A 143,296-nucleotide genomic window follows, 5' to 3' on the forward strand; every position below is an offset into this window, starting at 1 on the left:
TGTTGTTGTTTTTTGTTTTTTTTTTTAAGAACATTGGTATTTTATGACATCTTGAGAATCACTTGCCTAGAAAGAACAATACATAAGCAACAGATTTGTCTTGGAGCAAAGCATTTGCTAAGAACAGTGAGGAAGTTCTCTGTTTCTCCTGGGCAGAAGAGGTAAAAGAATGAAATGTTCTAGGACCTTCACTTTTGTTTTCTTCAACACATATCCACTAAGTACTTACCGTGTGCGTGGTGCGCCATTGTAGAGGTTGGAAGACAATAGATTGTGGTTCTTACGACGCACGCCCACCCGATGATAGGGACAAGCGCAGCGCCGCCGGGAACGTGCAGATGGGGAGGTCCACACCAGGTGCCACTAGAATGTGGATGAGGCCGTGGCCAGATCTGCACAGCTGGGAAGGAAGGGGGTCCCAGAGGATTCTGAAGAGGAGGCAGCTGAAGTGGGACTTGATGAAATAGAAGTGGTTAGTCAGATGAAGAAGCAGGGGCAAGAAGCAGCCCCTACCTGTGGAAAAGCCTGAGGAGTGGCGATGGCTGCCGACTTCTAAAAGCAGGGACCAGCTTGGTGTGCCGAGTGTGGAGAGTGTGTGGACATACGTCTGTGTGCATTCGGGGAGGGCAGTGGAGATGATGTGAGGGTTCGTCTAGGAAGGGCCTAGGCAGATATGTTCAGAAGTTTGGTCTGCATCTGTGTTGTTTTCTGTGTACTTCAAAATACTTTAGAAATTTCGTATGCGTGATACGATACATTCAAGTCACCCGAAGAGGGAAGGGAGGCCTCTCCCCTAGAATCCATGGCCCAACTAACACCTTGATTTTGGACTTCTAGTCTCCAGAGCTGTGAAAGAATAAATATTTGAGCCATCCAGTTTGTGGGAATTCGTGATGGCAGCTCTACAAAACTAATAAAACGGGGAAGATCCTGGCTAGCGGACAGGATTGAGGGCAAACTGGAGAAGCAGGTCTTGAGACGCACAGGGACAGCCCCAGAGCGTGTGGACCTGCTCTCCACAGCCGGGCCCTCCAGGCAGTCTGTTCCGGCGGCCTTTTACCCTCCTGGACCTTACTCCAGAGTCTCACTCTCAGGAGAGACTCGGACCCAGTTTCTCCTGTGCTGCTCCAAGCAGTGCTCCTGGAACACATGGAGCGGAAGACGGGGAACTCCCCAAAGGAAAACCCCCCGAGCGGATGGAAACAATGGGTGATTCCCACACAGACTGCAGCACAGTCCTTTTGGGAAGCGGAAACTGTCCTGTTGAATGCTACTCCTTTACCCAGTGAATGTAGGTGGTTACAGATGTTGGGAAAGATTCTCTGGGCAGCTCTGCGCAGAATAGTTTGGAACAAGACCAGTTAGACAGCTGGTGACATCATCCTAATACGAAGTAAAGGGAGTGTGGGATGTCTGTCCTGCTCTGGTGGCTGTGCCAAGGAAAGAACATTCTTGTTTTGTGCTCCGTGATATCTTCGTATCAACTCATTCGAGGTTGTGTAAGGAGACTGAGGAAATGCCTTTATTTTCTGTCTCCAACTAATTCTGCCTAATTTTTAAACTTCTGCCTCTTATGAATCAGAAGTCGTATCTTTTTGCTATTTGTCTACCCAGGTATGTGAAACAGATCAAATGTTAAATTTCACTATTCGAGGGGCGGAGCTGGGCGCAGGCTGCTTTTGCTTTCACGAGACGACACCCACTCCGAGAGCCCGGGGTTCAGAAGGCAAGAGGACAAATGCCTTCTGTGTGCCCCAGCCCCGTAGGGAAAACTGGAGTCTCCTCAGAGCCATGGCAAGCGTGAAGGGTTGTATTCCTCACTGGAACAAGCACCGGATGTGCTGCTGACATGGGGAAGGGGATAGAATGGTCTAGACGGAGAGGGCGGACCAGCACCTCGTTCAGTGGGCCCAGCAGGTGTAACAGGAGCAGGAACCAGCTGCTCGTCCCGAGACCTCAGACTTCCCCTACCATCCCGACGTTTGGTCACCGTGTCCCATCCGTGTGTGGGACCAGCTCAGAGTAACTGTAATCTTGACCAGAGTGGCTGGGCCTTCTGGGACCAACTATTCCTGAAGGGGGGAGAAAGCAGCAGCTAGTGAAAATGGCTGGGCGCTTGGGTGGTTCAGTTGGTTAAGCGTCCAACTCTCGATTTCGGCCCAGGTCGCTATCTCAGGGTCGTGGGATGGAGCCCCACACCTGTAGGGCTCTGCACTCAGTAAGGGGCATGCCTGGGATTCTCTCTCACTCTCTTTCAAATAAATAAATAAATCGTTTGTCTAAGAAAGTGGTTATATTTCTTGCTTGTGTGAGAATTGGCTGGATGGGGATGGTCTGAGAGTAAGTCCCTGCACTATATGCCTTTTTCTATTTTTGAACTGTGTGAATGTATTATTAATTCAAAGAATCTAGTAACTATCCTTTAACGATAATTATTAGATCCCAAACAACTGGTTGCAAGTATGTGGTTTCAAATGAGCCTTTTTGAAAAAGTATTTGATTGATATCCATGCCATTCAGATTGTGTATCAACTCGCACAAATGATTTTCATACAGACCCTTCTATTTTTGCTCCTTTAGAGTTCTCAACTGTGACAAATAGAAAATAAATGCCTAGTAACTAACCATCCTTAGCCCTAACAGACCAAATTTTTTACAAAATATGAGTAACACTTACCACTGTTTAAAATGATACAGATGATAAAAATTTTTTTTAAATATTTTATTTATTATTTAACAGAGAGAGAGGGAGAGCGCGAGCATGCAAGCACAAGTGGGGGCGGGGCAAAGGGAGAGAGAGAAGCAGGCTCCCCGCTGAGCAGGAGCCACACGCAGGGCTTGATCCCTGGACCCCAGGATCATGACTTGAGCCAAAGGCAGACAGTTAACCGACTGAGCCACCCAGGTGCCCCAAAATAAATTTCTTGTATTCACATTAGATTACAGAGTTAAGCGTTCTATTTTTCAGAGTCAAAACTTTTTTTTGTTACTTTCAACTGATTTTGCCCTGGCTACTCCCACTAAGTTCCCAAGCTCTTCTGCTTATGTGTGCAAGAATCTTGCGTAATTTTTTGTCCTGCCCGTGACCCTTCTGTTGTAGTCTCCTTTCTCTTTGGGCTCCAGTCCCCACTTCTTCCCTTAGACCCCTGCCGCCTAGTGAAGCCTCCAAAGTCCGCGGACAGGCCTGCACACAGCCGGATCCCAGTCGCTTCAACCAGGTGTGCTCACGGCCTCCAAGGACCTACAGGCTCCCTGCAGGGCAAGCCCGATTTTCTCTTTCCCACCCTTTACCCAGTGCTCTCAGCTCAGCCCCGCCTCCCTCATTCACATCCTGAGTCACTGAGACAGTTGGCTCCGTGACCTTATCATGCAAATTTCTGCCTGACAGAATGTCAGTTTACCTCCTGACTTCCTGGTCAAAAAAAGGCCTACTTCTTCTTCTGGTTTCTCCTCCTCTGATGACCACTAAAAATCAGATTAAGGGAACTGGGTGCATCCCTGATGTTTTAAACTACAACGTACAATTTAGAACTCTTTTGCTCTGTGTTAGTTCCCTCCAATATATGGGAAACGGAGCAGTGAAGTATTTCTGAAACTGATATTAGATCAGGTGTTTTTTATAGACAAAAGAAAGGGTTTTATGATAATATATTGAAAACATTTTTACATTGCCTTTTCTCTCCAAATTCCAAAAGAGTGTTAACCGGTTGAATAGCTGACGTACATGACTAAAATACCACTCTTTTGCTGTCAAATGTACATGCACAGACCCACAGCTAATCCACAGCAGGAACAAAACCAAACCTTGCAGAACTCTTGCGGTCTTCCTATCTGTGGCCACTGAATCGAACATATCCCTGGGAAAAGTAATCATGTATTTATTTACCAAGAAGCCTCTTTCATTCTAGGTCTGTAACTTGCATTACTAGTCCTGTCAGACTGGATGGACACAGAAAGAAACAATTTGCTTTTAGAGCAATATTTACATGACATTCTCAGAAACAAATCAAACTTAAACTTGGCTACTGTGGCTATTGCAGAGTTGGACTGGTGGCCTCTAGCCTAGAAAGTCTAAGTAAATAATTTATAAATAATGATTAATCAGACTTGAATAATGTTTCTAAAATTTGTGTCTTTTTTCCACAACAGTATAAGAATATCAGTTGGGATTAACAAACCACCTTTTCACTTGTGAAGATTGAAACACCTGGAAAAAAAAAGAGAATAATTATAAAAGAGTGCAAATCCCCCAACTTTTGCTTATAAGGAAAACAATGAATAGTTGTAAAATTGGATGGGTGGAGCTTTATGGATACGAATAAGTACATTTAGGTCATTCTGATTCTTCCTTGGCTCCCATGTCTTCATTTGTAAAACAAATGAGAAGCTGGAGGAGCTCAGAGATTTTCACACATTTTCAGCAGAGGTTTAAAATGTTATCAGAACACGCGCACACACACACAATTTTAGTGTGGTATAAATTTAAGAAGGTCAATATTTTAACATTTGCTTATAAAGCAGATATGTGAGAACAATGATGCTACTTTGAAGAAAGCAAAAATCTGAACATGCAGGTAAAGGATGACAGTTAAAGACTCAGAATGTGATTTATATCTCCATCTTTATTTTAATTGCACAGCATGGGGATCATTCGGACACAACAAAAAGCAGCAAAAGAGATTTTGGGGACTTGGTTTTGAGTTTTGTTTTTTTAAGTTTCTCTTGCGATCTGAGGATGGCCTTTATGTTGAAGTTTGTACAAAAACTTGACAACCCAGTTCATTCACTGGTTGGCTCCAATTTGTTAAAGTTTGGCACTTAGCATATCTGATTGTGTGTGTGTGTGTGTGTGTATAGCTTTTCTTGATTGAATACTAGTGTCAGGCACAATGCGGTGCCCTTTACAAACCTTGTTTTATACAGAGTGAATTTGCCATTGTATCCAGATTTAGTACTTGGAACAACAGAGGTAGGGAGAGAGAGAATAATTAAAGGGCTAGGAGCTAGGTATTCTGCCCTCTATACGAGGGTGCATGTTATTTAATTATTATTTTATAATGATTTAAGATATAATTTTAAATGTTGACTATTCTGATTTTTGCTATTATTATGAAAAGAGAAACAAAAGTCTCACCAATTGTTTGGTCTGATTTAGCAAAACTATTAATGCAAGTTCTTATGTGACAAAGCAAAATGGAATTAAACATATCTGTTAATACGCATAGGTTGTTTTAGACATTTAATTGGAAAATTAGAATTCAATGAAAAAAATTTTTTCTCTGAATTTATGATGCAGTTCTCTATTCTGCTTTCATATTCGGCATTAGAAAATGTTGCCCAGTAAGTGTGTAGAAAAACGGTTTACTTTTCCAACAATAAAAGTATCTTTCTTTTTGTCAGCCTATATATCCCAGACTGTTTTGGTGGCCGTGCTCCAAAGCCTTCAGTGGTCTGGGTTTTGTGTTAAGCTGCACTACAAAATCGTAGCAGTTGAGATCAACGAATACAACTAGATACCTCTTTTAAATAGCACTAATTAATTATAAATGTGGGAAGCAATCGATTTTAATTTGATGTTTTGCACTCAAGATATAAGTAATTCTCAAAAGAATCAGGGAATAGGATTTTGAAAGTATCTTAATCCACAGCTTTCTCATTTTATATTTTATTTTAAGATGAGAAGAAAAACTGGGACAGCTGGCTGGTTTAGTCCATGGAACATGTGACTCTTGTCACAACATGAGTTGTGAGTTCAAGCCCCATGCTGGGTGTAGAGATTACCTAAAAATAAACATCTTTTAAAAAGAGAAGAAAATGAAAAGAGAAATTGCTGTTTTTTTTTTTGTGTAAGATACCCTGACTTTCCTTATCAGCATCCAGAGCCATGCATGTTTAGTGTTAAAATGTTGGTTAAGATTTAAAAATGAAACTAGAGGGACTCTTGGGTGGCTCAGTGAGTTAAAAGTCTGCCTTGGGCTCAGGTCATGATTCTGGGGTTCTGGGTGGCAAGGGGCCCTGCTCATCAGGGAGCCTGCCTCTCCCTCTTCCTCTGCCCCTCCCCTTGCTCCTTCTCTCTCTCTCTCAAATGAATAAAGAATCTTAAAAAAAAAAAAAGAAATTCGATTTATACATCTGTGCAATCCTAAATTTCCTTAGAATACCGTTTGAAAGCTAATCAACCGGCTGATGTTTTTTCTTTCTGAGTAATTTATCTTTCAGCTTAATATTCTTACCTTTTAAGAAATGACAGCAGTGTTATGCTATAGGGATGGACCAAGGTTTAAATGTCTTCGGGTCATCTCTTGGGATCTAAGAAAGAAAGTAAATCAAATACTTAATGTCATAATGCCATTGCAATAGCTTATCAGAAAAAAACTATCTTGAATCTGTAGGTTTTGAAAAAAAACTTTTAAAAAATATTTTATTTATTTATTCTATAGAGCGGCAGGCAGAGAGAGAGAGAGAGGGGGAAGCAGGCTCCTTGCTGAGCATGGAGCCCAATGTGGGACTTGATCCCAGGACCCCGAGATTATGACCTGAGCTGAAGGCAGATGCTTAACAACTGAACCACCCAGGCCCCTGAGAATGATAGATCTTAGGAAATGTTTGGGGGAGGCTTGTGGGAAGGGGAGAGTGGTTAGGTGAGAGTTGTTTGCATGGGAGCCTACACACTTGGTCTCTTCTGCAGTGATCTGAGAACAGCCTTGTCTACACCTTTAGCACAGGTATGATCTGTGTGGATCAGCGCCTTTGCTAATTAACCCCCGGGCTCATTTATTATCCTGGGCTACAAGCCCCAAGAATTTAACTTGTTTATCCTTCTTCCTTGGGCTCCTTAATTCCTGAGTCCTCTGCTGGGAATTCCCCCTCTTAGGTCTGGCAAAGAGTCATCCAAACCCTCAACCCCCGCACCCCCCCCCCCCCCCCGTTTTGTTTAGAGAGTTGGCTTTTAGTTACAAAAGTGCTCAAAACAAAACAAAAACAAACTTCCCACAAGTAATGGAAAGTTATGAAGATTCCAAAAAGCTTTTCTCCTGATATTTCTTGCACAGAAATACAAAAAGACAAAGAAGCAAAACACAACTTTTAACTTCTTATCTTTACAAATTCTGCTCTGTTTGCTTTTAGTCTGTACTGAAGTGTAAATGGAGGCTAGGTGTGCCTTTCTCAGAGCGCCTTCCCGCATTCTCCACCTCACCCCGCTGGGGAGTTGCTGGGGAGTTGCTTGGCCATCTCGTCTACAATCAGCCTGGTGCACCCGGGCTGGGCAAGACCGGGACAAAGCTCCTCAGTGTAGTCTGAGGTGGATTCAGGTCAGCTCCTCTGCTAAAGGGAATGGAATTTTTACTCTTTTCCAAAACCTGCTTCCAATTCTTTTCACCAGACCTAGGCCCCCCGGGTGCCCCTCAGCTTTGGAACACAGTCATTCCTGGCCTTCTTGGGTCTCACCACTCCCTAGCTCTTGGAGCGAGGACCTCACTTCTTTGGGAGAGGGGGTCTCCGAGGCCCCACCTCTGTGACTTAAGCTGCTCTCCGCTGGCTTTGGGAGAGCTTCCCTTTATCTTCTGTCCCTGCTGCCATCATCTTCTTCTTAACGAAGGCAATATTCACCATGACTGTCAAGATCAATTCTGCTTTTCATGAACTCTCGGCTTCTGAGCTACATCTGGCCCAATCTCGTTGGTCTCAAGGTCTAGTGGCAATGGGAGCTGCCATCAACGCAGGACTCTCTACCATCATCATCGTGCAGTAAAGCATGAAGTCAGCAGGCTGGCTTGTCCCAAACTGGCACACTTCAAAAAAAGCTTTAGCCCCAGACCAGCTCCCGGGAGGTAACACCGAAGGCCTTAAAATGCCACCTGGTAAGATGTCTTTGTTTGCCTCAGCCCTTGAGCCATGTGGTATCATTTGACCTCTGGAGGGTCTGGACACTGAGTAACTAAGGTCAGATGCAGACAGCTGGTGTGTACTTGACCGATCTCTAATAAAAGCTCTGGATACAAAGGCTCAGGTAAGCTTCTCTGGTTAGCAATGCCTTGTACACCTTCTCACCCATCACTGCTGGGAGATTTAGGTGTTGTCTGTGTGACTGCCCTGGGAGAGGACAACTGGAAGTGGGTACTTGTCTGTCCTGGACCCTGCCCTATGTTCCCTTTTCCTTTGCTGATGTCCGCCTGTAGCTTTTCACTGCAATAAACCACAACCGTGAGTATACCAGCTTTTCTATGTTCTGTGAGTCTGTCTCACATTAAATCTGAAGGTGGTCATGGGTACTTCTGACTCAGTCATCTTCGTTATCATCACCATCACCGTCCTCGTGGTCAGTGTGCCTTGACCAATATGTGTGACAACTGTGACGTGTTTTTCATGCGTTATCTTAATCACTCTTGACTACAACATTGTCAAGTAATTAGAGTTATTTGCTCTGCATACCTCTCTCCTCCTTTCATAGATAAGGAAACAGGATGATGGGAGAAATCATGTAAATCACTAAAGGCAGAGCTAGGGCTCCCGGGCACAGCCTCCTGACTCCAGGGCCTGTGTCTGAGCCACAGAGCGCACGGCAGCTCCTGGCCACTAGTTCAGCCGCTGCCTCTTGCCTGTTTCACGCTGTTCACTGCTTGCTTCCCTCTCTGCATCCAGCCTCGCCCTGTTCCCTTTCAGGTCTGCGCCTGCCTCTCTTCTTCCTCTGCTTCTCGCAGCTGGAGGAGGTAACTTCCTGACACCAGGTCGGAGAGCTTTTAGCTTCAAAAATGCACATTCGGTCACAGAGAGGCAGGGAGGAGGAGAATGAGATGAAGAACACGAGGGCACATGCCTGTCTGAGCGTGTGGGCACGTGAGTACGCGTGTGTGTGTGTGCACCTCACGGGAACAGAACGGCAGACAGTGCTCTGAGCAAGGCCCCCGGGAGCCTCCACCACCAGCCGCCCCTGAGCCTGCGTCGGTGTCTGTGCTCCAGCTCCCGGGGCCCACGGGCCGAGGTGTGTCTGGGCTGCTTTGAAGGCCTTGCCAAGTGTGTGTGGCGGAGCTTTCAGCAGAACAGGATGCGGAAGGCGTGTTTCTACATGTGATGGGGGAGGTTCCAACACCACAAAGGAGCAGAACGCAATCTTGTGGGACGGGCAGGACCTCTCCCTCTGCTCAGAGAAATGTAAGGCAGAGCACAGGGTATGCGGTTGAGGACTAGTGAGTGGGGACAAACCAGCCGAGGGCAGTGCGGGAAACCCGGCCGCTGACCGCGCGGAAAATGCGCACGTGTCTCTCCTTCGTCTGGCCGGAGGGGCTCCCTTTGCTGGACTAAGCAGGTGGCGCGTTTAGTGCTGCCAGCTCTCGCTCAGTCGGGGCATCTTGGGATGCAAAAGAAGCAGGAAGGGGAGAAGCAGCTCGGGGCGGAGGTGCCAGTGCCTCGGAGGGAAGGGAGCGGGTGGAAGGAGGCGGGACTGGGTTTGCAGAGGAGACGGTGAAGGCCTGCGGGAGCACACACCCGCCCGCGCACAGAGAAGGCAGGCCCGGCCCCCGGCGCTGGGTACCGGTCTACAGTGAAAGGACGGGTGCCCGTGAACTTGCTCTACAGCCCGGCCTCAGCCGAACATACGCCACAGCCACCTGTTGTGGTTGCAAGCCTTCCTTAGGAGTCAGCACGATAAAGCTGCCCCTTCAGAATGTGGGGGGGACTGAAACCCGTCTAGATACTTGCTTGTCAGCCGAGTGTCGGGCTGCAGCTTCCAGGAGACAGACACTGAATCTGTTCCTTGGCTCTACATGGCTTCCCACGGCGGCAGCCCCCACACGCCCGCTGTGTTGTGGCTGCTTTAATAAATACTTCTTGCTGCTAGTGATAACAAGGTTTTTGTATTCATCCTCCTGCCAAATTCTTCAAGGCAGGGTTTTTCTAATTGTTAAAGCTGTGGAGCTCTTCATGTCTCTGAATCCCAAAGTTTTATTTTATTTTGGGTTTTTTGGATGAAATCACTGTTTCTAAGGAAAAGTTCTAACTTGAAAGTATTAATTAGGTATTTTCTGTATATCTTTAAGAGAAATGTCCTTTTTTTCCCCCTTGTGGAATTTTAAATGACTCTACAAAACACATTTTCCAAGAAATACATTTTTCTTTCTCCTGTCTCCAAAAAGGGAATATATGGGATGGTGTTTCTGGCTATATGGGAGGCTGCTCTGCTGGGCTCAGCGATGCACTCTGAGCAGCCGCTGAGCACCGAGGAACAGGCCGCAGATAAAAACAACAATCAACAACTCTGATCAAGATAAGCAAAGCCACAGATGTAAACAATCTTTGATATAGTAAATGATTGTTCAAATTGAAGATTTTTTTTTTTGGGGCCTGCTTTTCGTTGAAACTTAAAACTACTTATCTATGAAAATGAGGCTGCTAGTGTTAAGGGTAGATTTTTTTGATTTACCAGGTCAACTTAATTTAATGTGGAAACTCTTCTCAAGCCCTTTGGGAGGGGCATATTTTGAAGAAATTCATGAATAGTTATGGGTGTTTGGTGGAAACTTCACCTAATATTTACAGAGTGACTTATATTTACGCAATATTTTTACTTGTGTTATTTTATTTAATTCCAAAGGAAAAGTACTGAGGGTTTGGCCATCATTTTTGTTTAAGACATAGATATAGCCCAGCTGTTATTTACCTTATGGTTATAAGGAGGTTATTAAAAGAGGCTATTTTAGACTTTCCTGTGTTCATGCTCTGGTACACAGAACTTCTGAAACTCTTGACTTCTTATATGTCGGAACAAATTGTGTTTTGACAACAGAATTCAAAGGCCAATATACTAGGAGTGTTAATATCTGTTTCTTAAAAAAAGCTTGTTTTTGTTTTTTTGCCTAGTACAGTGTTATATGCCGGGGTGAATCATTATATACAGTCGACCCTTGAACAACGTGGGGGCTGGGGTGCTGACACCCTGTGAAGGTGAAAATCCACTTATAATTTTGATTCCCCCGAAACTTAAGTACTAATAGCCTACTGTTGACTGAAATGAACGATGTTACTGATAACTGAGCTGATTAACACATGCGTATTCTATACTGTATTCTTATTAAGTAAGAGATGAGAAGAAGTTATAAAGAAACTCTGAAGGAAGAGAAATACATTTACAGGCTGTACTGTAATAAATCTGGGTATAAGTGGACCTGCACAGTTCAAACCCGTGTTGTTCAAGAGTTGACTGTATTTCTATTAAAATATCATGTTGTATGGGGCACCTGGGTGGCTCAGTGGGTTAAAGCCTCTGCCTTCGGCTCAGGTCATGATCTCAGGGTCCTGGGATCGGGCTCTCTGCTCAGCAGGGAGCCTGCTTCCTCCTCTCTGCCTGCCTCTCTGCCTACTTGTGATCTCTGTCTGTCAAATAAATAATTAAAATCTTAAAAAAAAATACCATGTTATAGTTTGATTATATGTAAATCTGTTAGAGAGGCTCAGATTTGTTCTAAGATGCTTTAAAGAGACGGGTCTGTGTGAGGAGCCAGGCTATGAGAACTTTAGGAGGCCTACTGTGTGAACAAATTGTAATTTCTAAAGAACCGAAGATTTAGCCCCGGGTTGTGAAGAGGCTGATGGCGAGGGAAGCCGGAATAAGGGTTATTCAGGTTTTACCCTCCTGATGTGAAGATAAGTAAGCCATAAATTTTAGTTTTTACTAATTAATTAATTAATTATTTTAGAGAGAGAGAGGGAGAGGGAGAATCTTAAACAGGCTCCACACTCAGCACAGAGCCTGATGCAGGGCTTGAACACACCACCCTGAAATTGTGAGCTGAGCTGAAATCAAGAGTTGGATGCTTAACTGGCTGAGCCACCCAGGCCCCCCACACGTTTTTATTTCTCCTACCTTTATGCCGGGAAGAACAACAACTGCAGCCTCTTAGTCACAAGCTTTTTTCTACCAATATCAGAGACGTACAAGGTAAGGCCGTTTTTGAGGGCTACTTGGTCCTGTGCTACTTGGAATCCAATGAAACTGCCACAGGGCCTTTGTATGAACTGTTCTCTATCCATACCATTATGAGCTTCATGCTTGTTCCCTCACTTCATTTCAGCCTCAGCTCAAATGGCAATGCCCTAGAGAAAATTTCTCTAATAAACCATCAAAAATAATAAAAAATAATCTCTCCATCCCATTCGAGCCCCCGATTTTCCTATTTTGCATCACAGTATTTATCACTACTTGAGATTATGTTGTGAGTCTGTTGTTTCCTGTCTGGTATCCCCAGTAGTGTGCTAGCCCCATGGGGGCAGGGGTTGGCTGGCTCACTGTTTCTCTTATTCCCCAGCAGTGTCCAGTGCACGGAAAAATGAATGAATTTTGCATGAATGACCAAAGCTGGGGCTTTGACTCTAAGGAAAGGTTAAGGCAAAGTTAGAAAAGTTTTGTTCTATTGATGTACAGGCATAACCCACAGTCAGCTTAGCACCTATAATTCATGATAATTATTTGTCTTTCTCCCCTGCTACACTGTAAACAACTCGAGAGCAAGTATCTGTGAGCCTGGTTCACCAGTATACTCCCAGTACCTCAAAATATGCAAAAAGTATTAAATTGATTTCTTGACTTTGATTAAAAATATGAAAGGTGAGTAGGGATTAGCCAAGCCAAAGTCAGAGCTTGGTGGAGGCCCCTGTCCTTGACAGGAGGAACAGACAGAAGGCAGCAGGCGTGAGGAGGGAAGGCGGGGGAGGGAACCACGCAGAGCTGGAGAAGAGGGTGAGGCTGGCCATGCTGGATGCTGCAGGTTTACAGATTTGGCAGGGCAAGTTGAAAAGTTCTATCTTTATCTGAGGATCAACGGGAACATTTCACCTTGTATACGTGCTAGAGTGACATGGTCATATTTGTCACACCATGACTTTCTGGCTGCACTAGGAATGGGAAGGCCAGCAAAGAGGCTGCTTCCACCCAGACTAGAGAGATGGAAGGTACTTATGGCCCCCAGAAAGGACGCACCACAAAGGGAGAGCCTGCTCTCTGTTTCATTCACTTCGGAATTCCCAGCACCCTGAACAAGGTCTGCCACCTGCTTTGTGGTACAATACGGATGGAGGAGCATTGCCCTGGCCGGTGACAGGAAGTAACAGAATCTGTATTTTGTGTGTTTCTTGTTCTCTTTGTTAAAACCAAGAGTCAGGACTTCCTCCTCTCTGCTTCCCTTGGGAGGCCCCACTCAAGGCTGGCCCCACTTAAGACTTGGCTTCTGGTTCTCCCTTCGCTGTTAAGTGTTTGGAGGTCAGAACAGAGAAACTCTTGAATCCCTGAAGTGTTGTCAAGAATTTGAAGAAGCTTTGCTCTTATCATGAAGTCACTCGCAATTATACTGTCCAGATGTTTTTAACCATTTATGGCAGGGGTATCTCAATTTTGGAAAATGAGTACTAAATAAGGTAAATGTTACATATAAATAATTATGACTTAAAAGATGATTACAAGTGTATATGAATATATATATATATATATATATATATATATACCAATTTTTAAAAAAGGTTATATTTGTTTATTTGTCAGAGAGAGAGCGAGCGAGCGAGTGAGAGCATAAGCAGGGGGAATGGCAGGCAGAGGCAGGGGAGAAGCAGTCTCCCAGCTGAGCAGAGAGCCCAATGTGGGGCTCAGGACCTGAGCAGAAGGCAGATGCTTAACCAACTGAGCCACCCAGGTGTCCCTGAATACCAAAATTTTTATGATTATTTCCCATTAGTGGGATTGAGGCTGATTTTAATTTTCATCTTATTCTTTGTGACATATTTCTTACTTTTCCATAATGGATGTATGTTACTTTTATGAAAATAAAAAATAATACATGTAACTAAAATGAGGTTTATAATATCAAATCCAGATTATAACATGAGGTGCTATTTAGATGTGTTTTAGAAAATGTGAAGGCTGGGTGGCTCAGTCGGTTAGGTGTCTGCCTCCAGCTCAGGTCATGATCCCAGCGTCCCGGGATCGAGCCCCGCATCAGGCTCCTTGCTCAGTGGGGAGTCTGCTTCTCCCCCTCCTTCTGCCCCAGCCCTTGGCTTATGGTCTTTTGCTTGTGCTTTCTCGAGAGTTGCTTCCACTCCCTTGCTCCCAAATAAATAAAATCTTTAAAGAATAATTGGTGTACATAATTAGTGGATGGGTATACCAATTATTAGGTGAGTTATATCCACAAAGATATATTAAATTCGACTTATCAAAAAAACAACAGACTTGGGAGAAAATGGGCAATTGGAATCCAAGTGATCCACTTTTTACCATTGCGTGTGACAGACTGACTTTGCCAGATAACCCAACTATTAAAAATGGCCCCAAAGCCTGGAAACGAAGGAATTCGTTTTCTGGGAGCGGGGCCGTTTCAAGACTGACGAAGTTAAACGTGGGCAAGAAAGGGAGATTAGAACCTGATGCTGTGTGTTTTTCGTTTTGTTATTCTGCCCCATTTGGGGAAGGGATATTTATTACTGCAAAAGCTGACTGAGAGGGACGCCTGGGTGGCTCAGTTGGTTAAGCAGCTGCCTTCGGCTCAGGTCATGATCCCAGGGTCCTGGGATCGAGTCCCACATCTGGCTCCTTGCTCTGCGGGGAGCCTGCTTCTCCCTCTGACTCTGCCTTCCACTCTGTCTGCCTGTGCTCGCTCTCGCTCGCTCTCTCTCTCTGACAAATAAATAAATAAAATCTTTAAAAAAAAAAAAAAAGCTGACTGAGAACATTTTTTGAAAGGTCAGGAGTGCTCACGCTTTGGGGTAGAAATCAAGTGATTCCGCAGTTACCGTGTGACCACCGCTGTTGGGAGGGGCGGACCGGGCCCTCGAGGCTCGGGTCAGCCCAGGGAAGGGCTCCCTGCCATGGGGGGAGGCTGGTTCCGACTGTGGCCAGTTGAGCAGGACTGAGCGGAGGCAGGTGGTAGTAACCCTCTGGGGCAGTCAGGTGAGGGGCCGCCTCGGGGGCACGGCTGTTGCCGGGACACTTGGTGGAAAGATGGGCCGCTGGGTATGACGGGAGCGCAAGAAATGTGGAGTCAGATTTGGAGATGGGAAGAGGACAGGATCGTGTCAGGGAAGGAAATGTGTCGTGATGACACACTTCCTTTTAAGCAGCATTCCCAAATCCTGGGTCACATTACTCTTCTGCTCTACGGCTGGATGCTTTGAAGAGGTTAGTTAAGTATTGAGGCTTTTTTCACTATAGATCTGAACACACAAATTTCTTTTAAGAGGTACAGAATCAATTCTTTTCTCTCTAAGAGGCAACGTACTATACTGGAGCTAGATGGTCTGGGTTAGAATCTTGACTTTGGACAAAGTTTCCTCAATAGTAAAATGAAGAAAATAATACGTTACCTGATAGAGTTAGCGAAATGACTGATGAGATAGATAATCTGTGTAAAATACTTAGGGCAGTGCTCAATCAGTGTAACTAGTGTTATTAGTTACATTAGGATCTACGAGGAAATGGGCACAGGTGGGCTCAACGACCTCGCCGAGGGGACGTGTTTGCACCAGTCGGGGGTTGGGATGGCTGCGTGCGGGCGCATGCCGCTGGTGACGGCCCCGTCCTCCCTCTCCTGGGCCGGCAGGCATGGTCGTGCCGTGCACAAGCAGCAGCTCGTAAAAAGATCCTGTCCTTTCTCTAGGAAAGGTGTCCTCTATGTTTGTAAAGGACACACGGACAATACATTATCAGATGTAGCCACGCGAGACATGGGTAGTTTCTGTGTTTGCTTTTCTTGAAGAGTAGGATAGATCAGGCAGGACGGAGGAGGAAATATTTACAACTGCTCCGTGACATTATCCAGTTGCTTCCTATTCAGCTACTAGTTTTTGAAGCATGATAAATCATCCCGCCTCAGTGCTGCCGAGACAACCAAACACATACCAGATGTGGAAATGCTTTTAAAAAATTTAAAATTGCTACACCTAAAAAAGGTATTGTGTGATTTATTTTTATCCTCTTGTACTCTGATTAGCTTTTATTTTATAATTTGAGCTTGTAATTTGATCAGATTGGGTTATGAATTTACCTTAGAGGCCTAAGAAATAAGAGACAGAAAAGTCACCTTTTAGGAAAACAATCAATAATTCCATACCATCTCTGTGAACCGATCCGCACAGGCCATTCGAACCCATTCTGGTGTCGCTGGGCTCCTCACTGTGAAGTCCTCGGCTATGCCCCTTTCCCTGTGGGCTGCAGCCACCGCATCAGTGATGGCGAAGAACACAGATGAGCCCAGGAACATTCCGGACTCCCCCAAGCCCTGCAAGAGAGCACGTTTGTTGTAGAATCTTCTAGACTAGATTACAAGCTACTATATTTCAGGACCCAGGTCTTTTTCCATCATTGTATCCCTAATGTCTAGCACAATGTCTTGTTCACAGTAATTCTCAATAATTTGTTCACTGACATATTGACTGAATGAAGCTTGAGTACTCACAAAAATCCCAGTATGCCCTGAACTTCCTAGATCTGTAATGTTGTCTTTAAATCTTTGTCTATAGGAAAGGTAGGTGCGTGCATGTGTGTGTGTGGGGGGGGTATCCTATTGTTTATTTATTTATTTATTTTTAAAGATTTTATCTATTTACTCATTAGAGAGAGAGAGTGGGGGGGGGGCAGAGAGAGGGGCAGGCTCCCTGAAGAGCAGAGAGCCCGATGCGGAACTCCATCCCAGGACCCTGGATCATGACCTGAGCCGAAGGCAGATGCTTGACTGACTGAGCCTCTCGGGTGCCCTGTGTGGTATCCTGTTTAGAGAAGCACATTCAATGGCCAACTTCATGAATGAGAGAAAAATGCCTCGTTAGGACTGCAGCACCGGGGAGGTAGGATACTCTAGAAGAAGAGTACAGACTTGGGCACCAGATGATGGCGTGCGGACCTATCACATGCAGGGAACCGTCAGGTAATATACATGAGTGATGTGGGCAGTTGAGGGACAGCAAGGAAAAGTGGTAATTATGGGGAATAGAGATATCGCCATGTCCTGTCTAAAGGGACCCCTGTTCTTCAGTTCTAGCAATTGATGTCTTCTAAGAATATAACCAAAATTACCAGATCATCCAATTTTTCAAGAGAATTTAGATAATCTTATTTTAATGTACAGTTCTCTGATTTTTAAGACTTATTTATTTGAGAGAGCGAGGAGAGGGAGAGAGAATCTCGAACAGACTTGCTGTTGAACACAGAGCCCAGTGTGGGGCTTGATCCCAGGGCCCTGAGATCATGACCCGAGCTGAAATCAAGAGTTGGCCACTTAACCAACTGAGCCATCCGGGTGCCCCTACAACTCCCTGATTTAAAAAAAAACACTGTGTGGGTCACAGAAAACACATCTGAAGCCTACATTCAGCCAGTGGGCCCCCAATTTGCAACCCTGAGCTGGAGACATGAAGTGCGCATCCTGGCTCTTACTTCCTCTATTTCTCTGGGTGGGATTATCTCTCAGAGCCTCTGTCCCTCTATCGGTGAAATTCGGGCAATGATATTTGCGTCACAGGGTGTTGTGAAGTTCAGGAAGTGCAAAAGCACCTAGCATAGTGCCTGGTACTCGGTAGGTCCCTGTTATTATTACATAGTACACTCCATGGGGCACCTGTAAACCCATGATTTTCCTCAGGCTCTGCCTATGAGTGGCTGGCCACAGCCACAGGACTCACGGGTTCCCCGTCCTACTGTTCTTGGTGGCCTGAAAGCTGCTCTTTGAGTGATTTCCAGCCTCATGAGAATCCAAAGGGGATGCTGATTTTCCTTCCTTTCAAATTTGCAACCCCCGCCCCCTCCCACCTCTCCACTTCCCCCCACCACCGCACGCCCAGAGAAAGTTCCTGGGCTGACAGTGGGCTCCAGTTTGGAAAGGAGAACATTCCAGCAGATATAGGTGAACTCATTTTCTCATACATCAGTTCATCACCCCTAGTAAGAAGCCACCTGAAAGTCTTGAAAGGAAGTTTTAGCAATACATCTCAAGCCTAAAGGAAGTTTCTACCGAGAGTGACTTTCTCATAATCTCCACGCAGCAGTGCCAGTAAACGCTGACCTTTCTTTTTGTTCGCAATTCCACTACGCTAGCAATTACTAACGGTTTGTGTCTTTGCTTCCTGACACCACCGACATTCTGGGCCAGAGAAGCCTTTGCTGGGGGCTTTCTTGTGCACTGAAGGCTCTTTATTTAGCAGCATCCCTGGCCTCTCTACCCAGAGTAGGCGCATCTCCTCGCTCCACAACCCCAGTGTGACAACCACGTATATCCCCAGACACTGCCAAATGTCCCCTGTGGCCCAGTGGAGAACCAGTGTTCTGGATCCATTTCTGGGGATGGACGAGAACCCTGAGCCCCCAAGAGGTGAGCGTTTCATCTGCGATCACAGGGAGCTGGCGAGGTGAGGGTAGGAACCCAGGTCCACTGAGGCCTTGGTCCAGGATGCTTCCCATGCTGCCGCAGCTTCCCAGGATTTCGGGAGTGTGACGCCTTCAATCTCATTTACTATTTCAGCCGTAAGGCTCTTAAGTGAAACTATTATTCTGTCAGATCAGAACTTTTCACTGAATTTTAGCATTTCCAGTGAAAGAGGATACTAACACATAAAGGATGGCCATTGGGCAGAGATCGCTTATCCCTGGGTGACTCTTCTCCAAATTCCAATAGTCTCTTGTCATTTGCTCCTGATACAGGTTGGCATGATTATGACCATGATTATGATTATTTTTGTCCACCTGCTTTCATTTACATGCTGCTCGATGATCACACCGCACAGCAGCAAGTGTTTGGGTGCTTACCTTGGAGGAATAGATGGTTGGCGGGCTTTGTGATGATGGCAACAGGGAGACATTGAACTCCTCTGGGACGTCAGCAATGGCTGGAATTTTGTACTCATCTGGGCCTCGAGAGTACAGAACACCTTCTGGGGAATATTTTAGTTCTTCAGTGGTATAAAGGCCCATTCCCTGAATAAAGGAACCCTCAACCTGAAAGGAGAAAACGTCGAGCTCCGTGATGCTGTATGCCTTTTAGAAGTACTTGGCTACCCCAGAATGACTTTCAGGAAGTGTCCATCCTCGTGGGCCGGCACCTACCTGCCCAATGTCAATGGCAGGGTTTAGGCTGCAACACACATCCATGACGATGTCCGCTCGGATTTTCTGCCAAAAATGATAATGATCTCACCGTTAAAAACTTAAATTAAAAAGATTATCTTAAGGTTTATTTAAAGGTCTCCACTTACTCCAGAACTCCTGCTGGCTAATCACCCCTCCCTGAACCTCCTCAGTTTTAGAGGGGGGAAGAAATCTGCCAAGCCCTTCCACGTTAGTGCTGGGACCAGCCATGACCCCAGAAGATCTTACGTAATCCTGGTTCTGACTTCTTTTAAGTGATTCCAAAGTCCATGGTATCTGAGTGCCTTTGAGTGTCGCTTACTGAATAACTGATCCTGGTTGCTCACCTGATTCTAAACCTGGATTTGTTGTTCTGCTGCATTTCACGAGCTCCCGGAGAACTCGCGATGATTTGTTGGAGGCGCTATTATTGCCGTTTTGCAGAGGAAACCGTGTAGCCATACTGGCATGTATGAAATTGGAGTTATGAAAGATCTTGGAACACAGGAGGGGAATGTTGAGACTGCCTTTGACTATGTTAATCTCCTTCCTTCCCTGAGAAACATCACACTAACTTGGCCCTTATACGTTGGCACAGGGCTCGGGCAGATTGGTTGTTAAGGAGAAACAGGAAGCCCTGATGTGCCAGTGGTCTACCTCGGGGTATCGCTGGGCTTTCCTTCCGCCCCCATGTCCTGGGCTTGTTCTGACAGTACCAGCATCCTCTGTTTGGGCTTACCAGCTGGGCTCCTCCCTTCTATCAAGCCCTTTGGGTCGGCAGTTCTGTTTTGACTCAAAAGTTGACCTTTCAGACAATCTTCCATGGACATTGGGACCATCCTTCATTTATTCTCAACAGATAGGGCAGGAGGTTAGACACATCTCAGAGTGGGCCTTGAGTTCACTTCCATCTTGAAAACATATTTTGCCTTAAGGGTGTTGGGCAGGGGGAAGAGATGACTGTGCACTAACGGGACGGGCGCACATTCCGGCTCAGCCAGCAGGAGCAGGCCTGCCTTTCAGTTTCTCTGATCTCCCTTTAGTTAAAAGAAGTTTGCCTCTTCAAGGAATAAACTCTTTCACAGACTTATGTGATACCACAATGGCTGAACCTTAACCAGTAATAAGGAAGCCACAGGGACAGCCAGATTTTAACTTTACTGGTACCATAAATTCTGGAAGATCCCCATGGGATTGGTTTCTTCAGGGATTTATACCAAAGCCTTCAGCTAGACTTGTCAGATACAATATGTGTGTCCCCAGTGCTGCAGCGACATATTTATACTGGAAATTTATTTGCTGCTTCTCTGAAATTCAAATTAACCAGCCATCCTGTATTTTTATTTGCTAGTACTAAATCTCACACCACCACCCATGGGGTGGATAACCAGAAAATTAGTTGATTCCTAAAAACACTTTCCAGGGGCGCCTGGCTGGCTCAGTCGGGTAAGTGTCTGCCTTCGGCTCAGGCATGTCTCAGGGTCCTCGGACAGAGCCGCCTGTCAGGCTCCCTGCTCCGTGGGGAGTCTGCTTCTCCCTCCCCTTCTGCCCCTTCTCCTGCTCATGCTCTCTCTCTCCCTGTCAGATAAAAAAAATCTTAACAAAAAAAAGCACACCTTGGGGCACCTGGGTGGCTCAGTGGGTTAAGCCTCTGCCTTCGGCTCAGGTCATGATCCCAGGGTCCTGGGATCGAGCCTCGCATCTGGCTCTCTGCTCAGCAGGATGCTTGCTTCCCCCTCTCTCTGCCTGCCTCTCTGCCTACTTGTGATCTCTCTCTGTCAAATAAATAAATAAAAATCTTAAAAAAACCAGAAACACCTTTAAAAACAGCTTTCCACTGAGTGTGGAGCCCTGGCTGGGTTACAGGTGTGTCAGGACACTGGCGCTTGGATTTCTGCGAGTCTGGGACAGCAGGATCCTCAGGCTGGTCACCTGCAAACATGAGTTCCTTGCTTGAAAAATCGTGCTGTGCCAATATTATCATTATCTATGTGTGCCATGATGTGAAAAACATTAGGAAACACAGTTTTAAAATAATCATATGAATAATCTGTGATCCTAATTTCATGAGTTTACTTCTTCACAATGATCTAGAGTGAAAATGGAGAGATAATGTAGCCTAAGGGTGAACTCAAGTAGAATGGAGGGCAACTGCTCTCCAGACATCCCTTCATTTACTGTATTTTCTATCTTATTTATATAAAATTTAAGTGATGGACAGATTTACTAAGAATGGGACAATGGAAGTCATTTTGGTAAGAATTTCCAGTTAGTATTTGCAATTTCCTTCCTATTTTACATAAATTGACCGTTTCCTTTTTTTTTTTTTAAGATTTTATTTATTTATTTGTGAGAGAGAGAGAGAGAAAGAACAAGCAGGCAGAAGCAGAGAGAGAAGCAGGCTCCCCACCAAGCAAGGAACCCGATGTGGGGCTCAATCCCAGGACCCTGGGATCATGATCCAGCTGAAAGCAGATGCTTAACTGACTGAGCCACCCAGGTGCCCCAAATTGACCATTTCTAATTTCAGCTAAGAATGGTTCAAGATGATGCTGGAATAATCTGTATATGGAATTTAAATGTGTCATCGGTCCATTCTGTAAGTTTCCTAACAATTACTATACTTTGGTTATCCTATATTCTTTTTTTTTTTTTTTAAAGATTTTATTTTTTTATTTGACAGAGATCACAAGTAGGCAGAGGCAAGCAGAGGGGTGGGGGGAAGCAGGGTCCCCGCTGAGCAGAGAGCCCAATGCGGAGCTCGATCCCAGGACCCTGAGATCATGACCTGAGACGAAGGCAGAGGCTTTTAACCCACTGAGCCACCCAGGCGACCCTATATATATTCTTTTTTTTTTTTAAATAACTTATTTTATTTAAATTCAATTAGTTAACATATAGTGTACTGTTAGTTTCAGATGTAGAGTTCAATAATTCATCAGTGGCATTTAACACTCAGGGCTCATTACATCAAGTGCTCTCCTTAAGGTCTATCACCAGTCACCCCATTCCCCCCCTCCCCTCCAGCAACCCTCAATTTGTTTCCTATGGTTAAGAGTCTCTTACTGGGGACACTATATTATATTTAAGTTTTCTGTAGTCTCTCTATTCCAAGAACGATACCCGAGGTATATTCATGGTTTACCTTTTATGGTGGAAGTCAGCATGTTTTGGGGGGAAGTTGTTAGCTTTTGATTAAATATGACTTTGCCTCCAGCAGGATGCTTGATTAAGTAGTAAACATAAAAATTATATTTTCACCCCTGCCCCATCTGTTTTGTTAGGGACAGTAATATCCTTGGGATAACTGACTTCGGAGAAACATCACATTGCTATGTGTTCTCAAATGTTTACTCAAGACAGTTTACTCAATGACCTATTCCTTTAGGATTAGATAACTTGACCTTACTTTAGGAACAGATTTTTTTTTTTTTGGCAAAAACTTTGGAAAGCAATTTTGTTGCCTGAAATGGAATAAAAAACAATGCATTTTAGGCTATCATGAGCAATTCTTTTTTGACTACATCTTTAAAAATTTTTTTAAATTAACTCAAATTAATTTTTTTGTTGAGGTATAATGACATATGACTTTATATTAGTTTCAGGTGTACAGCATAGCAATTTGATATTTGTGTGTATTACGAAATGACTATCACAGGAGTCTAGTTAACATAGTTACCATTACCACACATGGTTAAACATTCTTTTTTCATGTGATGAGGAGTTTTAAGATCTACTCCCTTAACGACTTTCAAATATGCAATACAGTATTATTAACTGTGGTCTTCACATTGCACCTTACATCTACGTGACTTAATTCTTTTATAACTGGAAGCTTGTAGCTTTTGACCTCCCTCTACTCCTTTCAACTACGCCCCTACCCCCTACGTCTGGCGACCCCCAACCACTGGGAAGAGCAATTCCTTCCTTTTTAAGTGGAAAATCAGCGTGAGGCTGGATCTCTAGACCTTCCCAAGGAACTGGAAAAAAAAAATCCTGTTCTTGTTGTACAAGTATTACAAAATTTACTGTTCAATTACAAGTATTTATCGTATAGCACAATTTTGTGGTTGTTGTTTTAACTTGCCAAGACAAAAGGTATCTTTGGCTGACCTTGTGAGCTCCGGTCAGGCAGTCAATTTCAACCTCGGAACAGGCTGCTCCATAGACATAGTATGGAAAAGGGTCTCCTTCTCCCTTCTCCCAGTCCATGAAGGCCTTGTAGCCCCTGATGGAAGAAAGAAAGCCCATCAGCTTGTGGTGGTGGTGGTGGGGTTCCAAACAATGTTGACTCATTTTAAAAGCCATGATAGTATTTTATTGTATTGATACTTATTTCAACTGCTTTTTAAGCTCATTTAAACTGCCATCTGCATTTCTAACCCAGCTAATTACAGCAGCACTCTCATGTGCCTCCACTTAAAGAAGATACTCTTCGTGCTACAGTTAGGATGCCAAAAAGAGAGAGACTCCCACAGACTGTTTTGGTCTGGACCCCCCAGTGTGTCTGTATCCATGGTGTAGGGTTTGAGCTTTAGTCCTGTGGATTGAGGACCTCAGCTGATTCTATCAACATTCCCAAAGGGACCCCCTAGGCTGTGCTAACTGCGGAATCGGTGATGATTCAGGGATGGTTAAAAAAGGGCGTGGAACTCAGTGCCTTAATGTACAATGGAACACGTGCCAGGCTAAAGGGCTGATTTGCTCTCTTCTTGGTAACTGAACTCAGAGATTTCGAGCTCGTCAAGTACAGGGCACTGGGCTGGGCTGTCACCTTCTTCTTTACTTCTTTCTTCATGAAAAAGCTGCTTTACTATTTTCTTTCTCTCTCTCTCTGTGCATGTGTGTGTTTAGTTCGCTGATTTGTTTCACTAGGTTATAAAACTCATGTCATACACTTCCTGAACGTGACAGCCGGCTCTCTTTGTGCTTCATTCAATAAGCATGAATTGACGGAGGGCCTCCCGCAGACAGAAACGGAGCAAATGATGACTGGGGACCATCCTATGAGTCTCTTCCTGCCCAGAGAGGAGCCTCACAACAGAGAGGTTTTATGATAGAGGGAGGGAGATTTGTAAAACCGAGTTGGAAGTTGTTTCTAGTGACGGTATTTTCTACTACTCAAAATGAATAGTAAATGATGATCGGATGTTCTAAGTTATATTAAATTTTTTTTTTTACGCAATAAGGGTATTTTTATTATTTAACATTTCTTTGGACATAGTTCAAAGGCTTACATAAAATCATATAATCTTAGGCTTAGAAGGGACCTCACTGACCACATAATAAAAATTTGTTTTACAAATAAGGGAGCTAAGCCCCAGAGCAATTGGGTCACCTTATATTTTATCAGCTCCGTTCAGATATTATTGTAATTTTTACCTGAAGTATCCAGTGGCCGAAAGACTGATTCTTTGTTCAAAAGCAGCTTCTATCTGCAGAACGGGCATATTTAGTCAGAACAAAATAGTTACATCATCTGAGAGGTGAAAATGAAAATATTCCCTATATCAAAATTGACATCTGGTCATTGTTGCTGGTGCTTTGTTGCCGGTGATAGAACTCACTGTAACGTTTCTTCCCTCAGCTGGTACACTAAGAGCTTCCTTCTGGTTGGGCTGAGCTGTCCGAACTAAACAAGTACAATAGGTTCCTGCTGCACATCCATGACGGAGGGGCTGAGCTCGCAAGGTGTTGGGGGGCTTCGTTTCTAAATGTTAGGACCCTCGATGAGAGTTTGAGTGTGAGATAACTGTTCTAATGAGATAAGAAAGGATGTTGTAAAGTTGGATTAGATGAGTCATTTCCTTTGAGACATGTTTAATAACAATAAGGCCTTTTGGTTTTCCTCCTCCCCATTTAAAACAACTGTGTGTGTGGGGGGGTGCTTAGGAAGGCTAAGTCGTTTCCTCTTCTTATTGAAGCAGAGTGGTAAGGCTTTCTGGGTGTTCTTCATATGCTTCCGTTCCTCCTCTCAGTGATGCTGCTCCCTATGTGCTTTCTTACACGTACCTGGTACACAGCATGGAGTAGCCGTGTCAGGCTTTCATGATCCTGCCCTTACGCAGAAGTCCCTCCCAGAAAAACTGTGTGTTTTCCTCTCGGCCCTGCTTGGGACTGTTTTCTCATGTGTCGTCACGAACAGAGTGGAACACTTACCCAGTCTTCCCATGTACCTTCTGGATTTTTCTTAATGATGGGCTCAAGGCGTTTCAGAAGGATCTGACAAGCATCCTTGAGAGGGTAAAGAAGGGAAGCCTCATTAGAGCAGGACCCGGTGGTTGGGATTTGTGTGGAAGAACAGTGATTGATAACTGATCAGGTTGATCAATGTTTACAAAGTGCTTGATATGGATACACTGGGAACACAGAGACAGTGAAGACACAGTCCCTGACCTTGAGGAGAGTATCAGTTACTGCATGATTGGTTTTTTTTAAAACCTCCCTGGTTCACTTCCTACAAAAATACAGGCTCAGCTGAATTTCTACTTTCAGTTCCCCTTTCTAGTTGTGCTCTTAATTCCTTCTGTTTTTCTACATTTTTGCCTTATACTCTCTTTTGTATTTTCCAGACATTAAAATCAAAGGAACAAAAGATCTTTTCTTTAAGCTATAGTATTTTTATTTAATTCACTTTTTAAAAGGTTTTATTTATTCATTTGTTAGAGAGAGAGGGAGAGAACACAGCAGAGGGAGTGGCAAGCAGGGGGAGAAGCAGACTCCCCGCTGAGCAAGGAGCCCAATGCGTACTCCATCCCAGGACTCTGGGATCATGACCCAAGCCAAAGGCTGATACTTAACTGACTGGGCCACCCAAGTGTCCCCAAACATCTTATTTCCATTCTAATTTGTGCTTTCCGGTCTGCAACAATAACATAGCAACATCCCTGTGGGTCTGAGATATTACTCCGCTCTCTGTCCATTCTTCCATCTGTTTATCCATCCACCCCCAGACCACTGTAAGGAAGGTCTTCGTTTTGGATGTGAAGTGAGAAGATAACTAAATTTGTCTTTATAATAGTCTAGATCTGCAAAGTTTCTGATCCTTAACACAGAAACATAAAACTCCAGAAGATGGGTTAATGCTTAGTTTGCGTTGACGGCCCCCATACACACTGAGCTATTCCTATCTTGTGCTTGATCCTACCCAAAACTGGGTCTCAAGAAGTTTCCTCCACGTTTGTTCTGAGTGAAAGAACCTCTGGATTTTAGCCCCTAACAAGTGTGTCTGTGGAGGTCAGATGGATTTGAAAATGGTCCCTTTTGGTAGCCTAAGTGCAAGGTTCGGAGAATATGCTCCCCACAATTTCCCAATGGAAAAGGTTTATAACAGAAACATGACATGACTTGCCATCGGGTCTCTGAATTAAGGAATACTGGAATAGTCTATTCTGAAAAAGTGAAAATTTAGCAGAAGAAATAACAGTTAGAAAATAAGTACAAAGGATTAGCACGAGTGCTGTGGTAGGACGGCACTGATGTAGACACTTGAACGGAACCACACTTAAGGGGCCGGGGTTCTGCCTGCTGGTCCTTGCTTGTGTCAGAGGAAACCTGCCCAGCTCGGCAATACTCGGCGCCCAGATTTCTTCTCCCTGTGTGTCCCAGGGACAGAGACTGCTTATTCACCAAGCAGCATTCTCCCCCTGCTCCACAGCAGCTGGGCCTATGGCGCACCCCTCCTCCCCTGCACTTGGACACGGCCGAGACTTGTGCCGCCCGGCGATGACTAGTGGAAGTGATTTGCATCTCTTCCTGGTCTGCCCTCTGTCCTTTCTCCCTGCTGATGACGCTCAGGGCAGCGTTGAGAGCCACACGCTGAAGGCGGAGGACCTGCCATTAGTCTCAGGTACTCTAATGCCTGAGCGCTCCCTCTGGACCGCTCTGTGCGCAAGGCAGGAGCTTTTGCTGTGTTTGAGCCGCTGACACTACGTGTCTACGTGTCCCCTCAGTGTCCCCTCCTCAAATGAGCACGCTCTCCTGACAGTCTGGTTATCCTGAGACTGTGTTTAATGCCACAGATGACTTCTCGGAAGCCAACTGCTTGTGTCTGCATCGAGCTTGGAGAGCCCGAGATAGGGACACGGTGCGGAAGGGAGAGACAGGCTGGGGAGGGCACCTGCACGGCTCTGCCGTTCACGTCCGAGCCGATGGAAGCTGCTGTAGCGATGGTGTTGGGTACCATGGCCGTGCTTGTTTCACAGATGTGCACCGAGGACATGGGGATTTTCAGTTCACGGCTGGCCACCTGGGAGAAAAACAAATATTTTCGAGTCTGGTCAAGTCTTCTAGGAAGATGTGAGTCATTTTTTTAGTTAAAAAATCCTACTGTTTATATTACATCCATGTTATCCTTGAAAGCCTAAATTAATGTGTCTTAAAAAAATTAAAACCACTTTTTTAGTAGAGCCCTGCTGATTTTTAAAGCCTTTTCTTGGTAATATTCCATAGTGGTTCTTCCTTTCAAAGTTAGTGTGTTTAGCATGTGAAGGGTTTACTTTTTTTCCTGAGTTTTATTTGGTGACAGTGGCAGGGAGAGAGATGGGACCGACTGGTTCAGAGGTTGGTCTTAAATCTGTTGGTATGAACATCCGACGAATTTCAAATGACCTCGAGGGCCCGTCTTCTCTCATGTCCTCCTCCCAGCCTTATCCTTCGATTCTCCCTCTTTTGTCTTCTATTTCCCCTCCTGTTTATGCTCCTCTAGTCTTTGCTGTCCGCTTTCTTCTTTCCTGTTCTTTTTCTTCCAGGTTCTCTAGCAGACACATGTGGAAAGAAAGATATTTAATCACAAAGAAAGAAAATGAGAGTAAGAAAGGGAGGGAGGGAAGAAGGAAGGAAGGAAGGAAAAAGCACGATTTTGGTTTCTGTTGTCTTTTAGTTTTGGCAAAAACACTTTTCTCCCGACGTCTGTAGTTACGGACTTGTTCCCAAGTGCCAATCTACAGACTAACGCTGTTGTAAGATTAAGTTTCCCCAGAAAGAGGCAAAATGGGAAAAGAAAAAAAAAGGGGGGGCAATTTTATTGGTGTTTGGTGATGAAGAGCCCAAGAGATGTATTGGGTCCCCTTGCTGGGAAGGACGGGGGGAGGCTGTGTCACACACATCTGCACCGAAGTCTTTCTGCTCTCTTCAGGGTCCTCTCGCTGCCTCGCTGCCTCTCACATTCATTTTTCTTCCTACGATGGCTGTTATTTCCAAGAATAGGCATGTTTCCTCGATGGTGCAGGAGAAGGGCCTCTGACAACGCCTGGCTTACAGCACAGGAGCTCAGCAACCGTAAGGCGATGCTAGTCCTTTTCGGCCAGCATCGGCACACCGGTGCAGGAAAGGATCTTGGTCCCACGCTTCTCCCCTGGGCCCATCCCTGCAGCCGGTGGGTTCAGGAGCTGTGACCAGCCAGACCTGGCGCCTGTGCCTCTGTCTGTGGCTGGAGTTGGGGAAGGGAGGGAGAGGGGCTACAAGGTACGAAAATTGCGGAGTCCTGTAGGACGCTGTGGAATGTAGGGGGCATAGTCCAGAGGAGCTAAGGGGCTGGAGGGTCAAACTGAGCTAGGTACTATAGTAATCTAATAAATTGGTCATGGTTAAATGTATTCAATTTAAAGGATTATTCTCTTTTCTCTCTTGAGATCCTATCTTCCTACTTTGTGCATATGTGTGTGCGTGTGTTAAAATATACTTTAGAAATTATAACATGGTGACAGTGGATGACATACTTGTCCTTACTTGTCCAAATTGTGTATTAGCAACCTAATGTCCAAACTTTAAAAATCATGCATACTGGTCGAAATAGAAAAGCTGGGAAACTCTTGCTGGAGGTAAAGCCTGCACGGGGCACCTGCCACAGTTCTCCAGGGCTCATTGGTGGTGGTGTCACTAACCACAGCCTCCACCCAAAAGCCTGGCCACGTTCTGGGACTATTCATACGTACATGGGATTTCTGCTATCTCAGACATTCCATTTGCTATGGAAGAAGATTTTTAACCAAATCGTCAAATCCTTAGGGTTTGATCATCTCCCCTGTAATTAGTGCCAACTGCCAGTCACGTCAACAATGTACAGAGAGATAAATGACTTAATTGTAGGTAGCTTACCTGCAGCATTTTGGTGTGAATACCTTGTCCCAGTTCGTTGCCTCCGTGGGTGACCAACACAGAGCCATCCGTGTAGATATGAACGAGGGCAGCTGCCTGATAAAACAACCCGGAAGGCACAGCTCAGTGCAAGGTTAGTGAGGTTCGATGTCAACCAATGAGGGAGTGACACCCCAGTCTCACTGAATGAGGAGGGTTGGAGAGGCAAGCTTTCCTGCTGGGATTCTGAAGCTTAGTTCTGTTCTAGGCAAAAGTCACCTGTAAAGAACATTCCTATTTAGGAACCTGGTTTTATTTATTTATTTATTTTTATTTTTTATTTACAATTTTTTGGAAAAGATGTAATTTTTTTATTTGAGAGAGAACACGATAGAGAGAGCGTGAGTAAGGATGAGTGGGGGAGCAGGAGGGTGATGGAAGGAGAGAGAATCTCAAGCAGACGCCACACGGAGCATGGATCCTGACATGGGGATCGATCTCCTGACACTGAGATCAGGACCTGAGCTGAAACCAAGAGTTGGATGCGTAACTGACTGAGCCCCCCAGGTGTCCCAGGAACCTGGCTTAATAGGAGCCCCTCTGGATACTCAGGAGTTATGACTATTGGTTCCAACTCTTTGCAAGTCACTCCCCTGCTTAAAGTCTCTGGATGACCATTGAGCTACCTAATTAAACATTTATTACGTACTTGACGCATGTTCTGTGCCAACCTGTGCTCAGCTCTGGATATACACAGATGAACAAGATGTGGATCTTCCTCAACAATGTAGTAGCTCCCACTGGGATGGGGGACAGGTTGGAAAGCAGGTCATAAGGCAGAATGATTTGTGAGACAGTGGGCAGGGTATAAGGGCCCTCGGGACCTGGGAGGGCAGATCCAACTACTTTTGAGAAGCCTGGGGAAGGGCGCCCTAAGGACACAATTGCATGGAATCATGTAAGGGAAGACGGGTTTACCGCTGGGCAAGGTGGGCCCAGATTCCCCACTGTTTGTATGGCAAAGCCTAGCTTCTTATTACAACATGAGGTCTTTGAGGATTCGGTCTAGTGTACTTTTCCCGTCCCATCGCTATCTTTTCCTGCTTTGCCTTACTGCTGCTCCTTCCTGACCTGTGCTCATGCTAAAGCTGTTCTCACTTCCTGGCCTCCCAGGCCGTCAGACCCATACCTCTGGTCTCTGTTCGCTTAGAGCTTCCGCAAACACTTCTCATTCCCGTCTGGGAAGGATCAGTCACCTGCTTCTCTGCACTTCCTCTTACGGGGGCGAACTGGGGTGACTAGTGTCCCCTGCAAATTCCTGCCCACCTGGAACCTTCCAGATATAATTAGTTAAGAATCATAGTGGATTAGGATGGGCTCTAAATTCAATGACTGATGTTCTTCTATGAGGCTGTGTGAAGACACACAGCAAAGAAGGCCACGTGAAGATGGAGGCCGGGACTGGAGGGACGTGGCCACAAGCCAAGGGACACGGGGAGAACCAGAAGCTGGAAGAGGCAAGGGAACTTCTGAGGAGCCTTGCCCTGCAGACACCCTGATTTTGAACTTCAAGCCTCAGGAACCAGGAGAATATACATTTGTTGTTGGAAGCCACCCAGTCGGTGGTACTTCCTTATGACAGCTGCAGGCAGTGAATAAAGGGGGTGACCCGCCCTTCTCGGAGCATCTCATGGAAGGAGAGCACTTGGTCTCATTTGGTTTCGTGTCCTGTAGAGAACTAAGAGAAGGCTGAGTCACAGAGACACTAAATAAATGTTTGTTGAATTGGACCAATGGAAATGTGGTATTTTTCATTCCAGGAGGAGGAGGAAGAGAAGGGGGAAGAATTAGGACCTCATTGTATTCTGTCTCAATGGCTTGGAGGAGCTTTGGGGCACCCAGGCTTATAGATGCTAATAATAGTATTTATCACTGTGGGCCTTCTGACTCCCTCTGACGGTGCTCCCCATGCCTAGTTTGGAGAGTAGGTGTTCCAGCTTTGTGAGTCATCAGCTGCCCTGAAATAACACGTTTCAACTCTGAGCCTGGTGATTCCTGGACACATCAGTTTGGATCTCTGTGAAGAAACTGGAGGCCTTTCAAATAGAGCTTTAAAGTCATTCCTTGATATAAGGCTGTGTTTGTGTGTGTTGAGGTGAGAAGTTGGCTCCCTTGGATGATGGCAGAGTAGACTGTGGTTTAGGTGAAGGGCAGCCATACAGGTGAGGGGACGTATCATATAATAAAAAATAAATATATGGTCTTTGTCCCTGATTTTTGGCACAGAGGTCCAAAAACTCTGGGAATTTACTGTCTTTTGTCTGCTGTTCAGATGATTCTTGGGAGAATCCTAGACAGTTTGTAGTGGGTAGGAACTGTTGCCAGAAAAACCGACCACGTGGTTAGAGGGTTGCAGCTTTTAGCCTCACCCTCTGACTTTCAGGAAGAGGAGAGGAACCAGAGATTGAGTTTGATCACCACTGGCCAATAATTTCATCAGCTGTGCCTGTGTAATGAACCCTTCATAAACTCACAAACGACGGGGTTTGGGGAGCTTCTGGGTGGGTGGCCACAGCCACCAGCTGGAGGGGAAGGGCGTGGAAGCCCCATTCCCCTCTCACATATTTTGCCTTGTGTGTTCTTCCTCGGTGCTGTCCTCTGTAACAAACTGGTCATGATAGTAAGCAGAGTGCTCTCCACAGTTCTGTGAGTTGCTCTAGCAAATCACCAAACCTAAGGGAGGTGGGCAGTGGAAACCCCTGAATTTGTAGCTGCCCGGGCAGAGTGTGAATAGCTTGGGCACCTCACTTTTGCTGGTGATGGAAATGGAGGCAGACTCGTGGGGCTTAGCCCTTGATCGGTAGGGCCTGTGCTAGATCTGGGTAGTTAGTGTCAGAATTGGATTCCCGCTCAGTTGTTGGAGGATTGGTGTGGAAAAGAACACAGCATTTGGTGTCGGAGGAAAAAAAGAAAACCACACAGGCAGATATCTAGACTCACTCCTCCAGCTGCTGGATCAGTCCAGGCCCATAGTGGTGACGGTTAACCTTGTGCACCGCCCTGTTGACAGGCTGCTGGCCTTGACTCAGGAGACCAGGAGTCTCCTCCTACTCACTGGGGGAGCCGCGGCCCTGAGAGGTGCATCTGAGGTCTCCTGGGGGAGGGGAGTGTGCAGCCTTGGACAGCTCCGCAGAGCTCCAGGAACCCTGCCAAGTGCTTTGCTTTTATTAGCTTGTTGAGTCCTCATCAATCCTGAGAGAAAGGATTATTATTCTCATTTTATAATCGAGGAAGCTGAGACTCAGAGAGGTTAAGTAACTTGCTTAATATCACACAGCTAGTAAGCGGCAGGGCCAAGCATTGCTCGGGTCCACCCGACTCCAGTTGCTTGGAGTCTGGGGGCAAGTGCTTTATGCCATGAGAAGGGTTTCCTGGGGCAGGGCAGCTTTTGATGTGTGTGCATGCATGGGTGTCTATTGGCTACTGGTAGTTGGGTGTTAAGTGGGAAAATGCTTTCACTGGTACATGCACAGGGAGATCTAATGCATTTTTATATTTAGATTTAGATCTAATGTGTATAAGCTTTTACCAGTTGCAGAGTTTCTGCTTCTGGTGGACAATAATGGGGAGGCGATAACATTTCCTGATTTTCTAAACAGCTTCCCCATAGGGTACCCATTGGGATTGCTGGGGACACTCGTCTATACCAGTCCTGTGTTATTTAATGGACTCATCTATTTGCCACCTTTTTTCCTGCCTTCTGGATGGGGCCCCTGAGTGTCTCTCCCAGAGGATGATTGCCTCTTCCTTTTGCAATCTCCCTGGAAGGACTTTAGGACCATGCACCCGTTTCCCCACTAGAATTGACATAGATTCCTGGGAGAGGTGACTGGAAATAGCCAGCTTGTCAGGGCAACATGCAGTGACCTCTCTGCCTAGACTTTGGGGCACGGAGGAGAGCTGAGGGCCTGGGACACAGACCGGGAGAAGCTCACTTCCTGCCCAAGCTGTAAGCCCTGGGCTCAGAGAGCTCAGCACCCCAGGCCTTGTGCGCTCTCATTCCCTTTGGCATAGGGATGATTCGGGGTGGGGTGGGGTAGTGATCGTGGTCACTGCTGAGACCCGGCAGCTGTGCTGCTAGCAGGCTTCCTGATGCCCTTTCCTGCCACAGAGCCATGTTTCCTGCGGGACCGCGTTGCACGAGCTTGCGGATGGGGCAGCTGCTCCGAGCTTTCTTACATTTCTCTGGGGGGGGGGGCTGGGGGAGGGAGGGGCTCGGTGCCTGGGGAATGTGACCTTCTCCCAAAGTCAGGGTGAGAAGTGCATCCCTTCTGAGGGCTATTTATCATGTAGAAAAGCCTTACCTGATGATAGCTTGTGGCAGCAAAGCCGACTGAAAACTTCATGGGGACGATTGCCATGCCTTTCTTCTTCCAGTAATTCTTCTTGTTAAACTCTTCCACTTGCATTCTTCTGCTGTGAAAGGAAGACTTGTCCAGACACTCATTCCAACATCTTATCAGGGTCTCAGGGCTGAATGCTTGTTTGTAGATGGTTTTATCAACTGTTCTGTACATGTTTTTCTCCCTAATCTGAAATGGTGAGAAGTCAAGTTGATAGCTATGGTAAGACAGAAACTGACTGCAAAAGAGAGACTTGAAAAACTTCCAAATTAAAACACAAACTTTGATGGGGAGAAGACAAGGTGCTGCTTCTTTCTTTGAACAGCATGTGATTTTGCAAAAATAATGGGAGTTAGGGGCACCTGGGTGGATCAGTCAGTTGGGCGTCTGCCTTTGGTTAGGTCATGATCCCAGGGTCCTGGGTTTGAGCCCCACAGTGGGCTCCCTGCTCAGCAGGCAGCTTGCTCTCCCTCTCCCTCTGCTCTTCCTCTCCCCTCCTTGCCCCTCCCCTCGCCACTGAAAGCGGAGGGTAGTGGTAGTAACTGGTCCCTGGAGGGCAGCAGGATGGAGGGGCTGAGGGAAGCAGATACTCCTATTTTCCTACAAGGTTCAGGGGATGAGGAAGAGTTGGTAGCTTGTATAACAAAGCAAGGATGTATTGTCACAACTCAAGATTTGTTCTGCTACAGAGGAACTGCACTGCCGCTGGTGACAAACAGCAGATCGACTCTAAGCTTTCCCATCGCCTCTGGAATGTGTGGTCAAATGTTTTTATAAATGTATTTGAATATGGGGTGTTGTAGGTCCTGAAAGTCTGCAAGATTTGATAAAGGAGAGCCTACTGAGATATGCTCCGGAAGTCTTCATTCTCCCCCTGTCCCTCTAAGTAACACTGAATAATTGCCATTATCAGCAGTGACACTGGAATACTACTATCCAGTTTGTGAGAACACATGTTTTAACAAGTGCTAACTCATTTGATTCCGGCAGGAACTCTGTGTGGTGAGTCATATCATCAGTGTTTCGTAGATAAGGAGACTGAATCACAAAGAGGTTTCCTCTCCTTGCTGGAGCTGCTCAATTGGCCTGCATCACCTTTCCATGATCTCTGCCTATTATTCTTCAAGGCCTATCTTAAGGGTCATCTTCTCCAGAAAGGTCTTGCTGACTCTCCTTCCCTCCAGCCAAAGCGATGTCTTTCTCCTTTGTACTCACAGAACACTCTATGTGACTTCTCTTAGGATATCTGTGGTCTTCCTTGAGTAACATGTAGGTGTTCTCCTGTGTGTAGGAAGTACCCTGACGGTCACAAACCTGGTGGTCCTCTCTGTTGAACTTTGGGGCCAAGGGGTTCAAAGGGCAATATTTAAGTGTGGCTTCTGGAGCAGAGGGGACCATATTGGGGAAACAGGGAAAAGAAGTGTAAAAAGTAGGCTAGGGTCTAATTGAAATGTCTGAGAGCTAGAAAGGTGTTATTGGTAATTATCTCAACTGACAGTGGCTGTCTCTCTCTCGCCTAGCAACCTGTCTATACTGTGCACCCTCTAGGATACTATAAAATAATATTTTGGGAGGCATCTTTTGGTAGTAGATCTCTCAAAAATTTTCAAGTGTACTGGCAATTCCACTTCTATAAATTTATCCTACACATATATAATATAGGGCAAAAGTACATCTACATTTTGGTGTATCTGTACCAAGATGTTTCTTGCAACATCATTTTGATAGCCAAAACCGGGTAACAACATACATGTGTATCATAGTGGAGTGGCTAAATAAATTCCACCAAGTCCCTATTACTTAATACTGTTATGAAAAAGCATGAAATGGATCATTCTAATGAAAGAGGAAGATAGCCATGGCTTACTGTCAAGTAGAAAAAGTATGATTTGTTTATCATGGTCCCATTTTGGTAAATATTCTCTATGTTCATATGTGTGTGTGCGTATGAGTGTGCACGTGCACGTGTGTTATGTCCGTGTTGACCTGTGTGTGTATGAATGTAGAGGGCTGGAACACAGAACTATGAGTAGTGGTTACTCTTGGCCAGTAAGGATGGATGGCATGAAAAGGCGGATGATCACTTTTTAATTCCCTCAGTGTGGTTAGAATTTTAAAAAGAGTAATTATTTTTGTACCAATTAGAAAAAAGAAAGAAACAGAAAGTTGTTTCCATAAGGAGGTAGGAAGATAGTGGAAAGTCATTTCTTCCAAGTAGCTCTGAATTTATCTCGAATTCTGGGTCAAGGCTAAGTTGAGCGGTTCTCCTTGGGTCTTTCCTTGGGTAGCCAGTTCCCCAGCTCAGATGAGCCTTCACTAACCTTGGTTACAGCCTTGGTTACAACCTTACCTTTTCTGGCGGAAGGCCACATTTGGATGCCACAGCGGTGATGCAAGATTCTGTTATCAGGGTTCCTTGTGGGAAGCCGAATCCCCGAAAGGCGGTATTAGACGGTAGATGTGTCATGCAGGCCCGGCCACAGAACCTGAGGTTGCGGATTTTATATGCATTTTCCAGCTTTAATATAAGAAATTCTGTTACCTAAAGTGAAGGGAGATATTAATATATATTGGCCAATACTTCTTTTTTCCTGTAAAAGTCAAGTAAGAGTCTAACTGCTTGTGAAACTTGGGCAAGGACTTGAAGAAACGTGCTCCGTAAAGATTCATCTGGAAATTCTGCCCTGGGGTTAGGATCCAGAATGACGCCGTTTTCTGAAGCACGTACCAGCTCGGAGTCGTCCAGCATGCATCCTCCGTTAAGGAAGCACTCAATGTCCAGAGCTTTGATTCTCCCATTGTTCATGAACCCCACCTGTCACCGAATGAAGGACATTTTATGATCCGTTTAAAATTTACAAGCCAAGTTTAAGTCACAGCCCAGCTCTTGGGCAGGATTGCAAGGCACACAATGCTTTCCTTTGCTCCGAGTGTGCCACACCTGACCATCCCCTCTTTTTCAGTGCTTACCTGACAAAGACCTCCTCAGATCTGACTTTGGAGGAGCTCTTCCTTTCCAGGAGTCCTTTCCTGGCTTCCCAGTCAGTTATGGAATTGCACAGCCCTTGCTTGCCCGCTGGTGGAGAACTGCTACCCTCTCCTTCCTTGTTTCTGGAAGAGTCTCCTTCACTTTTTTTTTTTTTTTTAAGGTTTTCTTTATTTATTTGAGAGAGAGAGAGAGCACGTTTATGAATGGGGGAAGGGCAGAGGGAGAGGGAGAAGCAGATTCCCTGCTGAGCCAGGAGCCCCATGGAGGGCTTTTCCCGTGGGCTCATTCCCACGACCCTCAGATCATGACCTGAGCTTAACTGATGCTTAACTGACTGAGCCACTCAGGCGCCCCAAGTCTCCTTCACTTTTTACTACTTTTCCTTCTAATTTAGTCTGTAGTTTCTCTCCCTTGTGGAAAAGTCTCTGGAATTCCAGAGTGCGTGGGAATGAATCACAGAGCATCTCGTTGTGGGAAAGCCTTGGAAGCTGAGGCCTGGGGCATGGACATGAGAAGGGCTGCTCTCACCGTAGGGAGCTGCCAAGTGCTTTGTGAACAAGGATGCACAGATGTGGGCTAGTGCTGCCGTTCTTACTGGGACTCAGAGAAGAACCTTGCGTGTTTCTGAAGTTGCCGCTCCCTCCTACCCACTTAGGCCTGACTGAAAAGCTCCTGCTTCCTGTTGTAGTTGTACCAGAAAAGGATTGGCCCTGGTCCCTTTGCCTTTTTGGAAACGGGCACAACCATATGGCTATTATCATCTATGGAGATGTTAGATAACAAAGCAGAGCACTTAGCACATGTAGAAAAAGCCACAAATTCAGAATTTATGGTAATTTTGACAAATGCTAGGTTGAAGTTTATCTGTGACTTCATGAAGAAAGGACTGCTAAGCAAAACAAAGTAATAAATAAGGTAGTAGAGAAAATTCTTAAATTGTTTATAAAATTTTCAAGAATTTCAGAACCTCTTTCACATAAACATTTTTATGCTAATTTACAAATAGCTCTGATGAACAGAGCAAAACGTTGTTAGCTAGTTTTGAATGTGGATCTCCCTCTCTATACATACGCACACACACACACCTCTCTCACACTAACATCTTACTATATTGGAAGTAAGATTGTATTTCTTTAAAAATAAAATAAAATTTACGGGGTGCCTGGATGACTTAGTGGGTTAAGTGCCTGCCTTTGGCTCAGGTCATGATCCCAGGGTCCTGGGATTGAGCCCTGCATCTGTCTCCCTGCTCAGCCAGGAGCCTGCTTCTCTCTCTCCTTCTGCCTGCTGCTCCTCTACTTGTGCTATCTCTCTCTTATCTAATAAATAAATAAATAAAATCTTTAGAAAATAAAAAATTAAATAAACTTTGGATTTTCCAAAGTCTATTTCCCTCATTTTAATTATATTTTATGTTACTATAATTACCAAAATATTTATAGTCTAGAATCTTCTTAATAAGTACTAGTACTAAAATAGCCGCATAAATGCAATATAAATAAAGCCTAATTTATAACTCAGGCCAAAACCAAAGAACTCAACAGCCACCATAACAAAACACATAACCATAATCCTAGACTGTGCCTCTACGTTGTTCTTGGTGCTAGAAGATAATAATAGTTGTATTGATTTCTGTGCATTTGAAGGCAAATGAAAAATTTAATGGCCAGCTGTGGTCTTTCCCTCCCTAATTACAAAAATCATTAATGCCGAGGGAAGAAAATAAATGGTGCTGTGGTATGGCTTTAGTAATCCAGGAAATATATTATAGTAATCTAAATCATTAGACATGACATCAGGTAGACTATCTAAGCAATTCCCAGATAAAACATCTTTGATATAGAAACATTACATTAGAACCATTCTAAAAACTCAGTCACAAATTTGAAAAGTACTATTGTTGTCAACTAGATGTTAAAAGTATTTTTAATGCTGTTTATGCCATAGTTGTATAAAACGTGATGAGCATGGTTTGAAACAATTTAAAATGATTTCATTAGTTAGTGGGGTTTTTTTTCCTATTTGCAAAGAACTTTTGTGACACTTTCATAACAATTTGGCAGAAACACTTGTAAAAATGATTTTGTAGTTAAAATGGTAAAATTGCTTCCAAACATTTCAACTGCAAAATATTTTCTTCTTTTTTAAAAAAAATATTTTATTTATTTGAGAGAGAAAGTGAGCGGGGGTAGGGCCAGGGGGCACAGGGAGAGGGAGAGGGAGGAGGAGAGGGAGAAGCAGGCTCCCCTCTGAGCAGGGAGCCTGATACAGGGCTTGATCCCAGGACTCCAGGATCGTGACCTGAGCCGAGGGCAGATGTTTAACTGACTGAGCCACCCAGGAGTCCCTACTACAAAATATTTTTATAATCAGGAAGTTTTGGTATAACAAGTGCTTGTAGCTTCCTTCATTTTTTTGTCTCTGAGGAACCACTAATGAAAGTCTTATTCCTTCAGTAATTTTTTTATCAATTGAAATTGTGTTTTTATCATTCAATTTCTTCACAATCTATACTAGATTTACTAAAAGTTCCTTATAAACTTTATGAGTATTCAAATACACAGCATTTTCATTGAATATTTTAGGTGAGATGATTGTTTTTAGAATTTAGCAAAATCAAAATGATAAAACCACTCAGATAAAACGAGGTATTTTAATAATTTCATCTTTAATACTCACCTTATATTTTCCAAATAATGGGTGCCTTCCCCCAGTTATTAACATATCGTCTTCGCGATCAAGAACAAGCCGGACCGGACGACCAGTTCTAAAGAAAACAAATCTTGGTTGTATTCCCCCCCCATTCCCCTGTTCCTCCATTTCCCCGTCCAGCTTCCGCCCACCCATTTCTTCATTCCCTCATCTAATGGTCTACGCCCTCCCATCGCCGGCCTTTCTACCCGGCCATCCTCATCCCTTGTCCCACCCATTTGTCCACTCATTTCACCGTCCAGCCGTCCCCTGTGTATTCCCTGAGTGCCCGCAGTGAGCGGGGCGCCGATCTGAATTGACATGTGGCCAAACTACACTGTCTCTGCAGCCTTTACTCAATGGCTGGAGATGTAGCTAAAGCGACATTGATGTCGCACGCCAGTTAACGTGTTTTTTTTTCTTTTTTAAAGATTTTATTTACGTATTTGTTAGAGAGAAAGGAGGGAGAGAGCACGAGCAGCGGGAGCAGCAGGCAGAGGGGAAGCAGGCTCCCCGCGGAGCAGGGAGCCCGATGCGGGGCTTCCTCCCAGAACCCTGGGATCATGACCTGAGCTGAAGACAGATGTTTAACCAACTGAGCCCCCCAGGCACCCCTAACGTGTGTTCTTATGGCTTCAGATTTGATGCTTGACCAGATCTAGCCATTTTGCATATCCCCACCACCAGCTACAAAAGAATAGGAGTGCGAATAGATAAATGCAAACTTAGCAACACAACTGCAAAACCAAGGCCAAGCCCTTAGCCAGCTGGGTTAGCATCTTCATCTCTGCCTATGAATGCTACTCTGTTGGCCAAGCTGGGCCCTTGGGTACTCAGAGCTTTAGCCTTGCTGTATCTCTAGGGTAGCGGTTCCTGGACTCTGCGGAGTACAAAAGAATCATCTGGTGTGCTGGTGAAATGCAGATTCCTGAGTCTTAGCACTAGGACTGTCATTCAATATGTTAGGGAGGGGCCTAGAATTGGCATTTTTCTCAGTGATTCTTTTTTTTAAAGATTTTGTTTATTTATTTGACAGAGATCACAAGTAGGCAGAGAGGCAGGCAGAGACAGAGAGAGGGGGAAGCAGGCTCCCTGCTGAGCAGACAGCCTGATGTGGGGCTCAATCCCATGATCCCTGGGATCATGACCTGAGCCGAATGCAGAGGCTTTAACCAGGGAGTCACCCATGTGCCCTTCTCAGTGATTGTTCTGCAGCTATTTTCAGGTACATGTTGAAAGCTACAATTCTGGCACAAAGTTTCCTGTTCTTTTTTTCTTGTATGTGTGTGGGTGTGGTTTTTTGTTGTTGTTGTTGTTGTTGTTGTTTTTTAATGGTGAAGTCTGCTTGGAGCATCAGTTAAGTGGAAAGCTTCTGGGACTACCCCTTGGTGATTCTGATTTGGTGGGTCTGGGATTTCTAGGAGCCTGGGCGAGTCTTATCAACGGTTCGGGAACTCTACTCTGGGAACTACTAACTGTATGCCAGACGTGTGCGAAGGTAGGGCTGTAGCTTACGACACTGGTTCCTACACTTAACTGCACAGTGGCACCCCTGGGATAATTTTAAATATGGTGATGCCTGGATCTTCATGGGGCAGCCTAGGCATTGGGATTTAAGTGCTCCCTGGATGATTCTGATGTGCAGTAATGCTCGGAGGTCTTAAGGGCACAAAGCCTGGTAGGAGTATGATGAGCTGATTATCCCTTGCTGGGTACTTGGTGGGTGCAAATAGAGAGGTTCATTATGGAGAGAACTGGACATGGGATTCAGATCTTGTGATCTTCCACCGCTCACTGCAGAATGAGACACGCGGCTGAATGCTTTGGAGCTAGCTCTGAACTACACAGAATGTGTCAAAGGAAGCAGGACCTTTGGACTTTGTGGGCTGACTGGGCTCTGACAGTACTTTGTTACTACTAAGAAACAGCCACAGAGAATGAATGAGGAACAGAAAAGCCAGCAGCTTGAACAGCGTGGACAGCAAAGGAGCAAGCGTTGTGGTTGAGGTTAACCCGGGAACTTTCTTTGAGGATGTCATCCGTGGTTCAGCAAACACTGACTAGCCGGCCCTTCCCAGGTGCAGAGAGGCAGGGTGGGAAGCTTTCTTGCCTCACTCCACCCTGTCTGCAGCTAGAGAGGAAGGAAAAGTGGGGGAGGACCCACACCCATGGTGTCCCACTCGCACGGGACACTTGTCCCACCCCTAAATGGGTCACTTTCCCTGAAGCTCAAGGACAGGGCAGCCGCAGCCTTGGAGCTATTTAACTAATAATACCACTTTACCTTTCTATAGCAAGTTAGCCTCTTTCCAGTCCTATGTACATTCGACTTTTCCGATAACACTAGGAGGGTGAGTATTGTATCTCTAGTTATAAAGAAAAAGAGACAGGAGCCTGAATTGCCCAAGGACACTCAGGTGGTTATGGCAGCAGCGGCGCTCATTCACTGATTCACCCTTAGTTGGCACATTTTACACCCTCCTGTCTCCCCAAGCGCACTTACTTGAGAGCGCCCACAGCTGCAAGAGCGCCGAACACAGCTGGTCTTCCCACCTTCCCGCCGAACCCTCCGCCCACCCGCTTGACGTGACAGGTGATCCTGTTGATGGGGATGTTTAAAGTAGAGGACACTGTTTTCTGTAAAAGTGAGGTGAGTGGAAAAGTTTTTACAAGAAATGGCAAAGAAGCCTTTTGTTTTCTGAAACATTATAGCGATATTCAACCACACCTACTGTCAGAAAAAGCAACAACCACAAAAAACTAAGATAGTCTAAATCTGTCCTGCAGAGCTCTATTGAGTTTGTAAACATCGTTAATCTTACAGAATAGCCTTTCCAGCTGAAAAATGGTATTTTCCAGAAGGGAAACTGCCTGAGTTTCCTGTCAGAAGCTGGAATCATGGCCAAATGCCTAGACCTGAAGTCCCAACAAGGTGAAAATCAGCAAACGCAGGACAACTTGCTAACGAAGATGTTTGCAGCTAAGACCTAGGGCACTTTGTTACTGGGAGATGAAAATGTGCTATAAAGTGATATGTTCACTCCAAAGATTATCCATAGTGATTATTTAGAGAAAAGTCATGTACAGATACAATTTAGTGTTGTTATCTAGGGCTAGAGCTCATGCAAGCATGCTGCAAGTGAATGCAATCTTCAATCTGAAGTGACTGTGGCTGTTTTTTTTTTTTTAATTTATTTTATTTAGTTTTAATTCCAGTATAGTTAACATACTGTGTTATGTTAGTTTCAGGGGTGAAATATGGTAAGTCGACAATTCTGTACATTACTCAGTGTTCATCATGGTAAGTATACTCTTAATCCCCGTCACCTTGCTCGACTTGTTTTATTTACCTGTCACGACCAGAAACAACAAAAGGGTTCTGGTATCTTAGCTGCTCCACTGGTGTCCAGTACCTGGACATCAAGTTCCTGCAGGTAAAATGGCTGCCATCTGTGAAGCTGTGGGGATTGAAGGCCGTGATGGAATTAGGAGGCTGGGAAGGTAAAGGCGATCCTGGACCTCACCTGCACGTGGGCTGGATCCTGTGCTGACACATAAATGTCCAGTTCTTTGTCCTCGGCCTTCGGAATGACAAGCACTCTCTGTGTTTCCATATAAAAATGTTCCTGTCCTCCAACATGGACCTCTCCTGTTAAGTGCAAGGTAGGGAGATTCTTGAAAGTGTGTGCTAGTTGGAAACTACCATGTGGAGGAATTCAAAAGCAGGTAAGGTGTGGACTGACCAGAATGGGTTTGTTCGGAATACAGAGCTGATGGGTCAGGCATTTGTCCTGTGGCAGCTGAGGGCAATCTGTTTCCAAGACTATAGTTTTGGACAACAAGTTCAGATTATATGGTTCTATTCCTCTGTTCTTGACTAATCAAAATGCTAGGGATTTTTCTTCTATATATTCTGTTGCTCCCCACCCTCCAACCTCTAAAGGCAACACACGTGCACGCACGTGCCTGCGCACACACACACACACAATCTGAGAGGAAGAGAGAGAAATGAAATTTGGCAAAGTGCTGAGTCTTTAGAGGATGCCCTTTCTGAGAGGAAATCACATTCTCTCTATGTCTACTTTGGAAGAAAATTGTGCAAAGATTCTGTTAAACATCCTGAGCTACAGAGGTGGGAAAGCATGTTCTTGCTTGGGATACGTCTTGAAGGAGAAGCCTATAAAACTTGAAGATGAATTGAATGTAAAGTTAAAGAAAGAGAGAAATCAAATATGACTTCTTAGATTTTGGGCCAAACTGGGCGAATGTTGTTCATCTTAACAAAATGGAGAAGAAAAACTATCTTTGTTATTACCAATGTTGTGGTTGTTAGTTTTGTTGTTGCTTGTTTGCTTTAGTTTGATTCTCTTGTTTTGGAATGCATGGAGGAAGAAAATAAAAAAGGTCTCATTTGGGGATAAATAAATAAATAAATATCCTGAGCGGCTTACCTTCAACAATTTGATCCACTTTTTCAAATGCCTCCTCAACATTTCCTTGTTCAAGCTTTTTTTCAGGGCATAGGAATGAGTTGTGCTTTATGGCATCCTAAATGATAGGCAAAAAACACAAGCCAATTAAAACAACTTTTTTTCTTCCAATGGCAAAATTTTTTTTTTCTTAATCAAAGGCCAGTAAACTCCCCCAAAATGGCCACGAAGGGTCATCAACAAAGGAAGTACTAGAGTCGTGAGCTCGTGGCAGAGACGAGATGGTTGTGAGAAGGTTGTCTTCAGACTGCAGGGAAGACTGATAAGAAGGATTAGGGAAACATCAAGAAATGAGATCTGGGGGTGCAGTGATGGCCCAGGACGATAATTACTCATTTCTCCTCTTCAGGGTGGGTGTCCAGGGAACAGTGATGGGTCTAACTGCAGGAGGGTGAGGTTCTAGGCCCTCCCTCTGTATGCTCTCCCTGAAGAAAAACACTTGTGCCAGACTTAGTAGCTCATGTACAAGAACCTCCAACTCAGGGATCTAAATTGCTGAGGCCAAGTGGAGGGAGAAGACTCAAATCCTGACACATCTCTGGGGAAGAAGGCCCAGAAGACATGGTAGGAAGTATGCTCATGTTTTTGGGCTCATTTCTTGGCAAATCTCATAAGGGCCTTTCTAGCCCTTTCTTCTGTCTTTTCTTTCTGACGATAGCGTGAACTGATTACACGTGAAGACTGAAGCTGTCCCACTCCAAGTCCCTGTGGATTCACCTACTGACAGCCCCTCTCCACTGAGCCTTTAGGCCCGGCCTGATTTTCCGTACTTCCGAATGGCTCCTGTCTCCCGCATTCTGACTCTCCAATAGCCTTCCTGTTCGCCGTCTATCTTGCTCTTTGTGATGATAATGAGAACAGCCAATATTTGTTGACTGCTTGCCTTGTGTCAAGCACTGCACAACACACAGCGCACGTGCGCACATCCTCACGTTAGTTCCAGATGCAGAGACTGGGCCTTGAGAGCTTAAATACCTCTCTTAAAGTCATGCTGCAAATAAGAGACAGAAGCAGTGTTCAAGCCCCAGCTCAGCTTTCAGAAGCCTCTCGCCTGGTGAGGAATACTTGATTTCTCCAAGCAGCAGAAAGTGTGTACCAGATAGTGGACTTTCTCACTTTCTGCTACACCAAGATGTCAATGAATCACTGAGTTCATGGGGAAGCACGTTTATAGCTATACTGGAAATACGTCATGAGATCATGGAATCTTTAATATGTGCTTTACTTAGTGAGGTTTGAGTGTGTGCTAGGCAGGGTGCTAAGTGCTTTCCATGTATTATCTCATTTGGTCTTGTAACTACTGGATGAAGTGGCTATTATTATTACCTCCATTTTACAGGTGAAGAAACTGTGGCACCTTAACTAATGAAGGTGACATGGTTATCAGGTGTGCAGCCAGGGTTCAGATCTAGTGGTTTGGTTCTAGAACCTGTGCTTTTAGCCACTACCTCCACTGTCTCTCATATATACAGTCATTGAAATGAACAGATGGATGGATGAGTTAGTAAATATTGGTATATACGATTATTTTGTTATCTACTGTTGTTCACAAAAGAAATTTTTAGCTGACTCTGTTCAGTCCCATACTGAGAGAACACTAGATCTCTAACCATTCTGAGTCCCAGGATATTTCATGGTTTTTCTTCTGGGTGTCATTTCCTCTTGAGGAAATGAGATTAGAATTGAGATTTCAAAAACTGATATTAGAATCTGAGTACAACCCAGGGACAGAGAGTGAGTCAAGAAAAAGGTGTGAACTTCTTGTAAACTTGGCGAAATGGGAATTTGGAACAGAATTCATTTGGTTTAGAAAGATCAAGAAATATGAGCTTTTTAACACTTTGAATATTGAGCAAGTTGTACCTTTTAGGCACATTTTTAAAATGTCAAGTAATTCACTGGGCCTTTGAAAAAATTCTATTTTCTGTCATAAGTGCACAAATAAGAAAGCTTTTCTCAACTCAATTACTCTGAACTTGCCCTTTATTGAGTTAGAACCTACTAATCCCAGTCTATATCTGAATTTCCTATTCTAACTTCATTCTTTCTGCTTTGGAAATAGCATTCGCATTCCATCAGTTAGACCCAAAAATAAAGAGTGGAAATTTCTGTGGAATTCCATCGTGAAAGTCATTCTGTTTTTGGGCCCCACCTTGAATACATGATCGTTCTCAATATCCATTCTTCTCACCTTCCCCAATTTTTGGTGGTTATATAGTCAACCTGGCATAAAACCTACATTTCCCAGCTCCCCTTGCAGGTAGGCGTGGCATCTGGCTAGGTGTTAACCAATGAGATATGGGAAGTGTCTTTACAGGGAGGGGATATGCCTTTCTTCATCCTCTCACTCTCTCTGCTCTCTGGAACGTGGACTTAATGGCCAAAGCTTCTGCAGCTATTGTGGACCAAAGTGTGACCTGGAGTATAGAAACCAGGCAGCAACTAGATAGAAGAAGCCCAGATACCTCACATATAGAACCCCACATAAGCCCTGGACGGACCACTTCTAGATTTTCTGAATGTGAAAGAGAAAGAAACTTCAATTCTTGGTGTGTCTTTGTCCCCTCATTTCTTACAGCCAATGCTAATTTCAACTCATATGAGTAATACCTTCCAGAGAAAGCTGATTTTTCCAGAGCAAGTCAGTGGCAAGACAAAGTTAGAATTAGTCTTGCATTCAGAAATTTACCAAGGTGGGCACCTGGGTGGCTCAGTCAGTTAAGCATTTGCCTTCAGCTCAGGTCCTGATCTCAAGGAACAGGGATCCAGACCCTGCTCAGTGAGGAGTCTGCTTCTCCCTCTGCCCCTCCCCATGCAGGTGCTCTCACTCTCTCTCTCAAATGAATAAATAAAGCATTTAAAAAAATATAAAAAAGAAATTTACAAAGGTGCTTTTGATTCTACACCCTTACAGGAAGAAGCCAGCCAGCCCTGCTTACGCTGATGGTGAAGATCACAGGCTCCAGATCTTCATAGGTGATCTTTATCTTTTCAGCTGCGCTCTTTGCCTGTACATCGGTCTCTGCAACCACAGCACAGACGATGTGGCCCACGCAGAGCACCTGTGGAAGGTACGGGCACGAAGCAGGTAGAAGAATATCTGTAGGAACTGTCTTACTCACCCGTGGCTGGTGTCTTCATTCTCATTGTTTAGCAATAATAACCATACTGGAGGTCACATTCAGCCACATGTGCTTGGCTAACAAACATTTCAATTGAAAAATGAATTTAAATATTACAGATGATTCCACTGGCCATTTTACTCAATAAATGTCAGCCCCCGAGGGGGTGTGAGATTGGCTGTGACCTGAATCTGCTATGTCCTCTGTCAAGCTTGGTTCTCACGTGTCATCTTCATGATATCATTTATCATTTTAGAGTTTAAAGATAAGGAAAGTGTTTTTTGTGCAAAGTGATTCCTGTTAGGAGCTATACTGTGTCCCCTTCTTCTTCCCAAACTTGTATGTTGAAGCCCTGAATCTCCAATGTGGTGGTATTTGGAGACGGGGCCGCTAGAGGGGTAATTAAATGTAAGTGAGGTCGTCAGGGTGGCGCTCCAGTCCAATATGACGGATGTTCTTACAAGAAGAGAAAGGACACCAGGGAGGCTCACCCACAGACGAGGTCGTGTGGGGACACAGTGGGATGATGGCCGCCCACAAAGCAAGAAGAGAGGCCTCCCGAGGAACCAAACCTGCCAGTGCCTTGATCTCGAGGGATCAGCCACCAGAACTGTGAGAAAATAAATTTCTGTTTTTTTCCAAGTGACCCAGTCTCTGGTATTTTGTAATGGCCTCCCGAGCAGATAATACAGCTCTTAAGCAACACCTGACCTCTTGGTCTGGAGTGCAATCAAGAGAACAGTGATTCGTTTCATGGGTGAGGGAGAAACAGTCTGTGTGACTCACGGAGATGTGACGATACTAGCTAACCCTTACGGAGAGCCTTCAGGTGCCAAGCACTGTGGTAAGCTTTTCACATGCATTAACTCATTTAAATCTCACAACGACACCATGGGGTTGGTGCTATGATGAGTCCCATTTTACAGATAATGATACCCAAAGGCACACAGGTAGTGAAGGTAGAACAGCAACCAAGGTAGCCTGGTTCCAAAAGCAGGTATTCAGTGAAAGATTGTAGAATTGAATTAAAAGGTCAAGGAGAGCAAGAGCACTGTTATCAAAAATGGCGGGTGTAAGAGTCTGTGGGGGTGGGGTGTGTATGTGGGGTTGGTCCAGGAAGAGAGGAAGTCAGTATAAATAACGGAGTAGCTGTATTTCTTGTATTCTCCTTTCTAGTTCTTTCTAGGGTATTCTTTCCGGATACAGCCAGGTCCTACATTTATTCTTCAGACCAGGGTCAACTGAGCACACAGTGGGAAGGCTAGGACTCGCTTCTCTGCAATAAATGTCATTTTTACGATGTAATTGCTAAGCCTGCCTGAATAAAAATGTGAGGTGTAGAGAGGAGGTGTAAAAATTGGCACTTCTATCCCCCAATGGGTGGGGGTGGGGGGTGGCTGAAAACCAGCTGAGGGGGCACCTTGGTGGTTGTCTGCACAAAGTCGCCTGAAAAGGCACGTTCTCTACCTCATCTGCAGCCATCAGCTTGTCCTCCTCAGTCCCGTTGGTGCCTGGAATGTCCTCAGCTGTTACCACATCAACCACCCCCGGTAGTTCAAGGGCCTCAGATGAATCAATTGATCTGAAAAAAGATAAATATTTAAGAAATAGAAGTCAGCAAACTCTGAAGGCCCCAGACCTAAGGGAGGGATAGAATATTGTTGAAAATCAAAATATATAACCACTGGTCCAGCTTAGGTCCTGACCAATAACAGCTGACCTGCTTCAGGATCCAGGAGGCTCCCTGCTGGGTCAGGGTAACCCTTCAGCTGCTGGAGGGGAGCTGGAGTTGGGGCCCGTGTGGCTGTGGCAAGGGACCTTCTTCGGAAGTTTAGGACAGTGGGCATTTACCATTCAGAAATGCAGTATTTCGGGGTTTTATCACCAGCTGGGCATCGCACTATTCAGAGTTACTCCTGGGAGCCGTGCCTGGGGCTCCAGCAGAGAGCTGAAGAGTTGTGAGGTTAGAACAGAAGCAAGGAGCTCACAACCACTGTTTTTGTTCTCTCTTTTTAATGGTCATTTCCAGATCCCCGCCGCTCCTCCTCCTGGGGATGGTGACCTTTTCTTTATTCTTTCAATTTTAGGATCTCTGGGTTCAGGACACTGCGGAACAGGCATATTCTTCCGTGGGAAACTGCAGGTGTGCTTTAAAAAGTTTTTTGAAAGCTTCCCATTTACTTACATGATTTTTGCATGCGCTCTGGTGCTGGTCACCAAAACCATGAAAAGCTCTCTATCCACCATCGGAATGTCGTCACAAAATATGGCTTCACCTGTCGCATGTTTAAGACCTGAGAGGTGCATGACGGGGCGTCCCACTGGGTCTTGGAGGGCCTGGCGAGAATCCACACTCTGCAGACGGAGATGAGAGTTGCCCTGGGAAACTTGAATCTCCAGGAGTGTTCCGGCCAATTACCCAATTACCGACACTCCTGATTCAGGATTAAGAAATCAGTCACCCTCAGGCAAAAAGCCCTGGAGTGGGTCAGATGATAAATGTGACAATTTGATGATGTAACTAGACTGGGGAATTGTCCTGTCGGTTATGTCGGTTATGTCGCAATGCCGACCTTTTCGCAGCGTTGTGAAATAGGTGAAAGGGCGCCCTAGCTTTTCCTTCTGGCACCTTCTTTTTCCGAGTCCTTCCCCTGGACTTTTTCTGGAATGTGGAGGGTCTCCCTGTCTGCTTTCTTACCTTTCTCATGACCAAACTGTTCACAGCTGAAGTGATCATGATAATAAAGCCTAAAGTGATATAAATCCTGATGGTGAGGGACCAAAATCAAAGCCAAAAGCTTAAGGGCCAACTTGAATGGGGTCTGGGGTAGGGGAGAGGGGAGGAGAGCCAATGGCAGTAGAGTCCCCCTGGATCTACTTGCGGGCTGTCCCTGCAAGTGGCCCCAAAACATCACTGGGAGGATAAGGGAGATGGAGAAAGGGTTTGCTCTGGAACTCTTCTCAGGGACAATCTGTGTGTAGATGGGGTGGGGGGAGGGGCTGGGTGCTAACAGAGAATAATAGATACTTTCTAAATTGTCCTTCAAGGAGGGGGCGCGGTTCACGTACAGGCAGGGCTCTTGTTGCGCGGGCTGGAGATCAGACCTTGGCAATCAGGGCCGGAGGCTGACCCTTGCTACTGTCCTACTCCATCCTCCCCCCACACTTGGCTTGCGTGCTCTTCAAACAAATGCCCAAGGAACATCGGTCGGAGGAGATTATTGGTTATTAGTCAGGTGGTCAAACCATTCCAGGCTGGTTCAGCCTCAAGCATGTACAGTGGTAGCTCAGGCCTGATCCTAGATTCAGTGTCTCCCTGACTCGGCTCAAACAAAGGGCAACATACCAGCAAAAACAAGAAGGTCAGAATTAGAAATCCCAACTCTGACGTGCTTGCTTGGTTCACAGAGCTATAGCTTTTCTCTCAGTTTCTAGCTTTCTATTAAATTATACTCACTGACCTGGTACCTCTGCACTCCCTGCGGTCCTGTGATGGGGAAATCTTCTAGAGCACTTAGGAACTGGTCTGAAATTTCGGGATAATGATGACCGTCCTGAGAGACAATTCAAAACAATAAAGACGAACTGATTAGTCTGTGATTAAACTGGGCTTTGATGTGTGTGGAAATGACTCAGCTAAAGCATCTGAGAAATTACAAGGCCAGAGCAGCCCGGAGGACCGCCGGCCACAGCACCTCCCAGGATCTCCCTTTGTAGGAAGGCATCTTGCTCTCTTTCCCTTTCCACATAAGGAGGAACTGGACTGATCTCAGTCTGGTGCTCAAGTCACCCCGAGGCTGCAAAGGCCTGTCAGAGAGCTGAGTAAAAGCAGGAGAAGCAAGCAACTCGGGGTCTGGGCCAGCCAGCCCAGAATGAGCTGGAGTTCACCGTACACAAAAGAGCCTACTCCTGCTGGCTTTTCTCAGCAACGCGGCAGTGAAACTGGGAAGGCGCTCGGGTTTCTGAAACATACCAAGTGTCTTGACTCGGAAATGAATGGCAGCGATGATTGCCCTGGTGAATGTGGCTGGTGGGGGTCTACCTCTGAGTACACGGAAATGGAACACTGTGGGCGATGTGAGGAGCGTCGGGTGGGGTGTGGTTGGAAACGGGGGTACAGCATAGGGTGAGAGTTATATTCAGAGGGAAGGAAAGAGAGAGTGCTTAACTTACTCCAGAAGCTTCCAATCAGAAATTCTAGAAAGCAGCCACTTAAATAGTTGCATACAAATAAATTTTCATATTTTTTTGAAAAATAACATTTTATCTGACATTTTATATTGAATATAAACCTTCAGAAGAGACAAACCTAATCTCTAATGCCATGAAGCAGATCGGAGGTTGCCTGGGGACAGGACTGGAAGGATTGACTACCAAGGAGGCAAAAGGTAGTTTTGGGGGTGATGAAAATGCTCTATACCCTGTTTGAGAAGGCTATGTGGGTTTGCACATTTGTTAAAACTCACTGAGTTTAAATAGGTGCATTGTATTATATGTTATTATACTTCAGTAAAGCTGAGTTGAAAAGAAAAAGCAATTGTCCACTCTAGGCAGGGTGCCGTGATGCTGTGTTGCTCAGGGCATGCAGCGAATGTCTGTGAAATGCAGACGGCCTGGTGTGCTGGCCCTTAGATAGTCGCCCTCCAGGGCTGAATGCCCGAAGGAGGGATGGCTGGGAACGGACAAGGCCTGACTCAGAGCAGGTGACGGGTAGTGGCCCGGGCTGCCCACAAGACAGGTTGCAAAAAGAGCGGAAAAGCTGAGGCTTTTGGCTCCAAGGAGGACAAGAACGCCAGAGCACTTACAGCCATGAACTTCGCCAGCTTCTTCAGTGCCTGCAGAACTTCCAGGTAGAATTTGAAGAAGAAACTGACCACCAGCGACCTCTTGAATTCCACTTTCCCCCCTGGAGCCCAGCCTGGGAGGGAGACTTCTTCCAGAAGCAGCCGGCAGGCTTCCTCCAGCATCAGCTCATTCCAGGGCCTGGGGGGGTTGGAGGCAGGTTTCAGTTGCACAGCATGCACTAGATATGGGACAGCGACAATTTAGAGAACCCCAGGTCTTCTTTTGTGAGTCGGAAGGGAACTTAGAAATCACCTAACCAAGTCCTTCAAGAAAATGCATCACTGAGGGACCGGAGAGTCATGGCAGAGTGAGGATAGGACCGTTTCACTGCGACATGAACCAAGCACGTCTGAGGGCCAGACCATGCTGGGACCAGGCATTACACAAACAGCCCATTGGGGACAATTCCATTAGGAACTGGACAAGCCTTTATTGAGGAAGAAATTGCGTGGACCCAAGCGGCAGCCATCAGTGCCCTTGGACACCGGCTGGTGTGGGTTTGCTGGATGCTGGTGTGTGTGTGAGGGCTGCCGCTGAATGTGGTCCCAGGCCAGTTTTGTTATATCCCTCACCCAAGGAGTGGTCCCTCGCTATTCAAAGTCAAGTGAGGTTTGATTTATTAGCAAAATTACCAAGAGAACAGGCAGTGGCTCTACAGATAGGAGTTTGCATCTTCCCAGGGCTGTTAACAACATCGACCAGAACCAGGTTTCCGCCTTTTTTTAAAAAATTAAGTTTCACCTTTGGGGTACAGAGTTTGCTGCTTACCTCCCCACGAGCTGCTGGCAGGATTTCTGTGCGCTGATTGTCGTGGCCCCAACCCCTCCATAGGAGATGCTCAGGTCCTCAATGGTGTCTGTGCCTTCCCTGAGGAGGACTCGCATGCCAGCATTCACATCGGCTAAGGCATTTTGCTGGCACTGAGCCTGTCGGAAGGCTGACACAAATTCCCACTGCCGAGACAAGAACCATTTGGGGTCATTTGACATGTCAAAACTAAGAGCATGGTTTCTGCTTTTTGGTGCCACTAGTTCATCGCTTAGACTCAACCCAAGGGAACACTAAAGTCATTTGGCACAATCAGAGGACAAGTTGGGAACCACCAAAGGCTCAGCCCCAGTGCCTGATACCCCTGAGGAACGGGGATCACTGTACACTTTTCCTGAGGCCAAGATGCCGGGATCATGTCCGTGTGCTCTGTTTCCAGGGGTTCTTCCCTCTAGTCTCCAGATGCTTCTGTATTCCTGAGGATGGAGGTGCCTCCCAGCACAGGCTCTTTCAAATGCAATTTGCTTACAGTGTGAAAGAGACCCACCACGGCTCTCCGTTTGTAGAAATGACTATGTTTCCACTTTGCAAAATTCACAAAGGAGTCAACTAGAACTTTCTAACAGTGGACTAGGGAATCTTGTATCAGGAACAAGAGTCAGGAGGGTGACGTCTGCCCCACTGGGCTCTTTGGGACGGTGACTGTGTGTGTTGTGACGCAGAGTTAGTGGCGATGACCTGTGTCTCAAGTGTGTTTCCATCTGGGGGGCCGCGGAGGGCGCTGTGTTAGAGTCAGCCTGGTTTTCTGTCTGGGGACTTTACTCAGATGCCCATTTGACTAGAACACGTCTCAAAGTTTCCACTGCCAAGGAAAAATAAATGAAGGTGACACATTGGCTGAAAACATGACTTAATATAAGACTTCCTGTGTAGCCAAGCTAACGCCTGGCTTTTGATCAGTGTGTGTGTGTGTGTGTGTGTGTGTGTGTGTGTGTGTGTTGAATTGCCTCTCTCTGGGAAGACTGTCCTCTTGGAGTCAGGTACAGTTTTGGGGAGAGACACAGAACATGGAGTGAGGACAGAGGACCCATGCCACAGCCAGCTGGGTGGTCACGTCAACCCCAGACAGCCTGTGTTAGCAAACATCTGGAGGCCCTTCTGTTCCTAGGAGCTGTTGGACTTAGTTGGAGGGGGAGTTGGGGAGGCCCAGCCCCGGCGTCCGCCTCTTTGTGGGTCAGGCAGAGAGGCTCATTCCATAGCCGGGAAGCTTTAATTTCCGCCTCCCAGAGTCGATCTGTAGACACAAAGGGGTGTGGAAGCACCAGTGCCTGCCCTCACGGGCCCCACCCCACAGCTGAAACAACAGCCCCAAACCCACAGCCCAGAGCTGCTTGCCCAAGGGTGTCTGAGGGCTTTGGCGCTGGGCCAAAGTGAACAGGAAACAGGTTTTTGGGGCTGAGTTATTTTCCTTCCATCTGTTTGCAGATTTCTAACGATGACTGCATTCAGTTATGAAAAGGGAAAAAACAACTCTCAAACGCCACCAGCAGAATTCTTACCTTTTGAGAGTGAGGGATGTACACAGATTCCAAAATTTCCTCCGGCTTAAGGTCTGCACTTGCCAACCCGGCAAGAAAATGTTCATTTAGAGGAATCTGCCGTGTACCTTCTGTTGAAGAAAATGATACTTCTTTTCAGCTGCAACAAGGAATGCCTGAGTATTCTGTACTCTGATAAGTCAGTGGCAAAGCAGAGAAGGTCACCTTCCTCTGCCCCAAGTGAGGCAGCAGTCCGTGTGCACGACAGTCCGGGGCTCCCTCATTCCCCTGCCCAGGGAGGGAGGCAGTGGCTGCTCTGCACTCGTGTGTCCTGTGAGCTGGGGCTCCGGCCCCCTCCCAGGCCAGTCAGGCAGAGGCTGGTTGACTAACTGAACTGGTTCAGCGCCGTGACCAAGGGAAGGCCTTAGCTTCCGCAGAAACAGGGTCATCTCCACTACTGGCAGAGCTCAAATCTTTGCATTTGCTTTTTGTTCTTGCTGCTGCTGCTGCTGGATACCTACACTCTTAAAATTAATTCACAAAACCCCCTTTCTGCCCAACTGTTACAATGTGGCAGTCAGAGCCATACCCCCTGTTATAAAAGTGGTTTGTGGCTCCACAGCGGTGGGCACAGCGGTGGGTTCTGTCCCTGACAAAAGCAGTGAGATGTTGCTTGGAATGTAGGGTGGTCCCGAAGGAGGCAGGGGTGCCCAAAGGAGCCCCTGCTGACCCTTCCTGGCCTGTCCTGCTGCTGGGTCGGATAGCTCATCCACCAGACTTGCCAGAGCTGGGCTGCGTTCAGGGTGGACGTGGCTTGGGCAAATCTGGAAAATGGAGACCTTAAGCCAAAGGCAATGACCAGCCCCCCAGTAGAAGAACGCTGCCAGTACGAGTACTACGCGTACTACTACCTCCTACGAGTCCTACGACTACTAATGCACAGAGGGCTCTGCATGGAGCCCTGTTGTCTTTGCTCTCCTGATGCTCCAGAGTCTTCGCTTCGTCTTTCCTAGTCTTTGGGGGTCAGGCTGGGTTTGTCTTGGGCACAGGCGGGGAGGACTCAGGAGAATGGCTGACAGGGCAGGGCCAGGGGCAGGCCTCTTGGGTCCTCCCTCCTGGGCGGGCCCCATGCCAAGCTGAATAGGGGCACGAGAGCTTTTCCTCTACCTCCCCCCACTTAGGGATGGGCTCATATTATGGCCAACAAACCCCTTTGGGAGGGTTACAGTCGCCTGTGATATAATCCCGGGTCAGACACACCCCCAAAGTTCATGTGGGGAGCCGACTGATAGCTTCCCTGCACGCCGTCGCCAAAAGACTGGCAGGCCGAGTGGGTGGGCAGAAGGAGAGGGCGTCTGATGGGTTGTCGGGGAGGGGCGGGGCGGAGTGACCACAGGGAGAAGCAGAGGCCTCCGGGAGGCAGCCTGTTGCAGACAGTGGTCCCCACTCCGTGTCTGTCTCTGCAGGTGACCTCAGCTGGGCAGCTGGATGGACGAGCCAGGCTGTGCCCAAGCTGAGGCACAGCCGGGTGCACAGCGCCCAGTGAAGGGGCATGTGGCCATCCCTGGAGAAGCGGCAGCACAGAGGGAGAGGAACGTTTCCAGGAGACCGGGGTAGTTTTGCATGTAACGGTCCCACGGGAATGGTGCTTCCCGCCAGCATGCAAACTTAGTCACTCCCTTCCTCCTGTCCCCAGAGGGCCTGTGGTGTGGGCAGTGTGTCCTCCCTGGACTCTGGCTTCACACCCAGCACCTGAGCCGGGTGCGCATGAAGAGGAGGAGGGAGTAGTCCTCAGGCAGCAGACAGCCTTCCGCTCGGTTGTCACACGCCACCACGGCTGTCACAGGCTGGGTTGTCACAGGCTGTGGTGGGGCGGGTGTGGCGTGGGTGTGCGTGTGGAGCCAGCAGGAGGCACCAGCCGCTCCCTAGCCTCCGTGTGCTTTCTTCCAGAGCCCGAGTTCCCCGCGCTGGATCAAGAGCCAGAAACCAGGGCTTTCACTTATAGCCGTTCCCTAAAAAGACAGAAAGTCCTAGGCCCAGTTCAGAAAGTTCTGGGCTAGCTTACCTTCTGATATCACATTGAGGGTAGCATTGCCTACAGCCAAAACTGGATTCAGATCCGAATAGCAGTGCCGACTTATAATGTGTCCCCCTAAGGACTAAGAAGAGATAGTTAGAGCCTTGGTCATTCTATCCCTCAGATCCTATGCCCCACAAGCACCTGCTTAAGTTCCTCTCGCAGTGAAAGTGTCCCAAGGAGTCTTGGTCTTGTTTGCAGAGGGGCTCCTTTCCGACCATCTGGGGGGCCACTCCCACCCACTTTTTTGGATGGGGAAAGGAGCGGGCGGTAACTATCACCCACACAGCATTCCGTCCGTTCTACCCCTTCACACACACTCACTCACTTCTCTCAACAGCCCAGTGCAACTGATGCCATTATCCCACTTTTCAGATGAAGACGCTGGGCACAGAGGAGTTATGAAAGTTGAGCCCCGTCTCCCAGCGAGGAAGGGGCAGGACTGAGATTCAAAGCCAAGTGGCCCATTGGGAACCACCCCCTGTTCAGCCTTGGCTGCAGCACAGGTGGCTGGGATACTGGCTACAGAGCTGCTGTCCCGCGTCTAACACTGCCTCCGTCAAGGCCAGACCTCCCGTGGCTGTGCTGGGGCCCTGGGCTCCCACACCAATGAGGGAGAGTGGCCCTTTTCCTCTTCTGGGATCTGGCTGAGTCTACAGCCTCTCAGAACTTGGGAGAGAAATGACTGGCCATTCAACTTAATACTCTCCTCCCCACACAGTGATGGTGCTTCCTGTGACCACCTTGGGTGGCTGCAGTCTGTGCAGGACCATCAGGTGAGGATAGGGAACCCCACTCCTCTAGGAACAGCTTGAAGTTCAAGTATCTTGTTTCCATGGAGCTGAATTTACCTCCCTGGGTTTTCCCTATCAGGCATACTTCTACCCTCTGTGGCTATACGAAGTGAATCACATCTATCCTCGTGAGTCGGTACGTATTTGAAGGCAGCGCTCGCCATCCCTCTGGCTGTCCCAGTCCCCACCATTCCTCTTTCTGATGTGGTTTGCAGCCCTGCACTCTCCTGCCATCATCTCCTCACCAGGCTGCAAGGTGTTACTCCGAGTTCTTGGCAGGAGGAATCCCTGGAAGAGCTTTTTCAAAGGAAAAAGCTTCCTTGGTACCCCATATCCCAAGGATTTCTCACCTACCATTTGGAGGTATGGAGCAGAGGGAACACGCCTATTTTGAAAACCCATGTCTCTTCTGTTTCTTCTGAGGTCAGAAACAGCCAGACTTCAAAGTGTGACTCTCAGATCTGAGCATTATTCTCCAGCTATGGTCTGAACAGTATGGAGTAGAGAAGGCTACCCTCCTTATTTTAGGTATAATACTTCTGTTAATGCAGCCTTAAACTAAATTAGGTTCTTTGACAGTCTTATGAAATTAGCAAAATTATGACTTCCTTTCCCTACTTGCATTGTTATTTGGCTATTATAGTGAATTTGACTTAGAATCCTCTTTTAAATATATTTTTAAATGTTTGTTAAATTTTAAGTGTTTGTTTATTGTGCCTGTTGCTTCAGTCTGCTAGACCTTTTTGCATACTGATTTTGCCAGTGCTTATTTCAAAACTGCAGCTGAGATTAAGAAATAGGTGCAGGTGCACCTGGGTGGCTCAATGGGTTAAAGCCTCTGCCTTTGGCTCAGGTCCTGATCCCAGGGTCCTGGGATAGAGCCCCACATCGGGCTCTCTGCTCAGCAGGGAACCTGCTTCCTCCTCTCTCTCTCTGCCTGCCTCTCTGCCTACTTGTGATTGTCTGTTGAGTAAATAAATAAAATCTTAAAAAAAAAAAAAGAAAGAAAGAGGTGCAGTGTGTGTGACGAGTGGCCCCCAGAACATACTGCCATATTCCGGATCTGCTGGCCCGCCAGAGTCTTCAGCTGCTTCAGGAGGGCTCGGTATGTCTGAGTTTTCTCCTCTGGAAGCTCGGAAACTCGCTCAGCCAAGATGTCTTTCACTTGGGCCAGACTGCAGCCAGCACCTATCGTCAGTCCTAGGAAGCAGGTTGTTTTTACAGGTGACGTGGGAGGAGCCATCGTGGCGCCAGTGCTCTCGTGTGCAGCCGGCACGCTGGCTCTCTTCACCGGCTGCACAGAGCATCACTGGGAACCTACAATAGCCCAGATACCCTCACTCCCAGATCAATTCAGTCAGAATTTCTGGACACAGGGCTTTTTCGAAAGCTCCCCAGGTAGTGCTGTGCAGCTAGGAGGAACCCCTGGGCTGGTCTGTACTCTTCTTTAGACAAATATAAGGAAACAGGCGAGAAAGAAGGAATGACAGCAACAACTAGCAGGGGGCAGACCCTACCAGGACTTTCCCCATCCTGAGCACAGTGAAACAATGCAAAGCTGTTTGTGACTAAGGGGAAGAAATCTGATGGCATTAAAGTAATGACAAGGGACTTTCAGTCACCTAGATCACTCTATATAACTGATAATGCTTTGCCGCGGATTTGCACCCCTGCGGGCAGTGCTGCTGCTCAACAACCCTGACCAGCAGTTCCACGAGGGCATGGCCAATCCAAATGAACGCAGCTCCCGGAGGGGCGTCCCCAGATATTGTGTTGGGTGTTGTTGGGAGTCCCCAGGGAGTGGCCGGGAAGTGGGAGCAATGGGAGAGCAACCAAGAAGACTGCTTGTTCGTATCGGCAGGCCACTATACCAGCTCTGGGTTTTCCCTACAACAGGGAAGACACAGGTTCAGATCAGTCTTTGAAAGTGAAGAAGTCACCCAAACCATCAGGAGATCACTTCTCTGGCCTTTTAAAACGACTCCTTGACTTCCCCGGGTTTGTGGGAGGAACGGCTTTTGCACATACAGTCTGATTTGACATCACTTCCAGGGCTGGGTTCTAACTTTAGTTAGTCTGTTTTCAGCAGGTCGCAGGCTAGGCTTTGATTTTTCTCTTGTGGATTAACCTTTGAAGAGACGGTTTTACTCTCCCACATAGCTTTATCTTTTATCAATATTAAAAATGTAGTTGGCACAATACCTCTTCCACCCCTGCCAGCGCACCCACCTAACACATTACACACCTGCAGTTTCAGTCATCATAGCTAACCTCAGTGATCAGGGAAACCACTATCTGTTCCTTATTATCCTTATAGGAAGCAGATCTTGCCTAAAGAACTCAACTTCTCCCTCCCCCTGGAATGTCTCAGCCTAGAGCCCGCACCCTGTTGCTGCTCAGTGTTTGATGAAAGGCGCTCCGGAACGTGGGAACCCATCCCAGACCTCTCAGCGACGGCTCTTCGCTTTCTATCACCACAGGGTCCATTGGAGCTTGGTCTTTAATTCTGCAAAAATCCATACTTTTCTCTCCCGAGCAGTGGGAAGTCCAAACTTGTTTCCTGCCATGCATTCCCTCCTACCCCATAGACCCAGAGCCTTATTAGTAGGGAAGAAGTCAGAAATAAAAAGATGCTTTTGTTGTTGTTATTGGTGGCATTATTATTATTTTAAGGTCAGAAGCATTGTTCAGACCAGCATGACCATCTCGTATTTGACACAGGTAAGACAGGGCAGTGCAGCCCCGGGAGGGAGTGAAAGGCTGGCTATCTACTCTGCTCTATTTCGGTTACTTCGTGCTAGGCTTGACATGACTGTACTGAGAAAACTCTGTTTACTGTATTTCTATTCATGTTTTATTCCATCTTTGGTCAAAAAAGCTAGCCTGTATTTCAATAGAATTGGAAAGAGCTCCAACTTTGTTTATTCTCAGAATGTGGGTTTTGTTATAACTTCATGTTTTTCGGAGTGCAGGGGTCTATGGGATGAAGAGGTACGGACTTTCTGGAGCACTTATTGTATTAAAGATTTTGAGAGGAAAACCTGTATACCGAATCAGACATGTATGTGGTTTGGATCAGCATGCACAATTTACACAAACATAAGCCTTCACAGAAATTTATTTCCCATGGGGGTGTGTCCTGGGAGGGGGAAACACACAATTTGGCTCCAATGTGCCTCTCCCCCACCAATGTTGGCATTCTTCTGGGCCTTAGGAAATATTGGGGAATCTTGGGAAAAGTTCTTGGAGGAACATTCTGCCACTAGAGGGTGCTCACACTTTAATTTTAAGAGGGCCTGAGGAAGGCATATTGGCTTCCTCAGAGGTCAGAATCTGGCTCTACTTTGTTTGTAGATCCAAACTGAGCAGTCCATTCCAACAACAAACTGGGCAGGCCACAGAGTGGGCCTGGGAGATGGGGAAAAGCTCATCAAGTGAGGAAAAGAGTTCTCAACTGGAAATGGGAGATGTGTGGCTTGGTGTCCTGGCCACCGGCCGATTTGGGGGAACTTAGGCAAGCCTACTCTCCTTTTGCAACTTGGCTCCCTCATGAAGAATTCCTAAGAATGAGGGATTTGGGTAACTCCGAGGAATCTGAATCGTGTTCTGAAGGTCCTCTCAGGCACAGACATAAGGGGGCTCAGTGACAGGGGGATGGTGAAGAGTCTCCCCTTTCCTCTGAACAGAGCAGCTTATTTTCATTTATTTATTCTGTTTAAGATTTTTTTTTGAGGACAGGGTTGGGGAGCTAGAGAAGTCCGAGAACTGGGCTAAATGATAGCCAGGGTGAAGATAAAGGAAGAGTTCTCCTGCCTTAACTTCCTCCCTATTCTGGTTACCTCCGCTGCCCATCCACTCCCCATCCACCCGTCCTGTCCCCGCCTCTTCTCCTCCTCCTGCTCTCACCAAGATTGCCCCCCAAGTTGAAGCACATTCCTTTCATTTTCCCAGGGACATGCGGATGTGCTATGGGAGTCGTCCGGAGGCCGGACCTGTAAAGCTGCAGTGCGGGGCGGGATGAGGACGGGTCCCTTCCCTTGCAAATGGGTGGGAGATGCCCGGAGAGGCACGCTTGCTGGTCTGCTGGGCGGCCTGAGTTTGGCTGATGACAGTCAGGAGCCAGGAGGGTAGGACCCCTGGATGGCAACGATACAGCAAGGGGGGGTCCCCTCCCCTTCCTCCTACGGACTCCCACAAGTACACAATGGCCTACAAGTCAGACTTAGCTTTCTGTTCAGTCTGCCTCCTTGCTGCCTAAGTTAATAAAGTCATCAATACCACTGCATCCCAAATTCAGGTTCCTGACCCACTCATTCATTTATTTTTTTCCCAATAATTCATTCGTCAGTCATTGAAACGAGCGCTTATATGCATGTATCGTACTATATGCATGAGGTCACATGCTAGGAGCTCCGGGGGGTGAGGAAAGGAGTAAAATAAGGTTCCTTTTGTCAAAGGGTTTGCCGTGCAAAGTCTTGCAGGTTTTCTGTCTACTTTGTGAGTACCCGCCTTGCCTGATGTAGTAGCATTTGCATGGAGCGGGCCCTTAAGAATGTTGTAAGTGACTGGGGTGTTTGCCTGGGCAGGTCTTTGTCTCATTTTACCTCTCGCTGTTGTCCGCATGAAATAAGTAGCATTCGAGGGCCAGACAATATTTCTTCTACTTTCTCCTTGCAAACATCCTCCCTCCTAGAAACTATCAACCGATGGATAGCACTAGTCCCTTGCTGTCTTCCCATCAAAATTGCACTGCAAATTTATTGTCTTTAGGTCACCATGGCATTTTATAGGCAAGAATCCTGCAGGTGACTATAAGGTCTTGAATGATATCATCTGAATACTTCATATTCTGGGCAAAGCTTTTGATAGTAAGGTTTTATGGCGGGGATGTTATATCACATCAGAGAAATGATGAAGAGTTGGAAATAGGTCAGACAAGACTAATGTGTAAGTAGGTTCCAAGCTCCTTGGCAAGTGTAAGCTTTGGGCAGGCAATGGTTCACCAGGGTTCTCCTAAGAGCACCAGGAACTCACCATCGCTTGTTTCGGATACCACACTGAGCTCAGGAATCCTAGCAGGAGAGAGGAGAACTGGCTGAAAATGTCCTTGAGATTTCATTGCAGGTCCTGAAAAGTAAATATATGTATTTTAGAGAGATTTAGGAAACAGAAAATGCCCTTTTTTGGGGGCATTGAAAGTTTCTCATAAAAATATTCAGGTACTAATTTTTTAAAAATTGAGAATAAATGTGTACAGATATAAAAGCAGTGGCTATATACCCTGCAAAGTAAACTTAAAAGGATGCTCTTCCAGTAAAAGTATTTGCTTATTTTTTATATAGATAAAATAATGGATGGGAGGTTCTTAGAAAGCTCTTACATATTGGAACCAGGAGACATATATAAGAATATTCATAATAAGAAACATACAACCTACCGAAACTGAAGCAGGAAGAAATAGAAAATTTGAACTGACCAGTTACTAGCAATTTGAAGCAGTAATCAAAAAATTTCTAAGAAACAAAAGTCCAGGACCAGAGAGTTTCACAGGTGAATTCCACCAAACATTTACTTTTTTTTTTTTTGAAGAGTTTATTTATTTATTTGGCAGAGAAAGAGAGCAGGAGAGCACAAACAGGGGAAGCAGCAGAGAGAGAAGGAGAAGCAGGCCCCTGGCTGAGCAGGGAGCCCGAAGCAGAGCTCAATCCCAGCACTCTGGGATCATGACCTGAGCCAAGGGCAAACGTTTAACAGACTGATCCACCCAGGCAAACATTTAAAGAAGAGATAATACTTATTCTTCTCAAACTATTCCAAAAATAGAAAAGAAAACTTCCAAATTCATTCTGTGAGGCCAGTATCACTCTGCTACCAAAACCAGAGAAAGATATGACTAAAAACGAGAACTACAGGCCAATATCTCTGATGAACAGGAATGCAAAAATCCTCAACAAAATTCTAGCAAACTGAATTTAACACTACATTAAAAAAATCATTCACCACCATCAAGCAGGACTTATTCCTGGGACGCAAGAGTGCCTCAATATCCACAAATCAATCAGCTCGATGGGTCACATCAGGAAGAGAAAGGATAAAAACCATATGTTCATTTCAGTAGATGCAGAAAAGACATTTACAAGGTACAACATCCATTCATAATAAAAAACCTCGACAAAGTAGGCTTAAAAGGAATATACCTCAATAAAATAAAACCACATGGCTAACAACATACTGAATGGGGAAAAACAAAAAGCTTTTTCCCTAACGTCAGGAATAAGACAAAAGATGTCTAAGGACTAGTACTTAAACATAGTACTATAAGTCCTAGACACAACAATTAGACAACAAATAGAGAAAAGAACCACCCAAATTGGTAAAGAAGTAAAACTTTCACTGTTTGCAGATGTCATGATACTATATATAGAAAATACTAAGGACTCCATCAAAAATGACAGCAACAATGTAGAACTGATAAATGAATTCAGTAAAATTGCAGGATACAAAATCAATGTATAGAAATCCATTGCATTCCTATACACTGCTAATGAAGCAGCAGAAAGTGAAATTAAAAAAACAATCCCATTTACCATTGTACCAAAAATCAGAAAATATTTAGGAATATACTTAACCAAAGAGATGAAAGCCTGTATTCTGAAAAACTTCAAAATACTGTTGAAAGAAATTCGAAATGACACAAAGAAATGGAAAGACATTCCATGCTCATGAGTTGGAAGAACAATATTGTTAAAATGTCTATACAACCCAAAGCAATCTATAGATTTAATGCAATCCTTATCAAAATACCAACAGCATTTTTGTTTTGAAGATTTTATTTATTTATTTATTTGACAGGCAGAGATCACAAGTAGGCAGAGGAGCAGGCAGAGAGAGAGGAGGAAGCAGGCTACCTGCTGAGCAGAGAGCCCAATGTGGGGCTCGATCCCAGGACCCTGAGACCATGACCTGAGCCGAAGGCAGCGGCTTAACCCACTGAGCCACCCAGGCTCTCCACCAACAGCATTTTTTAGAGAACTAGAACAAACCTACAGTTGGTATGGAACCACGAGAGACACCTCCCAAAGCAATCTTGAACAAAGGAAAAAACCACAGGTATCACAATTCTAGACTTTAAATTATATTACAAATCTGTAGTAATCAAAACAGGATGGCATTGGCATAAAAATAGACACATAGATCAATGGAACAGAATGGAAAACCCAGAAATAAACCCACAGTTATTTGGCCAATTAACCTTTGATAAAGCAGGTAAAAATATACAATGGGATAAAGATGGTTTCTTCAACAAATGGCATTGGGAAAACTAGAGAGCAATATACAAAAGGATGAAACTGGACCACTTTCTTACACCTTACAAAGAAATGAACTAAAAATGGATTAAAAACCTAATCCAGGGGCGCCTGGGTGGCTTAGTGGGTTAAGCCGCTGCCTTCGGCTCAGGTCATGATCTCAGGGTCCTGGGATCGAGTCCCGCATCAGGTTCTCTGCTCAGCGGAGAGCCTGCTTCCCTTCCTCTCTCTCTGCCTGCCTCTCTGCCTACTTGTGATCTCTCTCTGTCAAATAAATAAATAAAATATTAAAAAAAAAAAACCTAATCTGAAGGTCTGAAACCATACAAATCCTAGTAGAGAACACAGGCAGTGATTTCTCTGACAGCATCCATAGTAACATTTTCCAAAGGCAAGGGAAATAAAAGCAAAAATAAACTATTGGGACTATATCAAAATAAAAATTTCTGCACAACAAAGGAAACAAGTAACAAAACTAAAAAGGCAACCTACTGAATGGGAGAAGGTATTTCTAAATGACATATCAAATAAGGCATTAGTTTTCAAAATGTTTAAAGAACTTACACAACTCAACAACCAAGAACCAAATAATCCAATTAAAAATGGGCAGGAGATTTGAACAGACATTTCTCCAAAGAAGACATACAGATGGCCAATAGACACATGAAAAGATGCTGAACATCACTCATCATCAGGGAAATGCAAATTAAAACTAGAGGGAGATACCACCTTATATCCTTCAGAATGGCTAACATAAAAACCACAAGAAACAACAGGTATTGGTGAGGAGGTGGAGAAAAAGGAACTTTTGTGCACCGTTGGTGGGAATGCAAACTGGCACAGCCACTGTGGAAAACAGAATGGAGGTTCTTCAGAAAGTCAAATATTGGACTGCCCTACAATCTGGTAATTGAACTACTGGGTATTTACCCTCCAAATACAAAAATACGAATTCAAAGGGAAGTTTTTAAGTTATTGCAGCATTATCTACAATAGCCAGATTATGGAAACAGCCCGGGTGTCCATCAGTAAATGATTGGATAAAGAAGATGTGATGTATACATGCAATGGAATATTACTCAGCCATAAAAAAGAGTGAGATTTTGCCATTTGCAATGACACGGATAGAGCTAGAGGGTATAATGTTAAGTGAAATAAGTCAGTCAGAGAAAGATGTACACTATATAATTTTACTCATATGAGGAATTTAAGAAACAAAATAAATGAGCAAAGTCCAAAAAAAAAAAAAAAAAAAGGAGAGAGACAACCTAAGAAACAGATTTTTGACTATAGAGAGCAAACTGATGGTTTCCAGAGGGGACGTGGGTGGGCAATGGATAAACTATGTGGTGGGGATTGAAGACCGCAGGCACCACGGTGAGCACTGAGTGACATACAGAACTGCTGGATCGCTACATCGTATCACCTGGAGCTCATATGACACTGCATGTTGACTAGACTGGCATTAAAATTAAAAATAATAAAAAAGGAATATTTGTAATAGCCAAAACTTGGAAAGCACTCCATGTCCTTCAACAGTAGAACAGATGAGCAGACTGTACGCGGTCATACAACGGGACCCAGTAGTTACCTGCACCACTGGGAGTGTGTTTCAGGTCAAGGATGTTGAACAAATAAAGCAAACCGAAGAAGAGTAGTACTGTGTCAGTCTATTTCTGTGAAGTTCAAAAACACGCTAGAGTAAATGACACGTGACTTAAAGACTCAAATATATGTGGTAAAATTGTAAAAACAAGAAAGTGACTGACCATCGCCACATTCGGACTGATGACTGCTCTGAGCGGAAGGAAGGGAAGGGGGTGTGGTTTCGGAGGGCTCAGGGAGCTTTCCAAGTTCTCAGTAAAGTTCTCATTCTTAAACTGGGTGTAGGTGATAACTGTGCGTGCACCGTTAACATACATATTTTATAAATTTTTATTATATCTACTCATTATTTAACAAAAACAAAATAAAAAAGATAAGATAAATGAAATGATTTTAAAAAAACCCTCTAATATTTTTTTCTCCACACCTCAGGGGTGTCCATGATGTATACTCTCAAGGTATAGGTACATCCAACTTTGGAGACCATTTTATTATATTATAATATGATTTTTGTATTGTGATTTTATATTATTAGAATATATACAATTTATATGTTATTTATATCTAAAATTATAGAAATAATTAGATCATTATATCATATATATATCACATATATTCATGACCTAAAATAGCATATTGTGTACTTCTATATTACATATTATATGATATAATGATCTAATTATTTCTATAAAAATTTTTATAATACACAATTATGTTATATTCTTTTTATTATAAAGGATGAAGTTTTATCCTTGAAATGTAGAGCTTGTAGACTGAGAGTGAAGTAGGGGACAGGAGGTTGGGCGTGGCTCTAACGGTGGCACAGGAAACGCTGTAATCACTCACCCAGGGAGGTGTTGCCTGAGATGAGAGGGGCTTCAGGATGTTTGGCTTTCAGCTCCAGGAGATCCTTGAGGGTGCCAGGGGAGATCCAGGTAACCCTCTCTCCACAAAAGGTCAGAGTTTGTTTTTCTGGCTTCTCTGCCATTCTCTAAGTACAAAGGACAAGTGTGTATGCACATGGGCACACCTGCCTTTCAGAATCCCAGAGGGAGGAACATTCCTCTAGAGATAATGTGGGAGTCCCGGGGTCTACTTGACCAAAAAGATACTCATTACACTACACCCCTTGAACAATGCCTGTATTTCCACAATTAGATATTCACTTCTTTAACTTAAGACTTGTTAAAATATGTAGCTCTTGGCTGGCCAATGATGATATAGGCTGGCCTCTGTCAATGACACTTCAATATGCAGTAGTTGAACACAATTCAGTATCATGGCCTTAAAAATCATAATCACACTAATACTCCTAAATTAGCATTGTCAGCCTAGAGTTTTCCTCTGAAATCCAAACTCATAGATCTGAATGAGAACTTGGGAGTCTCCTCTGAGATGTCTAATATGCATCTCAGATTTAACATACCCCAAACTGTGCTCCTCACATCCCATCCTTTCCAAAACCCCCAAAAAGGATCCCCCAAAGACCAAAAGGTCTTCCCCTTCTTTGTCAGTGGCCATTGTCCTTTCCAGCTGCCCAAAGTCCCAGAGTCAGCCTCAATCTCTCTCTCTCTCATACTCCACATCACATCCGGCAGCAAATCTTGTTGGCTCTCCTTCAAAATATTTCCAGAATCCATTCTCTTCTCAGCTACATGCTGACAGCCTGGTCCGATACCACCATCTCTCAGGATGGCACTAGCTCCCTGACAAGGCTCGCTGTTCCTCCCCGTGCCCCTCAGCAAGCTATTCCCACCCCACCAGCCAGAATGATTCCCTCAGAACATTAATAGGAACCCACCCCTCCCCTGTCCAAACTCCCTAATCATTTCTCATTTCTCGCAGGGTAAAGTCAGCAGCCCAAGTCCTTGTGGTCTGTGCCCCAGTAGCTTTCCAACCCCATTCACTATGCTCCAGGTGGGCCGCACCCTGGTCAGGACAACGGTTCTCCCACCAATGGCCCCTTTGCACCTGCTCTGTGCACCGCCTGGACTGCTTTCCCCCTACTGTGGAGGCTGTTCCCTCGATTCTGGTAGAACTTTTTTCAAACATTATTTTCTCAGAGAAATCTTCTCTGGCCAGCATTCTAGCCTCCTTCTCAGTTGTTTTTTTTTCCCCCCTTCTTATCACTTCTCACTGTATCTCTTATCTGTTATCTTGCTTAATACCTGTCTCCCCTACCAGATGACAATTCCTTGGGAGTAGGCTTTTGTGTTAGTTTTAGTCCTTGTTCTATATTTAGTACCTAGGACAGTGACTGGCATGTTGCTGGATGATTGGTATTTGCTGAATGAGCAAATAAACACATCAGAACCCCTTCAGAAATAGGTATTTTATAGAATGGGACCACTGGATGCCAGAGAGGAGAGAGAGATGCTGATAGAGGTAAGGGTAGGGCTAGGGAGGGCCCTGGAAGTGCTCCTTGGGGTCAATCTATTAGTGTTGCTGGAAGACCAGGTTAGAAGCTGAGCAAAGCTGGATGACTAGGACAATCAATGGGGACACAGTGCAGATGACAATGATGAGAGTGATGACGAAGCCATTCAACAGAGAGCCTCTCTTGGGGGTTCAGGGAGTGTGTCCAGGGCATTAGCCAGGGAGGGCTTGCTGAGCTGGGCGGGGACAGGCTTCCTGGTGTGATCAAATATTTCCAGAGTTTGACAACTTCACAGGAAGGAAAGGGTGGTTTTATAAAACTGATTTTACAACCATTGACATTTCAACAAACACATAAAGCACCCAACTTATCTTACCAAGAGTTCTGGGGGAAATATGAGCTCCTGGGTAGGGTCCAAGGGCTGGAACTCGTCTTCTGCAAATAACTCTGTGCAAATCTTTATAAAGGGCAGAAAATGGCCTTGTTAGCCCAGCTAAACCAGAAACAGCATTATAATTCTTTACATTAATTGGGCAAAATGAACATAGTCATAATTCTTCTACTCTCCTAATATGAGAGTAATGGGAAATAGTTCAAACCAGTTGAAAGTTTTAAATAAGAATCTTGTTGTAAGAGAAATACTGATTTGCCCCTGATATGATACTAAGGAAAAGGCCTTTTCCTGAAATAGTTCAAAGAGTCCCCTGTGAAACACCAAGACAATGTATGAGAAACTACCAGAGGTCAATAAGTTGGGGGGCTGGTCTCCACTGTGCCCTAGACACTGTCCTTTCACCTGTCAAATCAGGATTCAAAATGCTAAAGGCTATGAGAAGTCCTGAAGTTTGAATAACAGTGACTCTAGACATACATGCCTATGCACAAACCATCCCCACTAATTTTAATAACAATAGTTAACATTTATGGAGTGTTATGTTCTAAGTGCTTTTACATGTATTAATAATTTGTTTAGTCCTCACAACAACAATTATAGAAAGAATGTGAATTATCATCTCCATTTTTACCAATTAGGAAACTAACGCATAGTGGAAAGTTACCCAAACTCTAATCTTGTCTGAAAGAGACCTGTTTAAGCTTTGGAAACACTTACTCCCAGAAAACATTCCTGAAATGGTACAGCAAACAGGGAGAACCATAGGAAGCAGAGCTAGAGGTCTGTGTAGTGGAGAAGAGCATGGGTAGACATCAGACAGAAGGAGAAAATCAGAGCCTGGCTTTGAACCACCCCATTACCAGGGGCAGATCTGGGTTAATTCTCAGCTCTGCCACGACTTGGCTCCCTGACCCTCCCAAAGGAAAGATACTTAACCTCTCTAAAGGTAAATGGAAATCATGATATAATTGGAAGGGTAATTTATGACAGTTAGGCGAAATGGATTGACATTTGTCCAACACTCCCCCTCTTTTTCTATTTCTCTGGGGTCTTCCCAGGTTCCAGAAGGGAAACTTGCAACTACTCCTTATAACGGTTCTTAGTAAGACCCTAGATTGAGGAATTACAGGTCAACATTTTTGCATTAGCTGGACTTAGAAATGCAGGCAGTACCTGAGGACAATAAAGTGGTATGTCTCTAAAACCCAAGAATAAGATAGTATATGAGAATGAAAACATAAACAACAACAACAACAACAACAACAAAACCCATAATAAGTCAGATCTGAAGAATTAAAGTTCTCCCGAACAGGTGTTAGGCCAGGTCTTAATAATAGAAGATTTTAACATAGCTGTAAGAGAAGGGAGAGTCATGGGGCAGATGCCTGCCATCCAGCTGGTCTACCCTGGTGGAAGAGAGGGCTCTTCTGCGGTGTCACCCTTAAGGTTATCCAACTACCCTGCATCCATGTTCACCAAGCAACCTCATTATAATGTGGCTTCCTATGTGTTTTTTTTCTGTAGGGAAAGAACCTGCAGCTCAGTGACCATTGGATCCACTTTATAATTGTGTTTCTGTAAATGAATACTAGGGCATATTCCGGTTTAAATATCATGTTAAATATCAAGTTTGGTTAAAGTGAATCAGGTCCCCAGAGCCCAATCATTGCCCAGATGGACTTCCTGAGGCCACAGAATCGAGGATCAGACTTTGAAATGTATTACCCCTTCTGAGGCGCACTGATCTTCTGTGAAGTGCTCATGGGGGGGGGGTGCAGCTGCCCTCTTTGGCAATAACCCTCTATTTCACAGCACATCTTCTTCAGACCAAAATGAAGTGACAGCAGGAGGCCAAGAATGGGAACAAGGTAGGTGCGCAGGATGGAAATAGGGCAGGGGGTGATGGGCTCATTTTCCTCTGAGGGCAGCTCTGTTCTCTCACATTTTCTTGTCTACAGGAAGGAGACTCTATTTTATCCATATTCCTTTAAGAACTTGGCAGTGGGTCTTTTTTGGAAACTGGTGTCTCTCAGAGAGCGAAGCCAGAGACTGCAATGTTTCCAGCTAGATTTCCCAGTGGTGGTGATCGTGCCCTCTTATGTGACTTCAGACAGGCTCCCTTCCCGAGGTTGCAATGCCCTCTCTCTGCAAAGGAGGGGACACAGTGAGAGAGGACAGCTCTGCCTGCATGGGGGAGGCACAAAAGCCCTTTCCCACCCAAGGGGGCCATCATAGTTGGGGGAGGTCTTTTCCTCTTGTCTGAGGGGTTTATGTTTTCTTGTTTCATCCTGACAGAGACAGAAGGGGCAATGAGAGCCTGGCTTTGAACCACCCTGTTTCCGGGTTCCAGATGAAAAGTGCTTTATCTGCGCATGTGCTTAGGAGATTTGAAAGCAATGCAAAGTGTGATCATCAACACTTACAAGCCAAGTTTTAACACTGGGCCAGTATTAAACAACATTCTCAAAAAGAGGACAAAACAGACAGGGACTTACATCACTTTCCCTGTGGAGCGAGGAAGCATCATTTCCTCCGGGATCCAAGCAGCATTTTCCTGTTCCTTTCTGTGGACAGCCATCTGACTCCTAGGACAGCAAAATGCCTTCAGATGAAAACTTTTTAATAGGTAAATGGTTATGTGCCTTGAAAGGCTTGTCAATTGAAATGAGACTTCCAGACTTCTTTTAGTCATTTTTGGTAGTTTCTGTTGGAACAGGACTAATCACAAGATCTCTCTTCTTTTTTTTTTATTTCAAATATAGAATGACTGAATGCCTGGGCGGCTCAGTCGGTTAAGTGTCTGTGTTAGGCTCAGGTGATGATCCCAGGTTCCTGCTCAGCGGGGAGTCTGCTTTTCCCTCTCCTTCTGTGTGAGTTTGCTCTCTCTCTCTCTTCCTCAAATAAATAAATAAGTATTAAAAAAGTAAAATGAGGGGCACCTGGGTGGCTCAGTGGGTTAAGCCTCTGCCTTCAGCTCAGGTCATAGTCTCAGAGTCCTGGATTGAGCCCCACATCGAGGTCTCTGCTCAGCAGGGAGCCTGCTTCCCCCTCTCTCTCTGCCTGCCTCTCTGCCTACTTATGATCTTTCTCTCGCTGTCAAATAAATAAACAAAATCTTAAACAAAGTAAAATGATAGTATAGACTATATGAAGTATATAATATGATGTATAATATATAAAAAACATATAATGTAATAATAAAGAATGTAAAGAAGCATAAAGGAAACTGTCATTACACTATTCCACTGATGTTTTATATATCCTATATTTGCACTATATTTAAGTATAATATTCTTTTTGCCTTTTTATTCATTTATTTGCCTACTATTTTGTTCATTTATGTATTTATTTATTCATTTATATTGTGAATCTTTTTCCATATCATTAAAATGTCTTAATTTTTTGAAATTTAAAATTTTTTAAAATTTAAATTCAGTTAGCCAACATATAGTACATCTCAAATGGTCTTTAAAATATAACTTGCTGGGATGCCTGGGTGGCTCAGTTGGTTAAGCAGCTGCCTTCGGCTCAGGTCATGATCCCAGCATCCTGGGATGGAGTCCCACATTGGGCTCCTTGCTCGGTGGGGAGCCTGCTTCTCTCTCTGCCTCTGCCTGTCATTCTGTCTGCCTATGCTCGCTCTCCCCACTCCCCACTTTCTGATAAATAAATAAAAAAATCTTAAAAAAAATAATTTGCTGATCATATAATAGTCTATATTCTGGCTATTCTGTGAAATATTCATAACATTTGCTATTGTTATATACTTGGGTTATTTCCCCTACATTGTATAAATATAAATAACATAATGAACATTTCTATTCATCCCATGGACAGCTTTGTGTACGTCTCCAAATTTTTTCACAGGTGAACTCCTAGTGGTAGAATTAATTAATATGATACCTTTTAGGGCAATGATCATTTATTCATTCTTTAGCCTATATAAGATTTAGCAATACTAAATGTTATCATTTATATAAGGACCTTTAAGACAAAAGAAAAGAAAAAATAAAGGTGGAGAAAAAAACTCATTTTGGAACTGGGTTTTCTATACATTTAGGGTCTGACTGGAAATGAATGGACAATCGATGAACTTTACCGCAGGTTTCCACTTATTGGTTCCTTCATTTCCCATTTCCTCCAAATTTACCTCTTGTGTATCCTTCCTTAAATAATTTCTCCTTAGTACCTAGTAAAATACTTTCTTTCAGATACCCCAGTGGTCTGCCCAAATGCCTCAGGCTGTCATCTTCCTAACTCTGTCCAAGAAGCAAAACCATCCGGGCCCAGTGACCAGAGCTTCCTCTCTTACTCAGAGCTCTGAGAGTGTCCACGATGGACCATGAGTCAGCTCCAGCAGAAACAGCCTGTCTCCTCTTGGCCTAGTAGATGTGAGCCTCGGGTATTCCCACCGGGGGCCCAGTTTCTTTCACCCAGTAAAGTCCTTGGGGCCAGCTGGCGGCACATGGGTCTCCAAACATATTTTTGCCTTTATCCCCAGAGGCTGTGCCTGGAAAGGTGGAGAACATCCAGATTCCAGAGGAAGAGAGGTTTCCCTTAATTTCCTTTATTCATATTTGATATGTGCTTCCCTTACACTGGCAATCCATTTATTTATTTATTTATTATTTATTTTTCAAAGATTTTATTTATTTATTTATTTGACAGACAGAGATCACAAGTAGGCAGAGAGGCAGGTGTAGAGAGAGGGAGGAAGCAGGCTCCCCGCTGAGCAGAGAGTGCGATGCGGGGCTCGATTCCAGGACCCTGAGATCATGACCTGAGCCAAAGGCAGCGGCTTTAACAAACTGAGCCACCCAGGCACCCCTACAGTGGCAGTTTAATGGGTTTATAAGCTGTTGGTTTCATTTTTCAGCTTATCAACTTTGGCTCCCCCATGTGGCAGCAGAAGTCTGGGACATGCGCCTAAGAGGACCGGCCAGGCTCTGGGGAGAGGGATGCACCTGCTGGTCCAATTCCAGGCTCACCTCTCCTACTTGTGGTGGGATGTGGAACATCAGAGGTCGTGTAACTTTCGCCCTATCCTCAAGAAACAGCTAAAATTCTCATGAGTCGGTTGGAACTAACTCACTTGTTCTCCCTTGTTGTCTGTTTCTATGATCTGAACAGTTCAGCCCCCACATTCCCAGCCTTGGGCCGCTGTCACTGCCGTTCTCGCTCTATAGGGCATCCCCAGTCACCTCCTACTCACCACACAGAAGGTCCTTCCACCTGCGAGAATGGGCCGATACCCGGTGCAGCGGCAAAGATTACCTTAACAGAGAAGAGACATGCTTATCAGTAGGCTTTATTTTTACTACTTTCTTTTTGAAAGTTGAAACAGACTTGGTTGTTGATTTGGGGGTTTTTATTTTATTTTTATTTTTATTTTTTTTGAGAGTGTTTAAATATCTGCCAGACTGTCCAATGCTTTTTTCCTCTTCTTAGAACACGGGAACGTTCCCACCACATCAATTCCAGTTTTATTCTCTGTCCTAAAGGAGATGGCCATCTATCTGGTGAGCTCACTTGAATCCACTATTAGTTTGTTCATTCATTCAGCATGCATCTATGTAAGATACAGGGGATCTGAAAACAAGAAAGTATGGGCCAGATTTAAGGCACTATATGATTTTCTGTAATGGGGTGAAGAGAGAAAAGGAAGCAACTGCCAGCAACTGGCAGATTACGAGAATTGTCTGTGCTCACCCCTCAGGTCTCAATCTAAGAACTTATGTATTTAACAGATGACTTGTTTAGGGACTGCTGACGCTTCAGAATGGTGTTTATTGATCCTGAAAAAGAGATATGAGTAGGTACTCCACTTTAGTAATTTCAACCCACTGCAAAATTTAAAGCATCCTTTCAATATGTGAAGGGCTCTGTGGTGGGTTGAATTGTGTCCTCCCAAAAAGATAGGCTGAGGTTCTAACACCTGGAACCTATGGATATGACCTTATTTGGAAACAGGAGCTTTGCAGATAGTTAAATTGAGGTCCTACTGGATTAGAGTCCATTCTAATCCTTGTAAGGACTCGGGTCCTTATGAGAAGAAGAGAATTTGGACACCAACACAGTGGGGAGAAGCCCATGAGAAGACAGAGGCAGAGGCTGGAGTGAGGCGTCTTTAAGTCCAGGAATGTCAGGATGGCTGCCAAGCACCAGAGGCAAAGAAGAGGCAAGGAAGAATCCTCTTCCAGAGCCTCCAGGGGGAGCACGACCCTACTGACAGCTTGGTTTCAGACGGGTAGGTAGCCTCCAGAGCTGGGAAAGAATAAATTCCTGTTGTTTTAACTGACCCTGTTAGTGGGACTCTGATGTGACAGCGCCAGGAAAGATAGAAAAAGCCAAGTCAGTCACTGGAGAGAGAACTGAGGTGTCCAGATGGGCATGTGGCCTCTCCAGCAAGTGCGCTACCATTCTTCTCTGCTCCTGGGTGAGCTGTAGCTACTCTAGAAACAACCAGGTGGCCCCTGGTTGGGCACTGGGATGACCTCGTGAGTGGGCCGTAGCAGCCTGAAGCATGATTCCCGCCGGGCCTCAGGCGGGTGGTGGTCTCCGTGCATGTCAGCCCTACCTCCCAGGGCTTCCAAGAGCTGCTCCTCGGAGGGCTGCTGGTGGTTCCTCAGCAGCGCGTACATGGACATCACCATCCCAGGCGTGCAGAACCCGCACTGGGTGCCGTGGCTCTTGGCAATCCTCTCCTAGAAGGACACATGCACGATCACAGGCCTTTCTGCCGTCACCACCCCTCACCAAAGTCCCCATCTGGCACCTCCCTAATCATGGTGGAACCCAGTCCCGGAGCAGTGCATCCCTCCCCTTGCTCGGAGAAGGCCAGCACCCCTTCCCTTGGCTGCTCTGGATTAGGTATCTCAGAAGTCATAGTCTATCATTACAATCATCTCTCAAGCTCAGATGCTTAAATCCTTCTAACTGGGAATTAACGGGGTACAGCTTCTATTCCCAGAATGAGTATTCTCCAGAAATCAGTAATTAGGAAAAGTATGTGTAAGTTTCAAAAACAATTTTCTTGAACACCTCCACATCTCGTCCAACCTAATTCTGACCATGGGGCCACCTCTTTTTTGATTAGTTTGGAGACTATTTACTGTTGACCTCACTTTACTTTCTTCTTTAAATTCTTTTGTGTTGGCTCCAAAGGAGCTCAAAGATCCAAGATTTTGGTCTGTGCCCCAGATCCTTGCTGTCTGAAGTGCCATCCATGGACCAGCGGGGTTGGTCCCACCTGGGAGTTTGCAGGACGTGCAGGACCTCAGGCCTCTGCTCAAACCTCCCGACTCAGAATCTGTATTTGTAACAAGCTCCCAGATGATTCTTCATGCATTAAAGTTTGGGAAGCCCTGTTCTAGATTTCACAGCGTTATCCTCTCTGAACCCCCCAGACATTTCAGTAAATTCTGCTGGGTCCTTGGCCTTTGCTGAGCTTTCCTGGAATCGAGTCTCATGCTGTAAAACCCAGAGGCCCTGCTGGAAGCACCTGTGGTCCTGGTGGATCGGGACCTATGATTCTCTAGTTCTCTGTCTCCCTTCTTTGTGACAATGACAGAGGAGTCGATGTGTTTTCTGCCAAAGCTTAAAACCAGCCTCTGTGTTCCCGCTTCAAGTTAAGGTTTGGAGAAATGATTGTCCTTGTGCTCTGGTTTAGTCAGCCTTGGTTCTAATTTTCCTCCCAGGACCTCCTATGCCACGGGGAATAAGTCTGGGTTTTATCTTGTTCACCTCTGACATTTTATTCTATGGAGAAGAGCCCGTGCACCGCATTTACTCCAGCTTATAGTCACATAGGCTCCAGTCAATGTTTTGATAATCCTGCTTATCATTCAGGTGGAAAAAGGAGGAAAAAAGATAATAATCTAATAAAATGTGGATGGATTTCCAGCTTTCTTTAAATCACTTGGGTGTTATTATCTCGATCAATATGCATCCAAAGCTTCTACTTACCTGAGTACAACCTAGAAGTTCCAGGCAGCACAGTCAACACAGTGTTGGTTAAAAAGAAAAAGCTAAGAAGAAAATGACAATGTGCTCTTACCTGCACAGGGTGAAGCCTGGTGTTGATGCTTCCAACACCTTCCACAGTGGTGACAGCAGCCCCGTACAGAGAGCAGATGGGCACCAGGCACGCAGTGATGGAGAAGTGTCTTCATAGGAGGAACACAAGGAAAATCAGGGGAAGTAACACAGTCCTGCCTCTTGGGAATCTGGGAATGAGGAAGGGAAGCAGAACCCCCCCCAAGCCTATCATTCAGCCTGCGGGATGGGGAACTGACGGGGTGACAGGGAAGGAAAATGTCGAGTCCTCTCTGCTGACTTTGTACTCTCTGTAGGAACTGAGGATCCTTTGAGGGAACCCGGGCATTCTGAACCTCAGAAGAACTTTCTAAGCCCGTATAGACCCACTGAGTCTGGACTCAGCGGGAATGGACTCATGTTGCCAGGAGTATGATTGGATATGGACTAGTATTCATTAGGATGCTGACCCTGTAACAGGTAAAAGGCATATTTACAGCTTTTATGTCTACATTTGAGAATTTTTTTGCTGTTAATTTTAAACACTCTGGATAAGGTCATTCCACAGTGAAATGACATGTGTTCTGAGGCCATTTCTTGATTTCTTGAGGCAGTAGATTTGAGAGTAGCCCAAGTCCTGGAATCTGACCCTTAGTGAAAGGATGCAATCATGGCCCAGTTCCCTGCTTGGCAAGGCTGGTCCAGCCCAGCAGTAGAAAAGATGTTAGCTTCAAAGGCAGAAAATATGGGTTCAAGTCCTTGTTCTAGAACCTTGTGTGACTTTGAACAAGTCATTTTATCTCTTTAAGCCTCATTCATTTGTAGAATGAATGTTTTCTTAACCTGGGACACAAAGATGTGTCGGTTTGGCCAGCAAACCCTGAGGTGGTGGATGAAAAGATCCCTGCAGACACCTTAGTAGGAGAAAGGAGAAGGTGGGGCAGGGGGGACGAGATGCTTTAGTGGCAAAAGGTCCCAAGTCAAATTCTGCCCCCACCTTTATTGTGAATGTTACCAACAGAACAAGGGAATAAGAAAAAAAAGACGGAATGTGAGACTTTAATCATCAGGGCAATAGCATAGGGAATAGAGTGTGAGTAGGACAAGCTGTGCTTGTGATGAGTGTGCAGACAGGGAGTAAGTGACCTCCAAAGATGAATGTTTCTCCAAAGTCAAGCATTTACTCCCCGGATGAGAGCACTGAGCCGCAATGAGGGTCTGGCTGTTTTCAGCCCAGAAACTGTAAAGGGGGCTCAGTTTTCCCTTCTTTGCTTTTCAACTGGTCTCACCAGGGAGGCATGTGTTTATTAAATCTTATGAATTCCCACATAGATGGGCCTTAGGAGGTCTATAATCTCCCTGAAACTATGAGCAACACTGGATTCGTTTATGTACTTTCCAAGTAGAGAGCTTATAGCTTTTATCTGATTTTCAGAGGGGTTAAAGGTCTAGAGAGGTTAGAGTCACATGATCTTAGAGACAGTTTGCTCTCCAATAGGAATATAAGCCTGACCAAGAACCCAAGACCTCCTGGCCTTTGGCTTCTGGCCTCTGGGTCGGATACCTGATCTTCGTGGACAGCGGATCGCGCTTAGACACCATAACAGTGCAGGCCCCACAGCCTCCTCTTCCGCAGGCATATTTGGTTCCTGTGAGGCGTACTAGAGGGGCTGGTCAAGGAAAGGTTGTCATGGCACGCGTTACCCCCTATGGCTGCCTCCCTAGGGTGTCGCTAGTGAGGAAGGGGAAATGTAGGTCTGAGAAGTCATTCCCTTGCCAGGTCTCAGTAAAGGCCACTCTAGATCTTTTAAGTTGTGCAATACCGAACCCACTAACTTTTCCTGTCTGTTTTCTCACTTGCTAAGAGAGAAAGGTAATACCTACTTTATCTTCCTGGGCTTATTGTGAGCATCTTACAGGATGGTGGCTATGAAAACCCTTTGAAAAGTCCTATTTCATTATAGGTATTCCGGGTTCCAATTTTGTAACTGGGAGAGAAGAGCATTTTTGTTTTTTTAAAGATTTTATGTATTTATTTGACAGACAGAGATCACAAGTAGGCAGAGAGGCAGGCTGAGAGAGGAGGAAGCAGGCTCACCACTGAGCAGAGAACCCGATGCGGGGCTCGATCCCAGGACCCTGAGACCATGACCTGAGCCGCAGGCAGAGGCTTAACCCACTGAGCCACCCAGGCGCCCCGAGAAGAGCATTTTTTAGCAGTTCAATGTATTTTAGTTTTGTCCGTTTGTATTGCGTTTGTTTTGTTTTTAAATTATTTTATTTTTCCTTTTTAATTTTTTAAGTTTAAATTCAATTAACTAACATTAATATAGGATTAGTTTCAGAGGTAGAGCTGTGATTCATCACTCTCATATGATACTCATCGCTCATGATGACGTCACGAGTCCCCCCTAATGTCGGTCGCCCAGTTAGCCCAACTCCTCACCTGCTCTCGTCCAAGCAAACCTGTTTGTTTCCTATGATTTAGAGTCTTGTGGCTTGAAAACAAGTGAGTGAGCTTTGGCAAAAACTCTCATCCTTACTTTCAAATCCCACCTAAAGTGTCCCTCTGCTCTCGCTTGGTCGGAGCCCGAGCCCCAAATCCAGGCTCAGACTCCATCCCCTTCTCTTTACTCCTCCTTCTTCCTACGTGGGGTCCATTTCCACCCCGTTTAGTTTTCAAGATTGGACGTGATTCATTAGACTCATTCAGAAGATTTCAGAATCACTGCTTTTTTTTTTTTTTTTTTTTAAGCCATAGGGCTTATTCATGTAAATTAAGTTAGAACATCAGATGCTTATCAGAGAGGCATGTAAATGAGCGGAGTGGGCTGCGTGGAACCGGAGAGCCTGTGGCCCACTCTAGGTAGGGCGCTAGGGACAGTCCCTTCTCTGCTCAGCAAAATGGCAGCCACGCAGCAAAGACAATTCTCTTATTTCTCATGAGAAGCTGAAAAATCTTGATTTTATAAAATATGGGACTTCTTAATTTTCAAACATTGATAACTAACTAAATACCATGTGGACTTTTAAGCAACACCTGTCCACGGGTGGACTCCCTCCATCTATAATTTCTGCCATTTCTTTATTTACCTTTCAGTTTCTCGGAGAGATACATTAGACTTACCACTTCAAACGTGTGGCATGGGGTTCCTGGGTGGCTGCGTGGGTTAAAGCCTCAGCCTTTGGCTCAGGTCATGATCCCAGGGTCCTGGGATGGAGCCCGCTCGCTCGGGCTCTCTGCTCAGCAGGGAGCCTGCTTCCCCCCTTCTCTCTCTGCCTGCTGCTCTGCTTACTTGTGATCCCTGTCTGTCAAATAAATAAATAAATAAATAAATCTTAAAAAAAAAAAATACCCAAACGTTTGGCATTATGAAGATCTAAAAAGGTCGGGAAATAGTAGGGAAAATCTCTAGTCAGAGAACGGATGGAGGGAAAGGCAATCTTTTCCGAAGACACGTGCTCTTCCTGAATCTGGAGAATCCGGTTTCCTGCCAGGACGGGCTACATGCAACCCAGACCTCTATTACATAACCACCCTGCTGGGGATTTGGAGAGCCCTTAAAGAATAATTAGTGCTGAAGTAAAGAGCTTAGCTTCTATTTCATTGCTATTAAATCCAGATATAAGAAGCTCTGGAGAAACTTCATCCTCCCAAATAGCCCAATTAACTTAATATCCTTAAAACCACTGCCAAAAGCAAAGAGATAGCAAGGACCAATGGGGCTGACTGGAGATGGAGAGGTTAGAATATCCTTCACAATCACAGCAGGCTTCAGTTTTAAGGCAAACACAGACACTGCCCAGACTTTGATCAAAAGGATCCGGTTCTTCCGGAGGAAGGTCAGCAGAGTGACTTCTGGGTCCACATTCCTCTCTATCACCTGCGTTGGAAAGAGGAAAGAGAGTTATTATGGGGATTGAATGGGTGACCCAGGGTAATGTCTGCCACAGCCTGCTTGATTCGGGGGCTCGGGTATAATACTTTCATCTGCCCATTTATTTTTTGCTCTGAAGCCAAACAAGTTTCACATAGGTGTACAGAGTTGGAGACTCACCAAGTAAGTGCGACAACAATGCTTTTATGTGTGATTAGAATGGGGCGCCACCGCTGAGTAAGCCCCCACAGGGAGTTAACGTTCTTCATGTTTGCTCCACTACCTGTGTGTGTGGAACCTTCCAACTCAGTCTTTTGTACTCTTAGGATATTTGAAATTGGGAAGAGACTTGGACGCCGTGTGTGTGTGTGTGTGTGTGTGTGTGTGTGTGTGTGTGCGCGCGCGCACGCGCATAATGAAGGGTCCCGGAGGGAAGACATCTAGAGAGGAAGAGTTTCTCTTCCTGGCACCTCTGACACACCCCTAGTGGGGAGCACACGTGAGAACATGAGGGATCTCAAGAGCTGGCGGCAGAGATGGGAGGTGGGGAGAGTTGCTGTCATCCCGAAGGGGTCCCTGAGTGCGCCAGTCCCCTCATGGCAGAGGAGCTAACGGTGAGACTTCTTGTCCCAGCTCAGGGCCCAGGGTGTCTTTGGTGGTGCACTAGAATTCTTCCCTCCCTCTCCTTGAAAAGTGGGGAGCTATCGCTCAGAAGCCTGGAGGGATCTTCTTTGGTGCTTCTTTCCTACTTGCTTATTTTGGGACATTTCCTTTGATTTTATCTTAGAGGATCCTCTAAACACCTCCAGCCGTGCTGTGGCATCAGAGGGAGGGAGACATAGTGGGCTATTCATGTTAGGGTCTCCTTTTTTCCCTAGAAGTAAAACATGAACCTGTGTAGACCCCCCCAAAGTAATTCTGGGCTCATGATTCAGGAGGGATTTGCAACAGAAAATAGACAAAGGAGCCTCCAAAGCCTAGGCGAGTGGAACAAGTGAGTTGGGACTCAGCTCATGAATGAGGATTTGGGAGAATGTATGGTGGCTGCTGGCTGTGGAGACTGGTTACAAGGGAGTTACAAAGGCCATGGTGAAACCATGTCCTATCTCCTTTCCTGGGGTGGGAGGCTGTATGTGGCCAGAACGCAGTTAGGTCTGTGGAGCTGGAAAGCTGAGAGGCCTTGGAGGAGGTGGCAAGACCAAAGCAAAGCCACAGGCCTTGGGAACTACAGAATGGTTCCCCTGAGAGCTAGAAGTTCCTGAGAAGAGGGGACCTGGCAGAGGGCACTGAGGGTCAACCAGCAGCCTGTGTGGACGCATGGTGAGCACTGACAGGGACTTGCTAGGGGACAGGGACAACGGCAGAGCCCACTGCTCTTGTCATATAGGTTCCCCTAGAACTTAGTTGCCACCTGGATTGAAAATTGACTGCAATTACATTCTGACGAATTCTGATTAATGAAGTCTTGACAGAAAAATTAAGTTAATAAATAGAAAAAATAAAGCTCTATTTCTTGTCCTCCCGAGCTTGAGGATCAAGATATGTTACTAGATACAGTGCTTCCAGGATATCAGGCCCAGTGCTAAGTGCTTTATAAGGACCTGGGGGATTCCTAATCGATGAAAGAAGCAACTCTATTTTAATCTTTTTAAGATTAAAGTTATAACATTCTATAAAAAGTTAAAGTTATAACAATCTATATATAGTATATGTATTATATAAAGTTATAACAATCTATAACATAGTTACAGATCCTAGAGATGGGTCCTCTGAGGCTCAGGGAGGTGAAGTAACTCCCGTAAAGTTATGCAGTAAAGGGCAGAGCTGGATTCGAGGCTGGGGAACGCAGGATTCACCCTGAGGCTTTACCACCTCCCCAGATTCTCAGAAGTTGAGCCTTGGCTGAGTGGGCAAGAGGCCAAGTTAGTATGGCTTCCGAGTCCCTGGCTTCCTGTCCCTGACTGGACAAGAACTGCCCTCAAGCTGGTAGTTTCCTGGTGTCTCTGCAAGCCGCAGTAGAATCACCCAACACTTACCTTTCTCCCATTCACAAAGAAAACCAAGTCATCCGACTTCGATGGGCAAGGCATTGCACCTGTAAATAAACTTCGCCTTGCAACTCTAAGCACGGGTGTTCTTTGGCACCAGAGAAATGAGAATTTAGTGCCAAGCCACTGAACTCCCTCCCTGTGCAGAAGCAGACAGCTGAGAGCCCCAGAGAGCAGGGCAAGGGGTGGAGACGTCCCTGCTTGTGGCCTTTTAAGTCTAGGGTACTGTGTGGCCCAGCCTCTTCCTCTCCTTCCCACCAATCCTGGCTTCCATGCACAGCCCACTCTTCTGGCTTTCTTGTGAGCTGAATGGCTTCAGTGTGTGAAAACCAAAAACAACCCCTAAACTTGAAACGACTCTGCACACTGTCAGCCCCAGGAATATATTCTGGACAGATTTCATTCTTCTCAAAGAGAGCCAGAAGTAGGCTTTCTGAGACCTCCCACTTTTCCCGACTTTTTTCTTACTCTAGCTGCAGAAATGTCCTTGTGGGAAGCATACGGATAAGTGAACTCCGTGCCCTAAAGTGGAGGGCTGGGATGTCACAATCACCCGGCCCGCTCTACCCCACCCCTGCTTCCTCCCCACCCACAAGACTGCTCCATGGGGAAAGTGAAGCAGTCAAGGCAGCCATGAATAAAATGAATAAATGAATACAATGAGGCCCAGATAGGAGAGGTTGGTAGCTCAGGGACACAGAGAAAGTTAAGTGGCAAAGCCGGAACCCAAACCAAGATCTCTTGGCTTAAAACACCTTAAGTTTATAGACAAATTCCTTAATAAAAAGAAAAATATGAAGTTTGATCTTTCTGAGCCTGTCCGTTTGGTATGAGGAGATAAAATCAAGCCATTCGGGACGCCTGGGTGGCTCAGTTGGTTAAGCAGCTGCCTTCGGCTCAGGTCATGATCCCAGCGTCCTGGGATCGAGTCCCACATCCGGCTCCTTGCTTGGCGGGGAGCCTGCTTCTCCCTCTGCCTCTGCCTGCCATTCTGTCTGCCTGTGCTTGCTCTCTCCCCCCCCTCTGATAAATAAATAAAATCTTAAAAAAAAAAAAATCAAGCCATTCTTATTCTTTCAGCTAAAGTAATGCCCAGGACTCGGCCTCACATATGAATAAAGCAGGTGGCTGCTCAACTGGACTGGTTGCAAGAGAGGAGGCAAGACCTCTTCTCTCCCTAACACTTCCTTCACAAGGGCACAGAGCCTTGGCCCACCATAGTTAGAGTCACTCCTTTGTCTTAAGATGGCCTCACCTTGTGACAGGGCCTCAGGCCAGAGGCAGCAAAGACCTAGCACCCCCCTGATTTGGTTACCTGAGGATGATTCTCTTTCTTCCTTGGTCCACATGTGGCTTCAGAATCCTGCCCACCACAGAACTAGTCTAGAAACACTCCTAACCAAATGGAGTTGGTAGCTTCCAACTTTCTTTAGAGTTCTAGTGCTGAGGTTCCAGGCAACTTCCTACACCTGTGGAGGCAGTGTTTGCAAGTGTGTTTCCACGTCGTTGAAACTTATGTGGAAATGGGGTATGTATGCAGGTGTTTTGCATATGTTAAGAAGTTGCTGAAGAAACCCACAAGAGAGTCCTGAGAGGGGATATTGGAGATCATGCTGTGAATTAGGTATGACCTATGGGTCAGTGTTTTTGATCATGTCACTCCTGCTAAAAATACCTTCAATAGCTCTTCAAGGCCTGGAACATCAGGCCCTAACTCCTCAGCCCAGGGTGCAAAGCCTTCCATAGTCTGTCCTTGTTTCAGGCCTCAGATTGTGTGCTTTTCAAAAAAATCTCACGTTCCAGGCAAATTACTCTTCTCATTGACATTTTTCTGCTTAAACATGACATTGCTCTACTCGAAACCTTCCAATGGCCTCCCAGAGCACTTAGCAAAACTCCATATGATTTCCATGGAGGTTCCATGGGATTAGCCCTGCCCACCTCTCCAAGTGAATCTTCAACCACTTCCTCCCTTGTTTGTAATCCCTGCTATGTTGGTCTTCCCCTGGTTCTTGAACATGCCTAATTCTCTCCTATCCCAGGACCTTGGTGCATGTGGCTCAACTTCTCTTCTCTTCTGTTAGACACTGGCATGGCTGGTGTCTTCTTGCTGTGGGGGTCTGAGCTCTTCCCCAATCTCTCAGTCTGCAGTAGTATCTCCAGCACTCTCATTTCTACCACGCTGATTCATTTTCTTCAGAGCAACTGTTGTTACCTGACACGGATACTTGCTTACCTTTCTAATTGCTTTGTCTACTAAAACATAATCTCCATAAGGGTTTGAACATTACTTTCAACTCATCACTGTATCCTAGAATGTGTAAATTTCCCACAGAATAAATGCCCAGTAAATATTTGTTAAATGACTGAAGGCTTTTCTATGTCTGAAATCATAACAACCCTGTTTCTATCCTGCTATGACTGCCCTCCCACTCTCTTTAACTACCATCAAAAAGCAACACTGAACTTCCTCTCCCTTCTTTTTTAAAAATTTTATTTTATTTACATTCAATAAACATATAGTGTATTATTAATTTCAGAAGAGTTCAGTGATTCATCAATTGTATGTGACACCGAGTGTTTACTACATCACGTGCCCTTCCTTCGTAATGTCCGTCACCTAGTCTTCTGTCCATTTCTTGACTGGATTATGTGTTCTTTGGGTGTTGAGTCTCATAAATTCTTTATAGACTTTGGATGTTAATCCTTTATCTGATAAAACTTTTGCAAATACCTTTTCCCATTCTGTAGGTTGTCTTTTGGTTTTGTGGACTGTTTTCTTTGCTGTGTAAAAGCTTTTTATTTTGATTAAGTCCCGATAGTTCATTTTTTAAAAAATGTATTTATTTGACACACACAGAGAGATCGCAAGTAGGCAGAGAGGCAGGCAGAGAGAGAGGGGGAAGCAGGCTCCCCGCTGAGCAGAGAGCCCAATGTGGGGCTCCATCCCAGGACCCTGAAATCATGACCTGACCTGAAGGCAGAGGCTTAACCCACTGAACCACCCAGGTGCCCCCCAATAGTTCATTTTTGCCTTTTTCCCCTTGCCTTTGGAAACATGTTTAGCCAGATATTGCTGTGGCTGAGCTCAAAGAGGTTGCTGCCTGTGTTCTCTTCTGGGATTTTGATGGATTCCTCTCTCACATTTAGGCCTTTTACCCATTTTGAGTTTATTTTTGTGTCTGATATAAGCAAATGGTCCAGTTTCATTATTTTGCATGTGGCTATCCAGTTTTCCCAACATCATTTGTTGAAGAGACTATCTTTCCTACTTTGTCAAAGATTAGTTGACCATAGAGTTGAGGGTCCATTTCTGGGTTCTCTATTTTGTTCCATTGATCTATGCATCTATTTTTGTTCTAGTACCATATTGTCTTGATGATCATGCTTTGTAATAGAGCTTGAAGTCTGGAATTGTGAAGCCACCAACTTTTGTTTTCTTTTTCAACTTTCCTATGGCTATTTGGGTTTTTTTCTGATTTCATACAAATTTCAGGATTTCTTCCAGTTCTGTGAAAAATGATGGTATTTTGATAGGGACTGCATTGAATGTATAGATTGCCTAGGAAGCATAGGCATTTTAGTAATATTTGTTCTCCCAATCCATGAGCATGGGATGTTTTTCCATTTCTTTGTGTCCTCAATTTCTATCTTGAGTGTTCTATAGTTTTCAGACTATAGATCCTTATTCTCTTTGGTAAGTTTTATTCCTAGATAGCTTAAGGTTTTGGCTGTGATTGTAAATGGGATCAATTCCTTAAATTCTCTTCTTTCTTTCTCACTGTTAGTGTATAGAAATGCAACCGATCTCTGTGCATTGATTTTATGTCCTGCCACTTTGCTGAATTCTTGTAGGAGTTCTAGCAATTTTGGATTGGAGTCTTTTAGGTTTTCCACATAGAATATCATGTCATCTGCTAAGAGTGAAAACTTGACTCCTTCTTTGCCTGTTTGGATGGCTTTGGTTTCTTTTTGTTGTCTGATTCCTGAGGCTAGGGCTTCTGGTACTATGTTGAACACCAGCGGTGATAGTGGACATCCCTGCTGTGCTTCCCACCTACAGGAAATGCTCTTAGTTTTTCCCCATTGAGAATGATATTCACTGTGGGCTTTATGTATATGGCTTTTATGATACTGAGTTATTTTCCCTTTGTTTCTACACTGTAAAGAGTTTTAATCAAGAAAGGATGTTACAGTGTGTCAAAAGTTTTTTCTGTCTCTATTGAGAGGATCACATGGTTCTTTCCCTTTCTTTTATTTATGTAGTATATCACCTTGATCAATCACCTTTCAGCCTGGGAAGAAATCCTGCTTGGGTGTGGTGAATAATCCCTTTATGTACTGTTGGATCCTATTGGATAGTATCTTGGTGAGAATTTTTGCATCCATTTTCATCAGGGATATTGGTCTGTAATTCTCCTTTCTGATGGGATCTCTGTCTGGTTTTGGGATCAAGGTAATTCTGGCCTCACCAAAAGAGTTGGGAAGTTTTCCTTCCATTTCTACAGTTTTTGAAACAGCTTCAGAGAAATATGTATTACTTCTTCTTCTTTAAATGTTTTGTAGAATTCCTCTGGGAAGCCACATGGCCCTGGACTCTTTCTTGTTGGGAGACTTTTGATTAAGGCTTCATTTTCTTTGCTCATTATGGGTCTGTTCAGGTTTTCTACTTCTTCCTGTTTCAGTTTTGGTAGTTTATATGTGTCTAGGAATGCATCCATTTCTTCCAGATTGCTTAATTTGTTGGCATATAGTTGCTCATAATATGTTCTTGTAATTGTTTGTGTTTTTTCAGTGTTGGTTGTGATCTCTCCTCTTTCATTTATGACTTTATTTGGGTACTTTCTCCACTTTCTCCTTTCTTTTTGATCTTGATCAAGACTGGCTAGGGGTTTATTAATTTTACTCTTTCAAAGAACCAGTTCTTAGTTTCATTGATCTGTTCTATTGTTCTTTTGGTTTCTATTTCATTGATTTCTGCTCTGATCTTTATTATTTCTCTTCTTCCTGGGTTTAGACTTTATTTGCTGTTCTGTCTACAGCTCCTTTAGGTATAGGGTTGGTTGTGTGTTCAACAGAGAACTTTCTTGTTTCTTTTATTTATTTATTTATTTGACAGACAGAGATCACAAGTAGGCAGAGAGACAGGTAGAGTTGGGGGGGGGCAGGCTCCCTGCTGACCAGAGAGCCCGATGTGGGGCTCGATCCCAAGACCCTGGGATCATGACCTGATCTGAAGGCAGAGGCTTTAACCCACTGAGCCACCCAGGTGCTCCAGCTTTCTTGTTTCTTCAGAAAGGCTTGTATTTCTCTGTAGTTCTGTCTTAGGATAATCTCTGCTATCCCAAAGATTTTGAACAGTTGTGTTTTCATTTTCACTCTTTCTTCTTTCTATTAAATCTAAAAGCACCTGCAGATCCAACCAACTGCTTCTTTACTTTTCTTTTAATAAACCAGGAACTGGGAAACTAGCCTTTTATCTGCCACTAACAGTTTGTTGTCTATTTCATGTATCTCATTTTCCTGATTAGGTAGCAAGCTCTTGGAAGTTAGGACAGCTGGTTGTATCCCCTACAGTGCTCAGCATGAATGACAACTTGGATACTGAGGGGATGGATATATGCTTGGTTGGTCACCCAAGATGCTTTTAAGTGAAGGAAGCATCAGTGATTCATTCATTCATTCACCCAGTGGGTACTGACATACCATTAAATATTTATCATTGTGAGAAGCATGGAGCAGGGGAATTAGCTTTGTTTGGTGGAGGGGGATCAGGGAAGGCCTGAGGGAGGGACATATAGTCCCAACAGATGAGTGGTAGCTGATTCTACGAGATCTAAGAATGGAGGGGAGGCAGCCTGGGGAGAGAAAAAGTAGAGACAGAAGATGTCCTTATAGCTGCTTCCACTTAGGGGAAAACTGACACAGGGATTGTTTTTTAGGGTTCACAGTCCATTCACCACCTGGCTCTGCCCCTAGGAGAGGGAAAGTAGGGAACACCAAGAGCTCATGGTTTCCACTGACAGGAGCACACACACTGATGATGCAAAGCGTGGATCATGGGGTTTCATAATACTTATAGGAATAAATCCTTCAGTGTCAACATAAAATACAAGCATTTAACATAGAAGAATAGAACAGTCTTAGGTACTAAGGTGTGACTATGGTATTAGATTTGGAAGATACAAAAGTAGTTTGGATTACTGAACCAAACACATTAATTGCTGGGAAACTGAAATCTGACCTGAAACTGAAATCTGAAATCTGATGGCTTTAGAGAAGTGTTTTTCAAACTTGTCTCAGCCAACACTTTTGTTCGAATGAAATCTTATAAAGTGTAAACAAATGAAAGAAAAGGGTTACTGCTTAGCCCAGAGGGCTGAGGGTGAGGCCCGAAGTCATTTGATTTTCTCTCCTTCAGAAGGCCCCAGGGCTCTGGGGAACTAAGTGTAAAAATGACTTGCTGCAGAGTGAACAAAGGGTTGCCCCACAGTAAGAAGGTAGCATGCAGTCTCTGCCAAGGTTTTCTGACTCTCAGATCTTAGTCAAGACAAAGGAAAAGAAGCCACCACTGCTTTTTTCTTTTTTTCCTTTAGGAAAAGGGAATGCTAAATTTCTTCACTTTAAAATGGATTATTCTGGTAAGAGAAACTTGACATGTATCGACTGATGAAATTCTATGTTTGTTACGAAAAGAAAGTCTTAAGGCTTACATCAAAAAGTCCCTGTTACCCAATAGAAGAATTAATATTAGATGTGACACTGCCCTCCCCAGCAATCTAAACAAACCTATTTCTGGAAAAAAACCTGCAATAAATTCTGCTCAAGGATATAAATGGAACAGTACTGGCCATGACTTCAGTGTCCATAGGGTGTTGCCCTTTATGGTGAGCTCTTCAAAACTCCAATGCAGAACACAGGCAAGAGGACTGATAACAGGGCACCTTTAGGACCCTTGGGCTGGTCATTAAACACCTATATTCAGACACTCTAGTCTCAACCATTTTGACTCTGAGGTTCCTTCTCTTCCTCCCCAAGGTCCTACCTCTAGATCAAGGCTCCTGCAGATTTTGGGTCTGGTGAGCACCTGCCTCTGGGCATCAAACTTCCGGCTGCCTCAGTGGCCACTAGAGGGCAGGAGACTAGCAGCTGCCGGTTTCTGAGAGGAAAGAAAGGCAGTGGGGACCAAGTGGTTGGAGCAAAATATCCTCTTCCCTCCTGGATAAAGACTACCCCACCTGAGGAAAAAGGATCAAATAACAAAGTAATTCAGATGGAAAGCGAAAGGGGAGAGGAGTGGATAGGGCAGGCTATTAGGGGAAGTAATATAAATGCTAAAGAGTCATATAGTAAAGGGAATTCAATAGTCTGGGACTAAAACAGACCACAGCCTCAACAACTTAAGGGTTGGGGGTTGCTGGGGAGAGGGGAAAGTAAAAGTTACAAAAGTATTATTTTACTGGGGCAAAGGGTGAAATTATGACGACAGATAGAGCAGGAGGCCAGGAGAGTAACTTTTCATCGGGGAATACTGGTATCTTTATTTCAAATAGTGGTAGAGAAATATGTGTTTGTTTCTCAAAGTAAATGGAAATGTATAACTAATGGTATAGTAGAACCTCAAAATTAAGAAATGCAATTACTCATCTCTGAACCAGCAAAAATAATGAAAAGATGGAAAGCATAGTTTAAGATACTTTATATTATGTATTTGATACATGATACCGTCAAAAAATAAAATTCAACAGAGTAAACTTAAGGATCTAACTGGCTTTATGCAACAATTCATGAATTGGGCAGTGTCCCATCTAGCAAACAGAAGGGAGCCCCCTCAGGGTCTGTCTCAGGGGCAAAGAGTCTCCTTCCTCAAGGCCGTGCCCTTCCTGGGGCAGCCCCACCTTGATTGAGTGACCTAGGGGTACACAGACCTGTCCATTTCAGCCCAAGGAGGATAAGTCCTGGGGCAACACTTGCTCCCAGGCTCCATGCTGAGTTCCTGATGCCTCCAGGGTCTTGCTTGATTTCTCCCTCTGCCGCATTCTGCTTTTCCAACCTTCCTGTCTCAGGTGTCGATCCCTGAAAACCATCCTGCTCCCCATACTCTGTCTGGGCTTCTGCTTCCAGCAAACTCAGCCTATGATTCCAAGTGCTCTGATACTGCAAGGAATTCTGCCAATTTATGTCATTGAAAGCAACAAGTGCAGAGGATTTAAAGACTTTTTCCTTAAAAGAAACAATGGAGATGTCTCAGGCCTCCCATCCAGCCCTCTTTTTGATCAATCCCATTTCAAAAACCTGAGTGCACGTGAGAGTCTGCAGGTTGAAGACACTAAACAGAAATCAAATCCTTCCCCATTACTATTCGCTCAGCTCCATTTGCCCAGGGTTTTCGTAAGACTGTGCGAGGCTGGTCTGTCATAAACTTTGGTCCAGGAGAAGTGAGACACCCTTGGCCTCACAGGTTGAAAGGAGCAAGGAAGAGTACAACAAGCGTGGACCTGCCACACGCTCCTTCTCTTCCGATGAACATTTACTGAGCCCACAATTAAGCAATAGCCATGACAAGTTTCTAAGTAAAAAGCAACAGCTGTTTTGCCCAAAGTTAATAATGATCATGTTTTAACCATTGAAAGGGCTCTTGACCATTTACAGATCACTGGTTAGAAAGATCTTATCTTACCCTTCTGTGTAACTGTCACTATTGATAACACTTTAAAAGAGACAGTCAATAATTAAATTTTAAGATACTTATCTAAATTAGTATTATGGATTAAGTTTTAATATAATAGATGCTAAAAATCGTCAAATTTAAAGGGCATTAGAATTTTAATCCTTTGTTTGGAAATTGCTATTCTGTAAAATGTACTATTTATGTAAATACTTTATCCCAAACCCCAATTCTTCAAGTTCATTAAGTACTGCTGAAGTGATCAGACTTTTTCTGTAAAAATTCAATTTCTGTTTTTTCAGTGGCTTTGACCACATGGTCTGTGAGTACAATACTTTTTAAATTAATTTGTGTCTGTGATAAATGTGTCTTCCTCTTTTACTGCTAGAAAAATAAACCAGTAATCCTATTTTTCTGTTCTGTCTGGCACAATGAGTTTGTGTGGGCTGGGTTCTAGGCAAACTAAATTATTGGGTGAATTTAAACAGACATTAAAGGGGCGCCTGGGTGGCTCAGTGGGTTAAGCCTCTGCCTTCAGCTCAGGTCATGATCCCAGAGTCCTGGGATCGAGCCCCGCGTTGGGCTTTCTGCTCTGCAGGGAGCCTGCTTCCTCCTCTCTCTGCCTGCCTCTCTGCCTACTTGTGATCTCTGTCTGTCAAATAAATAAATAAAATCTTAAAAAAAAAAATATGTGTACACACACACACAGATACACACGCGCGCGCACGCACACACATACGCACACACCCCTCCTAGAATAAAAGACACTGACTGGTGAGACTTCTCTTTGGAAAGAAGCCTTTCCTTTCTCCTGCCAGCCTTCTCTTCCCCCAGTCTGGTCTCAAACACACATCAACAGTCATTCATGCTTTTTCTTCTACCACAAAGTTTCTGTGAATAAATGCAGAGCTTTAATATCTAGCACACAGATTCCAACAAGTGATTCAGTTTGTTTATTTTGTTTCAAACCTCATAGGGACCGAACATCTTCTCTGGCATAACCCTGCACTTCCTTTGGAAAATGCAATGCAAAATGGCTAAGAAATAACTGAAAAAAACAAAACCCAACCCCTCAGGATTTCAGTGCTCCTCTGAAATGGCAAAAGGAAGGTGGTGCCGATTTCATCTCTCAGACACTGAGCCAAATCAAGGGGCTGCAGAATGATTTGAGATCACTATTTCTACTCTGTGTAGCTTCCCGGGAGAGGAAGACACTGCCATGCTCATGGCAGATGAGGACCCGCGGGAGGCTCTGGACGGTTTACACCCCTAAGCCTCAGTTAAACTGGCCAAGTGGGAGAGGCAGGAGCCTGAGGATTGTGGTGGGCTCGCAGTGCTGGAGACCACAAGAGTCAATTATAGACATTTCTTCCAACCTCATGTTCAGAGACCACATTGTTAGTGGCCCGGAATTGGCCGAGGTGGGTTTGTTTACACCACAGAAATTGGCAACCGCTATCAATCACGAATTTTTCCAGGTGAGCTGGTTATCATAATCACACCATTGGCTTTGGGGATCCAATCCTGAGAGTTTTGGGGGTGGATGATTTTATGAGTGATCAGATTTCTGAAGACTAAACCACAAGCAGTTTCTCGAGTTGTTCCATGGGAATGGAAACTCTACCATGTTTTAAAATCATGATGTTGTAGATCTTCAGGATAATGGAAATAATAAGAAGGACTTTTGATTCTAAGCTTCATTATATCTTTTGGTATAAATTTATGTCCTAAAACATAATCACGCAGCGACCTAAACCACAGAGAATAGCTAAAAAATACTAAAATTATCCCTGACAATCAGGATCCAATTTATACTCGTTCTGGTTTGAAAATTTTAAGGTCAATCATGTATTCTTTCATTTTCTAAGAGAAATGTAGTATTAAGACACACGGATGGACCAAGGTGTAAATGTTGAAGGATCATCTCTAGGAATCTAAAAAAAAAAAAAACCAAAAGAAGGAAGATAATTATTAGTAAAATGTTATATATGCAAAATGTGTAATTCAGAAGAAAAACTGTTTTTTAAAAAAGAAAAACCCAATGTCTGTTTTATTCTTATAAAAAATATATAGTTTTCCTATTCCTTTCAATCCTTGAGTCATAAATCTCTTTATCTTCAGAAACTTCTTATGTTTGGGATAAGATGCATCTTATTCAGAAGCCCTGTACTTTCAAAGGCATAAAGTGCAATCCAGTTCAGTTAGGGCTGCAGTAAGCAGTTCAATATAGGAACAGTCTCTGATGATAGTTCTAGACATATTTTTAGCAGCTGGTAAATGAAACTGTGTTCTATTTGTGTGTCATTACAAGGCATATCAAAGAGTGCCCAGTGACTTTGATATTTTAATTTAAATTGTTTTTACCAGTTGGCTTAACAAATGCTTTCTGAATAATTGACCAGATCCATTATCTATTTCATCCCATTTAGTTATTAAGGTGATCACAATACCACCTCAACTGCATTTTGATTAAGTGTTTCAAGAAGTTAGCTACCATGTGGATTTGCTACTAGCGTTAGCTCCACTGAGTCTGCTTTTCTTTGGGGTCTGAAACAAGCCATCGTTTGAAGAGTTTTGCTCACCTTGCAGTTACGTTAAAGTATATAGGCAGTAGCAGGTAAAGGCAGAGTGAGAATTTTCATTGGAAAAGATGAACCTGCCCTGGGGTTTTGTCATGGTGACCAAATCCATACTAAGAACCTGAAGGCCCATGTAAGCGGTGATTACCACAGGGACCTCCCCTCACCACCTTTACCATGTCAGTAAATTGATCCACACAAGTCATCCTAATAAACTCAGGAGTTGCTGGGCTCTTCAGGTTGAAGATCTTGGTCAGACCCCTCTCTTCGCGGGCAGCAGTCACTGCATCAAAAATGGCGAACAACACGGAGGATCCCAAGAACACTGCAGTCTCACCCAACCCCTGAGAGGAAGGTAAAAGGCTGTCAGAAATGCATGGTTCTCTTAGGACTAATTTGAGTATACACACACACACACACACACACACACACACACACACACGCACACTCACCTCTTCTGGTGAGTATGGAATACTTAAAATGGAGTATGTCTGAATTGCCAGAACCGAATGCCCCCCATGCTGATTTGTGTGTGGGGTCCTCCTCAAAGTCGCTCATGAAGATGTTCCAGGACATCAGGATAGTGGGGCAATTCCTTTGCCCAGGTAAAGTTCTAAAGACCAAAGCCCTTGGTGGCCTCTAGAATATTCCACTTTGGGTTCCAGACCATTTTTGTTTAACTCAAAACCCAAACAAAACCACCGCAATCTTTGTAGCTGAAACTAAACGACAGTAAAGAGTGACCTGTTGAAGTTGCTTGTGTGCGAACGTCCCTGGTGCGTGCTGGATGTTTCTGAACTAATAGTGTAGTGGCCATTATATTTTGAATGATTCATCAATGCTTCTTTGTACTGATTTTTCTTCTTTCTTCCTTCAAAGTAATCTGGTCTGTGGTCTGTGCTCAGGGCCTCAGAGATTGGCCTTTATCTCCAAGCAAATAAAGCCTATCCCTGGCTTTGATTTCACCTCTAAAGCAAATGTAGAGGGAGATGTAGAGCTGGTAGAAGAAAGGGTTTCCTCTGAAGTGAGGAGGAGGGGAGCAGAAAGGTCTTATGTCCTATTTGGAGCAAACTGGCAGGGGGGTGGCTAGACTCTAAAAGGCAGGATTGCACCCCATGTCAGGATGGTTTCTAGAGATGCTCCTGGTGCAGAAGTAGAGATAGAGGCCATTCAGACAGGAAGTCTTGTCTTCTTCCCAATCTTGACCTACTTAAAGAAGGAGAGGAAATTTCCTGAAAAATCTAAGGTTAGCCTACCATCTGTCTGGCCAGATGTGGGCTCAGAATAGAACTTAAGTTGGGGGAAGTTGTGTTTTTTTTGTGCACTTGTATTCAAGAATCCTCACCAGAGGTCTTTATGGGCCAATCAGAGCCCATATGCTCCAGGGAACACAGACTCAATACCTCTTAGATCAGCAGCTATTTACAGCTCAGAGCAAAGAGTGAGAAACTCGTTTGAAAGTCTGTTCCAGTTTGGGGAGGTGTGGAGAGAGGCAGACAAATAAGAGGGAACTGAGTCTGGAGGATATGTAAAGGGTGCAGAAAATAAAGTTCTGGGCTGGTAAAATTTGCCTACAATTTCGGTTTTATCTCATGGTGGCACTTAGCCTAATGACCTAAGATGTTTTACTCTTCCTTGACCTTTCTTGTTTTTTTTTTTTTTTTAATATTTTATTTATTGATTTGACAGACAGAGATTACAAGTAGACAGAGAGGCAGGTACAGAGAGAGAGGGGGAAGCAGGTTCCCTGCTGAGCAGAGAGCCCAATGTGGGGCTCAATCCCAAGACCCTGAGATCATGACCTGAGCTGAAGGCAGAGGCTTAACCCACTGAGCCACCCAGGCACCCCTGACCTTTCTTGTTTTGATTAAATTTGTTTCAAGCTCGCTTTCATGAGTGAAGAGTCTTCTCGGTCTTCTGGAGTCAGTGAGCACCACTTTGCTATGAATTTGCTTTTCTTTTCCCTTTTCCTGCTGAGATTTTTAATTCAAAGGAGTAAGCAAATTCAGGGGGCATTATATTTTGAATGAGTCACCAATGCTTCTTTGTACTGATTTTTCTTCTTTCTTCCTTCAAAGTACTCTGGTCTGTGGTCTGTGCTCAGACCATTATTTCTTGAAAGGGTAGATTGTTATAGACCGAACTGTGCTCCCTCAAAATTCATATGTTGAAGTCCTAACCCCCTACCTCAGACTCTGACCATGTTTGGAGATAAGGTCTTTAAAGAGGTGCGTTAAGTTAAAATGAGGTCTTTAGGAAGGGCCCTATTCCAACATGACTGTTGTCTTAACAAGAAAAGGAAATTAGGCCATACAGAGAGAGACATCAGACATGTGCACTCAGAGGTGACGACTACGGGAGGACACAGGGAGAAGGTGACCATCTGCAATCCAGAGAGGCCTTGGAAGAAAGCAATCCTTGATTTGACTTCCAGCCTCCAGTACTGTGAGAAAATGTATCTCTTATTTAGGTTGTTTAGGCCACCCAGTGTGTGGTCCTTTGGTATGGGAGCCCTACGAACTAACATAGAGGTCTTGTGTTCTTACCTTGGACGAGTAGATGGCTATGGGATTTCGGGAACGCACCAGAGTGACATAGAACTCTTCTGGTATCTCAGTGACAGTCGGGATTTTGTAGTCCTCTGGACTTCGAGAGTAGAGGACACCTTCCGGGGAATATTTCAGTTCCTCTGTGGTGTACAACCCCATGCCTTGGATAAATGCTCCTTCAATCTACAGGCAAAAATTTCACAGTTTATAAGTATATGATACTGATGGACGAACTACTCCAATGTGACTGAAAATGGAACCATTTCTCTTGACCATAGTGAGTCATCCTTGACAGCCTGGGGTGGGTTTACAAAGGGTCCTGCAGGGTCTGGTGCTTCTCATCTTGCCTGGTCTCATCCCTAGTTCTTCTTGCCCAAGTGACCCATCCTCCAGGTACCTGACTCTTGGTAAGTTCTGGGTAATTCTCAAGCCCACCAGATTCCATTTGGACCGCCAAGTCTTTGTATTGTGGTTTCCCCTGACTCTCTTCACTGCTCCCCATCTCAGCTTGTCCCCCTGGAGAATTCCTAGTCATCCTCCAAGTTGCTGCCTATTTGGAGCCTTTTGGATCCTTCTACCACCTCCTGGGTGGATTTAGGACCTGCTTCCTCCCAGCTCACTCTACCTTGAACACATTCCCCCACATAGTGGATCTCAGAGAGTATTTCCTCCATCCTCCTCTTCCTCCTTGCTCTCTCTCATGTGTATGAGCATTTGGAGGCCATGGCCTTCTTGTATTCTATTATTAACCTGAGGCCTTTTACATAGGTTCTTAGTAAATGTCTGTTGAATTAGATGAAAAAGAAGCTAACATTAAAGGAACATGAACTAGAATGAATGGAACACTGTAGGTTATTATAATATCCGTATTTCTTTACTTCCCTTTATAAATTACCATGGAAAGTAGATAAATGTTAAATAAGATGGGATGGAAAAAACTTATATTAAGTTAAATATTTTTATTAAAAGTCATGTTGAGTTCTATTTACAAACAAATACGCTCTAGGAAAAAGGATTAAGGGGTGTCTGCCTGGAGGTTAAAGAATTGAAGGAGAATTACAGTTTGTATTTTATTGAAAATGCAAAATTAAGGTATATGAATCTAAATTTTAGATTTGGATATTTCCAAATTCTTATTCCTAAAGGAAAAGACTGAAGTCTAAGAGATCAAGTCTAATATACTCATTTTCTTCCCTTTTCCGGTGAGACAAATGCAGGATTTCCTTAATCATGACATCTCCCTTTCTGCCTTTGCTTAAAAGATAAAGAAGCAGAAAGGATCTGGGAGAAGTGGGTAAGACAGGGAAGGGGGGTCGAGGACTGGGTGAGTGGTGGTTCTCAAACTTTATAGGCTTGAGATGAATTTCAGGTGCAGGTTAAATGTGCCGGTTTCTGTCTCAGCCCAGCAAAGTTAAGACAGACCAAGTCTAAGCCTGGGCTGAATTCCTGGGTACAGGAATCCATGTTTCCATAAACACTTACAAGTACTTCTGTTGCAGAGTCTGAGGACCACATCTTGAAAAGCACAGAGGGATCAATAAAATTGTTCCTTATAAAGCCCAACGGCCAACGCAGGTAAACCAGTCTCATAGGACTTAGGATACTGGGAAGCTGCTGGCAGATGAAAGCACCAGGTGTCTGTCAGGTGTGATGCCAAGCTGCTCAATGGCTCCAGTATGCTCCTCAGGTGGACCCTGGGGACCAGCTGCCTTGCCTCACTGGGGGGGCAGGTTAGTAGGTCTGGCTGGGGCTAAGGTGGCTGGTCCACTGGCTCCACCTTCAGTAACAAGGGTAGAGAAAAGCAAAGCTACACCAACAGCTAGAAAGTTTTTAACTCAAAGTTTAAAAAGACTTTTCGGTGCCTTAATTTTATTGTTTGTGGGATTAAAATCAGAATTAAATTCAGCAGGAGGCAAACAATTATGCTTAAGTATTTCTCTTTCTTTTATATTTCCCTATTTGCAGTCTGTTTAAATTTAATATTAATATGAATACTAATGGAACTTTATTATTATGTATTTATGTAGTGTTCCCTAATTACAAACATATTAATATTCATGAGAAAAATTAGAAGGCACAGAGAATTATAAAGCAGGCTAAGTCACACATATTCCTGCCCTACAAAGACAATGATTGTTAGCCTTTTCTTGAAATTTTTTCCAGTATTTCATCCATTTGTGTGCGTGTGCGTCAGATACTTAATGTATAGCAGAGAACTTGCACCAGGTATAAACAACCCTGCAGAATTCTGGGAAGTACTTTTCTGAATGGAACCGACCAAAAGTTCCTATGGTCAGAGCACGCTGGTATCACTCACCTGTCCGACGTCCACGGCTGGGTTTATGCTGAAAGCAGCATCCACGAAGACGTCAGTCCTAAGGAGCTGTTCCAAGAGAAAATACACAGTGGAAAAAAGGATTTATTTAAAATAGTTCTTGACTGCAATTGGCTGTCTGTCCCTGGATTTTCCACCTGCAGGATCAAGTTGATTATCATGTACGGCACGGCAAGCACGTCAGTGTTTGTGTTTACTCGATGCAGAGGGCGAACCCAAATACTGCTCTTTACCTTATGAGCGCCGGTCAGACAGTCCACTTCAACCTCTGAACAGGCCGCACCATACACATAGTACGGGAAAGGCTCGCCCTTCTCCTTCTCCCAGTCCATGTGAGTCTGGTAGCCTCTGAGAAGAGAAAGCAGCAGTGAAAAGGAAGGCCCTTTTCCTCCCAGTGGTCTCATCGCCTCCTGTGCTGTGGGGCCTGGGGATCGAGAGGGCACCCACCCCATGGCTGCCGCATCCCTCCCCTTCTTCAGTAAGCGCAGGTGAGGTCAGAGTTGTAACGGTTCCACCGCAGGCCCAGGGAAAAGGCCCTCAGTGTCTGGGCCCGACCCTCCAGCAGGCTGTGACTGGAATTAGTCCCGGTGTGTGTGAATAGCTGTGGCGGCCTTCCTGGTGGAAGCCCTGGGCCTCCCCGCCGTGAGCCAGCACTGAGCCCGACAGCGGGCACCCCGCAGGGCCCCCCGGGCTCTCCGGGCACCTGTTCGCACTGCGGAATGTACACTGTCTCTGCCCAGCTCTAATCCAACCCAAAGTAAAATGTCCTTTACTTGAAATATCCAGTAGCTGAGAGACTGATGGATTCTGCGAAGGCTTTTGTAATCTGGAAGAGATGATTGATTACAAAGAGATATAAATTTAGGGAAAGTAATGAAAAATACCTTCCTCCTCCTATTTGGGACAAGCTTTCTACCCGCATTCACCTCAGTTGAGACGTGCACCTTGTACGAGCCATGGGCCATGCTTTTCCAAACAGATGTGTACGGGCAGCTGCTTATGCCCCGAGGCCCTCTATCGTTTGTTGGACAGTGTAAAGTTTATTTTTTAAAGTTATTTTTTAATGCCTTTTGGCTTTTTAAATTAAGGAGGGGGCTAGACCATATTCACACACTTTTGTATGTAAGTATCTACACAGATATGTACGTATACACACGTTTCTATGTGTATGTTCATGTCTATATATGTATGTACTTTTCCTCTGCTTTTTTCCCCCAAATAATTTGACCCGCTGGCACTTAGTATAGTACATCAGCTTCCCTCCTAGAGTATAACCTGGGTAGGGCTGGGAATAAGAATACTAATGGTAATATTAATAATAATTATTAAAAATAGAGTCATCCTTTGATAGTAGGACTGCTGTCATCTCTGTTGCTCTGGAGAGAAAACCAAGGTCCTGAGGCACTGAGGGTGACCCTTGTCTCCCAGAGCTAGTAGTGACAGAGCTGGAACTGGAACAGTAACCCTAAGGTGTGTTTTACTTTAGAGCATTCTCTGTGAGAAATCAGGCTCTGAAATAAAATCAAGTTTCAGTGAATCCAGGCATGGCTTTTGCTTTTTCAGAAAAGCAGAAGTAAATGTTAGTGAATGCTTTGTCTCCTGAACGGGCAGCACCGGTCAGCCCAGGCGTTAAGGGCCGCCGCCCATCTGCACGTGCGTATCTGGCTTGTCCTGGCAGGCCAAGGACGGAAACACTCACCCAGTCCTCCCATCTTCCTTTAGGGTTTTTCCTGATGACTGGCTGAAGACGGGCCATAAGAATTTGGCAGGCATTCTGAAAATAAATATTTGAAATGACAGAAATAAAAGGCACAGGAAACAGCAAAATGCTAAATATTCAAATCAATTCAAATGGAATCCGTCAGTTTTGTGAGCCTGCTTGCTAGTCCTCTAGGCAGGGTTTCTTGAAGTTGAGTCATTTAGGGATCCCCTTTGAAGGAAACAAATATTCATGTGGATCCTACGGTGTTGATGTCCATTATTTTTATTATAATTTTGTTTTAATATATGCTAACATAAAGTTAGTTGAGTCTCCTGGATTTATAGCTCTTTTGTACCTCCAAGCAAAATACAATGACAAAGCACATAAGCCAATCTACACACCAATAAAATCCAAAATAACAACATTAATTTAGTTGGTTGATGATGTTGCTTCTCTGAAGCTAAACTGCTGCTTGGAATGGGGCCATCTCGGCTGCTCTCCCCGAGGTGCGCTGGGGTTCGGTGTGCTGCTGCTTGCCTGCCAACAGAGTAATTTTCTCTCCACTCTTCTTACATAAATTGCCTGAGATTTTCATCTGCGCCTTATACCTTGACATCATCGGCTTTTTGCTGGGCAAGAAGAAAACAGTGTTTACCTATGAAGTCCATCTCTGCTCGTCTGTTGCTGCCTTAACACAAAGTATACTTCTTGTTCCCGAATGTGGGCAAAGAGATCTTCTGGCAACACTCCACTTACAGAGTGGTCCTTCTGATGATGTATAATGTCCTCTTTAAATCTTTAAAACATTAGCAGTGCAATGAAAATAAGAAGGATTGAGGTGAAATCTTGGAACCTTGAGATTAAACCTATTGACTCCTGATATCAGTGGACCTCAACTTGACTTCTACCCCTAGTTCAAACAGGAATCTGTTCAAGTCTGCACTTACGTACTCAGCTCAACCTCAGATCACCTCTCATGCCCTCTCGTAGTTTGTGCTCTTTCTTTTCTATCATCCCCTCTTTGAAAATGGTTTCTGGCTTCTCATGTGTTAGGGAGATCCTTGTTTTCTCTCTTTCTTTTCTCTTTTTAAAAATTTATTTATTTTAGAAAGAGAATGAGTGAGCCAGAGTGGGAGGGGCAGAGGGAAAGAGAATCCTGAAGCAGACTCGCCACTCAGGGAGCCAGACACAGAGCTGCATCCCAGGACCCTGAGACATGGGGCTTGATCCCAGGACCCCGAGATCATGACCTGAGCAAAAAGCCAGCCGCCTAATCATCTGAACCACCCAGGTGCCCCAGAGACCCTTGTTTTCATAAATCACTTTGCTGGTTCATTCAGCTTTCTATCACTGACCTTATTACAAATGGGGGCCTTCCAAAAGAGGGCCACATCCGACGCAGCCCAAGTCACAGGATTCCTATCTGCCCAAATATCACGTATTCTTCCTGTAATCATGTCCTGACCTTGTACTCCTACATATAGCTTTACACTCAGTAGTCTGACAGTCTTCCCTTTAAGAGAGTGAGACATCGCAGAGAACAATTTCACCTCCTGAACAAGTTGCAACCTCCTGAACTCCTTTCTTTGCATGGAGAATTCTTTCAGCTTACATTGTTTGGTAGAGTCTCCTCCCTTTATTGAAGCTCTAAATGCCAGATAGAAAATTTTCCAGTATTTGCATTATAGAAAATACTAAAATACATAAAAATAGAGAGAATAATACACTAGCCCCCCTTATCCAGCTTCAAGAATAAACATTTGGGGTGCCTGGGTGGCTCAGTGGGTTAAAGCCTCTGCCTTCGGCTCAGGTCATGATCCCAGGATCCTGGGATCTAGCCCCGCATTAGGATCCCTGCTCAGCAGGGAACCTGCCTCCCCCCCACCCGGCCCCCACCACCTGCCTCTCTGCCTACCTGTGATCTCTGTCTGTCAAATAAATAAAATCTAAAAAAAACCCCACAAAACATTTATACCCCAGTCTCACTTCTCTGCTATCTTTCTTCCCTGTTCTACCTTGCTCCCTTTTACAGTCTCTGCTCCAGTCCCCCAGGCCTGCTGCAGCTTCTCACGCATAGAAAGCTAGCTCCTTCTGCTCCCTAATAACCTGCCCAGCTTCTTTCCTTGCTGTGTTCACGACCGGGCTCAAGGAGTGACTGATGTGTTATCTGCTTGAATGTAAGCTCTGTGAGAGCAGGCAGGCTCTTTGGACTTTGTCCTGATTCATTTACTGCTTATACTACCTAGCATGTGGTAGGCCCTCAGTCAATGTTCATTAAATCAGTGTGGGATCAATAAAATTAAGTGTGAAGAAGTCATACAAATTTATGACTTTTAAATGATGATTCTTCATTATAAAATATAAAAATGTTTCTAAAAGCATTTAGTTTCCTTTTTTTTTTTTAAAGTATGTCTGCTTTATCAATGCCTGAGACTATGTTTAGCTATGCACTGAGTGTCTTTGTACCACCTGTGCTTGCAAGGCAACTAGAATTTAGATAAAAGGTGAAAAATGGACTCAGTCACCTACATATTTTAACCAAATTAGAATTTCCGAGACTGTTTACCTTGGGTGCTGATTCTATAGATATTAGGAGGGGTTTTATTAATGAAAATGTTTTCATGGTTAAGCAAGCTGGGGAAAAACTTGGTGAGACAAAGCTAAAGAGGTTTCTACATTGCAGGACTTGTCAGAGCATTTATCATGCTAATATGCAGCATAAGCCTCTATGAGTGGGATGTAGTACATAACATTTCCCAAACTTGTTGACTACAGAATCCGTTTTCTCCACTGAGACCATCATGGGATTTCTGTTCCAAGGAACATACTTTGGGAATCCATGGTTCACATGATACATGGGCATATTCGACAGGCTGAAATTTTTTTATATCTAGGTGTTTGCCTTTTATGGGTGATAAATTGTCAGTGGCTTTCTGGAGGTTAGAGTGTGGGGAGAAGGGAGGAGGTGTGGTGGCTTTGTTGCATGATCTCTGCAAGTCACCCAGTGATTCTATGAGATGGGTGATATTTGGGTGAAGTTCTGCAGAAGAGGAAACTGATCCTTAGAGAGGTTAAAAAACAAGTCAAGCTCTTCCTGGAATGAGGATGCCTCGTTAGTAACGTGATTACTCTGAACTTCTCCGGTGTGCTGGGGTGAGAGCCAGCGGGCTGGCATTCTCTCATCTAACACAAAGGGAGGTTGCTGAAGTTTGCAGGTTTCACATGCAACCGAACATTCATTATGAAAAACAGCCCCGGACAGCAGAAAGAGCACCAGCTGGGAGACTCAGGAAACTGGACTGGGAGTCTTGGCTCTGCACATCATAAGCTGAATGAATGATCCGCACCCACCCACTTGACCTCTCTTGAACTCAGTTTCATCTTCCATAAAAGGAGGGGCAGGACGAGGTCTCCTCCTGCACTGTCACTGGGTGACCGAGAACTGAAGGAAAAGTCACCTGCACAGCCTTCCCGTTGATGTCTGTTCCCATCGACGCCGCCGTGAAGCTAGAATTGGGCACTGTGACGGTGCTTGTTTCGGACAGGTGTATGTACGACTGCGGGATGTTCAGTTCTCGACTGGCCACCTGTCCAGAGCAGAACATTCTTTGTTCCATTGACTTTAAGCACCCCTCCCCCCCCCCCAATTAAAACTTTCTAGTTCTTTTTTTGAACCGAGTATAAAACCTCCTATTGGGACAAACATTTAAGACAGCATCTTGGGTTTCATATGGAGATGATGAGTTTGAAGCAACCAAAGAATCTTTCTGTGCTTTGCTTTTTATCCCACTTTCATAAGAGCCATGTGGCGGTGCAGTCACTCTGGGACACCTACTTTGGTAGGACCCATGCAGCAGGCAAGGCTGGGGCCCGGTCTTACTGTTTTACCTTCATCTTCTTGTGATTTACAGATAATTTAGTAGATTATGGTTCTTTTGTGGGACATTTTGCAGGTATAAGGATTTTGTTATGAAGAAGCAAGATATGTTCAAAGAAGGCCCTGTGGATTTTTATAATTTCCCAATTCCAAGTACTCTACTAAAGAGTATTATCTCCTTAAGGAAAGTATCTTCTCCTTACTTCTCATTAGGAGAGAAGTTTGTTTTTTCCACTCTCTCCCACAATACCTGCTCCCACAATTTGATTCAGGTATCTTATTCAATATTAAGAAAAGAAGGAAAAATTTCCCATTACAAATAATCTCTTGCTCTTTAACAAAGTATTAGGAACACGTCTTTCTGAAATACCCATTCATGTGGAGTTCCTAAGTAGATTGCAAATTCTACGAACCTAATTTCTCATCCTTTTAAACACATCCATTTTTAATTGAAGATCTGAATGAACATAGCACTGCTTTGAGCAGGTGCCACAAAGCTGAAAAGTATTTTATCTTTGAAAACTGGAATCGCATTTTTCAGAAGACCCGACTCTCTGTGTTCAGGAAGAAGAGTATCCCGTGTCTCCTCAGTTCTGGCAAGTGCTTCCTTCACCCCCTGCAGTCTGCATTCCTGAAACCAAGACGAGTCTTACAGTGGAGCTGTACATGTAGCGGGATGGTATTTCTCCTGCTCAACAGGAACAAAACCGCTAAGCCGACCGCAAGGCGCTATACTTTGCCACAGTGGAGATGACAGACACTTATCTTACCTGAATAATTTTGGTGTGAAGGCCTTGTCCCATTTCACAGCCACCATGAGTCACCAGGACGGAGCCATCAAGATAGATGTGGACTAGAGCAGCAGCCTGGGGGAAATAGTTACATCATTTTGGAAAATGATGAGGCTCAATGTTGCTGAGAATTTAGCTGAGGTCGCCAGATGAACGGTTTTGCTTTATTGAGCCAATCTCTCACTGGTTATCCTGGAGAAGAAAGCCTTCACAGGAGGCAATAGACCACCCCTGTCAATAAAGCCCAGACTGGAAAACCATCCATGTCCATGTAGGAACGGTGGCACAGCTCCCCTCCTACCGGTCTTTGGCCTTCTGGGGACCTTGTGGGATTGCTTTGAGGTCACTCCATGACCCCAACTTGCACAATAGTTCATTCTTCTTCTTTCCAGGACATGGAAATTAATTTTAAAGCAAATAGAACCTGTATGGGTACATTTCCAGGCACAAATGGCCTTGAGTACTAGAGGAGCTGGAAGACCCTTGAGATGTTTTAATGGTTTCCAAATGCTGCTGACCTTCAGGATCACGGCAGGGAAAAGGTATGGGTCTCGTTCTGGAAATTCCAACTCTGTAAGAAGTTGGGAGGTGGAGCCTAAGCAACCATGTTTTTAAGCTCCCAGGTGATTTTGATGATTGGCCAGGTCTGGGATCCACTGATTGAATCCAAATTCTTCACTTTGCCCCTGGGGGGAATGAACAGAAGCCTGGGGAGGAAAGCAATGGCCAAACCCAGGTGCTTAGTTTGTGACAAAGTCAGGACTGACACCCACAACTCCTAACTTGAGCCCCATGTCCTCCACATCTATGCCAGGCTGTCTCCTTCAAACTCCCTGCTATTGTCTTTCTCCGGGGCTGACGGTTTCAGTGGAAGAATCCACAGCCTGTGCAAGTGGCTCCAGCGACCAGGCCGGAGGAGGGAGGAAGCTGGCCTGTGTTAGGTGGTTTGCAAGTTGCTGGAATTTTTCTTTAGAGCAATTCCTCTCTCAGGCTGGTGCATGTGCTCAGTATCCTACAGGTGCCCTCTTGGGACCTGACCCCTGTGGTCATGCCTGTGTCTCCACCACCGAGCACTGAAAATGTCAACTAATTGAGCTCTGCCGGTCTCCTAAGTCTGAGACTGTATTCTCAGGACTGTCAAATTCTCTACAAGAACTTTTAAACTTCGTGTTTTCACTTTATGATAATCTAACGAGAGTAATGGATAGCCATGTAACAGTGAGTATGGCCACAGGCTTTCAGAGTGCGTGTTACATTTTATGTCGATGACTGTGCAACCACCAAGTAGGACTACTTTAACTCATGGGACATGTTAGAGATGAGAGGTGGCACGGTGTCAGCACACCTTACATAGACATTTAGGATACATATTTCAAATTGCCTTGTACAGCAGCAGCAGCTGGAACTACCATCATTTTGTGAGCGAGGAGTTAGTTTTAAAGAAGCCACATATTCTACCACAGTAAGTTCATGTTACTATTATCTTACTGGCATTCATAATACTATTTTTATTTAATTTCCAATTTTGTTTGTATTTGATAAAGGCTATAAAAAGCTTATTCCTTGTTTTGGGATTACTCACAGCCAAATAACAACAAAATAAATAATATAAATGATCACTGAGAGTCCACAGAAATTTTTTCCTTTAAAGGGGGTTTTGCGTGTTATTCTAGCTTGAGCAGCGTCCCTGGGGGAAAGACAGCAGCTGCTCCAAGAGGTGCAGTATTCCCGGCCTTCCCCAGCCACCCTCTCCTTTTGCTTTCTGCCTTGTTAGTGGATGCCAAGGAAGGGTGTGTCCGGAAGGCAATCTGGTGAGAGACATTCATTCCACGAACAGGGCCTCTACTCCACCCTTGGCATGGCTTTGTTAAGGGGACATTTCAGAGGCTGATGGGGATAGAAGCAAAAAAAAATAAGACCGAATCAGAGGCAGAGCCCCATGAAACACTGTTCAAGGTTAAACGAAAACAAAGCACAGCAGTCACCGAGCTTTCACAGAGTAACTCCAAGTCCCCGCGTGAATGGGGTAGTTCTGACTGTTCTCAGTGTGTTTTTGAAAGCTCTGTCTTCAAATGACCCCACTGTTCTGAGAATTTAGGAAAGAGAAAAAGAGATCCTCTTATTTCTCCCAGTTCTCTCATGGATTTAAAATTAGACCCCACACCCCAATGCTCATATTTGGGGCCCTGCCTTAGGTCAGACCCCTCGAGCTAGATTCTGCATTGATCACTTTCTAAGTCCTGGTACCGTGTCACACCCCATCTGCCCTGATTCCTGTGGTCCTGTGTTTGCCTAAACCTACTTTGTTCCCTGCTGTAGGAATCTGCCCTGGTTTCTTCTTTCTGCCCACAGGGGGCCAATCCCTTGTTGCACAAAATTGCCGTTTTCAGCTAGCCAGTCACGTGGAAAAGGGCTTCTGGTGAGCAGACAGACATCTCTCTCAAACTCACCTGACTGTAGTAGCCCACAGGGAACCCAACAGTAAACTTCATGGGAATCACGGCAAGCCCCCTCTTCTTCCAGTAGTTCTTTTTGTTAAATTCCTCCGCAGCCAGTTTCCTAGCAGAGAATGAAGATTTCTCCAGGCATTCTTTCCAGCATCTTCGCAAGGGCTCTGGATCAAATGTCTGCTTGTAGGTTGTTTTGCTAATTCTCTTATACATGTTTATTTCTTTAACCTGAAAGACAATAGAATGGATTTTATGGGTATATGCTTATTCCATTAGTTTAGCATGGGTTTTTGTGATATACCTGATAGGAAGAAAGTCTTTCTACAAAAAGAAACCATTTAAGTGGCTGCAGATATGCAAGTACAAGTGTACATGGATAACATCACAACAACAGCAACCACAATAACAACAGAAAATACCGGTAAGCACTCCACCTGCTCTAGGCTGTAGGCCAAGTGTCTTATCTCAGTTAACATCACCACAACCCTGAGAAAGAGCAGGTCCCAACTACTGTGAGCCTTGCCACCAGTGTGTTAGTGGTGAGACAAAATACTCCCCACTCAGAATTATTCTTCCCCTACACAACACGTTCTTATTCTGAACCGTTGAGATCAGCTCCTCAGAATCCGGAGCTGTGGTAGAACGCCTACACAAACGCAGTCACTTCCTTCTCTGTATTCATGCTCTAGGTGGTGTCACCCGGACTCCGGGATCGGCCCTATGACTTGCTCTGGCCCATGGGCTGATACAGATTCATACAGGCAGACACTCGCAGGCTTGCCACATTCCTGCCACTCCTGGGGACTCTGTGACCGCCATCATGCGGACTAATTCGGGCTGGCCTGCTGGAGGATGAGACTCTGTGAAGCGGATATGACCCTTCTCAGCTGAGATGTCCCCTCATCAGCCCCGTGACCAGTCATGTAAATGAAGCGGTCTTAGACCATAAAACTCCCGTTGAGCTGGCTCAGACCAGAAGAACTACCCAACTGACCTGAGAACCAGAAGAAATACTTTCTGTTATTTCAGCCCATTACGCTGTGTGGTTGACTTGCTACATACCCAAAGCGAACTGATACACAGATGGTGTACTTTATTTCTCAGAATCTACTTAGAAGCTGATGTAATGCCATATGCAGGTTCTCCATACATATGTGAACCAATGCTGTTCCTTTAGGGCGTTCTGACTTGTTACCTCTTCAGGGGATAAGTCACACCGAGACGCCACAGCGGTTACGTAAGCTTCCGCTACCACTGCAGCCTCAGGGAAGCCGTATCCTCGGAAGGCCGTGTTGGATGGCAAGTTTGTTTTGCAGGGCCTACCCCGGCACCGGAAATTAGGAATATGATATGCGTTGTCGGATTTCAGCACAATGTACTCCATTACCTGAATTAAAGCAAAATAAAACTTCACATCTATCAAATATTCAAAACCACCTAACCAAATTTTATCTCTAACTAGAACACAGAATTCATCTACTTTGTATGACAAATACTCATGCAAATAAAGTATGACACATACAGTTCAACCGGTAGCCTCTGGGAAAGGCATACTTCTTACCGACTCAGACTCGTCAGGAGTGCATCCACCATTGATATAATATTCAACGTCTGCAGCTTTGATCACACCATTGTTCATGAATCCAATCTGCAAAGGGATATAAGTAAAATCACTTTCTCAATCCAACCATGTTAGTACACAAAAACATGTGATCACAGTTGTCAGTCTACCTAACTTATGAACATGGTTTGATGTGACAGTCACCAGAAGGACACTGAGGTGGATGCCTCAGAAAGTTGACTAGGATCCCAACAGAAAGTTCTGGTCAGTTGTAGGCAGCATCCACATATCCTCTCCAGCAGTTTAGAATCTAGTAATTGGCTTTCCTATCGGTTGGTTGGTCATCACTGAACAATGTTTTAGGCAGTTTCCTAAAATTTTTTGATCTCACTCACTTTGTATTTTCCGAGGAGTGGGTGGCGGCCAGCAGTTATCAGCATGTCGTCACCACGCTCTAGAATAAACCGGATTGGGCGTCCAGTCCTATAGGAAATGACTCTGTCAATATGATGGATGGTTGATAAATTGTAGAAACAAAGAGATGGGGAAGGGGGTTTGAGATAATCAGGCTTAGTGGTTTTCAGTGGAGGAAGTCATGTGCTTTAAACAACATTTCAGAAGTTCTGGGGATATTAAAATAAAAAAACCCACAATTACTATTATTATCTTGGTTTAGTCGTGTCTGAGAATTTATCAAAATGCTACATTATTTTGTTATTAGTTACTTTCCTTTATTTATTTATTTTTTTTATAACATTAAGGCATTGTAAGTCCATCAGAAAGGATGAATACCCAACTTTCATATCAACGTGGGTGGGACTGGAGATTATGCTGAGTGAAATAAGTCAGGCAGAGAGGGTCGATTATCATAGGTTTCACTTTCTTGTGGAGCATAAGGAATAACATGGAGGACATTGGGAGAAGGAAAGGAGAAGGGAGCTGGGGGAAATTGGAAGGGGAGACAAACCATGAGAGACTGTGGGCTCTTAGAAACAAACTGAGGGTTTTAGAGGGGAGGGGGGGGTGGGGAGCCGGGTGAGCCTGGGGGTGGATATTAGGGAGAGCACGTATTGAATGGGGTACTGGGCGTGGTGCATAAACAATGAATCCTGGAACACTGAAAAAATAAAATAAAGTTTAAATTAAAAAAAATTAAGGCATTGTATGATTATGTTGCAATTATATATATAAATAGGTTATATTGTTATTCATTTATTTTGGGATATTAAAAGGGCATTAAACTGACTGCCATGGGGGATATTGAGGCTGGAAAGGTTGAGAACCAACGCTCTCTTTAGCTCTGTCAGGCTCCTTTTCATCCAGGCTCCTTGTTCCTAAAATGTCCATCGAGGACTCCTCTGGCTTCTGAAGGAATGTCCCCAGTGCCTGCACACCCATACGTATAAAATAGCCTTTTCTATTCTTAGAAAGTGCCAATGAGCTAAGGTGTTCACGGTTTTTCTTTTTGCAGTAGTAGCCTAGCATAAGTTAAGCTTGTCTTGAAAATTTAGAGGTTTAGTAGTTGTAACATTGACAAAAGTCACGGCTATTCCTGTGTCTGGTGAGTCCATCTGGAAGATGCAGAGGTGAAGTGAACATTCCCAGGAGCAGCAGAGCCTGGGTTATTTCATACAAAACAAATCCCTCGGATGGTTAGGGTTCTGACCTTTCTTCCACTCAGACAACCTCAGCTTGATTTATTTTAATAACTTAAAACATAAACATTTTAAAGAGTTAAAGTCAATAAGAAAGTAATACATGGTTATGTCTGAGTCAAGACACACAGTGATTACATCTATTTTACACAATAATCTTACAAGACAGGTAGACATGATTTTCCCCAGTTTATGGGTGATGAAATTGAGGTGGCTTGTCGAGGTGACTTTGTGAGTGATGGGCAGTTCAAGAGTAGGGCTAGAACAGAGATCTCTGGCTTGGGTCCAGTCTTCCTTCACCCACACGTTAACCCCACCTTTGGAGATGAAGGGCTGTGACCTGTGGGATGGAAGCTGGGGTGCAGGGCCAGAAGGACACAATGGTCTCTGCACCGTCGGGACCGCTGGCATTACTAGCGGCTACCGCGACTCTTACTTGTTGGCGGCCACGGCACTGATGGCTCCTAGCAGAGCAGGCTTGGTCACTTTTCCTCCAAACCCTCCTCCGACTCTTTTTATGTGGCAGGCAATTCTATTCCTTGGGACGTTTAATGCCGCAGCCACAAATTCCTGCAAGAGGTAAGTCCCAGAAGCCACATTAAAGTGCAATTTGGTATTTCATTCCCTCCCACATTAAAGTGCAATTTGGTATTTCATTCCCTCATCTGCGTACATCCCCTCTGCCTAGGTGAAGAAACGCCTCTAACTACTTTGTATGACAAATACTCATGCAAATAAAGTATGACACATACAGTTCAACCGGTAGCCTCTGGGAAAGGCATACTTCTTACCGACTGAGACTGGTCAGGAGTGCATTTACTGAGAACGTACTTAGTTCCGTGGACTTAGAATCTTTAGAGTCGTGTGGCCATCACCATAATCCAATTTTAGAATATTTAAGCATCCCCAAGGAAAGGCTGGAGCTACCGAGCAGTCCCTCCTTACGTTCCTCCAGCCCCCCAGCACTAGGCAACTCCTCATCTGCTTTCTGTCTCCCTAGATTTACCTGTTTGAAACATTTCATATAAACGTAAACCTGCAATATGTGGTCTTTTGGGACTGGCTTCTTTCTCTGGGCATAATGTTTTCAAGGTTGTTGGAAAGCATGCTGTTCAGTTGTAGCATGTGACGGTACTTCATTCCTTTTTATGGCTGAACATTATTCCACCGTATGGATATGCCATATTCTGTTTCCCCATTCATCAAGTGATGGGCATTTGATTGTTTACACTTTTGGCAATTGTAAATAACGCTGCTATGAACACTCATGTATAAATTTTTGTATGGGCAGATAATTTCAGTTCTCTCGGGTAGATACCTAACTGTGGAATTGTTAGGTTATGCAGTCACCATATTCAATATCCTTAGAAACTGCCATGTTATTTTCCAGGCTGTGCCATTTTTCACACCATCAGCAATGTATGAAGGTTTCAATTGAGCACATCTTCATCTTCTGATTACACCCATTCTAGTCAACGTGGAGTGGATTTCTCACTGTGGTTTTGGTGTGCATTTCCCTAGTGACAATGCTGTGAGTATCTTTTCGTGTGCTTATTAGTCATTCATAGACTTTCTTTATCTATTCAAATTCTTTATTGGGCCTGCTTTAGATACTGCCCCAGGTTCTGGGCTGTGGGCTGTGAGTACCCTGTACCCTGTTACTCCTGGGAAATGCCTCATGAAGTTACTAATTGTATGTTACAAGGTATTGATGATAGAAAGCAATGGTGACCCAGGACATATGTTTTATCCATTTGGAGCCCAGAGCTGCATACTCTGCCAAAAGAGCTCAGAAGTAATATTTATCACCTCCCTCAATTTATAGAAAAAGATACTGGTGCCCAGCAACCTGTGGGAGATCACATAGTTTTTTTAGGAGCAAAACCATGACTTCTCATTCCTCTGTGGTCCACTTAAAAACTTGCAACTGTGGAGGCCACAGACACACCCCAGCTCAACATCAGTCCCCTCAGACTTTCATTTTGTCTTGAACAACAACTTCCTTTTCCCACTGAGCCTATCCACCCCCGCAAGATCCCAAGGTACTAACTCACTCTGCTTTACCAGGAAGCCCTCAGATTTTCCCCTCAGTAACACTTGTTATTAATCCTCCTGCCAGTATAACTGTTTAAGTATCCCCCTGTGCCAGACACTATTCTAGAACCAATATCTCTACATCTCAGAAGAGGAGAATGTCAGAGGATTTCTTCTACTTGCCTGGGTGCAGCAATGTCTTATATCTCAACCACTGGAACAGGACTGGAAATCACCTACTACTGCATTGGAAATGCAATTGCTTTAAACTTGCATTGCCAATACATGCAAACATTAAGACAGAGAAGTGACACGAATGAATCACAAAAGGAAATTTAAATATAATACTAAGGCTCTGACCTCCCTGACATTAGCTTTTACACTATCAATTGTTATAAGGGTAAGATAAATCTTGCCCATGTTTTGGAAGGTAACAAAGTTTTCATATCTCTTTGAAAAGTCAGCCCTTTTAGGGAAATGTTTGCCCTGTTTTCTTCATTCTGGACCGTAGCTTATGTCAAATATACAGAGAGTTTGAGTCCCAGGAGAGGAAGGAATCCAAAGGCCGCTGGAGCACAGTGCCTGGTTGCAAGGCCTTACAGCACAGCACGTCTGGAGTCTCATTTTCCAAAAATATCCTGTTACCTGCACATGGCTTGGAAACTGTGTTCCAAGGTATAGCACCATTTCTTTATCTTCCTGTTTTGGAATGGCCAGGATAGTCTGCGTCTCCATGTAGAAATGTTCCTGCCCTTCTACATGGGCCTCACCTGTAAGGCATAAACACAGGACAATGCTTAGCTGAAAGTCCCAAGCTGGGTGCTCTCTGTGGTATCTGGTTTATGAGTAGCGAGTGGCTTTAGCTCATGGAAAGCTGGGCTTTATATCATTTGGTTAAACCCCTTTTTTCTAATTAAGACTTGTTGTGCACAACCAGCTCTATGACCCTGGGTCATTCATTTCCTCTCTCCTGACCTCAGTTTCCTCATCTGTCGAGTGGGGTGGTGAGATCTGAGATGTGCTGGACTTGAGCCCACAGACGAACCTGGCCACACACTCAGGCACCACCACCCTCTCTTTGGTGAATTTGGATGAGTTATGAACCCCTCGTTTCCTCCTCTGTAAAACAGGGAGGGGCGGAGGGTAAGCAACAATATGGACCTCCGTCTGGTGATGTCAGGATTATTGAGTCACAGAAGATCAATAGTTCATGAAAGGACACAAAGTTTAAAATGGCAGAGCTGAGGTCGTTTCTTTCCCTAAAAGCCTAAAAACAGGCAGCCTGCTCCTGCTGGTTTAACTGAGATTTTTGGCTTGCTCAGTGTACCCTTATCATTTTCTAGGTTATAACAGAAGAGGCATTTGGCCCTAGTTTCAGTATTTGGAGGACATTTTTACTTTATTTGATAGAGAGAGATCACAAGCAGGCACAGAGGCAGGCAGAGAGAGGGGAGAAGCAGGTTCCCTGCTGAGCAGAGAGCCCGATGCAGGGCTCGATCCCAGGACCCTGGGATCATGACCTGAGCTGAAGGCAGAGGCTTAAACCACTGAGCCACCCAGGCACCTGGAGCACATTTTTTACTTTAAAGTGAAAGAAAATACTATATCCTTCAGTATTTTTACTTTAAATGTATGTCAACTATAATTTAATTAAGAGTAGCAACAACAACAAAAATTGGTCAAAAGATTCCTATGCTGTTAAAATAAGTGAGAAGTTTATTTTTGCCAGGAGCCAGAGGATTTCTTGAAATTATTTCTTTGGACAACAAAATGTGAGTCATGCAAAAAGGTCCAAAAAAAAAGCTCTCTTCCAGGTTTTCATAAAAGATTAAAAGCTTACAGAACTCTCTGTTCCAACTCTCTAGAAGAGGGTAATAGATTCTGTGAAAATTACTATCTTCTCTTACCCAAGACTGGAAGTAATTCTCTTTAAAGAACTGTGCTTCTCAATCCTGGATACACTTTAGGATCATCTGGGGAGCTTTTAGATAAATACTGGTGCTCTCACCCTGTACTCAAAGTTCTGATTTCATTGGTATGGGGTGGGATCTGAGCATTGGTATTTAAAAAATATCAAGGTGCCTGGGTGGCTCAGTCAGTTGAGTGTTTGTCTTCAGCTCAGGTCATGATCCCAGGATCCTGGGATTGAGTCCAGCAACAGGCTCTCAAATCAGCAAGCAGGGGGGTGAGGGGTGGGGCTGCTTCCCTCTGCTACTCCCCCTGCTTGTGCTCGCTCTCTTTCTCTCTCTCAAATAAATAAATAATAAAAACTAAAAAAAGTCATACTAACTAGGTCTTTGCCAGTTCAGTAAGTCAAAGCAGACAAACAAGTAAACCAACAAATTATAGTGTCAAGACTGGAAAAGATAAATAAAATTGTCGTGATATGTTTGTATATATAGAAAATTCAAGAGAATCTACAAGACTTTTAAAATAGTAAGTGAATTTAGTAAAGTTCTTAGATATAAGATCAAGATATAAAAGCTAATTGTGGCAGAGGGCACGTGATGTGATGAGCACTGGGTTTTAGATTCAACTGATGAATTACTGAACAATACATCTGAAACTAATGATTCAATATGCGTTGGCTAATTGAATTTAAATAAAAAATTAAGAAGTTAAATAAAAGGTAATTGTGTTTTTATATATTAGACACAAATAGAAAATGAAATAAAAATAAATATCATTTTTAACAGCATCACAAAACACCAAATACTAGATATAAATATTGAGAAGGATATGCAAAATCTCTATAGTTACTGAGAGAAATTAAAGAAAACCCAAGTAAAAGGCAGTATCTATCTTGCTCATAGATTGGAACTTAATACTATTAATATTTTCAGTCTCTAAATTCATATTGTTTCTATGCAATTCCAACCAAAATCCCAGGAAGTTATTTTTAGTGAAAATTGATGAGCTGACAATAAATGTACATGGAAATGCAAAGAACCTATTATAGCTAAGGTCATATTGAGAAAGAATTAACAAAAGGACTCTATACTTTCAGATTTCAAGACTTACAGTAGAGTTTCAGCAAGTAAGACAGCTCAACAACACTGGGCATCATAAAGAAAAGACTGTCAAGTTGTTCTTCATTAAAATCAAGAACTTTTGTTCATGATAAAGAATAATGAGGACAGTGAACACACAACCCACAGCCTGGGAGAAGATACGTGCAATACTTACAATCAACAAAGAACTTATACCAAAAACATAGAAAACTTATATGAATTTATAAGAAAATCAAGTAATTATTAGATAAGTAGTTATATAATAATTATAGCAATATATTATTATAATTACCACTTTTAATTAATTTAAAAACAGGCAAAAGATTTGACCAAATATTACACAAGAGAGGATCTAAAAAGGGCCAATACACATATGAAAAGGATTCAATATCATTAGTCATCAAAGAAATTCAATGGAAACTACAATGAGATATTACTCCACCAGATTAGATAAAACTAAAAAGACTAATGACAACAACATAACAATGGAACTCTCATAATTGTTAATAGGAGTACAAACTGGAACAAATTTTTTTTAAATGTTTGACATTAACTACTAAAGGTAAATACATAAAAACACTATTATTTAGGAATTCTATTCATGGGTATATTTCAATGGAAATGATTGCTTATGTTCACCAAAAGATATGTGCAATATTATAGAAACTTTACTCATAACATCAAGTTGAAAATAGCTAAATAGTCTATCAATGGTAGAATGGATAAATAAATTGTGGAATTATTTATACAATGGAATACTCCTAAACAATGAAAAAGAACTACTGATCTATGCAACAATTTGTATGAAGTTCAAAAGAGGTAAAACTTTTCTGTAGTGATAAAGACCTTTGGGAGAACTATTGATTGAGAGAGGGCAAGAGGAAGCTTTCTGGACTGCTGGAAGTGTTCTATATATATATTTCTAAAGATTTTATTTTAAATAATCTCTATACCCAACATGGGGTTCGACCTCACAGCCCCAAGATCAAGAGTTGCATGCTCTCCAACAGAGCCAGCCAGGCATCCTGGAAGTGTTCTGTTTCTTGATGTGGGTAGTGTTTACATAGACTTGGACTGATACATAAAATTTCATCAAACTGTAAACTTACTATTTGTGTATTTTAATTTTGATTTAAATAATCACACTAGGGTTGAGAGCTCTGCCTCGGAGTTTCAGTATTTCTCAAACCAGATGACTAAACCTAGAGCCTTCAACTTCAGAGGAGTTACTTCTCTGGCCCAAGACCACTTACCTTCAAGGATTTGATCAACGTATTTAAAGGCTTGCTCTACATTTCCTTGCTCCACTTTCTTTTCAACGGAAAGAAATGAATTGTGCTCTAGCGCTTGCTGCAAGAGAAAAACCAATAAACCAAAACAATAAAAGTTTTGTTTTTTCACATCCTAATAAGTCAGTCATCCCCCATCAAACGGCTATGCTCTTGCTTTTTCAGATATTTACACAACACAACAGACAATCTGAGCAGTGTGGAGAGCCACACTGGGATATGATGGACTACAGGCACTGGTGACTCAGTTTTGTTCAAGGCTCTGAGGAAGAGCTGAGGGGGAAACAAGCATAGATTGTTTCCCCCCTCTAGATTGTTGAGGGGTGACCTGAGGCAGGAGGGTATACAGGTGCCAACTTTGTGGTGTGCGTGGGGGATGGGATAAGAGGGTAGAGAGAGTCCCAGGAGGAGGCTGGTGGAGGTGCAAATGATCAGAAATGGTCTTGTCTAGGTGACCTAAATTAGGTGCTGAATTGCATGGAATTAGGACAGTTAGAGACAGGAGGGGAAATCATTTGAAGTCAAGGGCACCTCAAAGCAATAGTTTGAGGTTGAAAACAAGCTGAGGGGCCAAAAAGAGAACAAGGTCAGGCGGGCTGGGGAGCAGTTTTTCTATCAGGAAGGAGCTGGATGAGCTTCAAAGGGGGCAATGAGGTTGGACTATGAAAGACCTTGAGTTCTATGCTGAGAACCTTATTGAAGGAGACATGATTATATAAGAAAAGTGACCTGGTGAACATGGAGGCTTAGAAGAGTTAATGTGGTGGTTAGGTAGGTTGAAATGGAGTACAAGAAACTGAGATTGGAAAGAAAGGGGCAGACTTAAAGGCATTTATTTAAAAGATAACTGGGAAAGACCTGAACTTGGCAACTCTTGGGAAGAACAGAGGAGAATCAGAGGATATTGAAGACTGCAGCCTACCTGGCTGGGTTTCATACTGCTCATGTACCCACATCTTCATCTCTCTCTCCATCACACACATTTAATAAGGTGGACCGTGAGTTCAGCGCTTTGCTAAACACGGGCTACAAAGCACTATGTCTCCACTAACAACAACTAAAACAAAAATAATAACAAAGATGCATGCATTCCATGTCTCCCTGGTGCTGTTCTAAGCATTTTACTTGGGTTTTCTCATCTAACCCTCACAATGATATTTTATGTAGGTGCTTTCATAGTTGCCATTCTACAGTTGAGAAAGTAATAGGAATTTAAGGACTTGCCCAAACTTTCATTGCTATTGACAGGCCTCTAAAAGATGGAGTCAGAATTCAAACCTGGGTTTTCTGTCTCCAGAGCTTGGAGGAAGTGTGCAGGAGACAGAGGACCCAGACTGTAATTCAGTACATGTTAACAACATGTACTGTTTCCCAGTGCTCTGGGTTTTCCCACTGACTAGTTTTACAGGGAGGCCATAAGGACATTGCTTTGGGGTTACTTACTTGTATTCTGAGGACCTGCCCTGGCAAGGGGCATTGGGAGAAGTAGTGGTCACAGAAATGAAGGGGAAATCCAGGCAGGGAAATTCTCAGTATTATGTCTCAAGGTGCAGATTGCCAGAGCCTTCACTCTGAAACTACAGATAACACCGAGCAGGGTATAGATGGAGCCCGGATGTTACTGTTTGATGACTCCACCAGTTGTGTTCTGCCGGGAGTATACGGCCCTAGTCATTCTAGAAGACATGAAGTGGCCTGACTACCTCGATGGTGATAATCCGTGGTTCTATGTCTTCATAAGTGATCTTCACTTTCTCAGCCGCCTCTCTTGCATGAGCATAGGTGTCAGCAGCCACCGTGCAGACAATCTGACCCACACAAATCACCTACAGAAAAGCCACGTGTCGCCATTAGCTAAGACACAGAATTATTAAAAAGGGATTAGTGTTCCCACACTCTTACATTTACCCACTGGGTTCTTGTGACCAAAAGAAAGATTATTTTCTACCTATGAGAATAAATTTAAACACTGGACTGAGTGGGATTTAGAGGGTACAAAAACCGAGGACAGAACTTCACTACTTGGCTTCTGACTGTCTCCAGCTGCGTTCCTCACTATTCCCATATCACACACTTTAATCCAGTCATCTTGGAACTCTGTTGGTTCTTTTAATGTCCTATATTGCTTCTATGGTTTCATAATTTTTTTTTAAGAAGTCATCTTTGATAGGGCTTATGGCTTATGATCAGAATCTTAAAAGGGTCCACAATTCAAAAGAGAACTTGAGAATCACGGATGTGGAGTCCTTGGTTTCCTGTTTTTGTGATGTGAACACGAGTCCATGGATGTTAGAGTTGTAACCAATAGTCATTTTGATTTTCTAAACAGGCATTTGAATAATAGGCCCCATACAAACCACACACCTCATTCTGCGCATAGAGGATCTCTCCCTGATGGTTATTAGCTCCTGGGACGTCCTCTGCTGTTATCACATCAACAACACCTGGAAGGGCCAGGGCTTCTGAAGCATCAATTGATCTAGGAGGGACAATTTGAAAGGGTACATCAAACATAAATGATTCCTCAAACCCAGGGAAAAACTACAATGTACCTCATACCTAAATCATGGGACAAACTTTGATGCTGAAAAGTGCCAATGTTTAGCAGGTGTTTGGACTCTTGGCAATAGTTTCTTTCAAAAATTTGTTTTAAAAAGGACTGATTTAAAAAGAAAAAAGGACTGATTTCCAAACAGAAGAGGAAATGAATATTCTTAGTTAATTTAAATATATAATAAGGTCTTGATTTTATCTATTTATTTTTAAAGATTTTATTTATTTATTTGACACAGAGAGAGATAGAGAGCACAAGCAGGGAGAGTGGCAGGCAGAGAGAAAGGGAGGAGCAGGCTCCCTGCTGAACAAGGTCCTGATCCCAGAACCCTGGGATCATGATCTGAGCCAAAAGCAGCTACTTAACCGACTGAGCCACCCAGGTGCCCCATAAGTTCTCAACTTTAATGTGAAACTGTGAATGCATTCCAGTAATACAAAGAAGTGTCTTTTATTTCCTTACATGATCTTTGCGTGAGCTCTGGTGCTGGTTGTTACAGCGAGGAAGAGTTCTCGGGCAAAAGGTGGCATGTCATCATTAAATACAGCCTCCCCTGTAGCGTGTTTGATGGCTGACTGGTGCATGACTGGGTGGCCGACAGGGTCTTGTGGAGATTGGTAGGGATCCACGCACTGTCAATAAATAAAGCAATTGTTTTACTTGCAGACATTCTCATGCACCAAAAACTGGGTCTGTATATCTGGCTTCTTCACAAGTCAGGAAAAACTATAGGCAACTAATATCCATATCTGTGAGCCAAAGTTAATAAATGTCCATTGAGTACTGTGGTAAGAGATATATTCTGGTTGTAATCTACCCCTCACCTCTCCAAAAGGAAGACACTGTTCTCATCCTTGAAGATTCTATAAGCGTTTAAGGGTGTCAGAATACACACAAACACATAGTAAAATAACATGATCAACTTCATTTAGCATTAAAGAACAGTTTGTACAGCTAAAATGGTACAAAAAAATACACAAGTTCCTGGGGGATTTAGGATGACTTTATTAAAGCAGGGAAGGCTTCCTAGAAGCAGTGAATGTAGACCTAGGTTTTGAAGAAAGGACAGGCATTCACTAAGAAGAGGAGAACGTTTTAAGCAACAAAACTGAAATAGTTGAGGAGGAACATTAAGAATCTAATTACTTGTGAAGCCTCAGTAAAAGCAAAGAAGTTAAACCAAACAAATTATGAAACTGTGTGTGAGTGACAATGGGTAATGTCAACTGGCCCTTACAAATAATAAAAAGTATAGCTATTGAAAAGAGAAAGATATATGCATAATGTATACATCTGAATGCATAGAAAGATTAAAAAATGAAAAACTCTACCCACTGACCTGGAACATCTGAATTCCTTGGGGTGTTTTTATGGGGAAATCTTCTAGAGCACTCATGGAATTTTCTGGGATATCAGGAAACTTCTGGGGATCCTGAAAAGAAGATTGTTTCACGTTTAATTTTACATTCTGAGTCACTGGCTTGGAGAAACATACATAGAAATAGGCTATCCAATTTATTCTCCCAGATACTAGTCTCCAGGTCTGCTGGGAGAGAGCCCTGAGCTTTGAGCTCCCTAGCTGGCAGCAGCACGACGGTTATCTGCTCACGCACACAGGAAAGTGAAAGCTATTTCTAGGAAGTAGAGACTTCCTTTATGACCAGCTCTCCTTTCGAATGGGTGGAAATATGTACACTTCCAAATGGAAGCTGTGTTTTCAAGTCAGGGCCAGTCTTCTGTGCTTATCTCAAAGAAGCAACTGAGGGAGGAGATGAAGATTAATCTACAGATTAATCAGCTATAGATCATTTGTCAGAGTAAGGAAACTAGAATTAACCTAAATATCCAGTAAGAGGGAACTGACTAAACGAATTATGGAACATCCATGAGATAAAATATTTTGCAGTTATTAAAATTATTTTGTAGAAGTATATTTACGGACATTAAATGCTCATGAATTATAATTAAGTAAAAAAATCAATTACAAAAGTTTATGTATGGTATGATCCCTTTTTCTTGTAAAAAAAAAAAAAAAAGAAAAGAGAACTATATATGTATGTATTCCAAATGTTGACAGTCTTTATGGTAGGATTATTGGCTTATAGCTGATTTTTAAAATCTTTGTTTCTCTGTTTTTGCATTTTCTATAAAGATAGAGTATATAATCATAATCTGTAAGAGAACATATAATAATATATAAGACTATAAAACAAGAGACATATACTTAATAAATTATATGTAATAACATTAAGGTTATATAGATTATATATCTATATACTGAACATATATAATAAATAAGAGTATATAATAATCTATAATAGAATATTATAATACTGCTAATGATAAATAATGTTAGTAAAAATGATAAAAAAGGGCTGGTTGAATTAACAGAGTAAAGCTTTCACCCATAAAAGAAATGTGTGTATGGTCATTTATCTGTCATTTTTGGATCAGCTCATGACTTATCATGGGGACATTGACAGTCATGAACCACATTCTGAGAAACAGTGCCTGTGAAGGTCATTTTAAACTAGGCCAGGTAAGAAAAAAAGTTAAAAAACCAGAACCAATCTAAATATCCAAAAATAAGGAACAGATCAAATAATGGCTCATCTATCCATGGACACATCATGCAACCATTACCTCATTTTGTCATGAAGAATATTTAATGACACTGAAAGCTGTTTGTTACTAAGTGAAACAAGCAAGCTATGCTAAACAGTTCTATAGACGCATTCGAGTGACACGTATGTACACACACCCATAAAGAAGAGCTTAGAAGGATATACCCTAAAATATTAATCACAGCTAGCTATGCGTGATGGGATTACAAAGGATTTTTGTTTCCTTTTTGGCTTAGCCACATTTTGTAAACATTAAAGAAGGTATTGTTTTAACAAGAAAATTTTCTTAAAATAGGAAAAGATGTTGTAATTACTGAAAGCTTTTCAATACTGTAGACCAACTGGCTATTGCATATTAGTATTGTCACACAACCTATAGAGCAAATGTCATAGCAAGACTGTCCCCTTCCCAGCCCAGGACAGGAGGAGAAGGGAGAAGGCAGAAGAGGGAGGAGGGAGGCTAGGAAGCACCGCACTGCGGGCTCCATCCCCTCCGGATACCCTTGCTGCATTAGGGAAAAGAAGGGAAGTCGTTCCTATGCAGACTCACGCTCAGAGTATCAGGCACTCAGAGACTCAGAGAAGTCATTTACCATTTTATTCAATCCTCGCCTCACTCTGAGGTAGAATTTGAAGAGTAAGCTGACAATGAGGGTTCGCCTGTACTCTACCATGCCATCCTCGGCTGCTGGCGGAATGTAAATCTCATCCAGGACCCATCGGCACGCATCACTCAGCATGTGGTCATCCCACGGCCTCGGAGCAAAATGAAAAATTAAAAAAAAAAAAGTAGTTACAAAAATTAAAAAAAAAAAAAGAAAAGAAAAGACTGCAAACACGCCACAGGAGGGGGAAGACAGCCTAAACTGACAGAGCAAGGAAAGATGGAGAAAACCCATATTCATCTTTGAAGTCCGGACAATACACCCGCCCGTACGTCACTAGCTTTCTTTAGAATCTGCTGCGGTGGTTTCCTATTTCCCTACCGCCCTCCTTTATTATTACCTGTAATTCCACGGCCTGGGAAAGCCATGGGTTTTCAAAGAGCTGGGGTAACAAAGTAGTAAAATCAGAGTTTCCCAAGATCTGGAACTTTGTTTTGTTCATTGCCGCATCCCCAGCAAACAGGCCACGCCTGGCGCACACATACACGGTAATGGCCAGCAAATGACCCAATTATTGATGACAGTTGTAACATTTTCACAAGTAAAGATTTTCTACAGAAATGCTTTGAGAGCATCAACTCATTTTAGTGTCTGAGAAAGAAAGCTGCATGTAGTTGCATTGCATTGCTGACAGTGACTATTACAGGTGGATAAAAATGATCGTAAAAGCACTGGTTGGAAGAATTTTTAAAACTTACTTTCCAAACACTAGAAACAATGAGAGTGATAGGAGGAAGGCCCATTTAACCTTCTTGAATATTTCACCTTCTTTCTCTGGTGTAAGGACATTTTCAGATGTCTTAGGGTACAGTATTAGAAACACTGACTTATTTTGCAGGTTAATTAAAAATGAAAATTTGAAAATACTATCTATTTAGATTAGATTCCTCTTTCTAGAGAAACTGCAATAAAAGAATTGTATCTTTAAGAAGGTTGGCTTTTGGGTGACTTTTATTTTCTTTCTATTCTTCCACAGCGCTTAAATTTCATATATGATTATGTAATATGTATGGAATCAGAAAAAAATTCTCCAAGTGCTATTTTCATTAAGACATTAAAATACAAAGCCCGTGGGGCACCTGGGTGGCTCAGTGGGTTAAAGCTTCTGCCTTCAGCTCAGGTCATGATCTCAGGGTCCTGGGATCAAGCCCCACATCGGGCTCTCTGCTCAGCAGGGAGCCTGCTTTTTCCCTCTCTCTCTGCCTGCCTCTCTGCCTACTCGTGATCTCTCTCTCTCTCTATCAAATAAATAAATAAAATATTAACAAAAAATACAAAGCCCGAGTTTTAGGTGCACATGTGCTGGGACATACCTCCCAAGGAGCCGCTTGCACGTTTGGCTTGCAGAGACAACGGTGGGGCCAACACTTCCATAGAACATTTGAAGGTCCTTAATCGTGTCTGTACCCTCTTCAAACTTCACACTCATGCCGGCATTGACAATGGCAAAAGCATTCTCCTGACGCTGGGCCAGCCGGAGTCCGGACACAAAGTGCCACTGGAAACAGAAAAACATTCAGAATATTTAATGTTCTTCTCCACTGTCTGCTGCAGAGCCACAGCTCTGATGATTAGTTGTAATGAAGAGGATCCTGTACCTGATGCTTTGGACCAGTGCTGGCTGGGAGTACCAGCCCCCATGCTTTATAGGTATTAAAATTTGATCCTGAGAGCAACCGTACTCACTTCTAATCTACTGGTGAGGAAACTGAGAGGCTATACAACCTGTACAAGGTCATGCAGCAAGTGGCAGAATTGGGGTTGAAATCTAAGCAGTCTGGTTCCAGACTTGACAGTCACCTACTTTCTACTCTGAGTCACCACATGTGGCCTCAGGCAAGGGATTTAAACTGCTTGGGTCTTAATTTCCTTAAAAAAGAAAAGGTAAGGTTTGATCAGACGGCGCCTCCAGGGCTGCTGAGAGGAGTAAGGGAGAATGGAGGTGGGAGGGTGGCTCTCGGGAGGAACTACACCTCCACTTTGAACGGTTTTGGTTTGGCATTCTACATAAATTTCATGTGAATGACGGAGTTTTACTCTTAAAAAAAAAAATGAAGCTTGGAAACCACTGGATCATATGGTCTTCAAAGTGCCTTCCAGGTTTCAATCTCTCATTCTAGATGTAATTTCATTACTAGTGTGAGATATTAGAGCCACAGAGTAGGAGAAACTGTGTGGCTGGCATCTTGGTGGGGGTAGGGGTGCCACCGCCGACCCTGTCAAAGATAGAACATTTTTAATTTAGAAAGCGAAAGTGACAAACTTGATTATTTAGTCCATTGTACTGACTGGTGGGGACTTTCCTCTTTAGTCCTGCTGCCACACGCTCATGCCCACCTGAATTATGGCACGACCGCAGTAACCTCTGAACTGGCCATTCAACCTCCAGTTTCTCCTCCAACCAGCTTATCCTCTATTTTTCTCGTTAGATTGGCTTTCCTAAAATACCATTTTCATTCAGATTTTACCTTGCTTTAAAGACTTTAGAGATGGCTGTCTGCTAGGACATATACAAACAACCCCCCTGATGGAACAGTAGATCTGCTCGGTGACGGAGCCCCAGCCTCCCTCCCCGCCACATCGCACAGGGCTGCCCCAGCGCCCCTGCCCTGTTGCCCAGCCTCCAACCTGCCATTCCAGCTAGTCCCCAACCCCTAGCTGTTCTCCCGCTTGGAATGAGCACCCACTTCTCTCCCCTGATCTTTGCTGTATCCCAGCTGCTTTCCCTCCCTTCTGAGCAACACGCACGTTCCAGCCCTGTCGCTGGAACTGCGCTGGCTCTCTGCGCACACATTTCCTAGCTGAGACAATTAGCTGTTTCCAATTTCAAGCCCTTGCTCTCAGATCTAGAGACCTTTGAGGACAGAAACCCATGTCTTAGGAATACATGAAGTGTCTTCTGGATTTAGCACTATGCTTGACATGTCGAATGGTAGATGGTTAATAAATAAATAATTTTATTTAAAGTAGTTAATAAATGTTAGTTGATTTGGAATTATCTTTATGATCATAAACTTTCATTTACTAGAAACTTGTAGATGAAACTGATTATAACTTTTCTCAGTCTTGGCTAAGATAAATATTTATCTGAAACCAAAAATGCAACTCTTCACACAAAGGGCTCTCTGCAGAGGGATAGGGCCCACAGAAATGTTATTCTTTTTTTAAAAAAATTTTTATGTCAGTATAGTTGACACACAATGTTACATTAGTTTCAGGTCTACAACATAGTGATTCAGCATCTCTCTACCTTATACTGTGCTGACCACAAGTGGAGCTCCCATCAGTCACTCTCCAACATTATTAAAATATCAAGAAATGTTTTCCTTTAAAGTTCTTTTAAAAACAAAAGAAAAAAATGAATATAATAATAATGAATATATAACACTGTGAATACGATTTGGGTTATTTTCATTTTTTTACCAATAGAGTCGTATTTTTATTTTACTTTTTATGGAGGAAGGGAGCCACAAAGGCAAAAGTGCCAAGGGTCCAGGAAAGTCACAGTGTTGCCCTGGTAGGAAAGCAAACCAAAAGGTCCTCTGAGAATTTGTCCCTTTCTGAGAGCAGCCCCAAAGTCTCCCTGCAGGGTAAGCAGGGCTCCCTCCAGGTGGGCAGTGAGTCAGGAAGCCTTTACCTGAGTAGAGTGGGGAATATAAACAGATAGCACAATCTCTTCGGATTTAAGGCTGGCTTCAGGTGATCTCTCAAGGAAAAGGCTGTTTAAAGGAATCTGCCGTTCTCCTTCTATTAGAGAAAATGATCTTGATTAGATGCATTTATCAAACAAAAGAGTATGTAGCAAGGGGTAGGTGTGCTGCATCTGGTGGAAAGAGAGAGTGCAAGCTACAAGCCAGAAGATGTGATTTCTAGTTACAGCTTCCACACTGAAAAACCTTAGGCAAGTCACAGAACCTTTGGGGCTTCTGGTTCCTCATCTGTAGAATGAGAAGGTTGGATCAGATAATCTCAAAAGTCTTTTCTGAGAGCCCATGGGTGGCTCAGTCGGTTAAGCACCTGCCTTTGGTTCAGGTCATGATCTCAGGATCCTGGGGTCGAGCCCTGTGCTGGGCTCCCCGTTCAGCAGGGAGTCTGCTTCTCCCTCTGCCTCAGTCTCTAACCCCACTCATGCATGCTCTTTCTTCTTCTCTCTTAAATAAATAAAAAAGAGAGAGAGAAGAAAATTCTTTTCTGGTTCTTAGCACCCATTACACACTGCTCACAAATTTTGGCCTTGAAGAACTTTAAAGCTATTGGGAAACAACCTAGTACAATGTGTTTCACAAATGGAAAAACTGAGGTCCAGAGGTCCAGAGAGGTTAAATGATCTGTTCAAAGTGCTGGAGATGGGACAGGTAGCAGAGGTGGAATGCCTGATATATAGCTTGTCTTTCATAAGCAGTTTACAGTACTCTCTTATTTGAGTCACTGTATTTGTTTTTTAAATGTGTTATCTTTCTTTCTTTCCTTCTTTCTCTCTCTTTCTTTCTTTCTTTGGGAGAGAGTGAGCACATACACGAGCTGGGAGGGGGGTGGGCAGGGAGGGAGAGAGAGACTCCCAAGCAGGCTTCCTGCTCAGCACAGACCCTGAAGCAGGGCTTAATCCCGTAACTCTGAGATCATGACCTGAGGCGAAATCAAGAGCTGGACGCTCAACTGACTGTCACCAGGTGCCCCTAAAAACGTGATTTTAATCAAAGAGAGGGTATCTTATATCAATAGCTCTGTGAGTAATATACATTTATTGTTATTTCACTAAATTTAAACAATTTTCTCTTGGCCAAGCTCAAGCTGTCTTTCAATGAAGAGAGAAGTAATGAGGAATACGCTCCACAAATTTGATTCTGTTTAGGATGAAAAGTTCTAGGGGTGTCTGGCTGCTCATTCAGTGGACACATGACTCTTAGTCTTGGGGTTGTGAGTTTGAGCCACACGCTGGGTATAAAATTACTTAAAAATAAAATCTTAGGGGCACCTGGGGGGCTTAGTGGGTTAAGCCTCTGCCTTCCACTCAGGTCGTGATCTCAGGGTCCTGGGATCGATCGAGCCCTGCATCGGGCTCTCTGCTCAGTAGGGAGCCTGCTTCCCCTTCTCTCTTTGCCTGCTTCTCTGCCTAGTTGTGATCTCTGTCTGTCAAATTAATAAATAAAATATTAAAAAAAATCTTAAAAAAGAGAAGGAAAAATCCTATAAGAAAAATTTCCATCTTTATAAAACTCTGAAATGTGCTCTAAAGCTTTAAAACTGTGGGTACATTCGTGTCCTGCTGCAGTTGCCAAATAAATAAATAAACAAATAAATAAAACTGCAGAGACACAACTCATTTAAAAAATGCTTTGATACTACAATTTGGACTGTACATAAATGTAGCCAAACAGTCAGGAAAAACTCTCAGGTGCAGTAACTTATCTGATCTACAAGATACATAACATCTGAGAACGGGATAATCGATCTCAGTTTCATCCTAACACTTGAGGTAGTATAGAAGTAGTCTATATATTTGGTGAGTCTGAGTTAGATATACTTGAGTTCCTAATTCACGGTCTATGAAAGGAGCTACATAACAGACAGTGATAATTATAAAACAGAATGTCCAAAGCTTATCTCTTACCTTTAGATATCAAATTGATGGTAGCATTTCCTGCTGCTAAAATGGGATTTAGGTCAGAAAAATTAGGTCTGCTCACCACATGTCCCCCTAAAGTCTAAATAAAAAAAAAAGATAACAATTTTAAGCTAGTTATTTTAAAAATAAGGAATTACATGTATAGGAATCTTAAGTTTTAATTTTTTCTCTTTTTTTGTTTCCTAGAATGATCTGGTATGATTTTAGGGGAGCTAAACAGAGTTAGGCCACATACTGTGCAAGATTCCTACCCCCAACCCCAGTTCAAGCTTACTGCTTGAGAAAATGTTCTTTTTCTGTGTGCAATGAGGAAGAAAATTTCTTTGAGAGCTGACCCTAGCACGAGTGTCCAATAACATGGGGGTAAAGTGGGGAACTAGTAAACTCTAAAGAATTGGGATATGTAGCATTCCCATTAAAAATGCTTGTTGTAATGTCATGCAGTAGAATTCATCTCTGTTATTCCAAATCATCAATAAAGTTGCCTCAGACATAGGCTTGAATGAGAAATTTTGAGGGGATGGTGGGCAAGGGGTGAAGTGGAGAAGAATAACCTGGTCGAGAAAAAGGAACAAAAGATGCAGAGGATGAAAACATACAGTGAACTTCGAGGGCCAACAGAAATAGGGGCAGAGACGATCAGGAGAAATGCCCCACACCGAAGTCTCACTGAACTACCCATCCTGTGTGGAATGGGCAGAGACCTAAACCATTACTCTTAAATCTTGAATAACAAGGAAACCTCAGTAAGCTAGACAACTGGGGGACGTCCAAGAATAGACATGTGGGATACGTGTTAAGAAGCTGAGCTCAGCGCAAAGGTTTAAGACAAGAAACAGCCATAAAAGAGTATTTTCGAAATGTAGGCTCTTGTTACTCTATCTTGGATAAGACATATCTCCTAGCCTGTTAGAGCTGGCCAGTCCATTTGGTTGGACTTTAGCTCTTAAAATGAAAAAAAAGTGGCTTAAAGAGGTCAAGGGGCTTCTCCGGGATCATACCATTCATGGGTGACAGACAGGCCGGGTTTAGAATCTGGGCATCTTCAGACTTCAGTGCCATAATCTTGTGATATAATATGCCATTTCTCACTTTGGACACACACATACACGCAGTGTGGTAACTCTCACTCTGAGCACATACACACATGCACACTCATATTGTAGACACTTGTTCGACATTGACGGGGGATTCCTCTTCAGAGTAATGTTGCTAAGCTGAATAGACTGTCAGACTGTCTGTAACTGTGGCTTCTTTTGTATCACACTAGGGTGCATACCGCCATATTCCTTATCTGGGCTCCAGCAAGTGTCCTCAGATGCTTCAGGAGGGCACGGTAAGTCTTAGTCTTCTCCTTTGGTTGCTCCAAAACAGTAAGATGTAAGGCATCGCTCAGCTGGGCCAGGCTGTATCCTGCACCTATGGTCACCCCTGCCAAAAAGACAGTGGAACAGAAACTGAAGGCAAATTATGACAAGATGCATGGGCTGCACAGAAAGAATCTTTCAGGTATTTTTTTTTATATTAACTTAGAAAAGTGAAAGGTAAAGACATTTCTGGCAATTTGCTTTATTCCCAAATATTAAGTACCAAATTCTTTTTCTCAGACACGTGTACAGTCCTATGTGCCATACATTTTGGGACACATCAAGCACAGATATCTGAAACTCATTACTTTGTTAACTCCCAGTTAAGTGTTTTCCTGAATAAATTGATCAAATACAAAAATTTCAGTCAAGATTCTATAAGACTGTTTTTTTTTTTTTTTAAAAGATTTTATATATCCATTTTAGAGAGAAAGAAAGAGTGTGAGCCGGGGGAGGAGCAGAGGGAAATAACCTCCCGTAGACTGTGAGCTGAGCACTGAGCCCCATGTGGGACTCAATCCCGTGACCCTGAGATCATGAGCTGAGCTGAAGCCAAGAGTCAATGCTCAACCAAACAAGCCACCCAAAGTGCCCTGATTCTGTGTCTTTTAAAAGATCATTGAGTCTATGTGGGCAGTGACCGACACATTTGCGTTGCCCATTCGCTTGTCTTCTACAGCCAGCTCTTCCTCTTGTTCCTGCCTGTACTTTGGGTCAGTTTTGCTGGCAAGTGGGCTTTCTGGGAATGCTTTGAGTAGTGACGTGATCTAGTTCATGCATTCTCAAGGATAATGCCAGCGCAAAGAGGGTGAAGAAAGCCTTACTCTTTTGATGTGTAAAGCCCTGAATACACACTGTACACAAACAGATATATGGTCTATCTATGGTGTTAAAATTTCACGGAGGGATGATTAGGGGGAAAATGTCTATTGCTCCCTAGTGAGGCAATAATGAAAAGGTTGAAAACACTGACTTAGTGTTCCAGGCTCTCCCTCCCTCCCAGTCTCTTCACTCCCGCCCTGCTCTAACCAAGTACCTCCACACCTTACTTCCAACCCTCTCCTGGACCAGCCCGGCTTCCCCTTCCTCCATTTCTTCCTAACAGTCCACTGATATGAACATTCTAACTGGCTTAAAAAAAAAAAAAAAGAATGATCAGAGGGGAAAGCAGACAATTTCTCATTGGATTTCTGTTTATTCATTGGAGAGAATCTTATTTTAAAGTAGAATTTTTACCTCCTATACCATTACCTACGCAAATGCTGAGTTTGGATGTTTCTCAGATAGCATTTTTCAGTGCACTATGTGGAAGGGGAACTTGACTAAATGTAAGAAACCCTGGAATCCAGTCCTGACTTGATCATGTGTTAGCTGTGTGAAGTTGGGGAAATTACTTAAGTCCTTTGATTCTTTATCTTTACCAAGCTTCCCACCTGCTCTCTCTGCCTTCCTGGACTGTCATGAGGATCAAAAGAAACAAGAGATGTGAAAGCATTTGGTAAATTGTGAAAAGACTATAAATAAGATAGTTACAATTAAATTTTCAAATTTTGTGTCCCAGACTTTTATTTTTTTTTTTGAATGTGTGTGGGTATAGGCTGAGCCTTGAGCAAATTTATGAATCAGGGAGTAATATGTAGCAAGAACATTTCCTACAGGGCAGCCAATGTCTTAAGTCTCCTTTATTCAGTCAATCTCTCCATTTCTGGACAACCTATATGGCATATTCCCACCATTATGGCTCTGAGGACCATGTAGTACTCAGTGGCAAGTTGAATAATTCAGTTAGATAAAGCTCATATAGGACACACAGTAGATGCTCAATAAAATATTTCTGAATGAATAAATGAGGCCATACATTCTAGGAAGTGCTCAAATAAGCCCAGTGCATATAATTACTTATAGCCTACCAACAGCCAACGAAAATGAAGGTTCATACCATCATCTGGGTAGTCCACAAAATACAGTTCTGGTAGCCCAAGGGGAGATATGAAAACTGGATGGAATTCACCTTTAAATTTAATGCCGGGTCCTTAAGGAGAAAAATATTTAAAGCAATTAGAAAAGGAAGTCAATGGGTGGTAATAGATGTTGCTTACTTATAATCCTGAGTGAAAACTGTGACAAAACCCACATATTTGCAAAAGAAAACAATGATTCTAAAGGACCATCAGTATCCATTAATTAAAATGAACTGCATTTATGAGGAATTTAAAAAGAGAGACAGATGTCTAGGTTACCCAAGCTAGACTAAGGAACACGGTTAAAAACCACCCACCTACTGCAGTATTCCCCATGATGAGGGGGGCTTCAGGGAAACTGGCTTTCAGCTCCAGAAGGTCATTAAGAGTCACAGGGGCAATCCAGGTAGTCCTCTCCCCTTGGAACGTCAGTCTTCTTTTGTTTGGATCTTCTGCCATTCTCTGCAGAGAAACGAACCCAACAGGCTTCTGAGAAAGGCTGCTGAGCTACATGTCATGAGGACATCCACTGCTCTGGTTGTCCAAATGGCCTGATGGGTCATTTTAGCAGTAAGAATAATGTAATTCCATTATAATAAGTATCCTTTTTCAAACTATCTTTAATATATCTCACAATGTAGCTATGTGATGCTGAGTAAGTTACCTATACTCTGAGCTCAGGGTCTTTGAGTAAACAAAGAATCAAAGCATCTCTGAGGTCCTAGCAGTACTACTCTTCTAAGCTATCTGCTTGAAAATTTCATAGTTGAACCGAACAAATTCATACCAATGGGCTATCACACTGGACACATTTCCAAATTCTAATGTCTAAAACTCAGTAATTCCAGAGCCTACTGAAAAAGGCTTTGTACCACATCACATTACAAAACAACAAAAGTAAAGCATCTTACTATTAGTTCAGGAGGGAATATAGGTTCCTGGGATGGATCCAAGGGCTGGAATTCATCTTCATTATACAGTTTGGTACACATCTCAACAAAACAAAACAAAATACAAATAAAACTTCAGAGTTACTGAAAGATGTACAGGAATTTCTAAGCACGAGACTTCAGAGTTAGGGCTATACTTCTGACACCCCAGACACAAAATGGAGGTGCCAGAGCCACAAAGTACTACTGAGTAGAATTCTTCCCACCCTCAGAAGACTGTAATGGTTTCCTGGAAGATGTACTGGACTCTTGGCTTCCTCTTTTAGCATCGGGAATTAGGTTTTAGCTTCTGTGCTGGGTCTCAGGTATTATTCACAGATATTTATTTGCCAAGAGCATGAAGATGCACTGCTTGCATCTCTCATAGTACTTGTTCAGGGAAGGGTGGTGGTAAACCTGATTAAGGTACAGAAAGTTGTAGTGCTTCTGAAGGAAAATGCCTCTGTGGTGCTTGGCCTCATGAAAGTCATGGGCCTGCTAATTTTTGAAGCATTTTAAAGATATTTTACTTCCTGAATTCTCTTCCTTTTAATTTACCCACTGAAAAAAATAGGAAATGAATACATTTGGATTCATGTGTATATTTTTCAGTCAATCCAAACTGAAGTAGAACTCCAGATACTTACTTTTTCTTGTCTGTTTATAAAAGACCCCTCTTCTTGATCCATGCAGCATTTTCCTGATCCCTTCAGTCCACAAACAGTTGTTTCCTTAGGAAGTAATGCAAGAATTTAAAATAAATTCATCGGTTAGTTCTTAAAACATCAACCTGAGTACTTGAAGTCCCCAGGCCACACAGAAGTGATGGAAGAAGTAACAGAGCCTGTCCTTGCCTTCAAGGGCTCCGTAATGGGGTGGAGTGGAGAACAAGCCATTCCATCACTGAACAATTAGGGAAAATTACAGGGAGCATGTAACCATGCTATGATAAGGTCTTGTTAATGTGTTGCTCAAAAGCCAGGGGATCATGAAGGAGGTCAGAGGAGATGGGGTCAGCCAGCTAAGGCTTCCTGTAAAGTGCTGTAAATGGAGTAGTTAACAAGGTAGTAAACAAAAAAAAACAAAAGAGATGGCTTTTCTTTATCCTAAGAGTGATACAGCATATATCTGTCACAAAGTCCTGGGAAGGCAAACTGCCTTTAAGACTTTCTATACACAAAGAAAAATAAACTGAAAACCCGAGTTTTATTTGGGTGTTATTGGAGCTCTTCTGAATTATTTGGATGATTCAAGTCCCAAACCATTTTACCTTAATTTTTAGGACACTTCCTGCAGACCCCAAGTAGTGGTTTTGGACTGAATGTCCTGGTCAGTTACTGCAACTCTACCTAATTATTTTCATTCCTGTTTGTCCTTTACATGTGTAGACACAACCCAAGGCTTTGGGGTGCTTTGGAGATATATGGTTTGACTTTGTACATGGAGTTAAGGAGACCTGGGTTCTAGTTCCTACTTTAACACATAATAACTGGGTTGAGTTTGTTAAATTAGGGAAATAAAACCCCTCCCAAACCGGTCTGTTTGATTTAAATATGCAAATGGCACCTATAGTATCTGACACAGAGAAAGTGCTGATGTTTTCACCCGTGAGGAAGAAGGGATTTGGATTTTGGGACAATGCTGTGCACAGTAAAGGAACAAATGACAAATGGCTGAATGTGAGGACCCAAGTGAATGAGATAAAAAAATCTATTTTTGTATAGATAGATTGGGCCTCCAGGTAAAATCACATATTAGGTTGAATCATGAATCATATGAAGTTGCTGTTTTTGTGAGTCATACTGGTGGAGGACTGACCACTCATATTGTTCGACATGAACGGTATCTTACCCAGGATTTCAAAATAGCTGTAGTGTGTAAAGCTTTTCAGATTCTTCATCACAGGCCTAAAAGTAGATTTTTTTTCCAAAGACTTTTTGGTATTTGGAATTAACTTGTGTAACTTGAATTGGTTTTGGTCAACAAAAATTATATAAAATTAATTTTCACCATAAAAAAATGGGTGTTAGAATTCCATCCTAACTGAAACCTTGTTGATATTTAACATTCTGAAAACTTAATATATCTCAAAACTACAGCCTCCCACACCCCGTGCCATATGCTAAAGCGTTCTTTTCCAATTTCCTTCATCCTGTCTGGTTCCTTAATCTCTTAACTTTGAGGGTGATTTGGATTTCCTCTTAACTGTATCCTTTATTGTCTGGAGGTTATGATTCTGACAATTCCCTTCCTGAAAGTTATCTTTTTTGGGTCCTTATCTACCACATGGGTCTAGGTCCTCATTCCTTCATTCATGGGGGGCTGCACTAGTCCACGCCTTCATCCCTTTCAGTTTTATCCTTCTTACTGGCAGATGCCAAGAATTTTCCCTTTGAAATACTATTCCCATGTTACACCTAGCTTGAGAACAGACAATGACTGTATATTGGTTACCAAATTTAAGTCTAAATTCCTTAGCCCAGAATAATATCTTTTTACTTCCTAATGCTTTAGCTATGTATCAGTTTTCTTGATGAACCTTGCACATCTTTTCTTTTTCCTACTTCAGTGTGTTTTCTTACCTGGAATTTCCTACTGGCCTCTCCTCACCCATTCATCTCTATCACTTCTTTTAAGGCCAAGCTCAGAGCTCCCTCCTCCAGTGTTTCCTTTGTCTCTTCCCTTCCCACTCATTAATTCTCTCTAATCCATGTTCCTTCAAAACTGATATACATGGTATAGGGGATATATTGAACTTTTAATATCTTGCTTTTCAATTCTTAGTCTATATTTTTTTTTCTTTAAAAAGTCTATAGTCTTAGTCTATTGGTCCAAAATAATATAGACTATTCCTTAGTCTATATTATTTTCTTTAAATGAGTTTGCATTTCTTGAAGTCATGTAACAAATACTTTACTTCTCAGGAAAGTACCTATTTTAGGGCTATAAATAAGATACATGCTAAAAGGTTTATTTAAAAAATACCAACAGTGGCATTCAAAAACTTTCAATGGTTAGAAAAGTCAACATAAGGATATTTTAGAAATAACTTAATGTAATAGAAGATATTATGCAAATGTCCATTAATGTATTAAATCAACTGAAAAAAATTTTTTTATTGTAACTTACCTCACAGAAAGTTTTTCCACTTTCTACAATTGGTCGGTATCCAGTACAGCGGCACAAATTACCTGATTAAGAAGAGATGAGTTTTGGAGTGCCTGGATGGCTCGGTTGGTTGAGTGTCTGCCTTTGGCTCAGGTTATGATCCCAGGTCCTGCTTCTCTCTTTCCCTCTGCCCTCCCACCCCCTGGCTTATGCTGTCTCCCGCTCATGTTTTCTCTCTCTCCCAAGTAAACAAAATCTTAAAAAAAAAAAAAAAAGAGAGATAAATTTTAAAGGAATAGTAATGAAATATATTCTTTATTTGTGCTTCATTTTTTTCAGTGAAATAGCTCTATTACTAATTAGATTTTTTCTTTTGGGAACAGAGATGTTCTTCAAAAAAAACTTGAGATTACCTTTTTTCCCTGAAATATCACAAAGGTCTCCATAATTTTTCCAATCAACTCTTCCCGCCTTATTTCCTACCCCTGTCCTAACTCAAGCAACCCTGCCACTCCCATAACATCTCATTTGTCTCTTTGTTAAGCTTTTCTTACATAGTCTTTTCTCTCTCACATGTTCTCTTAGGGAGAATATGTCCATTTGTCAGGGACCTTTTCCATGGGGTCTGCTCTAACACCCCAGCCAGAGCTGTATTCACTGTCTGGGTCTTTCTGCAGGCTGTCATCAACTGTGGTAGCGTAGGGTCATTTATGTACATGCTTCATCTCCCTCAATGGATCTTAGGTTCCAGGTTCCTGGAGAAGGCAAGGAGTATCTTAGATTTCATGAACCCTCCCAATACTTTTTTTACAAAGTATACTGAAATTCTGCAGCCATTATAAATATTTATGAAGAGGTTTTTAATAAAATGAAAAAATTCTTATGTTACACTGTTGAAACTGTAAGTACAGTACAAAATCATATATATAGTAGCCACAAGGATTCAAAATAAGAAAACAAAATGTATGCATAGAAAAGACTGACAGCAAACAGAAGTGTGTGATTGTGGTTATTTCCTGAGGGCAGAAATATGAATGAGATTTTTTCCTTTTAAAGAAAAAGCATTTTCTTAACATTTTTCATAACAGGAATATGTTATTTTTTAAATTTATTTTTTATTTTCAGCATAACAGTATTCATTATTTTTGCACCACACCCAGTGCTCCATGCAATCTGTGCACTCCATAATACCCACCACCTGGTACCCCGACCTCCCACCCCCCGCCCCTTCAAAACCCTCAGATTGTTTTTCAGAGTCCATAGTCTCTCATGGTTCACCTCCCCTTCCAATTTCCCCCAACTGTTATTTTTTAAAAATAAATTCAAAATGATATGTCCAGATGCAGCTTAACAATTTCATAAGCTATATAAATGTGTGAATTGGGTAGGTTTAAACATCCAAAAGTGTAAAAGCTTGATGCCAGTGAGTCATGCGGAAACTTGGTTAACAGATTATCCTCTGTTTTTGTTTTTAGAACAGAACAGTTGAAGAAGAATCTGCATGCTCGAGATGGAATTCAGACCCCATAATCTATCTTTCCTTTTGCTAAGAAGAAAGAATGTAGAAGTGTGTGAGTTAAGAATCTCCTTTTGGAGTCAAGGAAAAGAGCTGAAATGTCTAAAACATAACTAACATGGCACGAGATACCAGTATTTAAGAGGCAATGGACACCTTCTCTCTGATAAACTATAAGTAAACATTAAAGGTTAGAGAGAGCTAATATCAGAGTTTTCTGTCGTGTTTTTGTCCTTGGCCACATAATCAGTGACAAGTCTACAAGCCCACCACAGGAAGGCCCACCACAGGGATGCTAATAGTAGCCACTGCGGAAATTCTTCCGGTTCTGCGGGGAAAAAATATGGAAATTAAAAAAAAAATTTCCCCTTAGTCTTGAAGAGAAAGACAAGATTATATGAAGTGGTGATTTATACCAGCTGATCATTTTAGAAGATATATGCCACCCCGAACTGTATTACTTTGGACTTTATTATATGTTATTGTTTCCCTTAAAATATTAACATGAAAGCTATCAGTGTGGCTAGGATTTATAATTCTAGAAAGAGCTCAAGCAAATGGATTGTGAACCAAAATATACCCTCCAAATTATTCATACCCTGCATAAGTTTATCTACTTCATCAATTTAGCCAGACTTTATAGCACCACCTCCTGATGGTTGTTATGTGAATTACAGGCACAGAATCTAGGAGGAAATAATCCTAAAACTGTACATATGCAAAAAAACAAACAACAAGTAGGGCGAATCTCAAGATCTCTGCTTTTTGAAGCTCTCATTTCCTCATTAGTATGGATTATTTCATTGAATAAAGATTATCTATTCAGGTTGGGTTAAAATTATAATTGAAACCATAGGTCAAAGTTTTAGTAGTACTTCGTAAGAAAGTGAAAAGTTTTGACTGAAGAAGTTGTTGAGAAACAGGGGAAAATACTATTTTTATATACCACTTACATAAAATTTAAATTGCATTTTTATTTTGTTTTAGTCTACGTCTTTTCATCATAATACTGAATTTCTGACTAGGCTTGTTTACTGAAAGTGACAAAGAGCTTTCTTATAATATTAAAAGGTTTACTTTCACGGCTTCCTTCCAAGAACTAGGGGCCAGTTACCTTGAAAGTAGGTAGATTTGTAGAGGAAACTACATTTGTTAACATGCTTTTCTTTCATTTTTGTTTTTGTTTTCTTAATAGAAAATTGTGTTTGTTCATTAGATTTGATAGTTATTTCATTTTAGGAGACTGAATTACTAAGTTTATTTGTGATAACTAGTTGCTGCCCGTGACTTCTTAACCCAACCAGAACATAAAAATAAAGTATCAGAAAGTCTATCTTCTTTATAAAAATTTTTTAAAAATTAACTGTAGTAAGCAGAGTTAATGAATGAGTCCAACAGATTAATTTAAAAATAAATTTGTCCACACTACCCAAATTTCCACATTTGGAAAAGATTATAATATTATAAATGTTAGAAAGAACCTATTTGAATGCCTTCGTAGAGGGACACTGGGATCCATTAAGGGAGAAAGATTTGTAACGAAACCAATATTGCTCCAGTTCTTGGCATCACTGCTCACAAAAGGAAGGTAGTACTTCCTAGAAAGTATTAAAGGTACTAAAGAGGCCTTCGTGTTAGCCAGGTGCCTGGAATCTCAAAGTTTGCCACAATGTCTCTCCATGGGCTGGGATTTCCTCTTCTAGTTATTCGGGCACTTTCTACCCTAGGCCCTACCTACAGAGGACCAAGAAAGCTCACCTCCAATAGCTTTGGTTATCTGATCCAGGGTTGGCTCTGGGTGGTTCCTCAGCAGCGTGTAGATGGACATCACCATCCCTGGGCTGCAGAAGCCACACTGTGTGCCATGACACTTGGCAAGTCTTTCCTAGGAGGAAATAGTACATTATTTATGCTTCAAACCTCTTGTTTCCCTACTTTGGATACTAGAAAGGAGTACAACTTATTTATTTCGCTTTCCAGAAATGAGTGCAGCATAAAAGATGTTCACTCTGGAGGAAAATATTTCTATTTCTTGAAAATATTTTTATTTTTGAAAGCTGTTTTTTCTCCCCTCAAGAAAAGCCTAGTGGCAGGATTAATTGTCTTTAGTCTCCAGCCTGATTTCTTTATCTGTGAAATAGAAAGTGTAGCTTAGGGCACAAGTAAAATGCTTTGGAGTCCCCCTCCTGTGAGTTTTGGTCTCTACTAAACCTCATTAACTGTGTGACCTTGGTGATTTACTTTTCTTCATTTTTAAAATTAGAATAATAAAATTAGAATAGTAATGGTATCTACCATATGGGATCATTGGGAGAATAAATGAATGAGTATATGCAAATCACCTAGCAGTTTCTAGGAAGTCATTTTTATCCCCTTCTCTGTATTATAGAATTTTTGAAGACCTAAATGACAAAATCTATATAAATGCTTCAAAAATTGTGAAGTGTCATTTAGTAGTGTTGTGCCATTCATATATTTAATTTAAGCATATTCAACTTTTATGCATTTAAATACAACAAAGAAGCAACAAAAATAAGTGGGGAACATGACTCTGGGTCCGTCCTGTGTTTCCTTTCCATGTGTCTCTCACAGGGTACGCAGCTTAACTGGCTGGCTCGAGTGTGCTTCAAATGTTTTTAAATAAACATTTTTCAAATTGACCCCTAAGATGAAAGCCAAATACTTCAACTGTAACTCAACTAAAAGGAGAGATACTGTTCTAATAGTAGAGGGAATTGTGTTGGATTTATCACTAGATGGCAAATTCCTTGGGATTTGGCATACAAACTGCCCTATAAATGTGGTGGTAAAGGTTTAGCAACAGAACCTCTGGGAAAAAGCCCTCTAATTTGTAGCTTCTATCAATTTTAGTAGTATAAAGTGTCCTTGTTTTAATTTAGGGTAAGGGTGCAGCTGAGAAATAAAGATGCCAAAACCAAAGAAGGAATCTTGCTTTATATACCAGTCTCTAAGAAAACCTTAGTTATGAAGCACTGATTATGGCAAAATGAAAATTTAGAAGCACGGAGGATTTCAAAGTTGATGAGAGTACAACAGACTATGTGGGATGTCTATACCAGAATTACACTCTTACCTGCACGGGATGAATCCTGGTGCTGATGCTTCCTACGCCTTCCACCGTTGTGACAGCAGCCCCATGCAGAGAGCAGATGGGCACCAGGCACGCTGTAACTGGAGAGTGGCTGTGATGGGTATTTGTAAAGAGAATACATTGGAATCATAGGGAGTGAATAGTGTCAATCAGGGCTGTAACTGGAGAGTGGCTGTGATGGGTATTTGTAAAGAGAATACATTGGAATCATAGGGAGTGAATAGTGTCAATCAGGGAGTCCAGGAAAGTCATGGGACAACAGTTCCTGAGAATACAGAGAATACTTGGTAAACATCTATAGATTTCTAGAAGTTTCTAGAAAAGAGTTTACATATGGCTGGCATTGAGTGGTAGAGAGAAATGGAGAAAAAGAATAATGAACAGTTCTGTGTAAGAACGCCAAGAGACCTTCATTATTTCCCATTCTAGGGAGAGGAAATCTTTTATTCTTCAGATAGCACACTGACTTACATAAACTCCACCATGGGGTAGTTTAGTCCTTTTGATTTTCAACTACGTGCTACTTTTAAATATACAGACACTCTGCTTGCATGCTAGTCCAGTTAAATCAGAATCTTTGGGGGTGGACCACTTTACCACATTTTAAAGCTCCTCAGCCAATTCTAATGTATGGCCACAGGTGGAAGCCACCCATTTACGTCCTTATCATGATCATCTTTCCCACAGTAGAGTCTGTGTTAATGATGAAGTGAATGTGGTTAGCACCAGATTCTCATCTCACAGGTTGGGAATGTGGTCCAGATCTCATTAGCCTAATTTAGTTTCTTTATTCCCACTCAGACTACGTCTCATTCTCTTTCAGGCATGGGATATTGTCCCTCTCCTTAGGAATTTTTCCTTTATTCTCCTACCCTGGAAGAGAGTAAGCATGCTATTCTGAAGAAAAGACAGGGGTTCCTGGGAAGCTCAGTCGGTTAATGCCCTACTTTTGATTTTGGCTCAGGTCATGATCTCAGGGTCATGAGATCAAGCCCCCCCATCTGGCTCTGTGCCCAGTGTGGAGTCTGCTTGAGATTCGCTCTGCCCCTCCCATACCCTGCAACCTCGCTCTCTCTAAATAAATCTTAAAAAGAAAAAAAAAAGTGCAGCTCTTGGCTCCACCAGCTCTTTGGTCAAAGGCATTTGGAAGCCACCCAGCTGGCTGCGAGAGTGCTTGGTGTACAGAGAAAGAGTGCAACTGATAAATTTTTGGTTTTTTGTGTCCTCTAAGTTCCTCCTCCCCCATATTACATGTAACCTCCCCTTAATCTCAACCTCCCTCTCTCCTTGCTCTCAACAGCTCTTCCAATGTTCATTGCTTTCCTCAGTCTTACCCTCGTACCTCATGTGGAAGATAGAAGCTCGAGCTCTATCCACTCCCAGCCCACCACTTCTCACCCAGAGTCGCAGTCACCCGCCCTGTGTTCTAGGCCAGGAGGGCAGGAATCCTTCCTCCTTCTCCCTGTGTGCTCTGGCTCCCATTTATTCTTCTCTGCCCCGGGCCTGTTCCGTCACTGAGAGTCCTCTTAACCTCTTCCCTTCTATAGCCTCATTCCCCTCAATTCCCTTGAGTTTAAAAGTAAATTCAAGTGTTTGCTATCACTACACGAAGCCAAACCAAACCGATGTCTCTCTCCAGCTGCTGGTCCATCTTTCTTTCCCTTCTTAGTCAAGTTTCTTCAAAGGCTGTCCACAGCTTCCCGGCCTTTCCGCCATTCCTGTGTCGTCTGTACCTCGTGCGCCGGCCTTGTCGGTCTGCTGAACGTGCTCCAGGAGCAATCTAATGGCCCTAGGTCATTCCCTGGAGTCTCATATATTCTCATATATCGACCACTTCTACCTTCTATGAACTTTCTCCTCTATTCCTCCTTCAACTCCCTCTTCCTCTCCTTTCTGAGATGTCTGTTCTACGGTGTCTTGAGCTGGTAAGTGCAGTGTGCTTCATTCCGGAAGGCCCAGGGCCGAATGCCTGCCTTCACTACCAAATGGCCCACATGATCTCCAGCCAGTTATTTAACTTTCTTTGCTTCAGCTTCCCCTTTTTTCAATGTGAGTGATAGTGATGCCTATCTCAAAGCTGCTTTGGAGACTAAATATGACAATATATGTAAGCTACTTTGAACACTGCCTGGTATATGATAAGCATTCAATAAATGTTAGCTATTTTTATTACCATTAATATTTAGATTGATAGCTTCAGGTAAGGTATAGGTCTGGATGAGACCTCTTCTCTGAGTGACAGAACGGTTTATCTAGATGCCTGAGGACAATTCCTCTTAGGTGTCTCGTAATTAATCTAGTGCAATGTGTCTAAAGCTAAATTTATTGCTTTCCCTTTCTCTGCTCCACTCCTTTCCCAAGTTCCCTAATTTGTAGAGAGCACCACCCAGTGACTTAAGACAAGAACTTGGAATCTTGCCAGACAACTCCTTCACCATTCATTTCAATCATCCTGAGCAAATCTGCATGTTAGGCCAAGGTAATTTGAGATCCCGTTCAGCTCTTCCAGGCAAATAATTCCTCTTAGCGTGTCAAAGACCTAAACCTCCTACCAGGACAATGTATCGCTACTTCATGTTTAAGCATTCTTGTCTGACCCCCAACTCTGACATCTCTTGCTTGAAAGCAAAGAAGTATTTGTATAGCAAGAGAGAGCATGACCCTGAGAGACTGGCACACAGGACAGTAGATTCTGATGGAAACAAAGTCCATGGGAAAGATCTGGAGCTTACGAAGCTGCAGGCTGAGCAGGCCTAGAGGTCCTGTGAGCGTGATAACCACCTGGAAAGAAGAGAGGGGA

At 43.7% G+C, this 143,296-nt stretch overlaps 2 protein-coding genes across 5 annotated transcripts in view; both read right to left on the bottom strand.

Annotated features, from left to right (window-relative positions):
- Positions 1–2,707: 2,707 nt before the first annotated feature.
- On the bottom strand, positions 2,708–82,712 carry LOC309843414 (aldehyde oxidase 2). Of its 3 annotated transcripts, XM_082688919.1 has the most exons (36): positions 82,522–82,712; positions 80,434–80,491; positions 78,172–78,268; positions 76,630–76,738; positions 75,151–75,277; positions 73,786–73,847; positions 71,069–71,158; positions 68,556–68,636; positions 66,649–66,793; positions 61,925–62,017; positions 57,939–58,090; positions 56,085–56,178; positions 54,041–54,150; positions 52,482–52,666; positions 51,674–51,851; positions 50,330–50,422; positions 49,054–49,223; positions 48,336–48,450; positions 46,686–46,808; positions 43,708–43,804; positions 42,781–42,905; positions 41,760–41,893; positions 39,245–39,332; positions 36,305–36,391; positions 35,927–36,118; positions 33,538–33,765; positions 29,195–29,290; positions 27,216–27,344; positions 25,256–25,330; positions 24,479–24,531; positions 23,210–23,324; positions 19,076–19,141; positions 18,779–18,967; positions 16,092–16,259; positions 6,234–6,309; positions 2,708–4,207 (listed from the first exon to the last, which is right to left on the bottom strand). In XM_082688919.1, exons 1-35 carry the CDS (start codon positions 82,573–82,575, stop codon positions 6,256–6,258), a joined length of 4,032 nt encoding a protein of 1,343 aa, XP_082545045.1. In that variant the 5' UTR covers positions 82,576–82,712; the 3' UTR covers positions 2,708–4,207; positions 6,234–6,255. The 3 variants fall into 3 exon arrangements, with proteins under 3 accessions (XP_082545045.1, XP_082545043.1, XP_082545044.1); XM_082688917.1 differs by lacking the exons at positions 80,434–80,491; positions 82,522–82,712 and having other exon boundaries at positions 78,172–78,262; XM_082688918.1 differs by lacking the exons at positions 2,708–4,207; positions 80,434–80,491; positions 82,522–82,712 and adding an exon at positions 5,227–5,473 and having other exon boundaries at positions 78,172–78,262.
- Positions 82,713–92,131: 9,419 nt separating this feature from the next.
- Positions 92,132–143,296, bottom strand: part of LOC309843415 (aldehyde oxidase 4-like) — a 56,987-nt gene continuing 5,822 nt past the window's right edge. For both annotated transcript variants that reach the window (XM_082688921.1, XM_082688920.1), the window contains 32 exons: positions 140,479–140,587; positions 139,143–139,269; positions 135,890–135,951; positions 133,408–133,491; positions 132,743–132,823; positions 132,149–132,293; positions 131,810–131,902; positions 129,783–129,934; positions 128,489–128,582; positions 126,515–126,624; positions 124,191–124,375; positions 122,806–122,968; positions 120,928–121,020; positions 120,051–120,220; positions 119,399–119,513; positions 118,738–118,860; positions 116,999–117,095; positions 113,380–113,504; positions 111,137–111,270; positions 109,441–109,528; positions 109,046–109,132; positions 108,680–108,871; positions 107,485–107,712; positions 105,014–105,109; positions 103,825–103,953; positions 100,364–100,438; positions 99,438–99,490; positions 98,898–99,012; positions 98,647–98,712; positions 96,327–96,512; positions 93,957–94,124; positions 92,132–93,135 (listed from right to left, as the gene is read on the bottom strand). In XM_082688921.1, coding sequence (XP_082545047.1) covers positions 93,082–93,135; positions 93,957–94,124; positions 96,327–96,512; positions 98,647–98,712; positions 98,898–99,012; positions 99,438–99,490; positions 100,364–100,438; positions 103,825–103,953; positions 105,014–105,109; positions 107,485–107,712; positions 108,680–108,871; positions 109,046–109,132; positions 109,441–109,528; positions 111,137–111,270; positions 113,380–113,504; positions 116,999–117,095; positions 118,738–118,860; positions 119,399–119,513; positions 120,051–120,220; positions 120,928–121,020; positions 122,806–122,968; positions 124,191–124,375; positions 126,515–126,624; positions 128,489–128,582; positions 129,783–129,934; positions 131,810–131,902; positions 132,149–132,293; positions 132,743–132,823; positions 133,408–133,491; positions 135,890–135,951; positions 139,143–139,269; positions 140,479–140,587 — 3,799 coding nt within the window. In that variant the 3' untranslated portion in view covers positions 92,132–93,081. The remainder of the gene's footprint in view (positions 93,136–93,956; positions 94,125–96,326; positions 96,513–98,646; positions 98,713–98,897; positions 99,013–99,437; positions 99,491–100,363; positions 100,439–103,824; positions 103,954–105,013; positions 105,110–107,484; positions 107,713–108,679; positions 108,872–109,045; positions 109,133–109,440; positions 109,529–111,136; positions 111,271–113,379; positions 113,505–116,998; positions 117,096–118,737; positions 118,861–119,398; positions 119,514–120,050; positions 120,221–120,927; positions 121,021–122,805; positions 122,969–124,190; positions 124,376–126,514; positions 126,625–128,488; positions 128,583–129,782; positions 129,935–131,809; positions 131,903–132,148; positions 132,294–132,742; positions 132,824–133,407; positions 133,492–135,889; positions 135,952–139,142; positions 139,270–140,478; positions 140,588–143,296) is intronic.

This window comes from Mustela nivalis, assembly GCF_964662115.1.
Source record: "Mustela nivalis genome assembly, chromosome: 11".
NCBI classification, from domain to species: Eukaryota; Metazoa; Chordata; class Mammalia; order Carnivora; family Mustelidae; genus Mustela; species Mustela nivalis.

Coding starts and splice junctions, on each gene's coding strand:
- LOC309843414 (XM_082688919.1), bottom strand. CDS start 82,575: ATGCCTTGCCCATCGAAGTCGGATGACTTGGTTTTCTTTGTGAATGGG. Junction 56,179..57,938: donor AGCAGATCCGGAATATGGCA/GTATGTTCTGGG, acceptor ATCTCTTCTTAG/TCCTTAGGGGGACACATTAT. Junction 24,532..25,255: donor AAGGTACATGGGAAGACTGG/GTAAGTGTTCCA, acceptor CCCGTTCTGCAG/ATAGAAGCTGCTTTTGAACA.